The 144,179-nt window shown below is 41.4% G+C and overlaps 3 protein-coding genes across 4 annotated transcripts; 2 read left to right on the forward strand and 1 right to left on the reverse strand.

Moving 5' to 3' along the window:
- The first annotated feature begins 7,685 nt into the window (after positions 1 to 7,685).
- LOC127631669 (pleckstrin homology domain-containing family G member 2-like) lies at positions 7,686 to 65,334 on the forward strand. Its single transcript, XM_052109939.1, has 15 exons — positions 7,686 to 8,267; positions 26,406 to 26,483; positions 38,885 to 39,285; positions 44,007 to 44,107; positions 48,936 to 49,002; positions 50,757 to 50,803; positions 54,880 to 55,030; positions 63,087 to 63,218; positions 63,437 to 63,619; positions 63,726 to 63,818; positions 63,997 to 64,083; positions 64,606 to 64,639; positions 64,769 to 64,861; positions 64,955 to 65,053; positions 65,210 to 65,334. The coding sequence occupies exons 2-15, from the start codon at positions 26,435 to 26,437 to the stop codon at positions 65,332 to 65,334; spliced, it is 1,662 nt and encodes a 553-aa protein (XP_051965899.1). The 5' UTR covers positions 7,686 to 8,267; positions 26,406 to 26,434.
- Positions 65,335 to 65,428: 94 nt separating this feature from the next.
- LOC127631536 (uncharacterized) lies at positions 65,429 to 73,830 on the forward strand. The gene is made up of 5 exons (XM_052109688.1): positions 65,429 to 65,498; positions 65,682 to 65,924; positions 66,459 to 67,941; positions 68,082 to 69,240; positions 71,006 to 73,830. The coding sequence occupies exons 2-5, from the start codon at positions 65,817 to 65,819 to the stop codon at positions 72,819 to 72,821; spliced, it is 4,566 nt and encodes a 1,521-aa protein (XP_051965648.1). The 5' UTR covers positions 65,429 to 65,498; positions 65,682 to 65,816; the 3' UTR covers positions 72,822 to 73,830.
- Positions 73,831 to 82,006: 8,176 nt separating this feature from the next.
- Positions 82,007 to 107,787, reverse strand: LOC127631537 (uncharacterized). Of its 2 annotated transcripts, XM_052109690.1 has the most exons (6): positions 107,495 to 107,787; positions 88,941 to 89,069; positions 88,331 to 88,478; positions 87,830 to 88,034; positions 87,360 to 87,497; positions 82,007 to 82,987 (listed from the first exon to the last, which is right to left on the reverse strand). In XM_052109690.1, the coding sequence occupies exons 2-6, from the start codon at positions 88,967 to 88,969 to the stop codon at positions 82,956 to 82,958; spliced, it is 552 nt and encodes a 183-aa protein (XP_051965650.1). In that variant the 5' UTR covers positions 88,970 to 89,069; positions 107,495 to 107,787; the 3' UTR covers positions 82,007 to 82,955. The 2 variants fall into 2 exon arrangements, with proteins under 2 accessions (XP_051965650.1, XP_051965649.1); XM_052109689.1 differs by lacking the exon at positions 82,007 to 82,987 and having other exon boundaries at positions 86,360 to 87,497.
- Positions 107,788 to 144,179: the final 36,392 nt, after the last annotated feature.

The raw sequence follows: 144,179 nt of genomic DNA on the forward strand, positions 1-144,179 counted from the left end.
TTGGGATTATAGGTGAACAAATTAGAGACTATCAGTGAAACAGTGGTAGAGCCCACCAAAGATGTGTTTTATCTTTCGAACTTTAGACTACACGTTACACTACCCAAGCTGATGTGAAAATGAGTAAACATCATGCTGGTTAGTTGGTGAGAAGGATGTGCTTTGCCCATTTTCTCCATAAGTGCTCAAACATTTCAGGCATTTATTTACAAGGAAGGAAAATGAAGGGACTCGAACAATGTTACTGCCACCAGCTGTGGTAACAGATCGCAAGCTACGCGGCACCTCCCTATTCCCTGTTGCCACAGCAACAGGTGTGGAGCCATAGTCTGCATTTCACAGAGTCTTGTGGTGTATAGGGATCAAAACTGGAGCCACAGACAGTACACTGCTCTCACGCCGAGGCCTTACGTCCAGTTCAGAGATGGACAGAGACAGGATGTAGACTCTCTGTTTACTTACACAAAAGGCTCCAGCCATTTCCTCTGGGTCTTTTTGTGACTGAAAGCCATAGTCTTGTGTTCAATTGTTTGCCGTTCAGCTAACCATCACATCATTTCTCTTGACCTGTCCACTCAGAGGGAATAAAATTATGTACTGTATCTCCTCTTCTCAGACACCAATAAGCCAGAAGAAAAAAATATATCTTGTTTGGAAGATGATAGTTATGTGAATTTAAATGAACGAGCAGTGATATTTTATGCTTCAAAATGGGTTTCTTTAGAATAAATCTGAACAATTGTGCATGTACAAAACAAGTTTGGGTTTGTATTTCCCCTCTTGTTGGGGCCATCAGATGACATAATTCATATTTGTTCAAGTCTTTCTGAAAACAAAAAGTCAACAGTCAAATGGACTTGATTAGTTTTACATGTCAATGTCACATTTGTTAAAATGTTACAGTTTAAAGTGCAATATGATCACACAGTAAATCGACATGTACCGAATTTACCCAGAAATTGATAAAATTTTAGCGGATTACTGAGAAGTGCCATCCCCAATCTAGCATTTTTGCATCAATTCAAGTGTTCTCACCTTTTCCTGTGGGAACTACTGTTAGTTTGCCATGTGAGCAACCTGTGAGTTGTGGGTTCTTTCTGGTACCATGGAAACCAGGATGTAATCACATTCATCATCAAATTGATTTTAAATGTACATATTTTCTCAACTGATGGTTAGGTTTAGGGTTGAGGTTTAAGTTTTGAAGTAGACTTTTAACTGAAAGCTGTAGTTCACACATGTCCATACGTTCAGTAACATTTCCACCTTTGGCCACTCGGGGCAGTGGCTCGACTTTAACAAAGCACAGACTGATTTCAGCAACAACTTTCAACCTACTGTGGGGATGGGCGATACCACTTATTTTATTTTCGATCCGATACCAGGTACTTTTAGGCCAGTACCACTGATATCGATACCAATACGATACCTCTATTAAATACAATTTTTATGAATTGTTTGGATAAAATTCTTAACTTCAATTATTACTTACATTTTGCATATATTTATGAGCCTAAGCAGAACATTATTAGGCTGCTTTGTTTACCTTTTTAAAAATTTGTAAATAAAGCAACATACAAAACCACAAAATTAACCATAGATATTATTATATGGTTATTATTAATAAAACAGCAATGCTGTAGCAAATCCATGGTTCATTGTATTAAAACCTTGGTTACTGCCAAAAAACAAACAAACAAAAAAAAGCATGGTTACTACAGTCGTGGGTATTAGTCATGGTTAATACAATATTACTACAGTAAATTCATGGGTGGTTTTAATGAGGGTATCATTTATTAACGAGGATTAAAGATCATTATCAAAGTTTTAACACCCTTATTTCTTGAGGAGTGTTGGTGGCGTAGTGGGCTAAAGCACAGAACTGGTAAGCAGAAGGTCGCTGGTTCGATCCCCACAGCCACCAACATTGTGTCCTTGAGCAAGGCACTTAACTCCAGGTTGCTCTGGGGGGATTGTCCCTGTTATAAGTGCACTGTAAGTCGCTTTGAATAAAAGCATCTTCTAAATGTATAAATGTAAATGTACGTACTTAATGTGAATAACTCCAGATGCTCTTTTCTGTTAATGCCTCAGGAAAGCAATGCTGCCTCTCTGAAAGAGCACTAAGACTGAAAGGGTGAGCGCTGTCTGCTAGTGTATTTTAGCATTTCTGTGCGTCAAGATGAGCTGAAGAAAAAATAGTTCCGATGCTATGCAACTATTCACTAATATACTTTTTTTTTCCACTTCAAAGCATATGAGATGCATATTATCTAAATAATAAGGTCACTAGTTAAAAAAAAAAAAATTCAAAATCAATATTATTATGTGAGGATCGATATTCTTGATACCATATCAGTATCAGAAGTATCGATACTTTAGTATCGACCGCCCATCCCTAACCTACAGTCACAAAATTCAAAGTATGATCTCATTTAAGACTTCATTTAGGGCTACTTAGAGTGTTTGACTCATATATGAAAGATGATTTGGCAATCCATTGTGGAAAGTTTGATGATATTCTAATTTGAAAGTCAATTCTCCTCTGCCATTTAAAAGACATGTCTCAGCATGCAAGCGACACATGAAGAAAAGAGTGAAATACAAACTTGGACATAGTGACTCTGTATTTCCCGCTCAGCAGTAGAACATTTACAAGATGTAGCATTAAGAATCCAGGCATTCATGATCATTCAGAGAAAAAAATGTTGGAGCTTCGGAGTAAGAGCTGTACACCACACCTTACGTAATGCCTTTGTGTAACATGTTCTGCTACAGCTGTGTTGTTGCTCCATCATTCTACAAATTATTCTACAAATGAAAAACATGAGAGAGGCAAATAACATACATCGTCTAATGCTTAAAACCTCGTGTTTCAACCTAAAGGGGCCTGTAATTGGCTCTCACCGGCATGCTCCTCTGCAGCTCCTTAAGCATGTGCACTTAAATCCACACTCATGAATCATAGATAATTTGTGTAAGCCTGTGACTACTTAGTGGCATCCCACTGGTTTAAAATGTTTGAAATGGACTCATACTTTAACCTGCTGAGACCCAAACGTGACTGCTGTGTGCATTTTTCATTTCTCTTTTTGATTTGTAACTGAAATCGTACCGTGCTTACAGCTTACCGAAATTTTAATCAATGCCCCCAGTGGCCGAAGCTGGAAGTATTGTTGAACAAATGGGAACGTGTGAGCTCTGGAAAGGAACGGAGCGGCGCCAATTATAAGTATCACAGTCAACAGGAATGTATAGTTTATCAAACCCCTAATTTAAACCACAACCTTAAAACTAACTGTCAGCGGAGTAAAAATGTAATTTTAGAGCAAAAATGCAACTTCAGAATCACATTCACCATATGTGAACGTGATTACTTCCTGGTTCCCACAGGACCAGAACCTGTGACATCTTTATATTGATGCAAATTAATGAATGGGGTCAGTTGATTTTTTTTAAATCAACAATTTCTTGTGTAATCATGTTGGACTTGTTGGACATATCTGACTGTTCCCCATGAATATGTGCAAGACAGCGATTAGTCAAAAATGTTATAATTAAATCCCCATGGTGAGGCACAATGTGTTGTGACCAGAGTTGAGATGTGGTGGTAACCTCCTGGAGTCAGGCGCTAACTGACTTTTGCCAGTCATTGTGGTTTATTGGAGTTCCAGTCTGATAAACAGCTCCAGGTCAGAGCCAGTGACCATGCTGCTGAAATTAGAGAAATGTGAGCGTGTAGTTTCTCCTCACACTCCCCCACTCCAGGTCCGCTTTATGCCAGTGGCTGCATGCGTATAGGAACTGAACCCGATTTCTGTTTTTTATATCTAGGTCATTAGGATGTGTGTGGCTATTGATGGCAGTGAAGCCTAATCTATGGGCTTTCTCTAATAAAATGCTTTCAGCTGTTGTGAGTTTTTTGCCCCTTAATGCCTGGATCTCACACAATAGATCATTAGATAGCAACTCCCTACACTTTCACCAACTATCCTGATGTTTTTTCCTTTGGTGGTGACTGTCTTTTGAAAATAAGTCTATGTCCTTCCAAGAATGCAAAGAAGACAAATGGAAAAGTCTTTGGTAAGCTCCCTTGCACTTAATCTCTCCATCTTGGAGCCCTGCATAATATATCAAAGAATTCAACCCCAAGTAGAGCATCACTGTTAAGACCATCATCAGAGTAGGGGAAAAACATTATAAAGCTACTGTTTGGCTTCTAGCCAGTGACTTTCTTTAGTAAGACATAGTAAGACTTTAGTAAGTTGCATTTTAAACAGTTGATTTGCCAAACTTTTCTGATGATTTCTGTCCAGAAGTTTAGTGTCCTGTTTTAGAATAGAGATCCCTGGTGGACTGAAGGTGCTTGAGGGTTGTCTTTGCTTTAGATATGAAAAGCATAATCTTGTGTCTAAAGGGACCTGTCACCACTATCCTTTCAGAAATTATATAAGATGTGTATTTAATAGACTGTGATGGGCTGATTTATTCACAGTATATTTCATCATTATTAAGCAAACCAAAAAAATGTATTAAGGTATCTGCAAATGGATAACAACTATGCTATTGTTTTGGAACTGTTATTACAATAGTTATCACAGGCAATAATTCATCTGTAATGCATCTCAACAATGACATTAAATTATAGTCTGTTTGGACTCAGGCAATCTGAGGGCAAGAATTCCTTGTAAAGCCTCATTCTTACAATGCTCAATGCATTTCTCCTTATCTCTGCAGACTAAACCCATTCCCCACATGGAAGGTCATGCACCTCGATGCTCTCCAGATCCAACAGCTTGTTTGTTTGTCTAGAAGTCAAATGTGATCTTGGAATGTTTTGGATCTCCACCCACTTAATATTTTGCATGCAGTTTACCTTCTTTATGTGTATAGGACACGTGTATTTGGTATCTTATCAATTTAAATGAATGAAATTGAATTCATAATGCGAGTCGATGAATGGACATTTTCATAGTCTAATCTTTTGTTTTATAACGACTGACAACATTGAGGTGCAGTAAATGGAAGTGCAGCGTAGTTCTAGCGGGAAGACTAGCAGCTGTACATCATCACTTCATTAGCGGGGTAATTCCTAGTCAATCGCATGTAAGCCATTGCTTTATAAGTCTGCTCACAATCTATCACATTGCTTTTTCAGTGCGCTAAAACACAGGCAACCTCCGCCACCCCACCACCACCAGTTGAGCCCCGTCCTACACGGGGGTAGGCTCCTCGCCCCTGCCTCCTATCTCCGGCAGGATATGACGGTTCCGGGCACAACTCCCTCGGACCGCCGGACGGGGCCTACACCAAAGAGAAAGACATTACTTTCTGTTTTACATTTATCAAATAAATGGCATCTTAAACTTCACTCAAGCCTGCGTGTCTTTCCGATAGAACTGCATGTTTCTTGAGTGAAATTTCTGTGCTATCAAGCTAACTGTAGTTTGCGTCATGTTTACAAAAGATCTGTTACAAATTGCACACTATGATTATTTTGGATTTAAATTTTAAACAGATTGTGGAAGCCAAATATTGTTCTTCATCATATTTCTTTGTTCATAATCTACGTTCTTCCTTAACATTTGTTTGATTGAAAGGTGTTGATCTCAGAGCTGATGATTTAAGACATGACTCGCTCAAACATGTCTTCTCTTGACTACAGCTTACCTCACTCTAAACGTAACGTAGTGTCTACAATTCAAGCAGAACAAATGACGCATGATGGAGTCATTTCACATACATTTACAGGTAGCTAATGGACCTTATTCAGAGTAACAGCATTTTTTTATTTTGAAGGGAATGAAATCAAGCCTGTGAAGGATAGAATTATTAGTATACATAGAATAGTCTCTTCATTGGGTTGTAGGGTACAATGGGGCTTAACTCACACCTTAAGAAAAATATGCTCTATTTTTCTTCAAGAAGTGTATCAAGATTGAAAAAATAAATGTTTTTTTTTTATTGAATATTGACAGAGTAGTAACATGTGTGGGAGAATAAATAATAACAGAAATATTACTCACTTGTGGGGCAAAAGGCCTCCAGGGATATAGTGATATAGTTTAGGGGCAAAAATGTTCTACTTTAAGACAGCAAGATGTCATTTTTGAGTAATGAAATAAGATAATTAGACTTAAAAATAACCACTTTAGAAAAAGGAGCACAATTTTCTGCTAATTTCAATCACATTTGTTATTTCATATCTTAAGTATTCTATAAACAATTTCATCTCCATTGCTGTTGGATCAGTCAATTTAACCCATTTTTGTTTTTTTAAATTTTTCATAATTCTATTCTCTTCACTTTAGAAAAAATATGTGTTTTATGGGGCCCTTTAGCCCCTGCAACAGCTTTTTACCCCAAATGCTATTAAATGTAGCAAATGCTATGTTCATAAAAAATTTAATCACCATGAAAAAAAAAAAAATAAAAAATACAGAATATGACAAGTATCTTGTCTTAAAACAAATGTGATAATTTATGGGATTCTTCTTAGCGACAAAAATGTGCAACATTAAACATTGTTTTTTAAATATTTAATTAAATTACCTCAAAATCAAACTTAAGACATTATATGCAATGATTTCATGGATCAGGAATATTTTGCAGTGCATGAGAGACAGGTGTTAATTGTAAGTCCATCATTCACAACATCGTTTTCGAAGTCGTCAAAAATGAAAAGGATATTTCACCCACAAAAGTAAATTCTTTCATGATTTGCTCACCATACAGGCATCCCAGTGTATTATTTTCTTTCTTCTGCTGTACGTAAATGAGGATTTTTAGAAGAGTATTTCAGCTCTGTTGGTCTCACAATGCAAGTGCATGGTGACCAGAACAATTAAGGTCTAAAAATTGCATAAAGGAGGCATAAAAGTAAACCGCTCCAGTGGTTAAATCCCTCTCTTCAGAAGCGATATGATGTGGGTGAGAAACAGATCCACGTCTCCACCTTTGACCAGCCCTAACCAGTAGGTGGCTGAATATGACTTCCACGCCAGAATGTGGAAGTGAAAGTGAAAATATATATTTACTGTTAAATAAATGTACTGTTTCTCACCCACACCTATCATATTTCTTCAGAAGACATGGATTTAACCACTGGAGTCTTATGGATTACTTTTATACTGCCTTATGGACCAAAGTTCTGGTCACCATTCACTTACATTGTGAGGACCAACAGAGCTGAAATATTATTGCAAATATCTTAGTTTGTGTTTTGCAGAAGAAAGTCTTTCGCATATGGGATGACATGAGGGTGAGTAGGCTAAATGATGAGAGCATTATACTTTTTGATGAACTATCCCTTTAAATATGGTAACCTCTTATACCAGCCCATGTTGTGACATTTTTAAGTATTTGACAGGATCAATCCACCGTGGCATAAAACATTTATTGACCTCTTTGGCTAATTTAACGCGTTTTTAATAGCTCTACAAAACTTGAAATACGACCGCTGCACACATGGACACTTCCATAATATTAGAGCATTGGTGTTCTCTGCACTTGTCCCTCGTAATTATAAACGTTTGGGGGTGCCTGCTTATAGTCCCTACAGCAAGTGATGAATGAGGACAGCAGCAGTAAAGGAGTTAACGTTGACAGGAAGTTCAAGGAGTCCGTGTCTACTGGGGGCACGCCAGTTTCTCTCATTCTCCGCTCTCCGTTACCTTCAAGGCACTTGAAGTCTCACAGAAACTCTCCGCATCGCTCCAGTCTAAACTAGCTTCACATAAGTGTGATTTATAATGAATTATGTAATTCCTTATGCAGCCTAGTTAGTCTAAATGTACTCTAACTGTGCCTAAAGGAGACGAGAATGAAGATATCCCGTGCTTTATTTTAAGGACGTTGTGTCGTGTTGTTTTCACGAGCTCTAGACAACGCTTGTATTTCTTCCAGCTGTTGCACGCGCACAACGTATATAGTGAGTGACGCGTGACTGTTACTCATATATGGGACGCCGTCCACGTCAGTGGTAAATCCAGACGATGACACCTCATACTCAGCGGCGCGTCTCTCACGAAAGTTGGAAATTGAGCACGGGATTATCTTCCGTTGCTTAGGACAATACAATAAGTGAAGCCAAACCTCGGAGACGCGTTATTCAGTCAGTAATAGAGCGCAGGAATACTCACTAATGCGCACGAGCAGGGAAACTTCTCAACTCAAACTTTGCATCACAGTGGGGTATTGAGGTTGGAAACGGAGTGCGCACATTGGCTGCGTTTCTTTTGATGTCTTCGATCAGCACACCTGTAAAGGTAAGTTTGATGACTTGAGAAGTATTTCAGACATTTCAGTGTGGGTTTCTCTCGATAAAAGGCAAGCAAAACATGGTTTATATAGGCTATTTTATAAACACGATGGAAACAAACACCGAAAAGGCATTGCATTGAGTTCTAATTACTCTTTAAGTTTTTTTTTGTTAATAAAGTTATTGACTATTGATTGAGTTGTATATGTAAGAATCATATGGGTCTCTCTGACGAATCATGGGGATGATGTTCTGAAATTTTCCTCAACAAATCCTGCTTCTGTTTGAAACAGAAGGGATACAGGGATAGTTCTCCCAAAAATTATAATTCTCTCATTATTTACTCACCCTCATGCCATCCCATATGTGTATGACTTTCTTTCATCTGCTGAACATAAATTATGATTTTTAGAATATTTTTTTAGCTTTGTCGGTCCATTCAATGCAAGTAAATTGGTACCAAAACTTTGAAGCTCCAAAAAGCATAAAAAGGCAGCATAAAAGTATCCATTAAACTCCAGTGGTTTAATCCATGTCTTCTGAAATGATAATCTGTGATTTGAGTGAGAACAGACCAAAATATATATCCTTTTTCACTGTACATCTTGCTATGAATTTAAGATCGATTACACTTCCTAGTGTTGACAAATGCACAAAGCACTAAATGGCTCCAGAAAGTGTTATCGAGCTTGAAATCATGATTGCCAAGGAGTCAGCTGATGTGATGATGATCTGTGGTGAAAAATTAGATACATTTTGGTTGGTCTGTTCTCTCCCAAAACCGATTAGTTTCAGAAGACATGGATTAAACCAGTGGAGTTGTATGGATTACTTTTATGCTGCCTTTATATACTTTTTGGAGCTTTAAAGTTTTGGTCAACATTCACTTGCATTGAATGGATTTACAGAGCTGAAGAATTCTCTTTATCTTCATTTGCGTTCTGCAGAAAATAGAAAGTCATAGGTATCTGGGATGTCATGAAGGTGAGTAAATGATGAGAGAACTTTGAGTTCCTTATTATAATTTTTCATTAAAAATACAACATGCTTACAATCCACAATATGGGCTTAACCCACTGCTCATTGCTTCAGATGTGACTTCAGCAGTATTACCTCAGTCTTTAACTCACAGCACTGGAAAACCCTTCAACATGGGATTGCTTTCAGCATCAGATCTTTTGTCAGACATTGAACGTTCACGCTTTCCAAGAGTTCTTAACAGTCCCCCTCTTGTTCAACAAACACTATTTTCTTTAGCAACTGGAATGCTGACTATTTGGGGTGGACAAATAAAACTTCACAATGAATCCCGTCTGTTCTCAATTTACTCACTCATTATTTACCAGGGAATACAAACTCACTGAGAGGATGTCAGACTCATTACACGACTGAAAATCTGTATTTGTAAATATTGCCTGCCTTTTAGTCCAAACAAACTATTAAGATTGATCAGATCATTGAAATTAATCTATTGATCAATTAAATCAGTTGATTGACAAAAGCTTACTTTATGCCCCCAGGTTCTTCTTTTTTTTCTTCTTTTTTTAAACGCTGAGCCTTTGCTTTTTTGGTTTGATCTACGCACAGTTGATTGATATTTGCCTGTAGAGCTGTGGGTTCATATTTATTTTCCCTTTAAACATGCAGGGCACAAATGTTTAAACATGCAAACACAAAAGTTATAAAAGCCATCACACTGACCAGCTGCAAGGTCTAAAATTCCTAAAAATGTCAACACACATAGATTTGAACTCTGAGGACTCATTCTCTGCAAATGACAGTTCTGTAATTTTCCAACTCATTATGTTGTTTTGATAATTGCAGCATTTCTCTGGGCAAAACAATCTTAAATATCGCCCATTTGGGTCTTTGGGGGAAAAGGGTATTGTTTGGCTGTTTTCATCATATCAAAGAGAAGAATGGGTTCGGGATTGGTCATGGAATCTGAACTGAGAGGCAGGAAGTCTGCCAAACCCTCCCTCTGGATTTTTGGACCTTTGAATGTGAAGGTTAACATGCAAAGCTCTGTTTGCTTTGAAAGCCAACATCCCCTTTTCACCATCCACTTATTCACTTGGAAGACTGTCCTTGCTAATACCGGTCTGCTGCTTAGTTTACCATGAATTTAGCAGACAAATCCCCTCTCCTAAGTGCTCAGAGGGAATAAGCCAAAAACCTGTTTTCTCCTGATGCACCCCAGCTAAAAGAATTTAGGCTGATGAGCTTCCCAGCTCCATTTTCTGCGTCCTTAACCAGCCCATGTCAAGGATGCAGTGATATGCACTAGTGATATGGTTTGGTTCAGCCACCAAATCAGACAGAAATAAACTACAACGGACAGTCAAGACTAATGAGAGGATTATTGGTGGCCCCCTGCACACCCTCCAAGACCTGCACGTCTCCAGATTGAGGAAACATGGAGGTAGAATCACTCCACACGCCCTACCCTCCCCACCCTCCGCCCTGTCACATTCCTCCCTCGTTCTCTCAGCTCCCCCACTCTTTCCCTGGGGCAGGTCATCCCCATCTACCTGGATTAGGGAGGGAAACAAAAAAAAAGTGTGGCACCTACACGCCGGTTCTCCGATACGCCGTATCTTGGTCCTCGGCCACTCCTCCAACGGACGACAACCGCGCCTCCCCGGATGGATCGGAGGCAGTCTTCCGGCCCCTGGAGGACTGAACGCCCCGCCACATTCTCAGGAAACAGAACGGGTCTCCCCCACCCCTGGCAGCAGTTCTCCCGCTCCAGGCGGTCGGCCAGGAGCCCCTCCCTGCTCGCGGTCGACAGTCTCATATCCAGCCGCATTTCAGCGGCTGGTAGGGGTCTCCTCCACTCCGGCAGCGGCCCTGACCACTCCAGGCGGTCGGTTAGGAGCCCCTTCTCCTTTCGCGTTCAGCGGCCATTTGTCTGCTCTCAGGCGGCCGTGCTCCTCCGTCCTCTGGCGGATGGCTGCAGCTGTTCTGTTGGGGTGGATGGTAGTGGCGAGGACTCTACTACGGCGCATCCCTACTCCTTCCCGGGTTTCGGCACCAGTTTAAAGGGATTAATGGGAAGGAGATATACCGGCTTGAAAGTATAAATAGTTTAATATAAAACTTAAATAATAAAACAAACACACAAAGGTGTCGGACAGCTGTCTCTCTCTCTCTCTCTCTCTCTCTCTCTCTCTCTCTCTCTCTCTCTCTCTCTCTCTCTCTCTTTCTCTCTCTCACACACTGCAGCTTCCAGTCGGTCCTTATCCCTCTCTGAGGCTTGATTAGCCTGATTAGGGACCGGGTGTGCGGAATCACAACCCAGCCCCGCCCTGTCACAGTATTATAGCGACTGCTTTGAATATGACACTTTTATACAGTAGTAATATTTTGGTTTCGTGATGACTTAAATTTCAAGCATTTAGTTGAATAGAGCTCATGTTTCAGTGGGACTTTTATTTTGAAAGATCTTTGAAGTTTTTCCTGTATGTGAAGTGTGTGTGTGTGTGTGTGTGTGTGTGTGTGTGTGTGTGTTTGTGTGCATGCCTGTGTGTGTGTGTGTGAAGGAGATGAAAGGGCAGAGAGGTGCCTCTTATTCATTCTGTACCATGCAGCGCATGTGAATTTATATTATTTAATGAAATGACATCCTTCTGCTATTTAATGATCACACTTGGCCATATAGAGGCTTTTTTCTTATTATTTTCAAATGGTCTTCGTTTTAATGTGAAAAATCTTACATTACATTTTGCTAATGGCAGCATACTTTAATATGTACCAAAATTAACAACAAGATGATATCAAACCTTTTTAATTTTTTTGGTATCGCAATATTTCGTTAGAACTGGTATACTTGTCACGAGTACAAGCGGCCGAAATGGGCTTCCTCAGAAGGGTGGCGGGCTTCTCCCTTAGAGATAGGGTGAGGAGCTCAGTCATCCGTGAGGAGCTCGGAGTAGAGCCGCTGCTCCTTTGCGTCGAAAGGAGTCAGTTGAGGTGGTTTGGGCATCTTTAAAGGATGCCCCCTGGCTGCCTCCCTAGGGAGGTGTTTCAGGCACGTCCAGCTGGGAGGAGGCCTCGGGGAAGACCCAGGATTAGGTGGAGAGATTACATCTCCACACTGGCCTGGGAACGCCTCGGGGTCCCCCAGTCAGAGCTGGTTAATGTGGCTTGGGATAGGGAAGTTTGGGGCCCCCTGCTGGAGCAGCTGCCCCCGCGACCCGACTTCAGATAAGCGGTTGAAGATGGATGGATGGATGGATGGATGGATGGATGGTATACCGCGCAACCCTAACTTACAATTGTTCGTTTGTGTGCTTATCCTGGATGTCTCAACCGAGTGGAGAACGTGAGATTATGTCGGTATCATGGCAACGCGAATACGTCACACAAGAGATCTCGTGGACTCCACCCTCTCACGCAGCTTACACTCACATTGGATTACAGTTAACAAGTACTTCAATATTGATCTTTTTTCACACCAGAAGTGATCGTATCGCTTTAGAAGACATTAATTTAACTGATGGTATCATATGGATGATTTTTGGAACTTCAAAAGAGAAATCTCCATTCACTTTCATTTTAAAGACCTACTGAGATACATATTTTTTTCTTCAAATGTGTTCTGGTGAAGAAAGTCATACACTCCTGGGATATCATGAGGATGAGTAAATAATGAGAGAATTTTAATTTCTGGGTGAACTATCCCTTTAAATTAGGTAGGAGCTGTATTTTATGCTGCTTGTTTATATAGAAAATAGCTGCCCTTGAGCATTCCAAAGATGGCCGTTGTGTGGACTGACTTGCCTTGAAAGTGACTTTGGTGCAAGTGCTCAAATTCTGTGTATCTTAAAGGGATAATCCACCCAAAAAATGGTGGGTGACCGGTGACCGGTGACCGGTGACAGAGGCAAACATTCTTCCCCCAACTTCTGTTTGAGTTATGGCGAAATAAATATAAAGTCATATTGGTGTGGAACAACATGAAGGGGGAGTAAATGTTTGCAGAATTTTAATTTTTTTGGGAGGAAACATTTCCTTAAGTGTCATTGCAACACTGACCTTTATTCAGTGTATTTAGGTTTTAAAGAAGTTCTCTTCATAGAGTTCTAGTACGAAATCATTACCATTGAAGACCTATCTTTTGAAAAGTTAGATAAAATCTACCATGTCACCATTTCAGATAAGAGCATCTGCCAGGCAGATGTCCTTGCAAAGGTTTTGATGGAGCAAGTTTACTGAAAACACAGGCAGATTCTTCCCCTCACTGACCTCTGAAGCCCCCAACTTGAATGCAAGAGCAGTTCCTTAGCAGCCAAGAGGCTAACTTTACACACTTCTCCCTCACACAGCGACATTTCCGACACTACACTGGAGGTGAAAGGAGCTGGAAGCTGTTCAAAGAGTTCATTGGTTTGGGAGTGAGTGAATTTGGGGGTGGCAGAGAAAAGAGAGTGAACAGTCATTTGCTATTCAATGGTGACATAGTGGGTGTGTTGGTGAGCATTTCCAAATGCAGGTGTGTGTAAATGCACAGCTGTGAATGCTGTCCTCTGTCTGGTGTCTCAAACCCGAACCGTCTTTCTGCCTGACTTGGCAGTGTCCTCAATGAGTAATATGTCCACACCCTTTTTCTTGTGTGTCTCTGTTAAATGCACACTAACAAACACCCCTGCCCATGATCACCCCAGGTTTCTTTCTGCACCCCTGCTGTATTTTTTCACCAAGGTCAAAGTTCCAGACAATTCTCCATCATTCCTTTAATCTGCACTTTGCCATGTCTGGATCGTTATCCATTAATCTCTGCTAGTCACTTTATCCATCTCCTTTCATTTCTTATCGTTGATCTCTGGTGGCATTCCTCTTCATAATATATGGCTTTTTAACTTCCCAGACTCAGTACATAATGTATGACACAGCTCTTCCTTTTCCTGAAAATGAGAAGTCCATTAACCCCCCACCCCCCTTTCCATCAGTGATAAATTGATGAAGCTGCATGCTAGTTTGTCACCTTGCACTTTATGGATAGACACTTATTATTTATTGACACCATTTGTGGCACAGCTTTCCTTCTATAATTAGTTACATTCACTAAAACAAAGGGAATTTTCCTGGTGGAGCAGGCTAGAGCTCAAGGCTAAAGGCCTCCTAGTAGTGTTTTTCTTTTTTTTTATAGCCCCACTCTTCACTTCAACTGATGACAATTTTATTGAGCCTTAGATCTTGGATGTTACGGCCCTGTTGGCCAAAACTCTTTCTCCTCACTTTACGCTCTCTGGGGAATTATTGCCTTTCTGTCCAATTATGACACATCTCGGAAGAACCATGAAAATGTTTCTTTTTAACTTTGATGTAAGCAGCTTTCCATTTGTCAATATGAGGCCCCTGGCCCTCTTTCATAATAAGCATGTCAAGGAATGCCCTAGTCTTGCTGGCCAGTTGATGACCAAATATTGTTTTTTTGAGTGGATGCTCTTGTTTCAGATCTCACATGGATTGTACTACTGATTTACATGGTTTTCTCACAACTAGTGGATCATCTCAGACTGTCTAATGATAGACCAAAGTCTCAAAGCTAAAAAATATGTGCTGATCATTAAACATCTATTTAGAAACATTCAGTTTAATCCAGGGTCATAGGAACTATCTGAAAAGGGGGACACTAGAGAGTGCAACAGTCTGATTCTGGACATAAAATTCCCTGCAACAATGTTTGTATCTTCGGGACAAATTGAGGGGTCATGAGGCAACGGAACAGTCAATGTAGTATTTGTGTTACTTCTCCAGCGTCAAACAAAATCATAAACAAAAGGGCTCCTAGTGGCCAAATATATACACAAACCATTTCGATGAGAGTACACATTAACAGTATTGGAAACACGCAGCCAACTATCTCCACTGTCTCTCTCTGCTAACTGATGTGTCCTGTCGGCCTTTTCAGGTCTCCCTCAACCATCACTATAACAAGATACAGGTGTTGAGATAATATCAGCCCAGGTGACGCGCCTTACCGCTCTCCCTCTCCCGCAGACAGATACACGACCATGACCCATCCCCTCAAATCCCATAGATTTTTTACATAGGTTAACTGACTTTTAAGAATAATGTATAAACTTTTAAAGGCTAACCTACTGTGAACTTAGGTTGATTGATGGTATGCTTTTGCTGAAGCCATCAGTCTGTTATTTTAACATCATTTAAAAAAGAAATCGTGCTGAATAGTGGAACTACTGGGAAGAACTACACTAACAATTAATCCTGATGAGAAATATTTACCAATCCAAGTCGCAACATACAAATCGCGGCAAAATAACTCAGCAGCGACCACCTACTACCATGACCCGGTGTTAATGATGCCTTGTGAATGAGTACCTACACTCTCAAACTGCTTATATATTTGTGGATATGTGAATACTTCGCAATAAACTAGGGCTGGCAAATTTAACACATTAATTTCTGCGATGAATCTTTTTTGTTTAACGCATTAAATATTTGAGTTGTTACTGGCAGGCTACTCAGCCTAACAGGTTCCAATTAGGGTGGGGTGGGGTTAGGGCAGGAGCAAACCCTGTCACTTTTGTACAATCGGCAAAACTTCACCAATGTTTTTCTCAACATTCTGTGTCATATATACATTTTCAGGATTTACTCGCTTGACTCAACTGCACATCCTCTCACAGAAACTGATTGTGTGAAACAGTGCATGCTTCTTCAGTGCGTGCGACGCATGCCCCGGGCATAAAAACAGGGTAGCGCGTTTACTGTACGGACAATGAAAACTTCATCCCCAAGCGGGAGCGACTGATGGACAAGCTGCTGTATCTCTTCGCATTGTGCAAAATCGCTCACTGACTTTCACCTGGTCCCGTTTCAAAAGCTAAAATGCCCAAGAGTAACCCAGCATGTGCGTGATAGATACTGAGAAGGACCTGTCCGTTCAGCAAGCTACTACCAGGTATACTTGTAGAGAGACTGAATGGTAGACAGAGAAAACAATAGTTTTGATATTTTAAACTTCAGCAGTCAGTATGTTTTATATCTGTATGTATAGTGTATAATAATGCATTGGCAATGTGTACTTAAGTTTCTCTTGCCAATTAAGTTTGATATGAATTGAATCTGCCCATTTGATCCTATTATAAAAAATAAAAAAAAGCCCACTGGAAAACGGCTGAAGATTTTGCCCAAATTGTTATTACATGTCCCCTGATTTTATGGCATGCATACATACAAGTCCTGTAACAATGTGTGTAATTAACTGTAATATAAATAAATAATTTGGAAATCATCAGAAAATTACAACAAAGGCTCCTCCAACTCTTCTTACTACACGTGATTGAGGACCACATACAGTGTGGCCTGCATTACTGTCCCCCCTCCTCACTGCCCCTTAGCTTTTATGTCTACCACAGCAGCCATTTATTTTCTCGTATGTATAAGTGCATGTGGCCACCCCAACCAAGCCTTTTCCATTGTGTTGGCACGTCCTTTGTTGTCTAACTGGACAAGGAAGGGACTAAAGAGACTGGTGCTGGCGGTGGGCAGAGATGTCATCAAGAGGAGGGTTGGAGAAGTGTATGGCAGCACTGAGGCCCGGCTTCACAGGGAAATGCGAAGGTCAGCTGAAAAAAAACAAAACAATAACCTTCAAAATTCTGTGTGGATAGACAATAGAGCAGCAGGGACAGTACTCTTCCCCCTCCTCATGTGTTACAATAGTCATGCTTCTGTTTTCTATGTTTATTTATGTGTTTGGGTGTATCAGCCTGACCTCGCTTTGTGAACAGATCAGCTGTTGAACATCAAAAAACATCTTCAACCTTTTACACATACACATAGAACCTCTGGTTCTATGTGTCAGGGAATTGTAGTGAGATGGACGTAATGTTTTGGGTGTGAGAATGTGTTTACAGTTGTAACCTACTGTAGTAGGCTCTGTTAGTAATATTTAATCATATGCTGATTATTCTTTACAGATTGACATCACGATGATTTAAACCAGAAAAAGTTTAACTCTGTCCATCTTTCTCCTTGCAGAATAAATAAGAAAAAAGTTAATGACTATATGACACGTTCAAAAAATCTGCTCTGTTAATCATACCTGGGCTGTTCTGTATGTTATCTGTAACTGTCAGTGCACTGAAATTACAACACAAGAAGAAAACTCCTTCACACTAACATATTATTGCCGTCCAATTCTTCAACCATTTAGACATGCAAAAGAAAAGTCCCCACTCCACACACATGTGCAGGCATGAAATTGCACACAACTGTCCAGCTGTGCTCTCATGTAATAGGACTCTGTCAGCGGTTAGTTTTGTTTCTTTGTCTGTCAAAGTGTGGAGAATATGGATGCACCTGGAATGATGCCACGAGAGATGCAACTGTAATGAAAATTACAGGGTGGAAAGAAGGCCTCCTTTTCTAGATTTTTCATTACGACGAAGTTGCAATTTTGCTTGAGGAAAATGTCAGGGTGTTTAGAAGACGTCCTTCGACTCAGCAACCGGCTGCTCTGCATTAGGGAGAATGGAGTCTTGCTAACCTCATTCTAACCTCTCTGCTGGCTAACCAGATGTTGGCTCAATTCCACTTGGCCTCAAATATACTTGGTGTCCCCATCCCCTTACCCCTCCACCCCTGATGGAACCATTTATTCACTATTAGAAACCATAGTTTGAAAGGGGGGCAAACAAGTAAATTTTTACCACAGTTCCATTTCAGGAATTCTGGAATTTCACAGCAAACAATCACTGGAGCCAAAAACGTATACATGGGGTTTAACCACAAAGAGTTGTTGGGTACAACAACTTTCATGCTCACAGTTACAGGAAGTGAGATGCCTTTAATGAGGCAAAGCTGGAAATGGGCCCTTAAGGACCCAGGGGACTGCGGTGAGAAACACTCTGAAGGACAGTGCATGGAACAGTTCCAGGGTCATTTTTAATTTAGTCTAGTTTCAAGACGTACAAAACAGATCATTATGCTTGACTCAGAGCTGCAAGAGAAGTATGGAGGCAAACAGAGCTGCCTAAATAACAGGAGCTATATCATTCTCAGACCACTCTCTTTTGGGTGGGCCATGATGGTGGACTAATTTGCAACTGAGTCAATTAGTGAGGTGAATTACATTGCTTACAGCTTGCTGTGCTTTAACTTTTAGACAGTTTGCATGGTAAAAGTTTCATATTTAATTTGAGTTGAAATGTTGTAATCCGAATGTTCTGGTGCCCTGACATCGACCCCATTCTGATAAGTTACTGAATTGGGTATCACCCTTCAAACATTTTGCATCAATACAAATGTGTTTACCTTTTCCTGTGCTGCTATTGATCTTTATAGGCACAGATTCTGTAATCGCATACACATCAACAACGATTAGTTTGATTTAGAGGTTCGAATATCCCTCTTAGATTATAGTTTTACTCCATTAATGGTTAAGTTTAGGGTTTTGGTTAGGACATATGGTTAATAAAGTATGCATTCCTCTATGTATTACATCATATATATATATAGAAAAACAACTTTCTTTACAACTCGCTTTTATTACCACATTTCAAATGGAAAATGGAGCTCTCGCGTGCTTAAATATTCATCAACACTTCCAGCTTTGGCCACTGAGAGCAGTCATTTAAATTTCAGTAAGCACAGACCAAAGAACTTTTCAGCGGAATAACTTTTGACCTACTACTAGTTAAAAATAGTCCAACTTTAAAACATTTTGATTCAGGACCACTGCATTCTGTTCCATCTGTTGCAAACACAAAACACAAATGTGTCAGATTGGGGTCACATAAATGCAGAACCACTCTAATTATGCAGGTGTAACCATTCTGGCTTGACTTGTTTTGAGTGGCATGGGAGGCGGGCGTGCTAACAAGGAGGCTAAAGGCTACAGCTTCTAGCATCAGTCGTTAGTGCGCCTCTTGAGGCCAGGGGAGTGAGGTTAGCCACATACCACACAGCTATCACGTACCAGCTGGCACCCATTACACTGATGTTCCTTAGAACATCTTACATGGATCTGCTCCAGCATACCTAAAATCATTTCTGCAGAACTACACTCCCACTAAGGAACGTCGCCTTGTCGTACCAACACAAAGAGGCACCAAAACACTTTCTCAGACTTTGTTTCATCATACCATGGAGGTGGTTTGACCTTCCCAACTCCATCCGTGAAGCTGACTCACTCTCTGTCTTCAAAAAAATGACTTAAAACACATATTTTCCATGAGCACTTAACCTGTCACAAAAAAAAAAAAAAATCTTGTTGCACTTTAATCTGTTTTGTGTACTATTCTGATGCTAGTGAAACTTTGTAGTATGGCACTTTTCGTACCAATGTCTCCTTAAGATGATTCGCTTGTTTTCCTATTTTGTAAGTCGCTTTGGATAAAAGCATCTGCCAAATGAATAAATGTAAATGTAAACTGATTAATTAAATTCAAGAACTTTATTGTCCATCCCCATGGAGGGGTAGAAAATTGTCTTTAGACAGAGGCTCAAACAAACAACAAACAAGACAGACAAAATTAATAATAATAAAACACAACTGTTGTAGTAGATCTATTACAATTATCTTAAGATCCTATTTAAAATTTTAATTGCAGTAGGGATAAAAGTCTTAGTTTAGTTAATCAGGTTAATCTTAGTAACCCACTAAGATTAACTAAGTAGTCAATCAGGCAACCCACCACCAACTAGTCGTTTTTAAATATATGTTGCTTTGTACATTCCTGGGTTACGTATATGATCCAGGACGGACTATTTCTGACTAGATAATAGAGACCTCTTTATTCTTTAGAGATTCATAAATCAAAGCATAGAAAAGGACTAGTGTCAATTATATTGTAAAACATCAGAGCACAGGGAGAATGTAGATCTTCTACCCTATGCTGTGAACTATTTATATCCATTTCTGAGTTATGGAAAAGGGCTGAAATGTTTTAAGCATTTCTCTCAGATATTCTCTCAGAACTCTCCTGCTGGAGCTTTCCTCTGAGGGATGGGCAAAGGGAGCCTGCTGAATGAAGGCCGGGGCAGGTGACATAGGGATGTGTCTTATCAGGATATCATAAACATGAATACTTCATAGAGGAGCCCTGTCTATCCCGATTGTTTCCTTTTCCCAAATCTCCAGCACCAATTGCACTGACAGGACACATGCTCAACATTTGGGAAAGAGTTGCAGATTTTTGTGTCTGCACCAAACATTACATAGATTTCAACGAAACCCTCTGATGACAAGGGATGTGTCTTATCAGGATATCATAAACATTAATACTTCATAGAGGAGCCCTGCCTGTCCCGATTGTTTCCTTTTCCAAAAGCTCCAGCACCAATTGCACTGACAGGACACATGCTCAACATTTGGGAAAGAGTTGCAGATTTTTGTGTCTGCACCAACCATTACATAGATTTCAACGAAATCCTCTGAATTTCCAAGCTCTTATTTTGCTTGGAGCAACTTGTGTTCTCTATCTATCACTCACTCGACATTGTGTCAATGTAGTGACACTAGGGGTCACTCTTGGGAGCCAGAGACACCTCTGATCTTTGATAAAAGGCCAATGGGAATTGGTGAGTGGTATTTGCATGCCACTCCCCCAGACATATGGGTATAAAGGAGCTGGCATGCATACTCATTCAGACTTTCTCTTCGGAGCCAAGAGGTCGATGATTCAGCAAGCAGAATTTCCCGTGGCTTCCATTTCACCTCTGCTAGATCCTTTGCCCAGCTGTTCTCGGCGGTGAAGCAGCAGACGGAGGCCATCCAACACATTCTGTCCCAGCCTGGCTCAAGATCCCGCACCTTGTCTGCACGTTGCAAAGGGAGTCCCCCTGCGGCGGCTGCACCGGCTCTGCCTCGGCCCGCCCCTGCTGCCCCGTCCGAGCTTCGAGCCCCCCGCAGGAAACAAACGCAACCCGGCTCACAGCCGCCTGCTTGATGAAGAAGACTTCTAAGCACCTCTGAGACGGTTGACCCAGGGATGAGAAGACCTGCTGTCCTGGAGCTGGTACACAGACCACTCCATCCCCTGGTGGATGGCCGGGAGGAGAATCTTTTGTTTCCTTTTTATTTTGTTTTACCGCACATTCAAGTAGCTAAAAAAGAGCGGTTCTTCCATTCCCTGGGTCACATAACCAGTGTGTACGGCCATCACCATGACCACCGTCCACCAGCGCACCAAGCTGTTGCACAAACACGGACGGTTTCGACTGACCATGGGGAGGGCCCAAACCACATCAATGTGGCCTCTCTGACGCAAAGGCGCATTCTAGCGAGTGTCTGGCATCAAGATTGGGTCGCGGCAGAAGACTTGAAGGATGTGTACTTCCATGTCTCGATTCTACCTCGACACCGACCCTTCCTGCGGTTTGCATTCGAGGGTCGGGCGTACCAGTACAAAGTCCTCCCTTTCGGCCTGTTCTTGTCTCCTCACATCTTCACGAAGATCGCAGAGGCTGCCCTTGCAATGCTAAGGGAAGTGGGTATACGCATTCTCGACTACCTCGACGACTGGCTAATCATAGCTCAATCTCGAGACGTGTTGTGTGCACACAGGGACATGGTGTTCTCGCACCTCCGGGTCAACTATGAAAAGAACAAGCTTCTCCCGGTTCAGAGTATCTCTTTTCTCGGTTTGGAGTTGGACTCAGTCTCAATAACGGCACACCTCTCCAAAGAGTGCGCCCAGTCGGTACAGGCCTGTTTGAAGGCATTCAAGGAGAAGACAGCGGTTCAACTGAAACTATTTCAGAGGCTCCTGTGGCATATGGCATCCTCAGCGGTAGCCACACTGATCGGGCACTGGCCACTTCAGCACTGGCTCCGGACTCGAGTCCTGAGATGGGCATGGCGCTACGGGACACATTGCATGGCCATCACTTTGATCTGTCACCGCCTTTTCAGCACTTGGAATGACCTCTCATTTCTATGGACAGGTGTTTCCCCTTGAAGAGGTATCCAGGCGCATCGTGGTTATGACTGATGCCTCCAAGATGGGCTGGGGCACTATATTTAATGGGCACGCTGCTGCCGGCTCCTGGACGGGTCCACGGCTACGTTGGCACATCAGCTGCCTCGAGTTGCCTGCTTGCCCTGTGGAGGTTCTGGCCGTTGATCCAGGGCAAGCATGTGCTGGCTCGAACAGACAACACGGCAACGGAAGCACATATCAACCGCAAAGGGGGTTTATGCTCCCCTTGCATGTCACAACTCACCCGCTGTCTCCTCCTCTAGAGTCAGCAGCACCTCAATTCGCTGTGAGCCACTCACATCCCAGGCGACCTCAACACCACAGTAGACACGCTGTCACGGTAGGTCACCGACAAGGGAGAGTGGAGACTCTGTGCAAGGTCAGGGAGGACGAGGAGCAGGTCGTCCTAGTAGCACCCTACTGGACCACCCAGACTTGGTTCTCAGACCGCATGCTCCTCACACCAGCCCCTCCTTTTCAAATTCCCCTGAGGAAGGACCTTCTTTCTCAGGGACAGGGCACCATCTGCCACCCATGACCAAACCTCTGGAACCTCCATGACTGGCCCCTGGATGGGACGTGGAAGTCCTCAGTGGCCTCCCACCTGCTGTGGTAAACACGATCACTCAGGCTAGGGCCCTCTCTATGAGGCGCCTGTATGCCTTTATGCCCTTATGTTGCTGTGTCCGGTGTGTGCTTTACACATCTATTTGGACCGCACGCAGAGCTTCATAGCCTCTGAGCAGCTCATTGTCTGCTTTGGCGGACAGCGGAAAGGAAGCGCTGTCTCCATGCCGAGGGTCACCTCCCTTGAGCTGAAGACGTGCGTTGTTGATTCCCAGTAGCATTCACAAATGTGTTCCCTTGTTGACTTCCTCCTAGCCCCGTGGCAGGTGAGTTTGCAGAGAAATTCACTGCCTGCTCAATACATGTCAAGTCAAGTCAAGTCAATTTTATTTGTATAGCGCCTTTCACAACACACATCGTTTCAAAGCAGCTTTACAGAATATTAGCATTAACAGACGATAAGAACTGTAATGTCTATAAAGTCGATTAATCATCATTGTGTAATTTAGATAAAATACGAATTTTAATAGTGTTTATAAATAATTAAATGATAATTGTATTAATAACCCCAGTTAGCAAGCTGTAGGCGACTGTGGCAAGGAACACAAAACTCCATAAGATGTAGATTAATGGAGAAAAATAACCTTGGGAGAAACCAGACTCGCTGTGGGGGCCAGTTCCCCTCTGGCTAACATTATGAATGTAATGTAAATATTAATTATGTATAGGTAAAATCATGGTTTAAAATTATTAAACTAAGTGATAAGGGTCATTGATTAAACATAGATTGTGTTTGAACTGTAAGATTAATGACCAAGATCTTTGAAGTCAATCTTGATTAATTGCAGAAGTTCACATAGATGCAATTGTCCTTGTTAATTGGCTGATGAAGGCTTTTGTTGGCAATTGTTAGTCTAAGCATTTCATTTCAGGATCGTAGTCCATAAATAGACCGAGGTGATGCAGGTTGGAGTTGGCATAATTTCATCCTCTGAAGTCCGTCATAATAGATTGAAGTAATGTTTGGCTGGCACTGGCTGCATTTAGTCATCATCATTCTGCGACATGTAGCAGTGGAGTCCAACATGAAGCAGGAATGGTGCTGGATCCAGCCGGTTCTGGTGACCTCAGGATAGGAGTCCCGAGGTTGAGACAGGGAAACAAATAAAAAGATGTAAGCGTAGATGCCATTGAATTTATTGCAGAGTTAGAGATCATGCTCAATGTTTCTGGTTTCTGGTTCCGGCAGACCCAACTAAAGCAGCCTAATTGTGGGATAAATTAGGTGTACGCCTGGCTAAATAGATGACATGTGCTATCTAAGCCCTGTGCTGGGAGTACAGAGGCCCTCTGCCCCAGTCACCATGTTCGTAGAGCCTCCTCCTCCATTGGGTAGGACCTAGCATTGGACTTCTCCACATGACATACTTCCGACTAGACTCGGCAAGACCATGTGATCTCCACTCAAAATACCCCCCCCCCCCCCTCTCTGGGTGGGGTGTGGTCTCCGTGGTGTCTTCCCCTTGGGAGTTACTCATAGTAGCGTCAGTGGAGGTTACGCGCTGGCACGGTGCGCTGGCTACGCGGCACACAGTAGTCTGCCCATCTCGCAGCGCCAATCCACGTAACACAGTTCAGCTAGTTGTGCTGTTTTTGTAGTGGAACCCTAGTGTCACTACATTGACACAACTTGTGAGTGACAGATAGAGAACGTCCTGGTTACTTCCGTAACCTCCGTTCCCTGATGGAGGGAACGAGACGTTGCGTTCCTCCTGCCACAAGGCTGAACTACCCGCTGAAATTGCCGGGACCTTATTCTCGGCTCCTCAGCACAAATCCTGAATGAGCGATATGCACGTGTAACCCGCGATTCTAGGTAAGTGCAACTGATAACTAATTTGATTAGCTATGAATTAAAACTGGGCTAATATCAGAAACTCTAGGTATACGAATACGGAGCCTGAAATAGTAAACGGTCAGCAGAGAACAGACAACACAAAACAGGTAAGTTTGACAAATATATTATACAGAATTATAAAACGGTATCTCCAAACAAAAAGTATCTCTTTGTGAGATTTTTCCAAACAGAGTTAAAGAAATTAAAGTTGCTTCCTTTTGAGTCCATGAAAGTTCTTGGTGTGTGTGTTTCTTAAAGTATGTATGTTCTTCTCACTACCCGGGTAGGTTTATGTGTGAAATTATCTGTATCTCAAATGAAGGAACAGGATAATGATGGCTCCAAAGATGCCACAGTTGGCCACACCAGGCTCTTGGTCCGTTCACTGTCGACTTCTGCATTTGGCTCACCACTGACTGCCAGGGTCTCTCTCTTTCTAAAAAAACAATCTATGCATACTGTACAGGATGCATTAGTTATTATTGTCTCATTTCTGTTTAAATCCGATCAACTTATCTCCATTCAAATGTCAAATCAAATATAACCAATTGTAAAGTATATAAATACTCTAATCATTATGTAAATGAATATGTACACATCACACCACATAAGATAGGTCAGTTCGAAGGAACAGACAATCAATCAATCATGTACTTCAATCTCACAGCATAGAAATAAAATCATGAGATTTCTGAAACCAGATATTTATGTTTTTAACCTTTTAAATCTATTTATGCATCTTAATAACATTTTAAACATCACATTTTAACAGTTAAGATGAACTTCTGTTTCTCATATCCGTATCAAACATGTATATTGGCAATTAAATGAACTAAATCACCCTTATCTTACATATGATAAACAAGAGGATAAATACCCCCTCAATCAAATGACTTCTAATAAAAAAAAACAGAGTATAAAGGCACATTTAGCGATGTGAATACTATAAAAAATCTGCTACAGTGGTGACTAGCTTAACTGAGCTAGTAGCAGAGCTAAAATCAAAACCGATTCACATTTAAATGCTAGTGATTAGCACATGGCTAGCGTGATTCACAATCTTTTATAAGCATCTTCAACAACATAAAACAATCTGAATCTGTGTCTATATGGTATCCAAAAGCAAGAATTAGGGGCACAACTCCGTTTTGTTTTTAAAAGAACATCCTTACTGGAGGTATCTTGAGGAGCTCACAGAGTCTTGTGGCTCAACTCACTCTCTCACAGCTTTCAACCAGTCCTTGATGCTTTCTCGCAACGTCTCCACTGGAAGAAAGGAAAAGTGAGTGTTGCTAGAAACACTCCCTCTGGCGGAGTAGAGGATTGCTCTCCAGTAACCTTGTGCGCGTTACACACGCTAGCTCCTTTATACCTGTATGTCCAGGGGAGTGGCATGCAAATACCACTTGCCAATGCCCATGGGCCTTTTATTAGATTAGAGGTGTCTCGGGCTCCCTAGTGTGACCCCTAGTGTCACTACATCGAAACAACATCTCGTTCCCTCCATCTGGGAATGGCGGTTATGGAAGTAACCAGGACGTTTGCAACCGAAAGTGCATGTGTTGATCGATAGCTTGAATTATGGAATAGTTTATTCCAAACCAGAAATCTTTTAATTTTCAATTAATGGCATTATTTTGCACTGCCCAGATTGTTACACAACATTATTAAACTTCTTGGTCAAGTGACATTTTTCTCACTTTAACTCTTTTCATGTGTTTTGCAGGTTTCTACTTCCTCTGATATAATCACACCATGCCTGAGGGGGCGGGCCGCAACAGCCTGAAAAAAGCCAGCAACCAAGGTCAGATGTCAATCAACTAACATCAGTTAGGACATCAGAGGGAAATGACACTCTCCCAATCAAACATTACTGACAGGAAACATGCTCTGATTTTGAAGTTAGAATATAATAAAATCACAGCCTGTGTTGTGGGTTAGTTCAAACCCACAAAAGAGTGTCTGGATAAAGGATTTGGCACAATTTTCAATGGGGATAAGCCACCAAGCATTCCCAAGATAAGAGTGTGTATTAGGAATGCAATGCTTACAATTATCAGGTTATGAATTATCATAGGTGGTCTCTCTCTGAGAACTGTTGATATTTTTGGACCACAGCTTCTCCTACTTTACAAAGAATGGTTGCATACATTATCAATTCAAACAAACTGACAAAGACTGTTGGAAATGTACTGACAATCACTATTGTTTAGGGCTGGTCACCTCTATTTGGAATGAGCTCTCTAAACAATTCATGATAGCAACAGTTCTGATCATGCAATAGCAATAAAGAGGCCAAGGGGCACATTTAAATTTGGAAATACATTTTCCATGTCAATCAGAAAATGGAACATGTCAAGTTGCTGTCAGTATACTGTACATTAATTCCTAAATGAGCAATTTATCCCTAATTAAAAATGACAGCATGACCCTAAAATATATTTGGCCAGATTTTAAACCATATCCAGTCAACCCCAAAAGTCTGAAGGAATTTACTGGACAAAATTAAATTAATGTTTTGCTTTTAATACAAGTTAAGCTCAATCAACAGCATTAGTAGCTTAATGTTGATTACAACAAAAAGCAATATTGACTCGTCCTTTGTTTATTTTATTTTTATTTTATTTAATAAAATAATTTATTTAGCAAATTTCACGATTACAGTATGACACTTACACTGGAATTGAGTGGGGCTAGTCCATAAACTTTAAAATACACACTGATTCAAAAGTATTGTCACAAGACGTACACATTATGGGCCCTATTTTAAGAGTTAAGTGCAGGGCTATGCCATAAGTCATAAGCGCGAAGTCAATGGGCATGGCCATGAAGTTTTGGTATTTTGGTCCAAGCATGTGCTGTCTATGAGCAAGTGGCATTGTGCAAAGTATGCACAATGTGCAAATGAGCTTGATCAATTACAATTTAATTCTGAGGTTCTTCTCTGGGTTTTCCACTGTCTATTATATAGTCCATTCCTCAAGCACCAGCAATATAAACAAAGACAGCACAATTACAAGTTGGTAGTCTAAATGAACTGTATACAAGAATTTAAAATGATGTTCTTTCGTGCATTAACTGCGTCCTTGAAAATCGTCAGGCATATCTTATTAAAGTGACATGCTCCTTTTATACATATGGAAATGTTTCTCATCAGGATTTGGATGTAGTTGTAATTTGGATGTAATTTCCAGACTATTGAGCGCACCTGAATATAAGCCGCACCCACTGAATTAAAAAAAAAATATTATTTTGAACATAGAAAATAAGCCGCACCTGTCTATAAGCCGCAGGTGCCTACCGGTACATTGAAACAAATGAACTTTACACAGGCTTTAACGAAACACGGCTTGTAACAAAAATAAATAGGCTTTAACGAAACACGGTGTGGCAGCGGGGCGTGGTCAAGCGCCCGTCCGGAGAGAAAAGCGGTAAGGGCGCTTACATCAAGTGCTGAAAACTGTCACACTGGTGCCAGTGTGACAGTTTTCCCAAGAAGGACACGTGAAGCAGGGCACTTGACGTTCCAGGTAAGGCTTTTAGTGGCCACAGCAATGTTTACAATCAATTTTATAAAGTTTCTCAATTCTTGGTCTTCTATGCGCCAACACTAGACTGACGTGTGTCTGTCTGTCACTCACTCTCTGCTGCCTTTTTATGCCGCTCTCCCCACGCTTACTGAAATTAGACACAGGTGTTAGACATTAGCTCAGGTGTAAGTGCCCTTACCGCTTTTCTCTCCCAGACGGGCGCTTGACCACGCCCCCGCTGCCACACACGGCTTGTAACAAAAAAATAAAAATTAGCAGTAAACAGTAGCCTAGCAAGAAAGTCATTGGTCACTATCTTCCTCCTCTTGAGCACATGAAACCACTGAAGTCATCTCCTTCGGTGTCGGAGTTGAATAGCCTCAGCTTTAGTTGTCTTTTTGCACTGATTCAATTCCTCACGCTGCTGTTTCCACCGTCTCCCGTGCAGCAGCTCTATTTCCTTTTCCAACAGCCAGATCAATCGCCTTCAACTTGAGAGCTGCATCATATGCATTTCTCCGTGTCTTGAGGGTGACAAAATGACTACCATAATCTGAATGATGGGAAGTTTGAGCGCGCTCGATTTAATCTAAACAGTAAACAAAAAAGTTGTTTGACCTTAACCCATTCGGCAATTTCATTGGTTTAATGAAAGCTTCATGCCGCCAAAAAACTGAGCACGTCACAGAATGTTTTTTTTTTTTTTTTTAATTAACATTTGAAAGCAGGAAACATCCATATATTAGCCGCGTCGTTGTTTAAGCCGCGAGGTTCAAAGCGTAGGAAAAAACTTGCGGCTTATAGTCCGGAAATTACAGTAGTATTAACACTTATTGTATCGGCACACACTTCACTGCTATTGGTCGATTTTGAAAAATGTGAACTAAATGAAAACATAATCGGGGGCCTGGGTAGTTCAGTGGTAAATACACAGGCTACCACCCCTGGAGTTAGCTAATTCGAAACCCAGGGCATGCTGAGTGACTCCTAACAGGTCTCCTAAGCAACCAAATTGGCCCGGTTGCTAGGGAGGGTAGATTCACATGGGGTAACCTCCTCGTGATCGCCATAATGTGGTTCGCTCTCGGTAGGGTGCATGGTGAGTTGTGCATGGATGCTGCGGTGGATAGCTTGAAGCCTCCACACACGCTATGTCTCTGCGGTAATGCACTCAACAAGGCACGTGATAAGATGTGTGAGTTGACAGTCTCAGACGCGGAGGCAGCTGAGATTCATCCTCCGCCACCCGGATTGAGGCGAGTCGCTACACCACCATGAGGACTTAGAGCACATTGGGAATTGTGCATTACAAATTGGGAGAAAATCCCCCTGCCAGTTCTTGCTGTGAGATGTTACCCCACTCTTCCACCAAGGCACTTGCAAGTTCCCGGGCATTTCTGGGGGAATGGCCCTAGCCCTCACCCTCCGATCCAACAGGTCCCAGACGTGCTCAATGGGATTGAGATCCGGGCTCTTCGCTGGCCATGGCAGAACACAGACATTCCTGTCTTGCAGGAAATCACGCACAGAACAAGCTGTATGGCTGGTGGCATTGTCATGTTGGAGGGTCCTTTCAGGAGGTGTTGACATTGCCTGCAATGACAACAAGCTCAGTCCGATGATGCTGTGACACTTGTGATGTCTGCTAAGCACCTGCCTTACAACAGGCCTACAAGCCCTCAGTCCAGACTCTGTCCCGCAGGTGTGATATTTGGATATACCGATCCTGTGCAGGTATTGTCACATGTGGTCTGTCAATGCGAGGATGATCAGCTGTCCTTCCTTTCTCCCTGTAGTGCTGTCTTAGGCATCTCACAATATGGACATTGCAATTTATTGCCCTGGCCACATCTGCAGTCCTCATGCCTCCATGCAGCATGCCTAAGGCACATTCACGCAGATGAGCAGGGACACTGGGCATCTTTCTTTTGGTGTTTTTCAGAGTCAGATGAAAGGTCTCTTTAGTGTCCTAAGTTTTTATAACTGTGACCTTAATTGCCTACCGTCTGTAAGCTGTTCGTTTCTTAATGACTGTTCCACAGGTGCATGTTCATTAATTGTTTATGGTTCATTGAACAAGCATGGAAAACATTGTTTAAACTCTTTACAATAAAGATCTGTAAAGTTATTGGGATTTTTACAAAATTGTCTTTAAATACAGTGTCCTGAAAAAGGGTCATTTATATCTCAGGAAAATAACAAATTGCGCTTTTGCACCACTTCATTAACATACAATACACACACAGTTTGCGCACATACACCCACAATAGCGCAAACACTCCCACCCACAAGCACTTTTTGTTTTTATTTTTTTTATTAGAATTAGCTCTTCCACGAAAATTGGATAAGATGCTGTGCACGGTCATTGCACGTAGTGCTGTGCTTTGCACACTCACGAAAATAGAGCCCCAAATGTTTTATGATTTGATGTGATTTTAGTGTGGTAAAATGAGGGACCGGTAATATTGCACTTACCAGGTTACAGGGCTTACCACTGTTACATTGTCATGTCAACAAAGGTCTAAAATTGGATGTAACTTTACACAGATAAGGATAGTAAGCAATTTAGTAACACATACTTTTTTTGTCTTGTGGCTATACTTTTTCATAAAGTGTGGATTTTAAAGTTTATGGACTGGCCCCATTCACTTCCAGTGTAAGTGCTTCTGTTACGACCAATGGCAGTTATGGACCCAAAAGCAGAACACAGACACAGAGAAGGAAGTTGGGTCAACGGGTTTATTACAAGTTGTTTGTAGACACAGGTAGCATAAAACGGGCTGACGAAGGCAGTAGCAGAAGACTAGCCAGGCTGGTGATGAGGGGCTGAGTGGAGCTGCTGGCAGGCCCGGTGAGTCAGGTCCTGGAATATAGGAGACACTTGGGTTTTACACACAAAAGGCAAAACTCCAGGTAGATAGAGCAGAGCAAAAATCACTTAAAGGCCTAAACATTAGTACCACACTGGCTGATGGAATGATCTGGCGACTGGTGACCGGAGAACCGGGGTTTAAGTACTTGCAGGCTGAAGAGGAACAGGTGAGTTGGCATACAATCAGGAGGAGGAGGAGGAGCCGAGAGGAGCGCCACACCCAGAACAAACCACAATCACAAACAAATGGGGGGATAACAAAAGACATACATTGATAACATCAAGGAGAGGGAAATCAAGGAAACACAAAGTAATGGGGAAAAAATAGGAGCCTTAGCCCAAACCACGACAGCCTTAATGACACGTGACATTTTCTTTTCTTTTTTTAAATAAACAACCGATGAGTCAAAATAATTTTTTCAATTATTTATGTTAAACACGTAACGTTTCCTTAAATAAATAAAAGTGTTAAGAAATAATTGAGTATATAATTAAATGTTGCAATAAATGAATAAATAATACGTTTATAGTTTTGTCTGTTGTATCTCTATACAAAACAGAATTTAAGAACATCAAATTAATAAAGAGGTCATGAATACATCTTTAAACATTTGTCGTAAATCATGTCAGCTTGTCCTCAGCTGGTAAATGTTGACTGGGTGGATATGAGTGCTGAGCACCTTTGGTGAGAACTGCCTGTTTCTGGTTTCACCACTTCCTGCGATGGAGTTGTCAGGTGCAGACTGGTACGGCACACAGGAAGTATCTCAACAGACGGATGAGTACCTAGATACTCTGATACAGATAAACAGTCACTGTTTGCAGCTCAGCTCCAACTTGTACTGTTATTTTGTGGGGCCATCAATCCAACAGTAAAAGAGATACAGTAGGTAAGCCTAAATCTTCTCCATTAAATGTTTTTGTTTAGTTTGCTGATGTCAGACATTCCTACTTTAAAGTAGTTCTGAAAAATCCCTCTCTTAAGTTATAGGTGTTCAAACATATGTAATGGATGAATCTCACGAAATCTGTCAAGAACATATCTGTGTCATGTTTCACCCTAAAATCAAAAGAAAGTAAGTGAAGAAAATGAGGCCCATTTTTGATTTTTGTTTTGCATTGTGGCATCATTTAACAATTAACAATTACAATTAAGCTCAATTCCCTCTCCAATTCTTATTACTGTATTGTACAAATATCTCATTACGATAGTGTGAAGAAATACTGTACATTTGTAATGCATTTGTACATCATGGTAGTATTTGTTAAACTACCGTTAATTTGTACAAATATGTACATTTCAAAATATGTACAGTAACTTCAAAAGGTTTAATTAAAATAAATAAATGTACTCTAATGCAATTATTTTACAATAAAAAAAGAGAATCTAGTGAGAATCACCACTGAGGATAATGAGAACAGGGTGACCTGTTTTCGTGAAATTAACCCAATAGAAACTTTTAAGGAACCAGTGTGGTGTTGTCTTGAATCTTTACAATTTTTCTTCATGTTTTGTAAATGACTGTGAGTTTGAAAACTCTCAAAATAAAGTGGTTTTGTGGCCTCCACATTACTACACATTTAGACAGGAAGCCTCTCTATGAGAGAGAAGTGCATGTGAACAAGACTCAAACACAATTTTTGCAGACGTAAGAGACTGTATCACTGGGTGCGTGAATCCAGTCTGCTTTACTACTGAGGTGAGGTCAATACAGTCACTTTTGGAATTAGATTCAGTTGTGGTTATTCGGGCAGTTTATAGAGGGTGTTCCCATTTAGTTGAGTGTAGCAAAATGTGGCAGCCAGTGTGAATCAGTTGAGGACAAACTAAACTCCAGTTTGAACTGCTAACCATTTCGGTGGTCAGTTCAGCTAATGTCGTGTGACTGTCAGTGAGTGATTGAGTGCCTTCAGGTCAGGTATGTGATTTCTTTCTCTTGGCTTTTACTTATGTGCGCATTGGCCAAATATATCTCCACAGACCTCCATAATCTACAAAACAGACCTGATTCTCTGTTAGTATTTAAAGAGGTGAGCCTTGTTAGGGTCTTTATGGGACTATGATATAACCTGTACTTGAACATAACAGCTTATAAAATGAGCATGATATTTATGATGAAAATACTACAATTGCAACCCGATGATTGGAGCACTTACAACAAGAACGTATCGCTGTTTAATAATCTATCACAATTACTGTCACAAAGATCAAATTAAAGGGCTTTTTACATTTACCAATAGATCGATGTCATTTGGAAAATATTGCAAGGAAATGAGCTCTTAATGTATTATTTTAGATTTCTAAAACAGCTGTACAGTTGATCGATTCATTCCAGTTTTCATGTAGAATCATATAATTATGAGGAACAGAATATGTGCGTTGGCCCACTAGTGTGTTCATCAATTATATCTGCAACCCTTACTCCCACATACTTATAGGAGTGATCAGGTTTTTTGGACACCTCAGCCTATTTATCCACTTTAATCCATGCTGTGTGTTAAAGAGTCTCTTTATGTTTTATGGGGACAATGGTTAGGGTAAAATACCTCTCTGTTTATGAGGTGTACATGTACGATCACAGATGGTTCTTCCACGTCACATGAAAGTGCCCGACTGCATGTAGTGATGGAGAACACTGTTTTCTTTTGTTCCAGAGGATGCATTGGGTTTACACTGTCACACTTTATGCAACTGTCTGACTCTAATTTATGTCATGCTTTGAAGCGGCCACGTACGTGCACCTGAATACTTTTGCACTCACAATGGGTGATATCCTTTTTTGCAAAGACCAGCATTACTGGTTTCCAGCATACTGGTATATGTGTTTTGATTGTAAGTCCACAGCAAGGGACGCTGGTGTGCTGGTTTCCTGGTGTCCGTATCTCTCGGATATAACTCGATAATAGATGATAGATTTAAAACAATCTTATAACATCTTTCATAAAGTAACTACACATAACAAAATCTGACACTTTGAACTTTCACAACAAATTGCATATTAACTTTCACAGTTTGCTAAAGTCACACAAAGAGCTTGCAGCTGGATGTCACAGTTGTTAACACTTTTGTAACAATATTTTTTATATTATTTTGATAATTCCCAATGCGTTCCTGATTACATCCATTGATAATATACAAACTTTTTCTGTATATAATCACACACTGGAGCCTATTTTGTCACAGATCAAAGATAGAAAATTGCAAATTATGTTCAGCTATTTAATGTGCTGTTCTGTCATTAAAAATTTTTATATATAAATAATCTTTGTTTTAATGGTATATTAAATATACTACATTACCTAAGGGTATTTTATTTTGATCATACCTGCAAATATTTCATTAGTCTTCATATGTTTTAAGTAGTCAAATTTCCTAACTTTTCATTAAGTTATTCTTTCTGCTTGTGATAACTTATTTTTCATTCATACTTTTGTGCTTTGGTCTCTGAGAGTTAAACTTTCAAACTCAACTAGCGTAAAGCTAAAGTGTGTAATTTATGCCAGACTATTATCACCAATCGAGCGAAAATGACACATTTTCAATAAACACATTTTCAATACCCACCCCATCTGCCATTGGTCGCACAAACAGATAGTCCTGCCCCAAACTTAGAGCATTGGTTAAACCAGTGTTTCCCAGCCACTCTGCCACAGCAAACTAGTGTGCCGTGAACGATTGTCAGGTGTGCCGTGGAAAATGTTCAGATTCCACAAAATAAATAAGGGCTCTGGACTGAAACAAATTTTCTGACAGTTCGATTCAACTTTGCAAGAGGTCGCATTGGTGCTACTACAAATTCTCTGATTGTTTTGTTCCGTATGAGAAATATCAAACAGAAAATGTTCCAAACGCGAAAGGAAACAGCTTTACCCGGATCAGTCAGCGCTGCTCAATGGACTGATCAGCGCAGAGAAGTGCATTTAAACGTTAATTTCAGAAAGTGTTTTTCTTACGAAAATTCTGCTAATCATGGTTTTACTTATATTTGTGATTACTTTGATCTTATTACAAATGCCACAGTTAAAAATATGGAAGTACAATGGAACTTTCCTTCTGTGTAAAATATTTTCTAATTCCCTCAGATTGTAGAAAAAGGCTTTGTCTTCAGATGACTGTATTTTAAACATCAAGGTGCGGACTAGCCATTGGGAGAACCGGGACTTTTCCTGGTGGGTCGGCCACAAAATGGGGCCGCATGCCCCCTCCCCCCCAGGTTAAAATGCATTTTAACATTGAAAAAAAAATTCACTTTTAGCCAGCATAAACCAAATTGTACCAGCATGGAAATTCTTCCTGGTCTAAGCTGGTCTTTTCAGAAGGAATACCTCATCTTGAGATAGACATCATACAAAACTGACCTCAGGACAGCAAAAGATAGTCGTATCAGTGATCTATGTCTGGCTGTAGCGGGTTTTTACAATCCGTCCCTCCGTGTTTTTTTTTGTTTGTTTTTTTTTCATGTGCGACTGCCGCCACAGTGGTGCTGTTCTTGGAATGGGGCCAGCTAAAGATAAACACATGCCTTCATTTAGTTTATGAGTGTGTTTAAATCAAATTCCGGCTGTCAATATTACCAAAGTGCTTTCGAACCTTGTGTGAATGCAAGAGAAAAGGCTGCAAGCGGTTCCAGCTAATGGTCAGACGGAAGAATTGATGGATGGTAGGTAGACTTGGCGAGCAGGCGAGCGTGGAGAATAACAGTTGACTGCATCGCCCTGCTAGGTCAGAGGAAATGGAGGATTGTTCGTCTCCGTCGGCCTCTGTTCTGTAACTGTGCCACCATTGTAACTGCCACAGCCCGGCTTTCAACCTTTAAACAATGCCCATCTTTACAGCTGTCTGTACAAGCCTGTGTTCACTTGCCTTGACGACCAGACTGTTGTGCTCATTTTTTATACAGCTCTTCAGGGAGGACATCTTTGTTTTGATTTGTTTTGTTTTAGATGTTCTGGTCGACTAAGGGCACTGCTTGTTGAATGACTTCTGTGTTTGCAGGTTTAATCATCCAACAAATTACTGTCAGGAAGTTGTGATTTTTGTTTCTTGACTGTTCAGTGTGTGCTCTGTGTGTTATGCTTAATGCTCTTAGTTTGACAGTCTCTGTGGGTTTGCTGCAAACTAGTGTGATGTAGTTTTGCACAGTCACACCTTTTGTGTCTCTTCTGTTTCCTGTGAGGCAAGCTATAGAAACATTTGCAAGAAACACATTGTGACAGGGCGGAGGTCGGGGCCGGGTCGTGATTTTACCTTATCAGGCTAATTAAGCCTCACAGAGGGATAAAGGCTGACTGCCGATGATGGTGCGATAGAGGGAGATTGTTTACGGGCAGCTGACCGTCGTGTGTGTGTTTGTGTCTTTTGTTTAAGTTAATCATTAAAATATTATTTATATCGTCAAGCCGGTTCTCACCTCCTCCTTTCCATTAAACTCCTTTACACACATATTAAGCATTTATAGCTTGTCCTTGTAAAGATCAATGGCTGTAGCTTTTTTCCTCTACAAGTTTTATTGCTTAGAGGTTGCTATTTCATAGCTTAAGAGGTTTAATAGAGTTAACAATTATGTATTAACTGATTCTCAGATGCTCTCCTATAATTCCTTTTAGGAGTTATTGACAAACAGTAAGTATGTAGAGCTATAATATTAATGTGGATATCATAGCTCAGATGTTTTGGTCTTGGAGATATTTGAAGAGAAATGTCTATGACCCCACTAGATATATGCCTTGTCTCCACAGAATTATTCATTTCTTTTCTAAGTTCTCAGGATTCAGAACTAATTGATCTAAATCTGAAGCTTTGGCTCTGACAGCATACTGCCCGGTTACGGCTTTCAGATGTTTGAGCGCTTTCCAGTGGCCCAAACAGGGCATTAAGTATTTGGGTATTTTATTCCCAGCAAATTTGTGATTTAGTTAGATTTAATTCTGACCCTTTAATTAAAAGGTTTTCGATTGATGTGGGCTGGTGGGCTTCATTAAATTGATCTACGATTGCGAAGGTTAATGTTATTAAAATGAATTGTATTTCAAAATGTAACTACCTGTTACAATCTCACCCTATAGAGTTCCCCCTCTCTTATTTCAAGCAATTTGATAGCATAGCGAAGTCCTTCATTTGGAATGGTGTCCCAGATTACACTCCTGTATATTATATAGGCAATTGACAAAGGTGGGCTAGGCCTATCCAAGATTTTGTTTTATTATTATGCATTCGGTCTCAGTCATTTGGCTCATTGGTCGCTTCCACCTGAGAGAGCCCCTCCCTGGTTTTGTATCAAAGAGGAAGTTCTTTCCCCTATTTCGCGATTACAAAGCCTTTCTATCAAACAATCCGGAGAAGTTAAAGTACACCCCGTTGTCTCGCGTTTACACTCAGTATGGACAAAAGTGTCCAGAGTGTTTAAATCGGACATTTATTTAAATGTTGCGTCGAGCATGTGGCTGAACCCAACATTATTTATTAATAAGTCCCCTTTCTGCTGGACAGAATGGATTGTGAGGGAGGTTAATATGCTCGGTGACCTATATGAGAGTGAAGTGTTGAGGTCCTTTGAAAATATGGCTCAACATTTTAGGATTCCCAGGTCTCAATTCTTTAGGTATTTACAGCTGCGCCACCTGTTCTGTACTATTTTTGGGAGTAGCATACACCCCCTAAAGCGGCAGATACTTTTGGAGTGGTGATTCCTGCTTTTGGAAAAGGTCCAAAATCAGTGATGCATCAGTGTATTACTCCCTGTTAATTCAGAGTCTGGGGGACGGAGCTTGAACTTCTCTGAAGAGATTTTGGGAGAAAGATGTAAACTTGGTATTGGAGGAGGGAGTGTGGGCTTTTAGGATTCTAAAAAACATCAAGTCTACATATAGAGATGCAAGGGTGCGCCTTATGCAATTTAAGATTTTACATTGATTTTATTGGACCCCCACTTGATTGTATAGGCATGGTCTTAAAGACACCCACCTTCTGGCGATGCAATCAGAAGATGGGGACACAACCCAGGTTTTTTGGCGGTGTGTTAAGGTCCATTTCATTTTGCCCAAGACTCTGTATTTTAGGCGATGGGGCGGTCATTAATATAGGAGATAAATACATAAAAACAATCAGCTCCTAGCCAGTCTTATGATTGGCAGACAGATCATACTTAGGGGATGGAAGTCGTCTGGATTGCCCTCATTTCAATAGTGGCACACAGAGATGGGCAGCATAACGGCATTCGAAGCAATGCCATGTAGAAGGCTAGGTAACATAGATTTATATAATAAAAAATGGGGCAGCTGTTTAGCTCGGGGAGGGGCAGTGTAGGGAGATTTGTAGTTTTAAATGTATGATTTTATTATATATATATATATATATATATATATATATATATATATATATATATATATATATATATATATATATATACTATTCTTAAGTGTTTCCTCTGTTTTTATTATTTTTTATTATTATAATTGTTTATTTGTATGTGTGTATACTTTCATTTTTGTGTTGGATGTTTGTAGTATGAGGGGGATGTTCAGGGGGAGGGACATACAATTTTATATAATTTGATTCTGTGTGTGTAAGTTCTGTTTTATCAATCCTGTTTTTTTTAATCAATACAATTTTAATATCAAAAGGAACAGATTAAGTGGAAGTGTATATCGGTTAAAAATATAGGTCAAATCGATTGCCTGTCCATTTCGAGTTCTCAACATTTTGAAGTTGTTCTGTTAAAGCATTTAACAATCTAAACATGCTGTATTATGCAATGATTATTAGGATCTGAAAATGTTTGTGTTTGAATTTCCCCACTGCAGTTGCCAAGCGCCCTTCCTCTGTGTCTTCACTGAGTGGGATTGTGAGCCGCATGGCCTCCTCAGGGGGCGCGTCCCGTGGGAGCTGCACATCTGTAAACACAGTGTGCTCCGACAGTGACCGTGGTGCCAGTCTGAGCTCCTCCGCCTCCTCTGCTTCGCTGCAGGATGGACACTCTTCCTCCTCCTCCTCATCGCTTCCCTATGGGGCTGTGCCAGCATACCCGGGGCCACAGCGTAATGGCTCTGACATTAGCCTGGACCTCACCCCACTCTCATTGCTTGTGGCAGCTGGGCCCGCCTCCACAACACCACTGCCCAAACTCTCTCGCCTGGAAAGAGTGGCTCTGGAGATACTGGAGACTGAGCAGGCCTATGTGAGGGACCTGAAGAGCATTGTGGAGGTAAAGACCATAAAGTTTCTACTGGTGGGCCTCTACACTCATATATTGCCCCGTTTTGTATAAACATTAATGCATAAAACATAGCAACTGGTTAAAGTCAGCTTACATCAACATGAAATTTAAATTGAAATACAGTCCTATGAAATAAGTTTTTTCCCCCAAAATTCTGTTTTACATTTTAGTTCAAGATTTGACAGTTTAATTAAATTGTGTCTAATCGAATAAATACATTAAAACATCATTAAAACAACAATCACATGAAGATAGAATGATTAATTTTCAACACAACAATTCTTTTTTTAAATGAAGTGCTTTTATACAGATCCTCACAGCACAATCTAGAACTCAACATTCCTGAACTGCTGTAATTATTGGGCACTAAGCATTTCAAAAGCATTTAACCAGCATCAGTTGTGCTAAGGACATAAATGATACCTCAGATAGTGCAGCTTGTTAAGGAGAGGTTTACTATTACTTTTCTAACATGACTTTTTCACCTGACTTGCACCTGATAGACAATAAAACGGCTAAAAATCCCACAAACTTACATTAAAGGAGGGACTTAAGCCATATAGCCACACTTAGCAAACCACATAGCAACACATTATAAACCACTCTGTACACCTTAACAACTGCCTAGCAACGCACTGGCAACCACCCACAATACTCTTGCATTAATGTCTATAATGTTTTGAATGATGAAATGTGAATGTAAACTCAAACAATATGACTTTGAAAATTATGTGAATAATATTATTTTATACTATTATTATACTATTAACCTAACAGGTAGTGCTTTCTACTTAGCTATAAAATGCTCAGCCTTGTAAAATCCTCCTTTTCAGTTTTGGAAGTATATCTCCCCACTTGCCCTCCCACCCTGTATGCAATCCAGGATTCAAAAGCTGAGCATTTTCTCTGTGCCAGAGGAGATTTAAAATGTGATCATTGTGAGATGCTATTGTGCCATTCATCACGCATTCATGTGGAGTAAAGGAGGTTGTGGCTCTGGATGAAAGCAGCAGTAAATTCAAACTGTCACTTCAAACACATCTTTGCACTGCTTTTCACGTACACAGCACTGATCTGGTACATTAAGTAGGATTTTTCTTAGCATTTCAAACACACACACACACACACACACAAATCAGAATGTGCTGTAAATATAAGAGACTCATTGTGAATGGCTCTCAACACATTCATCATATTTCCATGCATATTTGCAGCAAGACACGTTTGACATTTAACTAGGTGATTGTGATTTTGCCAAGTACAATGGGACAACATTCTTGTGTAAGAAAAATAATTTGATGAGATCAGACAGAGGTGTGAGCTTTCGCAGCCTTTGAACTAATTTGAAAGTTGCCAGTGCTATTCGTTAACAGGTGTAATTCAGGTGTGTGTATATACAGCATGTGTTTAGCCTTTGTATCCCTGACCGATTGAAAGCAAAGGACCATGGATAAACATAGGTCAGAAGGTTGGAGAATGCCTGAAATGTTACTCCTTTTCCCATTTGCTGATGGTGTTGTGGCAGTTTGATATTGAAGTGGGATGCCAGACTGACAATTTCTGTCAGTCCATTCATCAGTAATTCCATTAACTGCACAAAGTATACATATATCAAGTCAAATACTCATTTACTTTCCTATGGTCCTTTAGATATCCTGCTGTTTCGTCACAGTTTAAGGTCACGTCAGGTGCAAAAACAGCGTTAACTCCATTCGGGAAACCACACCATCATCGTGAGAATCAATCCAAAAAAGAACAGCAATTAGTCACTCTATTCCATGAACAACGCTCTGTTTAAATAAGCAGAGGCTTGTGGCACAGATTATAGGTCTGAGCTGTGTATATAGGTCTGAGCTGTGTATAGCGCTGGAATGTTATCTGGAGCTGTAGGTTATATTTTTTCCACTATGGAAATGATGTTGCGCATTCCAGGGATAATAAAAAGCAATAATTTAAAGGGGAAGATCCCTTTTGGGGAGATCGTCACAGTGAATTTGAAGTCAAACTTTTCATAAGCAATAAAAAGAGAAGGCACGCAAGCCTATATTGCGTTATGAAAAGATGCCTTCAGAACAAATAGCCATAAATCGGCTGTTGAAAGTTGGGGATCATGCAAAGGAATGCTGCTGTTTTATCAATCTGTGGTCTCAAAATGGAGGTTGAGTGGTGAATGGCAGTTTCGAGACAAGAGTGCTGACTCTGGGATAAATGCATATGATGTCTGATTGGAGTCATACTGAGCCGGGCTGTGCTTCTATTAGTAAAAACGGTCTGGTTTTGATGGAAAGCGTAACAACAGAATGATGTCAAGTTTGCAGGAAATAAGATCCCATCATAAGAGCAGTGTGAGCTCAGTGTGAAAAGCTTTGGTATGTGTTAATTTGTCTTGTGTTTGTGTGAGTTATTATTAGTTTGTGAACTAACAAAGTAATATGGTGATGCTCAGATGCAGTGGTTTCAGCTCATCTGTATGTTTGTGTTTTGGTGTGGGGAACTTTTAGGGGGGAAGAAAGATTCCCCATTTTCGTTTCAGCAATATCTCAGCTAAGTAGGACAGGAAATTGGGGGATGAGGGGGATTGGCTGTAACCCCCATTCTGGGGCACAAGCAAAGATGGAAGGGGACTGCTTACAAGAGAGGGACCGACTCGTTTTCCAAACTCCAAACTGACCTAGTTTCTCAGACAAAGACTCTGAATGTGTGTATAACTTCTTTTGCTTTCTCTCTCTCTCTCTCTCTCTCTCTCTCTCTCTCTCTCTCTCTCCTCCCTCTTGCCCTATTCTCCCTCCTCTATTGTCTGTCACATTTCCAAACTTCCTCTCTGAGAGATAGCATCTTTCTTTCTTTCTTTCTTCATTGTTGTACTTTCTCTTTCTTGTCCATATCTCATATATGAACATTTACGTTTTGCTTCTTGCCAGACTGGTTGTCATAACACACTTTATGTACACACCAGTAAGTCATTTTGTTAAGAAAGTATCTGCCAAGGAAATGTGCATATAACTTATTGTTCCTTTGGTCCCTCTTGTCTCGCACACTCTCGTTTCATAACTCACAAAGTAATCCTCAGATTTCCCCTTACAGCATGGATTTTCGCTCTTCCCTGAGTAGCTGTGTCATCACTCATCTCTTCATCCACTTCTCCAGTTTTGCCATGTGTCACCCTCATGAGAGGTGTTCATTCAGGGGAATTCTCTGCAGCCTGTAGCAGAGTGTAAATCACTGTAATTACAGAGTCTGTGTTGCCATTGCCTTTTAAAGGTGCTGAATGCACCAGTCCCTTCTTTTCTGGCTCTTTTTTGCACCCAACTCAGCATGTTTGACTTCCCAGATGCCTTGTGGCTCTGGAAACAAACAGAAAAAGAAAAAGCCCCCATTTTTTATGGCACAGGGAAAGAAGAGGGAGGGAGACAAAGAGAACCCCTTATAAAGCCAGTCTTCCACTGTCTCACAGGTCTCATAACGTTTGTTTATTTGTAGCTATTTTTTGACACAGTCAGGTTCAAATCTTTATTTAGTTTGTTTTGCCTGGTGGCTTACTTTTGTTGGCTTCAGTGTTCATGTTTTCTCTCGGGAGATTGTAACTACCATTCTTGGCATTTTCAGTACTTCTATTTCATTACGGTCTGTTGGAACTGATTTGTCTATCGATTAAAAGGATGTTGGTTTTGGTCTCTAGACTGGCTAATTAGGGGTTAATGAGGCCAAGCATTGATAAAGTGACTGATGTGTAGATTAATAGCATCGCTCTGCTAGCCCAACAGCCCAGAACCAGGCTTTTGTTACAATTAGCCTGAAATCTACAGTTTTGGCCCTTGTTGCACAAATATATGTTGTAAAATATAATTAGCTTTTAGATTTAATGCAAAAAAAGCTTTCCTCATTAAGTCAAGAATGTATCTTCATAACAGCAGCATTATGCATAGCTGGTCTCCAGCATATGTTGTTTTTTGGATGCTGGTCCCTGTATGGAGTGCTGGAGTGCTGGTGTTTTTCAGGTGGCTTCTTAACCAGGTTAACTGGCAAGACTTCATTGGTCAGCCAGCATCACCAGGAGAAAGACCATAGTGCTAGACCAGCACTAACCAGCAAAACCAGGCTAGACCATGATGGTCAAAGCTGCTATTTTATCAGGGATTAATATGCAGCCACTTCAATAAAAGGAGTGGAGAGACCTGGCAAGTTTGATCACCCCCCTGATTCTTTTCCATGTCTGTTCACCAGCGAGCGGCTTAAACCAGCAGGCTTTCTCATGAGACCAGCTCTTGACTTTTTTCCAGGTCAGAGGTGAAAGAGCAGAGAGACAAAAAGATACATATTTTTACAGGGGAGCTTTTAAAATCCCATATTATTTGCATGCCTTGCTTTCCTGTGTCGCTTTGTATGTTTACACTGAAGATCATTGAGGGGCTCAAGTGTAGCGTCGAGGGTAATTACATTACAGCCATTGTTGGTGTTGAGAGATCATTCAGAGATGAGTCATGTCCTGTGATGGACCCAATTATAGTTAAGACAGTCTCTTTTTAGTCCATGAATTATGAACGAGCTACATGTGCTAAGTGTTTACAATGGAAAATGTTATAAAAAAGAGGTAAATACAATTTCACAGGTCTTACGAGTTTTCAGAATTGCTAACAAATTGTGAAAATGCCTACTCTGATTTCTGTGAGGTCATTTATACTCTATCATTCTGTGTTTCTCTCTCTCAGGACTATCTTGGCTGCATTATTGACTTTGGCGACTTGCCACTCAAACCTGAGGAAGTCAGCACCCTCTTCTGCAACATCGAGGACATTTACGAATTTAACAGGTGGGTGTCTTCTTTTTACATTCTCTCTCGATTCCGCCTTTCTCTTTCTCTCACACTTGTCTTTTCAAGCACAAGTGGTCATGTCTGACTCAGAGACTTCTGCTTAGGCAACAGTGGTGTCCGTTGAATTTGTCTCAGACACAATGGCTAGCCTGCTAGCCCTTGTCTATCCCACCATAAGTGACAATGTGAATATGTCAGCCAAGATTGAGGGCACACTATTTTTGCAACACTTCCGCATACTCTCTCTGGTCTGCTTTACATGATCTGGAATGATCTCTGGAGCCCTTTTCTCTGCATTCATCATAACTTACAGGTATGTTTAAAGCAGACGTGAAGCATATGGTTTATTACATTGTGAGTTCATGCATGGTGTACAGAACAGTTTTTTTTTGCCTTGTTGTGTCAGCGTCACACTGTTTATTGCAAATTACACGTTTGTGACAGGGCGGAGGGCGGGGCCGAGTCGTGATTATACACACCGGTCCCTTATCAGGCTAATTAAGCCTAATTAAGAAAGAGATAAAGGCCTATTGCGGACGGTGGTGCGACTAGAGAGAGATAGTTTACGGACATGTCCGTCATGTGTGTGTGTTTTTCTTTTGTTTAAGTTAATCATTAAAATATTATTTATGTCATCAAGCCGGTTCTCGCCTCCTCCTTTCCATGTAGGACACATACAGATGTCATTTTCCTCTAAGCCAAAGTAGCCAGGCTCCGAGGTAGAGCTCCAGCCCCTGCGGTGAATGAGCCACACATGACCTGTCAGAAAGTGAGGGTGCAGCCAAGCAAGCAATGCATCCTTGGATAGCAGACAGCACTTATTTTGTTCCCACAGACATCTGTCCAGTTACAGTGAAGCATTGTAAATTGTGCCTATGCACTGGAATGCTTCATTTGTCTTGAGCAGCGACTGCAACAGAACAAGCTGTTTTTGCTGGCTTTGGAATCGCCACTCCATTTTGCTCTGATGAAAACATTCCACTGCTGACTCATTCCTGTGTTTTGCAATAGTTCTTTCAAAATCTTCTCATCCTTGCTGATTTGTACATATTGCTCTTGGTTTATTTTAGCACATTTAGTCAGACCACTCTGTCACTCATCACTTATTCTGATGCCATTAAATGAGCGTTGCATGTTCAAGGGCACCTACATTGCACCCATTATTCCACAGTGAGTGATTCTAAGGTCATTACTTAGTATTTTAAAGCCCAACCTCCACCCAGTGCTCAACTTTAACCCTAAGCATGGTTATGTTGAAATGTTTTCGATACAATTCACAAGTACACAGAATGTCAGCAGCTTCTTTTGCCGACCAGATCTAGAGAGGAGGGTGGCATTTAAATGACATAATGGAAGTACATCACTTAGATAACTTATATATAACACTATAACATGGCCCTTCAGTATGGGTTTTTTAACATATCGATAAGTGGAAGACCCAGGTTTGAGTCCAGCCCATGTCATGTTCCACTCCCATTCCCCTCTGACTTCCTTTGGTTTCTTGTCCTTGCTCAAATTGGATTACTATTATGTTTCCTTTATGTGATTTTTGGAGCTACAAAGTTCTGATCACCGTTCACTTGCATTTTATGGACCTATTGAGCTTAGATATTTTTCTTAAAATCTTTGTTTGTGTTTTACTAAAGAAAGATGGTCATACACATCTGGAATAGCATGAGGGTGAGTAAATAATGAGATAATTAAAAATTTTAGCTGAACTATCCCTTTAATAAAGACATCTGGGCTTATCCAAAAGACTCATCTCTCTGCCTTCCCGACTCCTCATGGTCTCCTTAGATCTTCTTCAAGAGAGGTAATGGGTGTAGATTTGTCCTGAGGATTCTTATATTGAACAAAGAAGTAGAATGACTGTGTGAATTTCCCCCCTCCAATGGATGCTATGTCTCCAGCAAAAATAAAGCCTTGACTGCTGTGGGAAATACAAGCTAGATTAAAGGAACTGTAATGCAGTGAACTTCTGTTTGGGTTATACATATCACTTTGAAAAAAGAAAGGAGGGGAGAGGAGGAGAGAATTAATCAAGAGAAGAGGACAACTTATGACTTGAGTCCAGATCAAGGGAAGGGTGAGGTGCAGATTTAATGGAACAATGGGAGCTATGTTTTTTACATTCAGGTTGCAGGTGACTCCCTCTCTGTGGTCATAACTCTCTACTCTCCAATGAACTTGTTAGGGAGAGTAAAAAGAGGGATGTTTTGTTCCTCATCCTTTTTTTGACTCCAAGGCTCATGTAGGTTATAAATATTTCTCGCAGAGTATTCGAGAATGTGGGAATAACATTAGTTATTAAAAGAATATTTTCCCTTGGTGTAAGCCCTGTCTTACGGTTCAGCATCAGGATTCTACTTATCCCTTACAGCAGGTCGGGACCTAAGTGGCGGTGTTTGGGTGGCGGAGGGTTAAAGCAATGCAGCATAAAGAGCGAAAAGACAGCTGTGCAGAGCTTATAAGGCATAGGCTGGATCATGTTTGGATGAGATGCCTGAATTGAACGAATGAATGATGTAATACTTACTATGAGTCCTCTTTCTGAAACATTGCATATTCTTCCACATCTTCCAGAACTTCTGCTGTTATGATGAAAACACGGCTTGTTGTTAAACATTCAAAAAAACAAGGAGCATCAAGAGATAAAGACAATTCATCTCAATTAATTTCATGATTTAATAAGTTTCAAGAACTGTATATTCATCAATATATACAACAGTTGCTGAAGGGATAAATTAAAGTGAGCGATGTGTTATCAGTTTACATGTAGTACATCTTTGGTTAGAAATTTTTTCAAGATTAGTTTAATATATTTTATATAAGATTATTTTAATTTATCTGAAATTATAATCTTGGAGTCCATTGTTGAGAAGTGATGCTTGATAGTTGAACAATTCTGACACGGTCAAAGAACCAAGCAGAACTTGGCCTGCTGTCTTAATGTATTCATTTCTTATTTTACCTCAAATATTTCCCCAAACTCACAAATGTCTTTGTATGTATCTGGCAAAGATGAACCTGGGAAAGTGTTTAGTATGAATATAGAAAACATATTTAAAGTCTTAAACTTGGGTTTGCCAAAACCTTCCTGGGATCTGGATGAAAGGGCCAAGACCTCACAAAATGTGCCAAGTAATAATTGAATCCAACTTGTCCACTAGACTGCAGACATGAAAGCAGATATTGGTAGCTTTGGGTTTACAGCAACATATTCTTTGTTAAGCAATTACGGATCCCAATTTATGATTTGTTATTTAGCCACCTCTTTTAATCTAAGTCAGTGGTACTCACACTTCTATGGAATGAGATCTAATGTTATTATAGCAAGATCTACCATACACAATGTAGGCCTGTACATTGTAAGCAGTGTGGTCACGATACCAAAATTTCAGTAGTCTGTATTTTACGATTCTCTATACCAGTTTCGATACCACAACAAATAATAATGATTAAGATTTTAATTAATTATTCAAGACAAATAAACAGTCAGGAATAAAATAAGAAAACAGCGCATGGCTACAGAAGTCAATCTTTATGGTTATCATCATAAAAAATTGTTTTGATCAATACTGCCAAGTAGTTGTCTTGCGATCAATGTAATGAACAACCTTGATTTAAATCTGAAACCCTAGAGGCACCTAGCAAGCTCTTTGGTCAATCTTAAAAAAGCATGCATTAATTCACTTCTGTTTCTCTCATAACCACAATGAAGTCCCCCCACCACAAAGGGCAGCCACAAAATGAGCTTCGTCTTTTGAGGAAAAACAGAGGATGATGAAGGCTGGAATACTGTGGTTTCCTTCCAAAATGTTCCCCTCAGCCACATGAAGGCAAGTCCATAGTGTTTAGAGAGCACCATGTTGTTTTCCTTCACAAGATATGGTAGGAGGGCTTCTCTAGAGACTGACTAGTCTGGTGGTTTGTGTGCCTCTTGGCAATGAATGTTGTAGTTGTGCTAATGAACTGAATGAAATACAGTGTGGTTTGGTTAAGTTGTCACAGAACTTTCGTTCAACCCTCAGGAGGTACACTAGGTGTGGTGAGAACCCATGGTTTCAGAACATGGTAGGATAATGTCAAACCAGTCATCCCTGGTCAAAAAAGTCCCACCAGCCACAAGAGATCATATTAACTCCATAACATTGAGGGAAAATCCGTACTTTTCCATCTAGTGTTTGACTGACAATAGAGATTGTTTCACTAAACCAAGCCCAAGCTTCCTTCATTGCCTCAAATCCAGACGCTGTTGCCAGCCAATATAATCAAAGAATGCCGTTCTTGACTCATCCACTGCCTGAAAGGAGAGCTAAACAGCTTTCCCCATTACCAACCAGTTAAAGATAAATAGAAAACAGAGATATTCAGCAGTTACATCCATGGGGTTTTCAATGGCAAAGGAAGGAGGTCATTCAAGGTTGACTGTGTGGATATTGGGACACGTTTAGAGGGGAAATATGTTTCAGGATGGGGAAGGGCAAGAATGAAATTGAGCCAAAATGAGATGTAACCCATCTGTGTGCATTTAGGCAATAGTTTGGTTTAAATGATAAAAAAGAAACAAATGAACGCCATTTGGAAATGTAGGCAGGAACTGGAGCCCATTCCAGTCAAGAGTGTCTTCTTGAAACACCAGTTCCAGATGTTTCCATAGAGAGGTAATAACAAAGTTTAAACAAAGAGATAAAGTCCCATCTCAGAAAATTGTGGACTTTATATGTCACTCAACGTTTATATTGCTTTGCACTTTGTCTAAAGTTAAAAGCATTTGTGAGAATATGTGAGTATAAATATATGTGTTGTGTACCATCTTTGACAGTGAGCTTTTGGAAGATCTGGAACGAAGTCCACATGCGGCTGCCATAGCTGAGTGCTTTGTGGAGAGGGTAAGCATATGATAAATTAAATAGAAATTTTTTCTCATTTAAAACCTCATTAAATCGTACACAAAACACATATCTCAAAAGAAGGAATTCCAATTTGTGGTTTAATGCACGTCATTCTAGCTCTACTCTCAAAATACAAGGAGCTGTTGGATCTGCCAAATTGCCTAAGGGAAATCAAGTTTCGTTAATCTGTTTTACAAAACCTTAATGGCGGGCCTCTTGCTTGGCAGTGTGGCAAAAGCACTCAGATCTGTGTCTGGGCCAGAAACAGATAGACTCTGTAAAACGAAACATAAACATATCCACAAACAGCGTTGAACTTTGAACACGTGCACACATCGGCTGAGTGTATTTGCAGACACTTTTGCTGTTTTTCTTCACACCTCAATGACACAACAATGAGCAGACCAAGCTGGGATGCGAAGGAGACAAGAACATCTTTGTTTGGAGTGGTAGAGAGGCTGAATGTTCTCATGCCATGGTTTAAACCTTAAAGGCATTCTTTACTTTCCAAATCTGAGGAAGCTTAAGGGGGCCTTCACAGCGAACACATTTTGTGTTCATTGTTTTTCTACATAAACATTCGTTAGACAAGCTTACTTTATTGTTGTGCTACGTCTTAGTGTTTTTTTTTTTTTATTTAAAACAACATACATTTTTAAAAACGCATCCTGAGACACCAGTATTCTGGAAACGTTGTCTTTGTTAACTTTGTGTCGAACATCATATAAAAAAGTGTACTTGAAAGTTGGCAATTTGGAACGTTAATATAGTAACCTAGCTACTGTAGCTAAAATCTCTTTAGCTGTCATATGCAATTATGTAAAAAAAAAACCACACCCCCGATTATTTTAAACCAGTCATTAATACTCTTTGACCAGCCAAGTTCTCCTAGATGAAGAATTTCAGGGAAATGTGCAAATTGTGTAACAAAAAATCTGTGTATTTATTCATAATGTTTAGGTTTCAAAAAGCCTGATTGCCCAGTAAGTATAAATTAGCATTTAGGCAGATGTCCCTTGACCCACTGTTTACCCAATTCCTGCTGAAACGGCCACTGTTAGGATCAGTTAGCACTGGCCAAGGAAGCACAAAGTACATTCGATTAAGCCAGTACCGGTGGGCTATTTTGAGTTTTTAACTGACAAAGAGCTTAAGTTTGACCTTCTCTAATGGCACAGAGGCTTCAGCAGGCCTGTCTTCTTTAGGTTTTTCCCAGAATCTTAGCAATAGCAGTCTTCCAGCAATATCTAAAAAAACAACCAACTTCTAAAACAAAGCAGTGCCTGTGGACTAGATATCTGACTCCAAATAGAGCACATATCAGATCTGTTTACATTCTTGTACGAATGTACTTCAGTGACTGAAAGTCTGCATCTGTTGTTCAGCCCATATCTGGCCAGTCATACTGCCCAAAGCAAGAGCAGATGGTGGGGTTCACTTGATTTTGTTGGTCTGGTACGGCTTCTGTTTTTGGACATTTATTGGAAAAATCTCTTAACTGGTCCCACATACTTGTGTCCCACTGCTAAGTGAGTGGCACTTTAGATTTAGCCATTTTTATTCTTCTCTGTAATATTTTTGTCTGGTTACATAACCCTGAGCTCTCTGATTTTTTTGCACAGTGAGCGATGATGGCAAAATTATGACAACATAAACATTTGTTGGTTGTATGATGATGTTTTCATACAGTCTGTCTTTGATATCTCACACTACAATGAATCATTAATGAATGTTGTTCTCTCTTTGTTTAGAGTGAAGCTTTTGACATTTATACCATATACTGCATGAATTACCCCAGGTAAGTGACGGATATTTTTATTACTCTTACAATGTATAAACAAACAGATGTTTTAGTTTTTTTAATTAAACAACTGCCTAAATAGAGAAAGACAGCACCCTTCTTATCCCAAGTGTATCAATGAAAAATCTGATACATAATAATTGAAGTATGTGCCATTTATGTGGAAAACATAATAATTTGGTACTGGACTGTACATGTTTTGCTGTCACAATGTCAAATGTATTGTGGTTTTAATTAGACAATGTCAGCTTTATGGCTAGTGGAAAAATTAGACATATCAGAGTCAGATATTCTTGGGTGATGACTACTTGGAAATAATTTTCATCCCTTCTAATTTCATGGGCCTCCAGTTCCCCTTCTGTCGCTCTCTCCACGTTGTGTCGGAGAAGCAACACTAGGGGTCTCTCTTGAGTGCCGATATATATATACCTATGTTCTATGAAAAAAGGCCAATGAGAAGTTGGCAGACGGTATTTGCATATCCTGCCCCCGGACATACGGGCATTTAAGCGGGGCGAATACGGGAGTTCATTCAGAAAATATTTTCGGAGCCGATGGTCCTGCATGCAGTCTGCTGCGAGTCACACACCAGTTCCTGTTTAATCCTCTGACGCTCTGCATGCTGTTGGATCTGACGGCGCATAACAGCGGCTTTCTCCTTCCTTGCACGGCTGTGCATTTGTTGCCCCTGGGCGCTTCGACAGCGCAGACAACTCGAAAGAGTTATTCTAAAAGAGTAATTTCGCTCTAAAAAGAGCAAAACACAGCGCTGTTGAACGTCCTTCTCAGGACGTGTCTTTTTAAAGACGATTTTTCAAATTCTGTCTGGCGTCCGGCATCTAGATTGGTTCGCAGCGGTAGACCTGAAGGACGCGTACTTTCACGTCTCGATCCTGCCACGACACCGACCCTTTCTATGGTTCACGTTCTATGGTCAGGCATATCAGTAGTCCTCCCCTTCGGCCTGTCTCTGTCCCCTCGCGTCTTCACGAAAGTCGCAGAGGCATCCCTTGCCCCGCTCCGAGAAGCTGGCATACACATACTCAATTACCTCGACGATTGGCTCATCCTGGCCCCCTCGCGAGAGTTACTATGCACGCACAGAGACCAGGTGCTCAGGCACCTCAGCCGTTTGGGGCTTCAGGTCAACTGGGAAAAGAGCAAGCTCGCCCCGGTTCAGAGCATCTCTTTTCTCAGCATGGAGTTAGACTCAGTCTCAATGTCAGCACGTCTCTCCAACGAGCGTGCACAGTCGGTGCTGAAATGCCTCGCTTCCTTCAAGCCAGGCACCATGGTCCCTTTAACATTTCCAGAGGCTCCTGGGGCATATGGCATCCTCCGTGGCAGCAACGCCACTGGGGTTGATGCATATGAGACCACCTCAGCACTGGCCTCAGACTCGAGTCCTGAGATGAGAGGCATGCACCGTGTGAGAATCACCACCACCTGCCGCCAAATCTTCAAACCCTGGGCAGACCGCTGCTTTCTACGGGCAGGAGTACCCTTGCAGCAGGTGTCCCGACGCGTCCTGGTCAAGACCAACGCGTCCAAATCAGGTTGGGGCGCCGTGTGCAACGGCTCAAGTCGCTGCATGCCACACACATCCCCGACAACCTCAATGTGATAGCGGACGCGCTGTCACAACAACACTTGCCCAGTGGGGAGTGGAGGCTCCACCCCCAGTCGGTCCAGCTGATCTGGGAACGGTTCAGCAAGGCCCAGGTAGACCTGTTTGCCTCCCAAGAAACCTCCCACTGCCCACTATTGTATACCCGGACAGAGGCTCCCCTCGGGGCAGACGATTTGGTACACAGCTGGCCCGCGGGTCAGATTCTACAGGAGAGGCTGGAGAGGAGGCTGTCCCCCTCCACCCTCAAGGTGTATGTCGCCACCATCACGGCTCACCACGACACGATAGACGGCAAGTCTATAGGTAAGCTCGACTTAATTATCAGGTTCCTAAAAGGTGCCCGGAGGCTAACTCCCTCCCGGCCAAGCCTGTTCCCCTCCTGGGCTCTCTCGGTGGTCCTCACGGGCCACTAGAGACCCCCCTTCGAGCCGCTAGATTCAGCTGGACTCAGGGCCCTTTCTCTCAAAACGGCCCTGCTGATCGCGCTCGCCTCCATCAAGAGGGTCGGGGACCTGCAAGCGTTCTCTGTCAGCGACACTTGCCTGGAGTTCGGTCCGGCAGACACATACATGATCCTAAGCCCGCGACCGGGCTACATGCCCAAGGTTCCTACCACACCCTTCAGAGATCAGGTAGTGAACCTGCAAGAGCTGCCCCGGGAGGAGGCAGACCCAGCCCTTTCATTGCCGTGTCCGGTACGTGCTTTGCGTATCTATCTGGACCGCACACAGGGCTCTAGACATTCTGAGCAGCTCTTTGTCTGCTTCGGGGGACAGCAGAAAGGGAACGCTGTCTCCAAACAGAGGCTTGCCCACTGGGTTGATGACGTCATTTCACTGGCTTATCACACCCAGGCCGTGCAGTTCAGCGGAGGAACACTCCGACCCAAGCCACTACGGGTACTCAATCTACCCTGTACTGGAATAGGTGCTCCACAGGTTAAGGCCTCCTGTTCGGACTCCCCCTGTGTGTAATTCCTCGGTACTGTCCCCTCACAAGCGTACTCCCGTGTCTCCCTTAGGCAGTTCCAGCTGCCTCGGTCGCCGTGCTGTAGCTTCCCCCCTCCACGAGGCTGGATCTACGACCGCGCCAACTTTCCCACATAGGACTTAAGCGGCCATGTGATGTATTCGCCACTCTTTGCCTCCCCTGCAGGGTAGGTGTGGTCTCCACAGGGTCTTCTCCCCCTGAAAGAATAGGAAACGGGGTAAGACCCCCTTCCCTTAATGCATGTAAGGGCTCCGGCCTATGCGAGAAACATAGAGAGAAAAGAGGCCCAGCCAGGCTTGGCCCATTCCCAGGTTGGCAAGCATCACCTTGTTCCCCTCACTAGGGTAACCAGAAGGATTCTGATGACTTTAATGGGGCATTGGGGAAGGGTACGTGCAGCCTGATACAGCTGGTCGCCTTTGCACATAAGAATACCTGCCTGCTCCTGTATCAGCAGTTCACGTACACGGCTCAGCGCATGGCATGATTGAAGTGGGACCCCTAGTGTCGCTTCTCTGACACAACGTGGAGAGAGTGACAGAAGGGGAACGTCTAGGTTATGTATGTAACCTCCGTTCCCCGATGGAGGGAATTAGACGTTGTGTCTTCCCCGCCACGTCGCTGAGACGAGCCACTGTTGTGGCCGGACCATTTCCAGCCCCTCAGAAAAATCCTGAATGAACTCCCATATTCGCCCCGCTTAAATGCCTGTATGTCCGGGGGCGGAATATGCAAATACCGTCTGCCAACTTCTCATTGGCCTTTTTTCATAGAACAGAGGTATATATCGGCGCTCAAGAGAGACCCCTAGTGTCGCTTCTCCGACACAACGTCTCGTTCCCTCCATCGGGGAACGGAGGTTACATACGTATCCTAGATGTTCAGCAGTAGCAGATGTTATGTTCTTCTGATTTCTGATCCATCTTCAGGAAACTATTTATTGCATATTGACTGATATACACAAAACATGATGGCACTGATACATCTTAAAGAGATAGTTTGCTCGAAAATTAAAATTCTCTCATCATGTTCCAAACCTCTAAATGCAATGAAAGTGAATGGTAACCAGGGACAGAGCAGCTTGGACATAATGCTAAATAACAATTTTTCTGGTCCACAGAAGAAAGAAAGCCAAATTGGTTTGAAACAACATGAGAGTGATTAAATGATGAATAAGGGTGAACTGTCCATTTAAGTGTTCTTTGTACAACACTGCATGGCCAGAATAACCATGCTAGTCCTCTAAAATTTAAATTTTCTTCCTGATGGTGTTAGCATTGCCACAGTGAGTTTTTCTTAGTAGCTTTGAAGGTTTACAGGGCCATCAGCTGAATGCATTACTTCAGATCTAACATGACGATGCAGTGCTGTCAGGCAAAACTGCAAAACTGATGAGTCCCCCAGTCAACAACCCTCCGTGCTAATATCTGGTTACCTCCTCGTTTCCGTCCAGCTCTGTCACCGTCCTTCGGGAATGCATGAAGAATGAAAGCCTGGTGCGCTTCTTCCAGGAAAGGCAGGCCACCCTGTGCCACTCATTACCCCTGGAGACCTACCTTCTTAAACCTGTGCAAAGGATTCTTAAATACCACCTCCTACTTCAGGTCAGTAGAGCAAATGTGCCACTATACAATAGTGCAGCTTTACAGCTTTACAAATGTTGTTTTATTGCAGTTGTGCACCTGATGTAGGATTTCGGTAACACTTTACAATTAAGTTCCATTCTTTAACATTAGTTAATGCATTAGGTATTGTGAACAAACAATTAACAATATATTTTTTACAGCATTTATTTATCTTAGTTAATGTCATTTAATAAAAATACAGTTATTCAGTGTTAGATCATGCTAGTTCACAGTGCATTGACTTATGTTAACTAATACAGCTTTTTATTTTAAATATGTGTTAGTATATGTTTTAATTAACATAAAGGTGTGGGGGCCTTGGTAGCTCAGCAAGTAAAGACGCTGACTACCACACCTGGAGTCGTAAGTTTGAATCTAGGACGTGCTGAGTGACTCCAGTCAGGCATTCTAAGCAACCAATTAGCTAGGGTGGGTAGAGTTACGTTGGGTTAACCTCCTCATGGTCTCCAAAATGTGGTCCTTGCTCTCGGTTGGCCATGTGGTAAGTTGTGCATGGATGCCGCGGGGAATAGCGTGAAGCCTCCACATACGCTAGGTCTCTGCGGTAGGGCAAGGCAACTTAGATTCGTCCTCCGCCACCCAGAATGAGGCGAGTCACTACGCGAGTCACTACTGGGCAGTGGTGGCTCAGTGGTTGAGGCTCAGGGTTACTGACCAGAAGGTCAGGGGTTCAAGCCCCAGCACCACCAAGATGCCACTGTTGGGCCCTTAAGTGGGCAAGGCACTTAAGTCCAGGTTGCTCCGGGGGATTGTCCCTGTAATAAGTGCACTGTAAGTCGCTTTGGATAAAAGCGTCTGCCAAATGCATAAATGTAAATGTAAATGTACGCCACCATGAGGATTTAGAGCACATTGGGAATTAGACATTCCAAATTGGTGAGAAAAGGGGAGAAAATTAAAACAAATCTGAATTTGTCATACGGGTGCACTCAGTGTCATCTTGGACTTACAGTGACACTTAGTGGTGTGGATGCAGCATCATTTAAAATCAGTAGTTTTCATTTTCAGATTAATTCACAATCAGCCATGATTAATTTAATCCAATAATTTAAAATGACCCCATGTATACTAAATCAGCATTTATAAGGTTACTGATATGACTATAGTCCTCATCTCACGTGAGTGGTCATGGTTTTATACATATATTTCAAAATTACAATTCAATTAATTAGGAGTAAATCTTTTTTTAATGAGGAAAATTAGTGTGTGCGCACTGTACGATTAATAATAGTCCTTTACGATTGTTGCTTGTCCGACTGTATGATATGAACGCATTGATATTGCCATGACACACTGTGCAACGTTATGTCAGACTGCATGATATATATCGTAGCCGACTGTAGTCCCAATCATCCCGATCAGTGAACGTGACTCACGTTACGGGAGTGTTGATAGAAGCGAAATGGAATGATGTCATGTCTCTGTGACGGAATGAAACTAGGAAGCAAGTTGCAAGTGACAGTTAGTTTATTAACAGCAAAATGTGAAGATTGGGAAAAGTCCGGGGTAATGGTCTAGTGGCGGAGAGTCTCCAATGGTCAGGTGATCGTGGTGAGAAGAGTGATGAGAAGTGTAGAACGGACACGACGAATCCGGGAAACAGCAACAGAACATGAAACAGGAACAACGAGAGAACTGGACTGGAACTTCAGAGTGGAGAACAACACTGGACATCACAAACAACGATCTGACAAGGAGATGAGAGAGTGGTGAGAATTTAAAGGGAATGGGAATGAGTAACAGCTGGTAAGAGGAGTGATTGCGGCAGAGCACTAATCACGGTAACAAGCAACACGCCCACACATTCACGCACACATACACACAATATGAACAAGGCACGAGACAAGGAAGAGACATAGGATTTAAATACCGTGACAGTACCCCTCCCCCTAGGAACGCCTCCTGGCATTCCCAGGCTCCCTTACCTGCCGATTGTAGTCATCGATAAGGGAGTGATCCAGAATGTCTCTGGCCGCCACCCAACTTCTCTCCTTCGGACCGTAACCTTCCCAGTCCACCAGGTACTGAAATCCGCGTCCCCTCCGTCTTGAGTCCAGAATACGGTTGACCGAATAAGTAGGTTCCCCATCTACGAGTCGCGGCGGGGGGGGGAACCGGAACCGGCGGGTTAATGCGGGAATAAAAGACGGGTTTTATTTTGGATACATGAAATACGGGGTGAATTCTCCTGTACGCTGGAGGAAGGATGAGGCGGACTGCCACCGGACTAACAATTTTGGTGACAGCGAACGGGCCAATGAATTTAGGTGCAAGTTTATTAGATACGGAACGTAGAGGAATGTTCTTAGTAGAAAGCCACACTTTTTGACCAACGACATATACGGGAGGCCTAGACCGGTGGCGATCAGCTTTGGCCTTGGTGCGTGACCCCACTTGGAGTAGAGTCTCACGGGCCCTAGTCCAAGTGCGGTGACACCTCTGGACGAAGGCGTGAGCGGAGGGGACCGTGACTTCGGATTCCAGACTAGGAAAAATAGGTGGCTGGTAACCTACACTACACTCAAACGGAGATAGGCCCGTGGATGATACTGGTAACGTGTTGTGGGCGTACTCAACAAAAGACAGTTGTTGACTCCATGAGGAAGGATTCTTGGATACCAAACATCGTAACGTTCTCTCCAGATCCTGGTTGGCTCGCTCAGATTGACCATTGCTCTGGGGATGAAACCCTGAGGACAGACTAACAGTTGCTCCCAGTAATTTACAAAATTCTCGCCAAAATTTGGACACAAATTGGGGTCCTCTGTCAGAGACCACATCTGTCGGGAGGCCATGTAGCCGAAAGACGTGGTCAATGACAATCACCGCTGTCTCCTTGGCAGAGGGTAATTTGGGCAAGGGAATGAAGTGGGCCGTCTTCGAGAACCGGTCCACCACGGTTAAAACTACCGTGTGTCCCTGTGAGGGTGGGAGGGCGGTGATAAAATCTAGAGCGATATGGGACCAGGGTCTCGATGGCACCGGCAGCGGTTGAAGTAACCCATCTGGGGGTCGATTGGAACTCTTACCAGTGGCTTAGACTGAGCAAGCCAAAACAAAACTGTGAACGTCACGAGCCATCAAAGGCCACCAGAATCGTTGCTTGACTAAAAATCTAGTTCGATTAACTCCTGGATGACAAGCCACATTAGAACAATGTCCCCACTGAATAACGCTGGACCGTAACCCCTCCGGCACAAACAAACGGTTCGGTGGGCACCGAGCCGAGGCGTTACCCTTCTAAGGCCGTCTTGACCTTCGATTCGATCTCCCATGTGAGTGTAGAGATGAATAGCGTCTCTGGTAAAATGCACTCGGGAGTAGACGGGCATTCGGAGTGATCAAAAATACGAGATAAAGAATCGGGTTTGATGTTCTTGGAACCCGGGCGATACGAGTGAGTAAAATCAAAACGACCGAAAAAAGAGCCCACCGAGCCTGCCTGGAGTTTAATCTTTTAGCTGTGCGAATATATTCCAAGTTCTTGTGATCGGTCCAGACGATAAAAGGTACCCCCGAACCCTCCAACCAGTGGCGCCATTCCTCCAAAGCTAACTTGACTGCCAACAACTCTCTGTTACCAATGTCATAATTACGTTCGGCTGAGGACAAGCGATGAGAAAGAAACGCGCAAGGGTGTATCTTGTCGTCTGAAGGAGAACGCTGGGATAACACTGCGCCTACCCCCACCTCTGACGCATCGACCTCCACCACGAACTGACGTGATGGATCAGGGGTTATCAGGATGGGGGCTGAAACAAAGCAACCTTTCAGTTTGGCAAACGCAGCCTCAGCTGTGTCTGACCACCTGAACGTTGTTCTGGGGGAGGTCAAGGCGGTCAGAGGTGCGGCTAGTTGACTGAAATTGGGAATGAAACGCCGGTAGAAATTGGCGAACCCCAGGAACCTCAGTAGGGCCTTACGAGACTCTGGACTCGGCCAATCTACCACAGCCTTGATCTTCTCAGGATCCATGCGCATTCCCTCAACTGACACGATGTACCCTAAGAAAGGAACAGACTGTGCATGAAAAACGCATTTCTCCGCCTTGACAAAAAGCCCATTCTCTAGCAATCTCTGAAGCACTAGCCGGACGTGCTGCACATGTTCCTGGAGAGACGAAGAAAAAATCAATATGTCATCCAGGTAAACATATATGAACTGATCAACCATGTCTCGCAGCACGTCATTGACGAGTGCCTGGAAGACCGCTGGGGAGTTGGACAGGCCGAACGGCATGACCAAGTATTCAAAGTGCCCCCTGGGGGTGTTAAAAGCGGTTTTCCATTCATCCCCCTCCCTGATGCGGACCAAATGATAAGCATTACGTAAATCCAATTTCGTGAAAATAGATGCTCCCTGCAACCTCTCAAAAGCTGAAGACATCAACGGCAGAGGATAAATATTCTTTACCGTGATGTTGTTCAGCTCCCGGTAATCAATACAAGGTCGCAGAGATCCATCCTTCTTCCCCACAAAAAAGAATCCCGCCCCCGCTGGAGAAGAGGAAGGGCGGATGAATCCATTAGCTAGAGAATCAGAAATATATTTCTCCATAGCCTCCCTCTCTGGAACCGAGAGTGAATATAACTTGCCTTTAGGCGGAGATGTACCTGGCAATAACTCTATGGCACAGTCATAGGGACGATGTGGAGGAGGGAAGCCGCCCGAGACTTACTGAACACCTCCTTCAGGTCCAGGTACTCCGCGGGCACGTTAGCTAAATCCACCGCCTCTTCCTGAAAAACAGGGACAAAAACAGACGGACAGGCAGAAACAAGACAAGACTTATGACATTGATTGCTCCAGGCTGACACAGACTTAGACTGCCAGTCCACTCTTGGATTGTGATGGGTGAGCCAGGGATGACCAAGGACGATGGGGGCAAGAGGAGTGTCCAGTATGTAGAAGGAGATGGTCTCGGTGTGATTGCCAGACATGACGAGAGTGATGTCTTCAGTGGCTAGGGAAATGGTGGGAAGTTTCTGGCCATTGAGGGCGTGTAGAGCGATCCGGTGAGTGAGAGACTTGAGGGGAACTTGATGGTTAAGTGCAAAGGTGTAGTCCATGAAATTTCCTTCGGCCCCAGAATCCAGCAGTGCTCGGCAGTCGTGATGGTGATTAGACCATTGAAGACTTACCGGAAGGAGGGTAGATGTGGATGAGGTCTTCTCGGCGGAGATCCCACCCGATAGTAGCCTCATACTTACTATCGGGCGGATCCTTTTAAAGGACAGTTGTAGGCAAAATGTTCAGCTCCTCCACAGTACAAGCAAAGTCCCTGGGATCTCCGCCTTTCCCTCTCCTCCCGGGAAAGCCGGGCTCGACCCACCTGCATGGGCTCGGGATCACAGACGGGGCTGAACGCGTCCCTGCCTCCAGAGCATTGGCCGCCAACTCGTCCCGATGGGTGGTTGGTTCATACTCGCCGTTCCACTCTAGACAACCTTGCGTCCACTCTAAGCGCCAGGGCGATCAAGTCGTTGAGCTTGGTGGGAAGATCCATGGCGTATATCTCCTTCTGGACGCGGTCAGCCAGCCCATGCAGGAACATGTCCCACTGTGCCTCCTCGTTCCATTGGCTCTCCGCCGCTAGCGTCCGGAACTCAATAGAAAAGTCTTATACAGATCTCTCTCCCTGACGCAAGTCGGCCAGCACTCTGGCTGCCTCTCTACCAGAGACAGCACGGTCAAAAACTGGCTTCATCTCCGCGGAGAGTGTTTGAAAAGAGGCGCAGCATTCGTCTTGATTCTCCCACACCGCCGTTCCCCATAGAGCCGCTCTCCCAGAAAGTAGCGTCAGAACAAAGGCGACCTTGGTTCTTTCATCACAGAATGTCCTGGGCTGTAGAGAAAAATGCATTGAGCATCGTGTTAGAAAAGCTCGGCAAAAATTAGGTTCACCTGAATATAACTCTGGAACCGGTAGGCGGGGCTCCGACTGGGAGGGGGCCGCTGGTGGTGGGTGAGGAATCAGCGGTGCGGGTGGCGCAGTGGGACCTCGCAGAAGTTGAATTTGCTGGGTGAGTCCGGACACCTGCGCCACTAGAGCCTGGACAGTGCGAGCCGTGTCATTGAGATTCTTCTCTTGGTTCTCCATACGAAATCTGCTGTTCATCACGAATTCTTCTAGGCTGTCTGAACTGTTACTCGCTGCTTCCATCTTGTGGTCAGATCGTTCTGTGACGGAATGAAACTAGGAAGCAAGTTGCAAGTGACAGTTAGTTTATTAACAGCAAAATGTGAAGATTGGGAAAAGTCCGGGGTAATGGTCTAGTGGCGCAGAGTCTCCAATGGTCAGGTGATCGTGGTGAGAAGAGTGATGAGAAGTGTAGAACGGACACGACGAATCCGGGAAACAGCAACAGAACATGAAACAGGAACAACGAGAGAACTGGACTGGAACTTCAGAGTGGAGAACAACACTGGACATCACAAACAACGATCTGACAAGAGATGAGAGAGTGGTGAGAATTTAAAGGGAATGGGAATGAGTAACAGCTGGTAAGAGGAGTGATTGCGGCAGAGCGCTAATCACGGTAACAAGCAACACGCCCACACATTCACACACACACACACACACACACACACACACACACACACACACACACACACAATATGAACAAGGCACGAGACAAGGAAGAGACATAGGATTTAAATACCGTGACAGTCTCTGAAAGTCAGGACATTAGCATTTCCATTGCTCCAACACCACTCCATCACGAGCATAGGCTAACATTTACAAGAAAGATGGATTTTGTCAAATAGGCCTATAATAAGACTGATCACAAATACAGAAAATTACAGATTTTGAGTATGAACGTGAGTGCGGGAGTTTTCCTACAGTAATAATGAGCTACCACAAGCAAATATTCACTGTGGAAATAAAAAGACTTGTGGCCCGAAAGATTACAAACTTCTCCATTCACATAAAAGGTGGGTTATAGTACATCTTTCTCCTCTTTTAGATTAGTACACTATCGGCCACGCAAAATGTTGAAAATTCATAAAGGCTGATAATACATCACGCATGCAAATTCCCTTTGGATGATGCACAAACATCACGTAGATTTCTATAATTGTATTCAACTGTATTTGCTGATTTGGATTAAAACGTCCCATAAATACTTACCAGTATAAATTGTTCAATCTTTCTATTTTATTTATTTATTTATTTATAAATAAAATTGGATTGGTGTGAATTTTTAAAGAAGTTTACCAATGTTTAAAGTCAATTTATTAAAAGTAAAATAGTAATTAAAATAACGTAAAGAAAATGCATGATAAATGTAAAGCAAAAAACAAGAAAATGCAATAATTTATTTTTGTTTTGTAAGATCTGTATTTATTTAATTCAGATAATGATGCTTTCATATTACTGGCAAGTTACACTTTTCTCCAAGTATTTTCTGATTATTTATTTATTAAAACTTTTATATATATATATAATGAAAAGAAGAAAAAACATTGAAAGTGCTTGAGTAGAGTGATAACTGGGCACAAATGTTGCTACGGTGGTGCAAACATGGAGCAGGTTTCTTTCCGAGTGCATTAGGGTGCGAGAGAGGAGCGAAATATCTCATCTGGCCATTGTAATAGCAGTCACACTATACGGCTACGATGCAAAATTTCTGACACTGCCCAAATTTCATCGGAGGCTGAAGATCATCGCAAAGGCTATTAATCGGCCGTCTGTGAACATGTTACACTGAACGTTGTAAGATTGCCGATTTTGCCCTGCGACGACAGAAATCCTTTAGGATTCCCGAAATTGGTCTCAGACTGCAGAATCGTGGCTAAAATCGTACAGTGTGCACCCGTTTTAAGATTAATAATTGCTGTAAAAGTTTAAAGTCTTACCAAGATTTCTTCTGATTTTTTTAAAAAGAAACTGATTTAGTGACTAAATCAGTACGTTTTTTTAGTAAAATTACCAGCATTGGCAGCACTGAAAAAGGTATGTTTAACACTTTTCAGACTGTATAGCTTATATAGTGTATACCTCTTGTGGTAGGAGCTGTCCAAACACTTTGATAAAAGTGATCCAGGGTATGAGGTGGTGGAGGATGCCATCATCACTATGACAGCAGTTGCCTGGTACATCAATGATATGAAGAGGAAACAGGAGCATGCAGTCAGACTTCAGGTAACTCATGCTAATGAAATCATTTAAATTAGTATATGTATTTATTTATTTAGTAAGTAGCATAAACACCACTAGTACCTGCTTTGTTTTTGGGTCCTCATCACCCTGTCAGGGTTTATTTTGTAATAATGACTGGCTGGCTGCACATTATCCCTCACATGTTGAATTCAGTTTTACTATGGAAGAGGAAAAAAAATGCATATGTCACATTTCTATAGGAGATTGAGAGCCTGTTGCTGAACTGGTCTGGTCCTGATCTCAGTGGTTTTGGAGAGCTGGTTCTTGAAGGTTCCTTCCGGGTTCAGCGTGTAAAAAAAGAAAGAGCATTTTTTCTTTTTGAAAAAATGCTTTTGATTTCCAAAAAGAGGCTAGCTCATTTCATATACAGCACTCACATATTTGTAAGTCATCTACATTGTACTTAAAGTGCCATATTTATATTTATTTACATGATTTAGGACATGCCGGCCTCATGTATTTCTCTTTTTCCCTCTCTTATTCTTCAAGTGCTGTAATCTTCTCCTAGTGGAACACGTGAAGGATCCACTCTGTTTTAAGGTGTCAGACCAGACAATCCCAAAACAACAACACATTGTTCAGGTTAGGCCAAATGATTTCTAAAGTAAAATCTAAAACTGACAACATCATTATAGACAAGTTTTGTGTCTGAAATATAAGTGTTTGTAGCCAAAGACAAAATGTTATGTGATAGAAGTAGTTTTTATAAATATTTATATTATACTTGAAATACTAAAATCCTTACTTTACATATCTGCAGGCTAAAAACCAGGAGGAGAAGAGGTTGTGGCTACATTACCTCAAGAGGATGATAGTGGAGAACCATCCGGCATCCTTACCCCAAAAAGTATAGTATATGTATATATGACAAACTATAAGTCACCTGTTTTTGTTTTTTATCTTTCATCACATTTCACAGTAATAATAAATAAAATACTAACAAATTGTCAAAATAATAAAAATTCTAAAAATGTAGCTATGGGCCTTAGTCAGAGTAGCGCTATATTTAATTATTGGTGGGGATTAAAACAAATCTGTGAAGGATAGATTTACAGTCTGTTCAATTGGTTGTTAGGTTGTTTAAAGTGGTGTTGATTGTTCAGCTTACAAAGCATTGAAAATACATCTTTCCATAGGTTGTGAAAATTAGAGGCAATCTAGTACATTTTTACAGCTTTATACAGTACCTTCCATTGTTCAGACTTTAAGCCTATCCCTCACAGCCTCGTTTTCATCTGTGTGAATTTCAACATGTCGTTTACCTTGACTAAGGTGTATAGTTCATTGAAGTTCATGGGAGAATATGAGAAACTTCCTTAAAAAAGGGCTTTGTATCTGGTTGAGCAATACATCTCTACATGTTTTGCAGGCAAGGCAGGTTCTTGGTGACAGCTTCTGTCAGTGTAAGTATTTCTTGCATTCTTGTGGTCTTGGAATTGGAATTTGGAATTGGAAATTCATGTATCATTAGTAGTTAGTATATTAGTAGTACACTTGCTGTAAATTACTTATTTGTTTTGTATGATGCTTAGCCCCACAGTATGATCAAGAGCCAATAAGGAAGATGATGCCTTCTCCACGACTGGATGATGTTCATAACTATCACAGAGGAAGAAGACAATCAGGTCTGCCATGTAGTGTTAATTCAAATTCTTTAAAATACCAACCCACATTGATTTATGTACTCATAATGGAAAGACTTCATGTTTCCCTTACAGAACCACCAGAGTTCATTTACACTCCTGAGAAAGCCAAAAAAAGCCTTCCACTACTTCTAGAGGGCAATCTCTCATACAAGCGTGGGAGGAGGCAGTCTGGTGAATATATAGTCTCTGTATTAAATTTCATTTTGAAATTGCAATTAAATGTTATTCACTTCAGAATTAGGTGTACTTTTGTTATCACAGTAGTTTGAGTTATAGAGCTGGATTATAATGTAAAAATCTCAATGATTTATCTTTGTGTGCCCCAAGCCCCTGCCAAAGATATAGAATCTGCATTTCAGCGGAGTGGTGAGTGTAAACTTCTGTTAGTTCTTCTTTTTATCAGTTTGTTGGAAAATTTAGTTTTTCTTTGGTCAGTGATGATATTGCTTTGAGGATGACTAAAACTAAAATAATTATGAATTAATATATTGTATTACTTTGCTGCTGGCAAAGCTTTAGAAAATGGCGCTGAAAAGAGTAAACATAATTTTTGTATCTTTTTTCTATTTCTGATCTGCCATGGCTACATCACTCATGGAATCCAGTTTCATTAAAGGTGTGAGATAAATATATATTTTTCCATTTAGTATTATTTACACAATTTAACATTTTTAATGCAAACTTTTAGCAATGGATTTAGTTTACAGCTTCGGTATCACAGCCATTGTATTAAGTTATTCAAAGTCTGAAGGTCTGTATTTCTATATATCGATGTTTCTGTGTACTCATGGGTTATCAGGCTGGCAGTGAAGGAGAGCTATGCCCACAGGCTGACAGCATTGGCTCCTCAGCCAGTACCAGTACTCTGGCATCCTCTGTCATTGAAGTTGAATCTGGTTGTAATGATCTGGCTTTATGTCATGATGAGGATGACATGATCCCATTGCCTCCACCACCATCACTATCCATTACTGAGGAAATCATGCAGTTCATTAACCAGAGCCGTGTTCGAGAAGGCATGGCAGAGTTAACGTCTGAAGTGGTACATATAGCACATACACATACCCCTGCATAATGCATCAGTGATTTTTTAGCAACAATGCTATTGATAAATAAAAGCAGAATCAACTTTTTCGATGTTATAGTTGCTCTTATCACACCTTAAAATATGCACAAAAGTAAGACATATGTAAGTCGAATTCCTCGATAACTGTAAAAACGATTTTATATATATATATATATATAAAAATGGCTCTGTTTGAGTGGCCCATCCAGTCCAACACAGCAACACTGACTCAACCAATGGTGTGAATATGGGGTGAGATTATCTTTTCCTTATCTTAACGGCAGACGGGGAGATTATTCGGGAAAACTGTTTGAAAATAATGTTTATTTTTGCAATTCCGATTTGTGGCACTAGTGGCACAGAAATTACACACTTCTTTAATTTAAACTTCTAAAATATACCTATTTTATGTGATATGAATATTTATCTATATGCACTTCATGATTTAATCAAGAATTCGATTTTTGATTTTTAAAATGGCATCCAACTAAATAATAATTTCTTCCATAGTACCTGACAACTCCAGAGTCCCTGGAAGTCCAGTCATTGGAGGAACAGCAGCTGGATGAGTCCAGGCCACTAGTATCTGAGGTGGATGAAAATGAGAAGCAGACAATATATCCCAAACAAATAGAGGCAGAAAAAAGGCTGGTATATCATGGGTTAGACAGCCATCCATACTGTGAGGCAAATTATTCTCCACCAGAGGACCTAGAGAGACCATCATCCCCACTGAACACCTCCAATGACATGAATCAATCAGGAGAATTGACGTACTCAGAGCTCAGTCATAGTGATTCATCCAAACCAGAGTTGGTCAATGCCATAAGTGAAAAAGATAGCAAAGATACAGTGGACACTGTTACTGAAAGGCAAGAGTCCCATCTGTCAGCTAATTTGGACAAAACCTCTGATGACACATCATGTGTGGGCAAGTCAGCTCATGCTCAAATCCCTACTACATCTGAAGCAACTGACAGCTCTCTTTCCCCCAAAGTAGAAGTGGAACAAAAGATGAACAAAAGTGACAGGCAGATTATTGAGAAGATACGCAGCTATTATGAGGCAGCAGAAGCAGGTGTCGAGGAAGGACAGACAGCACGAAGAAACAGTTTCTCTCATATTCCTGCTGGTGTGGTGAAGGATTCTGTGTCTAGATTCAATATTTGTGTTAAACAAGAAAGCCTGGTTGACTCAGACAGTGGTCGCTCTGACAGTATTGAAAACAACTCATCATTTTTACCACTCCCAACATTGGACCAGGCCAAAAAGATTCTCACTAGTGAAGATCCTGCAGAAACAGACTCTCCCCTTTCTCATTCTGATGTTAGCCAAGCACAACAAGAATTATTAGACAGTAAATCAGAAGTTGCAAAGGATGAACAGATTTGTGAATTCAATCCCTGTATGAAACTCTGGGAGGAGAAAGAGAGAATGATTCAAAATAATCTAAAAGTCCCTCTCTTGAGGGATTACAGCTCTGGTGAGTTTAAAGATGCTACAGAAAAAAAAGAGACATCCATAAATTGCATGACAACTCTAGTACAACATGAACAATCTGAAATGTCACAATGCGATAAAGAAATTTCACATCCAATGAATCTGCAGACAACAGAGAAAGCAGATACACCTCTTCAAAGCCTAGATAGCCTTCCCAGTCAGATTAAGGTTGGCCGATGGTCTCGTCATGGCAAGGTAGTTACCTGTAGCCGCACTCTATATGAAGGAATGGCAGAAGTACCAGATTTAGGATTTTTTGAGGGAGGACCAGTCAACCAATGTTTGGTAGAGAACTCAGAAAAGATTCTCAATAAAGTGCAAATGCTTGCACGCATGTACACTGCCAAGGCAAGCAGCATGAAGGTACCACTACATCAGAAGAGAACACGAGTGAGTAGGGGAGAATGGGCAGTGGAGGCAAAAGTAAGTGCTCCACCTAAGTCTCAGCTACAACTGCACCAGGGGGAAATTAATACACTTTATCAACCCACAGGTGAGTACCTAGTCCACAGACAAATTATGATCTCTTGTGGTGGAAGATTGTTTTAAATACTGTATATATTGAACAAATGTTGTTTAAGGATGCCAAGTACTATTTTAAGAATGTATTGTCTTGTTTCCATGATCTTATAGAATCATCAGTTCCCACACCTTCTGAGCCTTTTGGTCACATTATTGTAAGGGAGCAGCTGTCCACAACCTATCACCAGGAAAATTATAGTAATCTCATTGGGCCCCCAGAAAATATCTCTAACTGGTCTTTTTCTTCTACTGAATCCTCTGCTACATCAGTTCAAACAGTATTAGAAAGAAAAACAGTTATGGAATCACAGGTCTTTGTGATATCAAATAATAAAGACAGCTCCTTAGAAAAATGTGAGTCTCTCCCACATGATGCAGTTTCTCAAGAAGATCGACCCGTGTTACTCACAAAATGTTCTGTAATTCAAGACCAAGCCGAGCCAGAAATGTCTTCCAATATCTGCAGATTCACTTCGGACCAGCATTCTGACAATGTAATACATTCTGTTCAAGAGAACCATTGTAATGCAGTGGACAAATCCATTTCAATAAATAGGATTGAAGAAGAACATCAAAGACAGTTATTGCATGAAGAGGACCGTCCTTTTGTGAGCAGTTCTGGTTCACCTAATGAACTTCTTACTGACTCAGTAGTCAGTATACATTCAGAAGAAGAGGCTCACAATATGGAGGAGAAAGATAACTTAATTGTCAAGCCCTGTAACAGTATAACACTGATGTTCGAATCATCCACAAATGATAAACCAGATGAAACACAACACGCAGGACATTTGACATCCAAGCAGGGATGGATTGATGATGAAACCACGGGCAGTGAGGAATTAACATCTATAGTGTCTTCTGCTATTGATGTTGCAGCATGCTCTCCACTACATTCAGCACCCACCTTCGATAACTGTGTTCAAATCCCAGTGAGCAGTGGAATAACCGCAATGGCCATCTCTGAGGGATCAGAGCAGTCATGTCATTTGTTGCAGGATCTGTTGCAGGAGGATACAACTAGACCTACACAACTGGCACCTTTGCTTGGTTCATGTAGCAAGTGTGGTCACCTAGATGTCAAAGCCAAGGAAGATGTGAAAAATGATTTAACAATTTCAAGCCCACCCTCTACATCCCCTCTAGGTGGACCTCATTTGGATGAGCTACCAAGGTTTACTAGCCAAATACCTTCCAATCTTCAATCCACCACAAGAAAGAGGAGTCTCTTTAATTGGAATTCATCCACTCTGACCTCATCCTCCCAAAGGTATTCTGCTGACCATATCACTAATCAACCTGTAGTTCTAGTTTGCATGTTCATAGTTTGTATAGCAATTAGGGCTGTCGATTTAAAACATTAATTCAGTGCGATTAATTATATAAAAAAATAACGTGTTAAAAAAATCCCGGACCGTGAAATGAAATATTCCTTCCATCTCAGTAGAGGTCTTCACGGGTCCTAACATTCGTGCCCAAACCCAAAGAGACCCGGAAATGTATTACCCAGACTGAACCGGAACCATCTATTATTTGAAACATTGGACCCGTACCTATGCAGAACCGAGGAATCCTGAACCGAACCCATCTATTATTTGAAAACTGGGACCCGGACCCGGCCGAGAGACACAGACCTGATCGACACCGATTTCACAGCTGATTGTTATTAACAAGTTAATTTACAAGTTGCGAAAACAAAACTTTGTATCTTACATAATGTAACATTAGTAGCCTTCTCCCATGTACCTGGCCGTGATTCATATAATCCATCCTTCTTGACAAGAAAGTTGGCAAAATAGATCCAAGTTTTCTGTGATTCCTCTCTTGCTGTTTGAAACAGCATAGCTAATCCACTCATTATTCAGCTTCAAAAGTCCACTTGCTGTCACGGTGATGGATGACAAACGCGACTTGTTTAGAATTAGCTTTGCGGATCTCGCATAAGATAACTTGTTTTCTCCACCTGTATTCTCCAGGGGGCAGGAAGTGAAACTTTAGCTGTTTGAGCAACTCGCTTATACAGAGAACAAACAACACTCACCGACAGTAGACAAAACAAGATGAGAACACGTTCTTGTGTTCAAACACAGCTTGAAGGAGCACAAATACGAATGCATGGATCACAAAACTTGTTTTTCTAAGCGTCAAACTATGCTTAACTTGACACATCGACCTAAAAATGGTATGTTTATGACACAACGCAAACGAGATGCTCCAAAAGCATCTGACGCAGGTGTGCATTGATGTGTCCTTAGAAAAGCCCTCATAATAAATTGATCTCGGACTGATAAACGAATTCTATTGCAAAATAGATGGTGTGAACTGTAAGTCAATGGTAGGCAGATGACATAAGTTCAATAACATGGAAATAAACATTATATTACATACTCTCATTAATATTAGTTAATGCATTAGGTATCATGAACAAACTGTTAACAATATATTGTTTACAGCATTTGTTAATTTTTGTTAATATTAGTGAATAAAAATGCAATTGTTGATTGTAAGATCATGTTAATTCATAATGCATTTACTTCTGTTAACAAACAACTTTAGATTTAAGAAATGTATTAGTATATGTTGAAATTAATATTTACTAAGATTAATAGAAGCTGTAAAAGTATTGTGCATTGTTAGTTCATGTTAACTAAAGTTATTAACTAATGTTAACAAATGGAACCTTATCGTAAAGTCCTTATCGTAAATGGTAAAGTACCATCTTTACTCATGTGCCACAATTATGTAATGCATTTTAATTATCTATATTATTATTTTTCATAATATATAATTTATTTGTAATGATTTAAATATAACTAAGTATTTAATTAATTTAATTATTGTTATTTTAGGGGCTAACCAAATATTTATATATGCGATCAATTGTGATAAATTCGATTAATAATCGTTTGACAGCCTTAATAGCAATATGAGTATTCATTGAATGTGATCTATCTTTTTCAGTGTTTTTCCTCGACTATAGATCAAAGGTAGTCATATTAAAGATTTTCACATCTTATCTTTATCTTGCCTTTTAGAATGCCACATACTGCACTGCGGACTGAGGAACAAATTCTAGAGACTTCAGTTTCTGATCTTTTTCCTCACAAACAATATTTCTCCCAGTCTTTTAATGATAAGCCTCCCATTGGTTGTGGACGTCCACTTGATGCAAAACCACCCTCTGCCTTTAGCCCCAATCTGCGAATGCGTTCACCCTCTCCAATTATAGGTGCTCAGAACCCCAGACCTTCCTCAACTGCTTCAGCTCTTACAAAGTCTCTTGCTGCCTCTTGTATCAGTCAAACAATTTCTCAAAGCATGGCCAAGGAGAACGTACACCTCCAGACTGCTTTACCACCAGTAAGCTCCCCTCCTCCCCCCATATCCTCTATAAGACTAAGGTCACCTTCTCCTAAATCCATCACCCTGGACTCAAGTGTTGAGCCAAGTTTCAGGAGTATATCTAGAACAGGATTAGAGAGTCAACCCACAAAATTCTCTCCTTCCCCCTTCTCACCAAGCAGCCTTCGATCCAGTCCAGCAACAATCCAGTCCCCTCCTCCTTATCGTAGTCAACGATCAATATCCCCTGCATCTCCAGTTAGCCTTCATTCAGCAAGCCCAAGTTCAGCTCATGAGCAGCCACCTTACACCAATTTAAATGACAATAACAACAATAACAACTGTTTGAGCAATAATGGGTGGGCCACTAACTACCAAAATAGAACACACTCAAATGTGGGTGGATCCTGTCATTTCCAAGATACAAGAACAACCATGCATAACAGAGTGGCGCGGCCCTTTCCATCCTCTGAGCCCAGCTCTCGTGTGCAGTCGCCCTCCCCCTCTTTTTGTCCATCTCCAGGCACTTGGATCTACTCACCTCCACCTCCCCAGAACCATAACAGTCACTTGGTAATGAAGCCACCTTATCCCCGGTCACCCAGACAAGGTGGAGCAGGTGTTTTTACCCCTCTATCTGTGGAACTCTCAAGATCAATGTCTGCCTGTTCATTATCATCCTGTGGAAGCCCCAGAATCACCTCTCCTCCCCCTATTGGCATTCAATCAAGTGAATGTGGCTTTGCTAACCCACAGCCAAGGAATCCCACAGGCAGCAGAATCATCTCTCCTATTCCAAAAGGAATGTCATGTTCAACAAGCAACTCTCAGAGTCAGAGGAGGCAACTGGGAAGCAGCTTGCCCTTTGTTACTCTAAGAGATAGACCACCTAGCCCAGCTAGACATGAGCGTAGGTCTTGGGCAGAAAATGGACAATGGTCATTAGGTTCAGAATCAGGGTTAACAAGTCCTCGTGGGGGTTCATGTGATAGTCCATCTTCCATCAGTCCTGGCCCTCTATCACCACTCACACTAACATCTGGAAGGACCAGGCATAGTGGAAAACATTTCACAAGCATTTCCTGGCCAGATGTACATGATCTGTTGACTAAATATAACACAGACCCCAATACCGAAACAGATACTTTGTCCTGCGCAATGACAGAGCAAGATGACATGCAGTTAGCAGAAACTACATGCCGGAGTACTCTGATTTGTCCCTTTGTAGCTCAAGCTGACTCTAGCTATGAGACAGAGACTCCCATCCAGTGCCCAAATGAGGACAAAAGAGAAGACAGTATTCCTAATCAAGGGGCCAAAACAACGTTAAAAACCAGCTACGCCACTACTGTCAACTTGCAGATTGCCGGTAGTGGCAGAATAACATCCTTTAGTAATGCACAAGTCAGCCTTACCCAAACACTGGCCCCTGTGACAGATAACCAGAACAGAAGAAGGGTCAGCATCAATAGTTGCAACTTCTCAATGCAGAACTGCAAAAGGCTTTGAGTGGTGTACTGCTGAGGTGTAGAAGGGTGCCTCATGCTTTAATGACACTTTATCTGGCACTTTAGCGTGTAGCAGAGAGGTCAGTTAAGAGATCTAGGTTCTCTTCACTCAAAAAGATTCATGGATGATAAATTACGGGTGTCAGACAATTGATGCTATGGTCAGTGATTTTTTTTAAACCCTTTTGTTACAAAAGGTGCTGTACACATATTGGACAAATTATTAAGGTTCAACCCTAGTTCCTAGCCAGGATACAAGTTAAACAGCATTGAAACTCCTTTGCTTATTTTGATATATTTGCCAGTGTTGTTTTATTGCTCTTTTTAAGACTCTTTAATATGCAAATGTATTATGTGTAATTGAACCAAAGCCTCTGTCATTAAAGGGTTTTAGTTGGCTGTGATATATACAGAACTCTTATTTATGAAGTCATTGTTTTCTGGCACTTCAGTAATGTTTCTTTATTTTGCACGTTTCTCTTATGTGGTACAGACGTGTCTGGAAAATAATGTTTCAGACAAAACATTTTCATGCATGTTAAAATAAATGTCCATTTCCTTGTTTTACATTTAAAATTTTTATTGCAATATCTACACAAAATTTGGTCAATATGACATTATATTTATATTTTAAAACAAAGGAACATGAATCGCTGCTTTGATTGACGTTAACCACAACATCAATCCATCTGATATTGTTGAAATATTTGCTGTACACACTGAAAAAGCATTCCATCATGCCCTAGAATTTAATTTAATTTTGTTTATTTTTAGTATAATAATTTGGTAATTTTAAAGGAGTTTGTTAAATGTCCATTTGCTAAAGATTCTAAGGGAAACTAAGAGAAACCAATGAAACTTGTGTCTTATATTTGCTTAAGTAAAGCCTTTATGCACCACATTATATTTCAAGAAATGGTGCAATGAAATCAAATTTGTTCAAAATCTGTTATCTGTACTTTTTCACACTGTAGGAAAAATGTGCCTTCTGTTATTTGTACTTAAATAAAACCTGTTTAATTATGATTGTGCCAGTCTGATTCCTCTAAAGGTGACCATGTCATGATGTGCTGTAGTCGAAAACATTACATGGTAACCATAGTGTCTGACAAAATTGGCTATTATTGTTATAATAATTAGGTTAATTCCAAAGGGCACTGCTGGAAAGGGACATTCCAAATGACTGAGCAAGAAAATCCTTTTTTGAAGGGACCTACAAGGCCATTGTTGAAGGGTACATTCATACAGTAATGTCAGTCTACCTTTAGAATACATACTTAAAGGTCCCTGCCCTTCAGAGTGAGTCTGGATCCTTTCCAGTCCTTAGGACTTTGACCATATTACTTTGAAGACACCATGGACTGACTTGTTCCAGTTAATTTGTACCAGTGTTTACATATTTTCTATTGAAACAGGAAATTGGGGTGGGACATATTTATGAGCTTGTCTCTTTCCTATTGTCTTAAACAGACAATAGTCTTTACAGCCAGCCATATACTTTATTCACAGTGACATTAAGTTTAACAAGCAATTTTTGATGGGAATGACAACAAGGCTTTGTGGAACAGTCTCTTCAATGGGCCATACAGTTGATTAAAGAATTTTTGGATTGTTCCACTGACAAAACATTGAAAAATATCTTTGCAAGTAATTTAAGTGGACAAAACTTCACACAACATGATTTGTGGAAAATTAGATGTGATCTAGGAGCTTTTTGATAGTTTTATACAGTGTGTGTCATTGAAGAGAAGTTAAGTCTTTCACTTAAGGATTCGTTTTTATTCCCGTCAAATATCAAAGATGGCGCTCACTGTTAAAAATTGCTGTTGATATACTTCAAAATATCAAGAGTATAATCCTGTTATATTTAAATGCAGTACATAACTGTGAATTTTGGTTGGTTGAATGACTTAGTAAAAGGTATTTTACAGTATTGATTGCTCGATGGAAAGATAACAGTAATTTACAGTTTGCATTGCATTTTGGGAACACAAAAGTACAGTGAGCCCACACGTGTTTAAGTGGTGATTTTTATCACCCATCTTCATCTGGTGAATTAATAGGTGAGTGCCCTTTTGCTTTGCTTTTTATCATAGCCATAATACATCACATTTGCTTCTCTTATTTTGCTGTGATAATGATTTGGTAGCCTTACCTGCCATCACATCCCAGTATCAACTAAATAAGCTATTTGTTAAGTTATCTGTCTTTAAGCCCAAGATCTTTATTTATTTTACTAAAATTGTTTTCTTTAAGTGATTTGTAGTCGGATTGAGGACACTGGTCTTGGGTTAATTTTCTAGTCAGATTTCAGATTGGAGTCTGAGATGACATTCAAAACACCTTGTGTTTGTCATTAATGTGGGTTTCTTTATGTGTTAGCAGGCTACTCAAATTGCTGCAGACAGACTCACAGCCACACTATGCTTCATGTTTATTGGGGGTGTATCTTTATTCTCGGTGGTCAACCGTTTGCCAATCACGTCTAGCAATCGGCAAAGCAAAATGTGGCAAACGCCATTTACCAACAAGCGATGGGTAACTCGCAAAGCACGATGTTCCTTCCCGTTTTCCCAGCACGATACCATAGAACGGCATAAAGTAAGAGGGGTGAGAAGAGGGCACCAGTTAAAACATTTCAAAGTTAAAGTTCACGCAAACAGGTATTAATAGACAAGTTTTAGTCAATAAATATTGATTGTTTATAGCTGAATTACTAGAACGCAATTATAATTGGAACATTAGAGGATATTAATCCAATAAATAAAGAATACAACGATGGCATGAAAACCCCATTATTATGTAATATCTTAATAAAATAGGCCTATCGGATTTCTAATATCTTAAAGTTCATGCTGATACAGTTTGAGAACCACCTGAAATGTCTACCACATGATGAAATATTGATGATGGTGTGGTGTGGACATTCACACTGCAAAGAAAATCATCTACACCCGCGTCCCCATTAACTGCTCAACTGCGGTTGTCTGTTTACCACCAGTAGCCTACAACAACAATCGCAAGTTCTTTATTACTTTATTATACATGTATGCATTTATAAGCAAAAAAATAAATAAAAATGCAAGACGCTTATTTGACTGTCAATATAGTTTTAATAATTTGTTCAATCCACATTGTGTCCGTGCTTTTCTGGTCCATGTAGACTATAGCCTACTGAAAGTTATCAGACATAAAGTTATACAAAAATCACATATTTTTAATAAAGTTTTTGTCTTTTCCTCACTCAGAGTTGTTCTTAAATCCATAGAAGATTCATACGTAGAAGCTTTAAAAATACGAAACATTTGCAGTAGGCCTACACATTGCATATGGTAGGCATGCAGTGCGTATGATTCCTGGTGCAGAATGTAGTAAACTATTGTCCATGTAAAATGACATATAAAAATACATTTTAAAAGTTATTTAAATCTGATAAACAAGCTAATATACATTTACAAACATATGCAAATGTAACTATAGTAAATGTCTAGGTCAAAATACATTTATATAATTATTTAAGAATGCTGTATGGTCATAATAAAAGGTACAGGTGAAACTCGAAAAATTAGAATATCGTGCAAATGTTCATGTATTTCAGTAATTCAAATTAAAAGGTGAAACTAATATATTTAGTATATATAACTGTATACATATGCATGATTATTCTATTCAGAGGGACGACATTTCAGTATTTAAAATCCTTTTTTTAATTAATTTCATGTAATATTAAAATTTTCTGAGATTTTGAATTTGGGGTTTTCATAAGCTGTAAGCCATAATCATCAAAATTATAACTTTTGCACGATATTCAAATTTTTCGAGTTCCACCTGTATATTATTTCAGTCAAATGCTTTACCAAAGTATTGACGTAAAACGATCTCTAAGTGGCGTACTGGCGCTATCGCAAGTCAAATGGATATTGTGACGCAAGCGGTTATTATTGCTTAAATTGGCGCGGTTTCTTGTCGCGGTCCTGCTGCAAGTTAATGATGTCTTTGGCATTGGGGACACCAACCTATACATTCAGAAGGGGCAGTTTGTCTGCAGTACTTCGGGAGGATGACATTGCAGTGGACAATTTGGCGAGAATTTTTAAGGTTTGTTCTCGTTAAACCGTTTTAATATTTGATATTAAAAGCCCCCTGCCCCACCCCGGGCCCCCAAATTTAGTTTGTCCAGTCCTAATAGAAAGTAATAATGTTCGCATATTTTAAGTTTAAAATAGTGAAATATAAATTACTATTTTTATGTGTTAAAATGTGTTTAAAATGTTTCATTGGCTAAATGCTGAGAATAATATGAGTTAAAAAAATCTAAATCCAGTAATCATGTAATTTAGGACTGGAAAATTAACTACGTTAACTCTTTTGTTGGTTAAAAGTATGAATTAAATTCATTATGCTTATTGTGTTGTATTCTGATATTGTTCTGTTCCCTTGATTTATCTGTAGGTGACTCAGTCAAGTGTTTACTTAATCAATGATCAATGAGTTTCAATTTTCCCAGCTTCATCTGGATTCTTTAGTTGTTTGGATCTCATGAATGTTGGGGTTACCTTCCAGGTGATGGGTGATGAAATGTGCGGGGCATTACCAAGCCCAGTCACAACCCCATTTCACCCAAACCCTGGACAGAGTAGACCTCGTTTTAGTTTTTCAAGATCAGCCACTGCTACAGCTGCTCGCACACCCCATCCTGCAACTAGTCCAAAAATGTACCAAAGGTAATGTTACGTTCTCGTGTTGTCTGCCCTGTGTTCTCTGTTTCACTAATCCCGATTATGTCACGGTCTCGTGTCGTCCGCACCGTGTTTCGTGTCGTCCGCACCGTGTTTTCTGTTTCACCCAGCACTGATCCCGTTCCATGTCACGTTTTCCCTGTTGTCCGCCCTGAGTCTCACTGTCCGTGTGTAAACTTCACTTCCCGTCTCTCCCGGCGCTGTCACAGCTTTATTGTCCGCACCTGTTCGTCATTTTGTTATCACCGTGTCTGTCCATTTAAACCCCGCTGTTTTCTCCTTCCCCTGTCGATCGTTGACGTTTCTTGTTCGTCTTCACAGTTCACGTTTATTCCTATGACCTCTTGCTGTTCTCTCTGTTCCCCTAGTTCATTCAAGGATTCCCCAGCCCTTCGTGGATGTTCGCTGTTCGCTGTTTGTCCCACCTACTGTGTGTTATTTTGTGTTTGAGTTTATTCCCATCGTGGACTTTTCATTTGTTCCTGTGTTTTGTTTATTAGTTGATGTTTTTTCAATAAAAGACCGCATTTGGATCCGCATCACCCGTCTGCCTTCTCCTGACTTCACACAAATCGTTACAGAACGATCGACCACCAATGGATCCAGCGGTCCAGCAGGCTAACTACCGGCTACTCAGCCTGAGGCAAGAAGGCCGACCTATAGAGGACCACGTCCGCGACTTCATTGAACTGGCGAGTGTCGCGGACTTCCCTGAATCCTCCCTTGTGGCCTTCTTCAGGTGTAATCTGGACGGTTCGCTTAAGGAGCGGTTACCACCGGCGACGCGCGGTTGGACTCTCCAGGAATTCGTGGAGGAGACCTTGCTGGTCTGCGGCTCGCCATTCACTGTGGGTGTGACTGAGGAGGACCCAACCTCTCCTCCCACTGTGGTGACTCCCCAGTCGTCCGTGGCGCCTCCTGTCATGCCTGCCCCACCTGCCAGCGAGCCAACCCCCATGCCTGTCATTCCCCATGAGCCTGCACGGTCCACTTCGTCTGCCCGGAGGAGGAAGAGAAGACGGGCTTCCGCCTCCCGGCCCACGCCTGCCCCGGTCTACGAGCCTGAGCCCACGCCTGCCCCGGTCTACGAGCCTGAGCCCACGCTTGCCCCTGTCTGCGAGCCTGAGCCCACGCCTGCCCCGGTCTGCGAGCCTGTGCCCACGCCTGCCCCAGTCAGCGAGCCTGAGCCCTCGTCAGCCACGGTCAACGAGCCTGAGCCCTCGTCAGCCACGGTCAACGAGCCTGAGCCCTCGTCAGCCATGGTCAACCAGCCAGAGCCATTAGCCCCCGATGTCAGTGAGCCAGCGCCTGTAGCCTCGACCGTCCCTGAGCCAGCGCCTGTAGCCTCGACCGTCCCTGAGCCAGCGCCTGTAGCCTCGACCGTCCCTGAGCCAGCGCCTGAAGCCTCGACTGTCCCTGAGCCAGCGCCTGTAGCCTCGACCGTCCCTGAGCCTGCGACAGTAGCATGACCATCCTTGAGCCAGCGCCAGTAGCCATGACCGTCCAAGAGCCAGCGCCCCTCGAGCCTTCCAGGGCTCCTTCCCCCGAGCCTCCCAGGGCTCCGCCTCTCAAGTCTCTCGAGTCTTCCAGGGCTCCTCCTCCCGAGCCTTCCAGGGCTCCACCTCTCGAGCCTCCTAGGGCTCCGCCTCTCAAGTCTCGAGTCTTCCAGGGCTCCTCCTCCCGAGCCTCCTAGGGCTCCGCCTCTCAAGTCTCTCTAGTCTTCCAGGGCTCCTCCTCCCGAGCCTCCTAGGGCTCCACCTCTTCAGTCTCTCGAGCCTTCCAGGGCTCCTTCCCCCAAGCCTCCCAGGGCTCCGCCTCCCAAGTCTCTCGAGTCTCCCAGGGCTCCTCCTCCCGAGCCTTCCAGGGCTCCGCCTCCCAAGTCTCCCGAGCCTTCCAGGGCTCCGCCTCTCGAGCCTCCTAGGGCTCCGCCTCTAGAGTCTTCCAGGGCTCCTACTCCCGAGCCTCCTAGGGCTCCACCTCTCCAGTCTCTCGAGCCTTCCAGGGCTCCTTCCCCCGAGCCTCCCAGGGCTCCGCCTCCCAAGTCTCTCGAGTCTTCCAGGGCTCCTCCTCCCGAGCCTTCCAGGGCTCCGCCTCCCAAGTCTCCCGAGCCTCCTAGGGCTCCGCCTCTAGAGTCTTCCAGGGCTCCTACTCCCGAGCCTGCTAGGGCTCCACCTCTCCAGTCTCTCGAGTCTTCCAGGGCTCCTCCTCCCGAGCCTTCCAGGGCCCTGCCTCTCGAGCCTTCCAGGGCCCCGCCTCCAGAGCCTTCCACGGCTCTGCCTCTCGAGCCTCCCGAGCCACCCAGGGCTCCGCCACTCAAGTCTCTCGAGCCACCCAGGGCTCCGCCCCCCGAGCCCCCTACGGCTCTGCCCCCAGAGCCTTCTACGGCTCCGTCTCCTGAGCTGCCTACGGCTCTTCTCCCAAAGACTCTCAAACCTCCTACGGTGCCGCCTTCCTCGGCCCCGCCTCCTGAGCCTTCCCCAGCTCAGCCTCCTGAGCCTTCTATGGCTCCTCCTCCTGAGCCTCCAACAGTTCTTCTCCCAGAGACTCCCGAGCCTCTCCCGGCTCCGCCTCCGAAGCCTCCATCGGCTCCGTCTTCAGAGCCTCCTTCGCCCTCACAACCTTCGGCTCCACCTCCCGAACCTCCCTCAGCTCCGCCTCTGGAGCCTCCTTCAGCTCCACCTCCTGAGCCTCCCTCGGTTCCGCCTCCGAAGCCTCCCTCAGCCTCGCCTCCAAGGTCCTTCCCGGCTCCGCCTCTCCCGGCTCGGCATCCGAAGCCTCCCTCGGCTCCGGCGCCTTCCCCAGCGCCGCCTCCTGAGCCACCCTTGGCCCCGCCTACCACAGCTCCGCCTCCTGAGCCTCCCTCGGCTTCGCTTCCTGGGCCTTCTACGTAATTGCTTCCCTCGGCTCCGCCTCTTGAGCCTCCCTTGGCTCCGCCTCTTGAGCCTCCCTCGGCTCCGCTTCCTGAGCCCCCCACGGCCCAGCCTACGCCTCCTTCGACGCCGCCTCCCAAGTCTTCTACGGCTCCGCCTCCGAAGTCCTCCTTGGCCCCGCCTCACACGGCTCCGCCAGCCTCTGTCCTGCGGCCAGCTCCCAGGTCTCCTGTACCGGCCCCTGCCCAGAGGTCAGCTCCCAGGCCACCCAAACCAGCTCCTGCCCCATGGCCCGCTCCCAGACCTCCTAATCTGGTGCTCGCCTCGTGGCCAGCTCCCGAGCCCCCCAGGCCTATCCCCACATTGTGGCCGCCTTCCAGGCCTCCTGAACCTGCCCCTGCCCAGTTGACGCCCCCCAGGCCACCGGACCTGGTCCCCTTCGCACACCCCCATAGACTGCTCGCCTGCCCTCTCAGCCTCCCTGGTCTGCCTGTCTACCCTCTCGGCCTCCCTGGTCTGCCTGCCTCCCGTGGACTGCCTAATTGCCCCCTTGACCTGTCTCAGCACCCCTTGCACCCCCGTGAACTGTCTTTATGCCCCTTGTTCTCCCCCTGGTCTGTCTGTTTTCCCCCCAGTCTACCCCCTCTCTCCTGGGTTCTTCATTCCTTTTTATTGTTTCTTTTTTTTCTCTTAAGACCGTCTGGAATCCGGTCCTTTTGAGGGGGGATTATGTTACGTTCTCGTGTTGTCTGCCCTGTGTTCTCTGTTTCACTAATCACGATTATGTCACGGTCTCGTGTCGTCCGCACCGTGTTTCGTGTCGTCCGCACCGTGTTTTCTGTTTCACCCAGCACTGATCCCGTTCCATGTCACGTTTTCCCTGTTGTCCGCCCTTAGTCTCACGGTCCGTGTGTAAACTTCACTTCCCGTCTTTCCCGGCGCTGTCACAGCTTTATTGTCCGCACCTGTTCGTCATTTTGTTATCACCGTGTCTGTCCATTTAAACCCCGCTGTTTTCTCCTTCCCCTGTCGATCGTTGACGTTTCTTGTTCGTCTTCACGGTTCACGTTTATTCCTATGACCTCTTGCTGTTCTCTCTGTTCCCCTAGTTCATTCAAGGATTCCCAAGCCCTTCGTGGATGTTCGCTGTTCACTGTTTGTCCCACCTACTGTGTGTTATTTTGTGTTTGAGTTTATTCCCATTGTGGACTTTTCATTTGTTCCTGTGTTTTGTTTATTAGTTGATGTTTTTTCAATAAAAGACCGCATTTGGATCCGCATCACCTGTCTGCCTTCTCCTGACTTCACACAAATCGTTACAGGTAAGTTGGTATCTATTTGGTAGATGACGGTTGCTCAGCATTGTTAAATATAAGAAAAACAGACTGGATTTAAAAAAAATAAATAAATTTATGTTTTCATTCAACGTTTTCACAAAAATCTAATCTCTATTTAAAATAAAATAAAAATAACGAAACCACAATGTGACAGTTACTGACATTCTTCATTTAATACTTTGTGTGACTATGTTTGACTATGTCAAACTATGTTTGACAAGATAACAGCTCTGAGTCGTCTATAACCTGTAATAGTACACTAGATATGTATTAGTAAAAACAACAGGACACAGGAGAAGCTACAAAACCAGAAACTAAAATAATTAACCTAAGATGGTGAAAACCAACAAAATCTGACAAAGGATGCAAAGAACATAAGATCTTAATTAAAATTATCAAGATAAAATACACATTAATGAAGTGTATCAAGAAGGTGTTGAGAAAAAGGAAACCAACTTTAAAATAAGTCCAACAAAAGTGATAGATATGACACAAAAATACATAATTTTAAATTTATGTATAATAAACAAAGTTTATGGATGTGATACCAAGGGAACACACATACTGATAAAACGTGAAGCCGGAAAGCACTGGCTTTGGCTCAAAGCGTCTGCCAATTATAAAAATGTAATGAAAAATATTCCAATAGTGCATTGTATGTGTATGTAGAGAAAACACATTACAAGAATGTATGAGTCTGGTTTCTAGGTTGCAGAAATGAACAGTTAGCTGAAATCATTAATTTCTGTTGCAATTCCAAAGCAATGTAAATGTCTGTGTTTAGAGTATGTATAAAAAAAAAAAGGCGTTAGACACAAAGTGCTTTTGTGTGTGTTTCCACAGAACTATTTTCCTTGGTCAGCTTGAGGGTGACAAAATAGTACAGGACAAGGCATTGGTTATCCCTTTTGAAGAGTCCGAGGCCTGTTTGTCTACTATGGCAACAAAAGTAAAAGAAGCCCTTGCTATGGGTGCTGATGAAAACATCATTTTTACCGATAGTCAAGGAAACCTACCCTTGATACCCCTGGCACTAAAGGTTTGTGGTTTTAGGTTAGAATGAACATTGAACAAGTTTATTATGATATTCATTACAGCTCATCAACATGCACGTAACTACTTTCTGTATTACCATGATTACCATTCTGAATTTCATTATTCTATTTACCCCCTCTGTCACAGGTTCTGCTTATTGGAAGCAGAGCTCCAGATGCCTTTTTGCTGTCAAAGAGGATGTAGTTGCAGAGATGGGAAGAAGGAAAAAAAGAAAAGTAAGGTAAGTTCATGAATGCTCTCACCAGAAGAATCTAGTCATCTTTGAACTTTTCATATATTCATGCAAATTAAAAATCATTGTGCTGTTGTGATTAGTCTAGTCCATAGACTGTCTTTTCTTATCACTCGACATCTGTGATTTTATGTACAAGTTCGGATTGGACTAGATGTACAAAACACACCATTAATATAAACATTTTTACTGAAGAGAATTCTTTGCAGTTCACTCAGCAAGAGTCAGCTTCAACACTCCTTGGCTGCTCTGACCCCACAATCAAAACAGCAATAATTCTATTTTAACAGAGATCAGTATGTTAAGTCATTACTCCAAGTTTCATTATTAGGTTGGCTTGAGAAAGCCAACTTACTGAAATTCTATTTAAACTTATTATTATTATTATTATTATTAGTGGTGCTTGCCAAAGGCAAGGCATCACTATTGTTCTCTTGCATACTTATTATTCTTCTTATTATTATTATTCCACACAAAGTTTGGCGCGCTACTCCTCCCGCAGCTTTTGTCACAGACCCGAGTGAGGTGTCAAATCGTGCGGCTCATTACATTAAATACCTTTTGATCTCATAAAAATAAATAAGTCATTTAAATCAGGATAAATAGTAGATAGGATAAATATTGATTAGTAAATAATTAATAAGTAGTTACAATCACTCAAAAGGATATAATGAATAGAAATTGAGCTCAGGAATCCACCCCTTTGCATTTATTTTTTGATGTAATTATTATAATACAAATCTTACTAAAAGAAATGTGATTTTGTAGAACTGGCTGCTTAAAAACCCCACTGAAATAAAAACATGATTATGTACATGCATAATTCTAACATTACTTAATTGTGTGGACAAATTAAAGTGAGGATCACTGTTTTACAGTCATAGGATTATGCTTTTGACTTTTGATATTTTTTATTTTGTTGTCGGATGGCAATATAAAGGATGCAGGAAGCAGAAGATGTGCAAGTTAGTAAGCTCAATAGTTGTTCACATTGACCAAAACTTTTGAGAAAAGGCGTTTATTATCTGCAATCACAGACATTATCTTTTAGATGGGATTGGATTTCTTAGAGGACCACAGAGTGTGCTGAAAAACAATTCCTATGGATGGGACTAATTTTCCTGGACGTGGTAAGAGAAATTTGTTTTATAAACATAGTTTCTCATTTTAATCCCATCCGATTGTGGCAGGTCTGTTATTTCTTGCACAATCTATAAAAATTACATAGCAATTTACATACTTTTTGGCAAACTCACTGATGTCAGGTTATAAGAATTGTAACTCAAATGTTGTTTAGAAAACAATGTCTAAATGTGGTTTGAGATTCTTCTGTACATCTGTTGATTGTCTTTCAAATGTTAAAGGCAAGCTTCTAGCCACGAGGGATCAGAGCTCTTTGAAATAAGAGACAAAATTGAGGAGGTCCATCTTGCATCAGAAGGTTTACCAGCTGTGTCAGCCAAGCTCAGGGAGCTGTGTAAGCATAGCGAGGGCCTCACAGAACAGCAAAGTGAGATTCTGAGGACCTCATTTAGGTGCAGTGTATGCAGAGGCAAGTAATCACCCAGACATCACACATACATGTATGTAGATTAAAATAGTCTATTTGTGTAAGCACTTTCATATAATATAGCCTATAATCTATATGGGAAGTATGTAAGGGACAGTGTTGTCATCTGGTCATTATTGCAAAATAAACCCGAAATGGCTGATCAAGACCCCAACAAGTGGTTTATAGTAGCACTGATATCACTTACCTGGATCATTAGTCTGACACTTAACGGTGGTTTTCCAGAAAGGGCTTAGATTAAGCCAGGACTTTGCATTAGTATTATTAGGACATTTAAAGAGTTTTTACAAACTTACCTTTCAAAAAACATTACAGATTGTGTATATTGAGACAAAACAATGGCACTGAAGATATGTCAGTGCGAGCTGTTTTCAGTTTAGACAGCTCTGACATACATTTTAGTCTGGGACTACTTAAACCCTGTCCGGGAAACCGCCCCCAAGTGTTATATATTAAAATATATCAGACTGTTCAATGTCACAAATGACCATCAGCATCAAATGTCACAAAGAGCTGTGTAATTACGTAAGTAAAGTAAGTTTTCTTTTAAAGGGGTCATATAATGGTACATGCACTTTTTCAAGTTGATTGTACTGAAATGTGTGTTGGCTGTGCCTGTACACAACCATCCTATTATGATACAAATCCATCCAGTGTTTTTGTTTTAATCTCCTTATATATTTTCCCCTGCCTCAAATCGAGCCATTCGACCGTGTGACGTCACACGGTCGGACGCCCCTCCCAGGATTGTTGATTGACAGCAGTGTTTCAACACAGACCCACCCTCACTCGTGAGCGAGCTGTCAATCATAGTCCGTCATCATTGTTGATACACTGGAGCAGAATGGCGCATAAGCGATTGTGGTGTTCTGTTCTTCGGTGTAATAACGAACACAGCAGTCATTTTGATGTTCCTAAATCTGAACCGCTGAAGACGCAGTGGCTGAGTTTTGTTTACGATGGGAATATTCCCCACGAGCAACGTCAATGCGTTCATGTTTGCGCGAATCATTTTTCACTAGACTGCTTTATAAACGAGGGTCAGTATAAAGCTGGTTTTGCTAAGAAGCTGCTGCTGAAAAAAGATTCGGTACAAACTATTTATATTCCCTCTGCACCTCCAGAAGAAGTAAGTGTAACGTTTTATTAACCTTTATATTAATATTTGCAAATCGCTTGCACACTTCACAATGAATGTGGCTCATGTTTACACTCAGGGTACATTACGGCATGTTTTCCATAACGTTACGACGTTCTCAATATAATTCATAATCCCGCGTTTATAATGAACAACGCGTTATGGTTATTGTGTTATTAAAAACTGTGTACGCAGGTGTTACAGTTAACATGGTAACACTAAGTTACACCTGGTTTACTTGTAAGTTACTGATTAAGAAGTAATGTCAAAAAAACATTTATACGGAGAATAACTCCAGAACGGAGGGGCGGGGTGACCAAAGCTCATTATCATAAGCCATATGCTCTGAAACGGCGTTATGAAAACAGAGCTGTTTTTGAGCAGGTAAAATTAGTGTTTTCTTAAAATACTAATGAGAATTTTTAATAAAAGTATATTACAAAGTTTTCATTTAGACCCTAAAGATTCATATTAACTTGTACAGAAATGGCATTATATGACCCCTTTAATGAATTAAAGCAAATGGTATTTTTAAACTGATTCTTAATTATGTATGTATAATGTTTGCTACAGGAGTGATGAACAGTCCTGTGCTGGCACGTTGCTGTCGAAGTTTGATTGGTTGTCGACAATGTGTCGACGTTATACTTCAGGAGGGTCAAGGATGCGTAAAATGTCGGTCTGCAATTACAGGGCAATCCCTGGTGGCTGTAGCTGGCCTCTCTGAAGTGTTCAATGTAATTAGGGCCATAGAAGAGCAGTTCAGTTGTGTTTAAGATTGCTGCTGTGGTAGAGTGCATGTTCGAATGCTACCAGAAGTTAAAAAGTTTTTTTTTATTTATTTTTATTCAGTTGTTATTATAACTCTTAACTCTTTCCCCGCCAGCGTTTTTAAAAAAAGTTGCCAGCCACCGCCAGGGTTTTTGACGATTTTCGCTAAACTTTAATGGCCCGCAGAATATTTTCTTCCATGAAGATGCTATATATCAAAATAAAGATCTGAGCCTCTGCTTTTAGGCAAAAAAAATGATTTTATTTTATCTTCATTTGTTCTTTTTTTATTGCCACTTGAACAGAGGTAGGTTTTGTCAAAAACAACATTTCGGACAAAAAGCTGAGAAAAAGGCATTTTTATCAAACAAGTGCTTTAGTATTAGTATGGTGTTCCACTTCACGTTTGAGACGATCGCAGTCTGTTTCTTTGATCAAAGAGTTGCGTACTCTTTCAAAACATGCGCGCGGGTCTTCCTTACCGTATACCACCTAAAACACGGATACCCGGAAAATTCTGTGTTTGGCGGGGAAAGAGTTAATATAATTGTATTGTTCTCTTAATAGTGTTTACATTTCATGCTACAAGAAGCCAAAAAAGTTAATACACGACAAGAAATGTTTTGCTAGTCATGTTAGAGGTACAATATAAAGCAGTTCTATGCACATCTTCTTGCAATGTTAATTAGGTCAGTTACACAGTCTTGGTATGACCTGTAATGCTCATTTACAGTGTAGTTAAATACATTTCCAAGGTCAAAATAAAGTGAATTAAACTCTGTCTCTGCCCTAATTTTGTTCTCTTCAGACTGAAATGGGTCAATACCAAATGCTGATGGAGTGGTCAAACTGTTTCCCATCTCCTCTCTGTATAGCTCGGCAGCTTCTGAGGCCCTCGGCAGCAGTGGCTCTGAAATCCTTGCCGCGCAGCCATCTCTGGCCAGCAGATTGGGAATGCCTTTGCCTATAAATAGAAACATTTGAATTGTAAGAAAAAAAACAAATACTGATAATATTGTATTAAATAATACTGTAAGAACATCCTACCAGTTTGCAGAGTTCAGATCCTGCCTTGCTCTAACACCTACTGTAACTAATTGTCAAGTAATTCTGAAGACCTTCATTAGCTGGTTCTGGTTTAGGTTTTGAGGTTAGATTAGGGTTGGAGCTAAACTCTGCAGGAACTGGCCCTCCAGAACATTGTGTGTGTATATTGGCAGTTAGATTACTGAATAATGATGGTATGATAAAGTAAAACACAATTTAGAAGTGATGTCAAAGCAATATCTCACATACCTAGAATATTATGGCTATTCCATGCCTGAACAAATCTCTGTACCCCAATCTGGCTGATCTCACATGTGAGATTGGATACACAGTATCTGGTCAACCCATCCTCCATATCCAAAGTCTCCTGGTCAATCATTTGAATGAGTGCAGTCTTGATTGGAAAATTGACCCGCTTATTGACTTCAGGCCATATTCTCTCTACGGTGTGGTTCTGTCGAGTAAAAGAGTATTCCCACAATGTAAAGCGCAAATGACAGTATAAGTACAAAATATACTTTCATGTCAGTTCATTACAACTTTTGATTTGTAAAATGTATTAGTAAATGCTGAAATTAACAAACAGATATAAATAAATGTTGTAGAAGTGTTCATTTTTAACTCATGTTAGCTAATGCATCCACTAATGTTAACAAATACAACCTTTACTGTTACCAATACCTTATTCAGAACAGTATACATGTCATAAAAATTAGACATTGTGATAACAATTAAAACATTTAATCTCACCTTAGTTGATGTTGTCTGGAGGTAAGGCAGTCGTTGCTGGTTATGCCTGTATTCTGCCAAGATGTCATGCATGAAGAGGGTTAGATAAAACTCTCTACCATGGTCCACTCTGACCTGATCCCACATCCCATGGGAAAGTACAGCGTTTCTAGGAAAATAAAATATAATTAAACTTTGATGTTATCGAGTGTAGCAAAAATATGGTAAGATTAGAGAAGAAAATCTTAGTCTTACTTGTACACCTCTACTAAAATGCATGTTTGAGCTGTCTTAACTTAAAACAGCTTGCACTGACATATCATAAAATATATAATTTCCATTGTTTTGTCTCAAGATGCACACCAGTAATGTTTTTTTTTTGTAAGGTATGTAAAAACCTACATAAAAAAGGTCCTAATATAACTAAGGTCTAGTCCGGGCTTAATGTAAACCTTGCCCAGGAAACCGACCCTATGCCTATCCTGCACCCATGTCGTTTTCAACTGTAGGTTCTGCTTTTGAAAGTTAAAGACTAAATAGACATTGATGTATGATTATGTAATGTTTAATAATTTAGATGCTAAAACATGATAATTATTATTATTTTTTTTACTATGGAACCCAAGGCTACCTGGCATCGAGCTTGATGATAAGGTTCATGCATCTGTGCCAATGTCCGGCCCACTCGAACCTCTGATGCACAAACTCCTTGTGCAGCAAGATAACCCGTCATCATTTTACATCCGTAATATAGTCCAGTCTGTACACACAAATAAAATATATTTTCAGATGTTTAGGCATAGTTTTAATAAATCTTTTATATTTATATATATCTTAATTGTGGTAATTGACAATTAATCAATTATTTCATTAAGGTCTTTCCCATTTTATTTTAATGGATTTTTGTGGTTAATCAAATAATCATTTAGGCTTTAAGTTTTAAACAGGATAACAGCACATAATGAATATGTAAACCTTTCATCAATACTGCCGATGTATTTGGAAAAAAACTGAACCATGTAACAGAGACCTTCATATGACGGAGGTTGCCAAACTAAAGTGGTTCGCTACAATCTAAAGAAGTGAACTATCAATTTTATTAGACTGTTTAAGCCAGTATTTTAACAGTAGTGTACAGTTGATGATATTTATTTCTTAAATAGGCCGATTGCATGTCATTTTGTTTCAGTTCTTACAGTATCAAGCACAGTATTGAGAGTGTACTCACAGAAATGTATAAAATGTATAAAACTTGGTAGATGGTGGAACTATGTTGATGGTTGTCATTTGTTGAAATAAATATAAAAATACAATGTTTCCTTGTCTGTCCGCTGAATGACCCACAATCTCTGATTTTACTCCGTGGCCATGGAAGGGTGAATATTTACAATGACAACAATTAGGCTATACATCGTCATTTAAACGTTTCAAACAAAGAAATGTATAGACTTCTTAATTTCTGCTTGTTGAACACATACTTTTATTTGAAGATATATATATATATATATATGATGGCTGAAGCAGCAGCAAGCGTCCAGCTTGCGAATGTTTTCATAGTAATCAAATGAACATTTTAAATGAAATTCTATAAAGCTTACATGAAAAAAAATCTAATTATCATGCGATATGTGATTAAAATAGCTTCTGTTCCGTGCAAACCATCCCATGAAGAATGTGAATATTTAACTTTAAGCAAAAGCAAAACAAAAAGTATGTATTCGCATTAATTTCAGATAATTTTGTAGATAAACTAAATTGGCACGAAAAAGCCGGACCAGAAAGTTTGAAGAACCTTAAAGTAGTTTAAAGTTTAAATTAGTGTGAGAGAGAGAGTGAGTGAGTGCGTTCGTTTGAGCGTGTAAGTAATAATAATAATTCCTTACATTTATATAGCACTTTTCTAGGCACTCATAGCACTTTACATAGTATAGGGGGAATCTCCTCAACCACCACCAGTGTGCAGCATCCACCTGGATGACAGACGGCAGCCATAGTGCACCAGAACGCCCACCACACACTAGCTATTGGTGGAGAGGAGATGGTAGAGTGATGTAGCCAATTCAGGGATGGAGATTATTAGGAGGCCATGATATATAGGGGCTAATGGGGGGAATTTGGCTAGGACACCAGGGTTACACCCCTACTCTTTACGTGACCTGGGATTTTTAATGACCACAGAGAGTCAGGAACTCGGTTTAACGTCTCAACCGAAAGACAGTGCTTTTTTTTTTTTTTTTACAGTATAGTGTTCCCATCACTATTCGCTATGTGCACAGGTGACGCGACGAACGTTCGAAATCTGCGTGGTGGGCGGGGGGACTTCCGGTTTAGGATACTACCGGTATTTCCGGTGTAGATGTTGTGGAAGAGTGAGTGGCAAGCTATCAGTGAGTACCGTATGTAAAATGTTAACAGTAAATAAGAAACGTCTTACATATCAGTATCAAATTGGCAACTCTAAATTACATTGTAGTTCCTCGATGTGCCATTTCATCGAGGTATAATTCTGAAGTTTCATCGTTTTCCGCATCAGCCTGAGGTTCGAGCTCAGTGGCTAGTCAAGATAAGACGCGAGAACTTCACTCCTACCGATAACACCCGGGTATGCAGTCGACATTTTAAGCTAGAAGATTTCATCATAACCACAGGACGCTCGAAAACTTGTTCAAGGAGCTGTGCCATGTCTTTTGAGTGGAACAATTTTTGTTTACCAGCGCCAAGGACTGTATTTTTCTCTATGAGCTTCCATATACTGCTTATATATTTTGTAATTTACTATGCTGTTTGTTTTTTTGTATCTTGTGATATACCTTTCAGAAAATTGTCTGAAATATTGACAATGTTTACATGTCATTTATTGTCTTTTACACTGCCAGGAGGAACACAAATATGTAAAATGGCAGGCAAAACTGCTAAAAATACATAGATTTGCCCCTTGAAGGTCTCTGCGTTGTTCTGTCTTTTCTGAGCACTGAAGTAAAGCAATTATTGTTAATAATTTGCACTTTACAAATTCATCCCGTTATTAATTTTATCTGACTCCAATTTTATATTAATCTGACTCCAATTTTAAGTTGACCTCTGATTTAGATTAAAGCTCTAAATTCTTTCTGATTATTCTTTTATTTTAATCATTTAAGTTATTGATTACTCTGAATCCTCTTCTATTCATTTACCTTTTGATCAGTTTCTAATGAGATTCAAACTGATAGTCTTTAAGTGGCTTCCTCCTACATTAAAGCTTCAGTTATGATAGAAATGATTCTTAAAATGGGATTCTCCTGCTCGGTTCCTCCAGAGCGGTTTCTCCTATTTTAAAGACCCAGTATTGATATAAATGATTTCAGAGGAATACAGAATAAATCAAAAAGTAACAATTTATTTGCCAGGTAGGATTTAAAACACAAGTTAAAGAAGCAAGTCAAAGAACATACCTGGCAGTTGAGAAAAGTACATGTAATTGCAAAGCATGGGAAATCTGAATGCAGATTCCTATTATTACAGTTACACACATTGAGGTGTGGGATCATCTGACTACAGAGAACCTTGAGCTCTGGGCCAGCCTTCCTTAAATATCCAGACAGAATACACATTGTGTACCAAATGGTATTATCCTTTGTTCAATGAGAATTTGGGGGTGAAAGGGTTCTTGGCTTTCTGGTGTTAAACATTCAAGGAGGGGATAGGCCTCCAGAATTATTCAGTATTTGGCATAGACCTTATAACTTTGTTGTCATTAAGTTTTATAAAGCTGGGGACAAAACACTATACCAGACGCACTCGAGACATTTTAAATGATACCAAACATGTTACAAAAGTTACATTATTTGTATACATCAGATATGGTACATACAGATCTTAGGTGAGTTTGGGGTGATTCTGGGCTTAAAGGGAATGGATGAGGAGGAGGAGAGGGGAGAGAATGGGACAGATGTGGAAGGGCGACAATGAGGTGTGATTTTTCAGTCTTCGCTCAGTGGGGTGTGGTGCCTCAGGAAGCATTTGCTATTTGCCTTTGAATGCAAACACATTGGCACCCCGCCTTACAGTCCGCTCTCTGGCCAAGTGGGAAACTCAATAGTTTCTGCGTGGTCACTATTAGGCGTTCAAGGTGCCAAGTCCATTTTGTCGCTTTGTATGCATCTGCAGAATACCTAGTCCCACCAGATACATGTAGCAGGTGGATAATTGGGTTTGTCCCTGTGTGTCTGTTTGAGGTTAGCACATGTGTTCAGTTCATCGAATCCATCAAGGCTTTTTTGGCTTGTTCAGTGGACATGTCATTCCATCATGGAGCTTCTGGTGGTACCTTCCCTTTGATGATGATCTGACTCTTAGAAGAACTCTGCCACCTCCAGTGGTGGTCTTCTGGGCCAACCTCAATTAGGTGAAGGAGTTCTCACTGGTAATGCATAAGCACCTGAACAGCATCTTAAATGACCATATAAAGACTGTACATTTATGAGTTTAGTGTCGATTAGGAGAAAAGGTTATAAGGTGTTACATGTACAAACAACATAATGGTGAGTTTCATGACAGCAAGTGCGACTGGTATATTGTTTCTCAGTACCCTTCAAGGTCATATACCCAATAATGTGATCCCATTTGATGATCTGATCATTCACTATTCCACCAATAGCGTGTACAGTAGTGGAATTTGGAAATACTTGGTCTGGATGGATTAAAGGAAAGGTGACAAAAACCCATGGCAACCAGTACATTCATCACCAATATTCATTATTGCCATGGATATTTGGTCTGAATAAATTACAGGAAACATACCACAGAGTCAGTATAACTAGTATCTTCTCCAGTGGTATGCGTCATTTTGCATATAGTAATAATAATTATTCTATGAGTGTAGAATCACAGGTATAGATATATATAATAATCACAGTGCTAATTCAAAATTATCCAATGTGATTGATTTGCTGGCTAAGTCAAAATCGATGATACATGTCTATATTCAAAGTGGGTTGTGGATTGATTGAAGTGTCTGCACAATTTTTTATTTAATTTGATGCAGGCAGAAATGTAGAAATTTGGGTGGCAAGTTTGTTTGCAATTTGTAATTAAATCATCGATGTGTGACTGTAGCCATGCAAATGTCCATGCATATTACAGTATTTCAAATAAGTTGTTAGGAAGTTGTAAATAGTGCCTGTTTTATGGAAACAGGTTTGTAATGTCCTATATGTGAGAGCTATGTGTATGTGAGAGGCAGGCCAGATCTTCAGTGGATTAGTACTTTCAGAATCTAGGCCATTATTTTGTTCCATGATGTGTAGTGATAAAAGTGTGTGTTCTATGTTTAGGAGATGGGTGGAATCTGTTCTAGAACAATTTGGTGTTGCAAAATTGCGGTTCCGGGGCTAAACCGGGAGGCCATATAGCTATTTTTGTTTGTGTAGTGCTGTGAGGTGTGAAAGGCCTCTTTGAGTATTTCCACACCCATCTCCATCATGGCCAAATTGTTGTCCTGTCTTGAAGCAGGGGATCAGAAACCTTTTTGCATCTGTCCCTCACGAGATTGTAATCTGAAATAGACAGAGAAAACAGTTAATGTTGAACCTTTAATTAATTTGCATTTAGACATGTGGTACTTTCTTTATTTTCCTCTGATGGTCAAAGCCAAACTGTTACGGACAGCTTTTAGTCTCATACTGCATGGTCTGTGTCATCAGGGGAAATAAGCATTTTGCTTTACAAAAACATATACCATTGTAATGTCTAATGCAAATTTAATTTCAGAGATCAAATTAGACTGAGCATCTTTGGTGATATTTTAGTGTAGTTTTGAAGTGTGTAGCACCTTAAGCTGCAGTTCATCTTTTTTGGTGATGTGTTTTCTGCTTAGCATTTTTTTAAGGATGCTATTCACATGTTTGATCATCTATGATCTATGATCTCTGTGGTCTGTCAGGTTTGTAAGGGTTAGAATTTTGCACACACATTTTTCATTACTTGCCCAGTGAAATGGGTTCCTTGATCAGACTTCGATTTAGATGGGCGCAACCCCAAGTGGAATGATTTGGTTGGCCATCACCCATGCCACAGTGTTTGCAGTGTTATTGCGGGTGATAATTGCTTCCAAACACTTAGAGAATATATCAATGATCACCAGGCAATAACGATATCCCCTTTGGCACTGGGGAGTGTACCAATGAAATCCAACTGTAAGGATTCCCAGGGTCCCTTGGATGGGTCTGACCTGCGTGAGATTAGGGCTTCCGGGTTTACCCTGATTCACTGTTTCACAAACTATGCATGTACTACACCACCTGTCGACATCAGAAGTCATTCCTGACCACCAAAATGGTGTTTGTATCAATTGCTGTGTTTTAACAGCAGGTATATGGGCATATTTATGGTACAGTTTGATTATGGGTTTTTAAGAACTTTTGGAACCACATATTTCCCATCTCTGAGTATTATGTCTTCTGCGACAGTGACTAACTGATCCTGCTGTAAGTGCGGTGCAATCTCCCCCAAGCTGACCACAAATCTTTCTGATATTGTTTCAGGTCGATGGGGGTGATTTGGGCCGCACTCACAGCAGGGGCAGGTAGTATGTCTGGTTGCCACTCATCTCCTTTCGTGGCTGTGATTTTGGCTAATTTATCAGCAATGTTGTTGTTTTGCTCGCGTTCGTTGGGGTTCCTGTTTATGTGTGTGGCAATGATGTTGTCAACCACATAGTCAGCTACTCTGTCTGCACCCAGTAGGGGGCGAGTGTATCTTCCACAGTTGTGTGGAAGATTGCAGGGCTGTTGTGAGGGCCTTTTGGCATCCTTTCCCAAGTATACCAAGTTTGATTTACAGTAAAGGCTAATTTCCACTGGTCGTCACGCTTAACCTTGATAGACCAGAAGCCATTCTTGATGTCTAAGATTGTAAACCAAGAGGCTTTTGTTGAAATTTGTGATAATAGGGTAGAAGGATTTGCCACTATTGCAGTCGCTTTAGGCAGGACTTGATTCAGACGCTGATAGTCTATACAAAGTTGCCATTTTCCGTTTGATTTTGGTACTGGAAGACCCGGAGAGTTGGCAGATGAACTGCACTGTCGAACTACACCTCTTTTTTCAAGCTGTTGGACTCTCTCACGAACAGCAGCCTCCGCCTCTGGCTTAATGTGGTATTGCTCTTGTGGGAGAGGTGGCTCCCCTCAATGCATACTTCAAAATCAATGAGGCCACGGGCGTGTTCGTGATTGGCCCAAACATTGCTATATTTATCCATTAGCAGTTGCATGGGGTCCGTTCTGGAAATGGACATAATGCTTTCCTTGTCTCGTGAAAAAATGTTTTCATGGCTTTATTTGTTCAGCAGTTCGATTTGTTTTTCAAAGCAGCGAACAAAAAAGCCATGTTTTTTCATGATGTCCATTCCCAACACGGTTCCCTCACTGCTGTCTGGTAAATACCAAAAGGCTCTTCTACCATTATCATGCCTAAGTCGAGTTGAACTGGTTGTTTTTGGTCGCGATCATTAGTGTGTCGCCTATGCCTCTAATTTGTATGTTTTCATTTGTTAGAGGTAAAGGAATGTTTGTGTAGGAGCATGCAGTGCCGGTATCGATAAGTATGTTGGCTAACCGGCCTCCAATGTTAGCCCTTAATTTGATACTGGTTGCCGCTGTTGATAATACTCCCTATTTCATTGGAGGCCACGCATCCCTATTGTATGTTATATTTCGACAGTAATAATTCGAGTTCAGCTTGGAATTCGGTGTTTTGTTGTTTTTGTCCCTGTTGTTGTTCCTCCATTTGTCGGGGAGCACTTGTGTTGTTTTACGTACTCAAGGTATCTAAACGTTTGAGAATTTCAGTGTCGGTTTTGGAGGGTGCTCCCTTTCTTTCGCACTCAGCTTTTAACTGATAACAGTCCCGTATGTTATGACCTTTTCTTCTGCAATAATCGCATCGATGTTGGGTGTAATTAAATGTTTTCGTTTTTTCAGCACCCTTGCCCTCTGTCACCCACTGGGTTGCTGCAACATTACGCGATTTAGACTGATTGTGTCTATTTTCGATTTTAGATGCCCAGTCTACCACTGCTCTGTACGTGTTTTCAGCTGGGTCGGCACCACTCAAAAGAGCTTGTTGAACAGCGGGCCCTGCATTATTTTTTAGGAACTGAAGTAAAACTTCATGATCCCTATCTGCGGTTTCTAGGCCGGAGTATTCTTTGTACGATTCCCACAAACGCTCTGCATAACTTCCGAATGGTTCTTTATTTGATTGTTTAATGTTAACAATTTTGCTCCATTCTGCATGGCTGGGTCCTCTCAGATCTAGCAGTGTTTGTTTTAGTCTTTCGTACACTTCTGTGTTGGTTTCACGATCGCGTCTATTTATAATGCGTCCCGATTTCATTTCCTCATTCATTTTTGGTCTGAGTTCGTTCGGAATAGTTAAGAGAGCAATTTGCCATACGTCTCTGATCTCTAGATTGTAAACATTGGCCTGTAACATTAAGGTGTCCCAGTAAGGCTGGAATGGACCTCTTCTTGGCATCATGCCAATTATTTCTTTGTGTGAGCTGCATTCCTCACACGTTAAAGGACGACTGATAGTTGTGATGTCATCTTCCGCATTTGTTATTGTCTTAAGGACTGCGACTTGAACAGATTTTTTCGAACATCGCTAGCTTTTTTCCGCGTCATAACCGGGCTGCGTTCTTTTGTCCACAGAGAGGGACTATCCCCATGGGCTCGGTTACGAGCCTCTCTTGTGTGTTTTGCGTAAGCTAATGTTACCGCATCATCGTCGTCACTATCCTGTTTTCTTTCCGCATTAAAAGGTGAATTTATGGCTGCTTCTTTTATAGCTGATATTGGGAAGCCTGCGTTATCACAACACTCTTCTAAGGCGGATGCATAATTTCGACCTGATCGAAGTTTTTGTTGGAGATCATTGATCTGTGCTTCCAACGCATCTACCCGTCTTGCCCAGCTTTGCTTTTTATACACAAATGTGTCGACTTGAGCCCTCAACTTTTTAATTCTTCCGAACGCGATTTCTCTATATCTTTAATGTTTACTATAATTTGCTCCTTTTTCGCCATGGTGTCGATGTCGTTACGGCGAAGCAAGTAAACAATAGCGACGGGGTTTTTCGGTATTTAGATTTAGATTCTAGTCTCCGACCCTCCGTAGAGTACCATGATAAGATTTCATCATTACTCCATTTTAAATTTAGTCCTTTCTCGCGTAAACGAAAAAGGAGTTCTTTGAATTTTATGGCCAGAGCTTCCATTACCTCCTCATCTGCTCTGCTTCTATCATGTTCCTGATCCATGTTTTTGACTAATATCTTTAGCCCCACCGGATTTTTTCGGTCTCCGGTCTAACAGTGGGTATTCCGACCCGTTCTATAAATGTGTCTATATGGGATGTGTCTGTGCTTTCCCTCAAAACTTCTAATAGGCAAAAAGAATAGACTTACCAGAGCTGATGTAGACAGAGAAGTAGAAGAAGCTCAAAACTCATCCTCTGTACCAAACAGGTTGTTGCGCTGAAAAGACGTCACTCGCTCGTTGGAGATCACGGAGGCAGGTCACCACTTGTAAAATGGCAGGCAAAACTGCTAAAAATACATAGATTTGCCCCTTGAAGGTCTCTGCGTTGTTCTGTCTTTTCTGAGCACTGAAGTAAAGCAATTATTGTTAATAATTTGCACTTTACAAATTCATCCCGTTATTAATTTTATCTGACTCAATTTTATATTAATCTGACTCCAATTTTATATTAATCTGACTCCAATTTTAAGTTGACCTCTGATTTAGATTAAAGCTCTAAATTCTTTCTGATTATTCTTTTATTTTAATCATTTAAGTTATTGATTACTCTGAATCCTCTTCTATTCATTTACCTTTTGATCAGTTTCTAATGAGATTCAAACTGATAGTCTTTAAGTGGCTTCCTCCTACATTAAAGCTTCAGTTATGATAGAAATGATTCTTAAAATGGGATTCTCCTGCTCGGTTCCTCCAGAGCGGTTTCTCCTATTTTAAAGACCCAGTATTGATATAAATGATTTCAGAGGAATACAGAATAAATCAAAAAGTAACAATTTATTTGCCAGGTAGGATTTAAAACACAAGTTAAAGAAGCAAGTCAAAGAACATACCTGGCAGTTGAGAAAAGTACATGTAATTGCAAAGCATGGGAAATCTGAATGCAGATTCCTATTATTACAGTTACACACATTGAGGTGTGGGATCATCTGACTACAGAGAACCTTGAGCTCTGGGCCAGCCTTCCTTAAATATCCAGACAGAATACACATTGTGTACCAAATGGTATTATCCTTTGTTCAATGAGAATTTGGGGGTGAAAGGGTTCTTGGCTTTCTGGTGTTAAACATTCAAGGAGGGGATAGGCCTCCAGAATTATTCAGTATTTGGCATAGACCTTATAACTTTGTTGTCATTAAGTTTTATAAAGCTGGGGACAAAACACTATACCAGACGCACCGAGACATTTTAAATGATACCAAACATGTTACAAAAGTTACATTATTTGTATACATCAGATATGGTACATACAGATCTTAGGTGAGTTTGGGGTGATTCTGGGCTTAAAGGGAATGGATGAGGAGGAGGAGAGGGGAGAGAATGGGACAGATGTGGAAGGGCGACAATGAGGTGTGATTTTTCAGTCTTCGCTCAGTGGGGTGTGGTGCCTCAGGAAGCATTTGCTATTTGCCTTTGAATGCAAACACATTGGCACCCCGCCTTACAAATACATGAGTTAATTCAGACATTTATTATACAAAGACACAAGCTGTCATACTACACTCAACAATAACATGGCTCCTATAATTAGTGGTGCTTGCAAAGCATCACTATTGTAATCTCACATACTTATTATTTTTATTAGTGGTGCTTGCAAAGCATCACTATTGTAATCTCACATACTTATTATTTTTATTTTTATTTTTATTAGTGGTGCTTGCAAAGCATCACTATTGTAATCTCACATACTTATTATTATACTTTTTATTAGTGGTGCTTGCAAAGCATCACTATTGTAATCTCACATACTTATTATTATACTTTTTATTAGTGGTGCTTGCAAAGCATCACTATTGTAATCTCACATACTTATTTTTATTTTTCTTCTTTTTATTATTATTCTATCTCCGTAACAAAACTTCGGCACCTAACTTCGTCCCGCACCGTTTGGCGTAGACCCACAAATGAGGTGTCAAATCGAGCGGCCTATTGAGGACACGTGTGCTATGACTTTTATAAGCGATCGAGTGCGGTATTTGCCCCAGGGGCAAAAAGCGGCGAAAAATCCCATAGACTTAACATTGTGACAAACTTTGAGGCGTCACAGCTCCGAGCGAGGATTTCATAGAAGCGTGTGATTTGCCACATTTGAAGAGGCTGGCAGGCTCTGTAAGAGCATACCTCAATATGGGGTAAAAGTTGCACCCCTGGGGGCAGGAGCTGCCCAAAAATGCCCCAATTGACTTATAATGGTGTAGGGCGGCCCATGAAATGAAAAGGCATAGGGATTTGTATTGAACATAGCTCTGGATCACAGTGTCATAGAGGCGAGGGGGTGGGCTCATTTTACTCAGACGACCAATCAGTCTCTCAGGATCATTGTGAAGCTATCAAGCCACGCCCTAGCAACCATTAAGAGCACCTTAGCAACAAGTCCCATAGACTTCTATTGAAACAGATCAAAGGGATATCTCCGGATAGAAGTGTCATAGAAACACAAGGGTGGTCTCGTTTGACTCGGGACAGCAAACAGCCAATCATGCATCAAATCAACACTTCCTAGCCCCTCCCTAGCAACCATTGTCGAGCACCTTAACAACCAAAATCCATAGAGGGATATCTTCCATTCTGAATGTCACAGAGGCATGGGAGTTGGTTTATATCATTCATACTGACAAGCAGCCTTTGGAGATTCATGATTGGCAGCTGCCAAGCCACTCCTAGCAACTAAACAGAGTACCCTAGCAACCGTTTAGCAGTAACTATATCTCTGCACCAGAAAATCAGAGAGACTTCTGGGTTGATTTATTTCAATCAGGATGGCAAGGACACTTGATTAGTATCACTATGGTAACTGCCTAGCAACCAGATGGGGTTACCCTAGCAACCGAGTAACAAATCACATATCTCTGCATCAGAAAAGCGTAGAGACTTCGGGTTGACTTATTTCAATCAGGATGGAAAGGAGACTTCATTAGTATCACTATGGTAACTGCCTAGCAACCAGATGGGCTTACCCTAGCAACCGAGTAACAAATCACATATCTCTGCATCACAAAAACATACAGACTTCGGTTTGACTTATTTCAATCAGGATGGCAAGGACACTTGATTAGTATCACTATGGTAACTGCCTAGCAACCACATGGGGTTACCCTAGCAACCTACTAACAAATCACATATTTCTGCACCAGAACATTATACAGACTTCTGGGTTGATTTATTTATGACCACAATTTCTGTTCTTTTCAAGCAGGCTATTTGGCCGAGTTTTGCCACGGCAAGCACCACTCACATTTTCTTCAGGAAATGTACCTATCTAGTTTTTATTTTTATTATATCTCTTAACAAAACTTCGGCACCTAACTTCGTCCCGCACCGTTTGACGTAGACCCACGAATGAGGTATCAAATCGAGCGGCCTATTGAGGACACGTGTGCTATGACTTTTATAAGCGATCGAGTACGGTATTTGCCCCAGGGGCAAAAAAGCGGCCGAAAAATCCCATAGACTTAACATTGAGACAAACTTTGACGCGTCACAGCTCCAAGCGAGGATTTCAGTAGAAGCGTGTGATTTGCCACATTTGAAGAGGCTGGCAGGCTCTGTAAGAGCATACCTCAATATGGGGTAAAAGTTGCACCCCTGGGGGCAGGAGCTGCCCAAAAATGCCCCAATTGACTTATAATGGTGTAGGGCGGCCCATGAAATGAAAAGGCATAGGGATTTGTATTGAACATAGCTCTGGATCACAGTGTCATAGAGGCGAGGGGTGGGCTCATTTTACTCAGACAACCAATCAGTCTCTCTGGATCATTGTGAAGCTATCAAGCCACGCCCTAGCAACCATTAAGAGCACCTTAGCAACAAGTCCCATAGACTTCTATTGAAAAAGATCAAAGGGATATCTCCGGATAGAAGTGTCATAGAAACACAAGGGTGGTCTCGTTTGACTCGGGACAGCAAACAGCCAATCATGCATCACTTCAACACTTCCTAGCCCCTCCCTAGCAACCATTGTCGAGCACCTTAACAACCAAAATCCATAGAGGGATATCTTCCATTCTGAATGTCACAGAGGCATGGGAGTTGGTTTATATCATTCATACTGACAAGCAGCCTTTGGAGATTCATGATTGGCAGCTGCCAAGCCACTCCTAGCAACTACACAGAGTACCCTAGCAACCGTTTAGCAGTAACTATATCTCTGCACCAGAAAATCAGAGAGACTTCTGGGTTGATTTATTTCAATCAGGATGGCAAGGAGACTTGATAAGTATCACTATGTTAACTGCCTAGCAACCAGATGGGGTTACCCTAGCAACCGAGTAACAAATCACATATCTCTGCATCAGAAAAGCGTAGAGACTTCGGGTTGACTTATTTCAATCAGGATGGCAAGGACACTTCATTAGTATCACTATGGTAACTGCCTAGCAACCAGATGGGCTTACCCTAGCAACCGAGTAACAAATCACATATCTCTGCATCACAAAAACATAGAGACTTCGGGTTGACTTACTTCAATCAGGATGGCAAGGAGACTTCATTAGTATCACTATGGTAACTGCCTAGCAACCAGATGGGCTTACCCTAGCAACCGAGTAACAAATCACATATCTCTGCATCAGAAAAGCGTAGAGACTTCGGGTTGACTTATTTCAATAAGGATGGCAAGGACACTTGATTAGTATCACTATGGTATCTGCCTAGCAACCAGATGGGGTTACCCTAGCAACCGAGTAAAAAATCACATATCTCTGCATCACAAAAACATAGAGACTTCGGGTTGACTTATTTCAATCAGGATGGCAAGGAGACTTCATTAGTATCACTATGGTAACTGCCTAGCAACCAGATGGGCTTACCCTAGCAACCGAGTAACAAATCACATATCTCTGCATCAGAAAAGCGTAGAGACTTCGGGTTGACTTATTTCAATAAGGATGGCAAGGACACTTGATTAGTATCACTATGGTATCTGCCTAGCAACCAGATGGGGTTACCCTAGCAACCGAGTAAAAAATCACATATCTCTGCATCACAAAAACATAGAGACTTCGGGTTGATTTATTTTAATCAGGATGGCCAGGAGACTTGATTAGTATCACTATGGTAACTGCCTAGCAACCAGATGGAGTTACCCTAGCAACCGAGCAACATATCACATATCTCTGCACCAGAACACACTACAGACTTCGGGTTGACTTATTTCACTCAGGATGGAAAGGAGCCATGTATTGTATTACCTTGGTAACTGCATAGCAACCACACGGGCTTACCCTAGCAACCGAGTAACAAATCACATATTTCTGCACCAGAAAATCGTACAGACTTCTGGGTTGATTTATTTATGACCATAATTTTTGTTCTTTTCCAGTTACAACATGCTGTTTGGCCGAGTTTTGCCACGGCAAGCACCACTCACATTTTCTTCAGGAAATGTACCTATCTAGTTTTTATTTTTATTTTTATTTTTATATCTCTTAACAAAACTTCGGCACCTAACTCGTCCCGCACCGTTTGGCGTAGACCCACGAATGAGGTGTCAAATCGAGCGACCTATTGAGGACACGTGTGCTATGACTTTTATAAGCGATCGGAGTGCGGTATTTGCCCCAGGGGCAAAAAGCGGCCGAAAAATCACATAGACTTAACATTGAGACAAACTTTGGCGTCACAGCTCCAAGCGAGGATTTAGTAGAAGCGTGTGATTTGCCACATTTGAAGAGGCTGGCAGGCTCTGTAAGAGCATACCTCAATATGGGGTAAAAGTTGCACCCCTGGGGGCAGGAGCTGCCCAAAAATGCCCCAATTGACTTATAATGGTGTAGGGCGGCCCATGAAATGAAAAGGCATAGGGATTTGTATTGAACATAGCTCTGGATCACAGTGTCATAGAGGCGAGGGGTGGGCTCATTTTACTCAGACGACCAATCAGTCTCTCAGGATCATTGTGAAGCTATCAAGCCACGCCCTAGCAACCATTAAGAGCACCTTAGCAACAAGTCCCATAGACTTCTATTGAAACATATCAAAGGGATATCTCGGATAGAAGTGTCATAGAAACACAAGGGTGGTCTCGTTTGACTCGGGACAGCAAACAGCCAATCATGCATCAAATCAACACTTCCTAGCCCCTCCCTAGCAACCATTGTCGAGCACCTTAACAACCAAAATCCATAGAGGGATATCTTCCATTCTGAATGTCACAGAGGCATGGGAGTTGGTTTATATCATTCATACTGACAAGCAGCCTTTGGAGATTCATGATTGGCAGCTGCCAAGCCACTCCCTAGCAACTAAACAGAGTACCCTAGCAACCGTTTAGCAGTAACTATATCTCTGCACCAGAAAATCAGAGAGACTTCTGGGTTGATTTATTTCAATCAGGATGGCAAGGAGACTTGATTAGTATCACTATGGTAACTGCCTAGCAACCAGATGGGGTTACCCTAGCAACCGAGTAACAAATCACATATCTCTGCATCAGAAAAGCGTAGAGACTTCGGGTTGACTTATTTCAATCAGGATGGAAAGGACACTTCATTAGTATCACTATGGTAACTGCCTAGCAACCAGATGGGCTTACCCTAGCAACCGAGTAACAAATCACATATCTCTGCATCACAAAAACATAGAGACTTCGGGTTGACTTATTTCAATCAGGCTGGCAAGGACACTTGATTAGTATCACTATGGTAACTGCCTAGCAACCAGATGGGGTTACCCTAGCAACCGAGTAACAAATCACATATCTCTGCACCACAAAATAGTACAGACCTCTGGGTTGATTTATTTCATTCAGGATGGCAAGGACACTTTATTACTATCACTATGGTAACTGCCTAGCAACCAGATGGGGTTACCCTAGCAACCAAGTAACAAATCACATATCTCTGCACCAGAAAATATCACAGACCTCTGGGTTGATTTATTTCACTCAGGATGGCAAGGACACTTGATTACTATCACTATGGTAACTGCCTAGCAACCAGATGGGGTTACCCTAGCAACCAAGTAACAAATCACATATCTCTGCACCAGAAAATATCACAGACCTCTGGGTTGATTTATTTCACTCAGGATGGCAAGGACACTTGATTACTATCACTATGGTAACTGCCTAGCAACCAGATGGGGTTACCCTAGCAACCGAGTAACAAATCACATATCTCTGCACTAGAAAACAGTAGAGACTTCCGGGTTGACTTATTTTACTCAGGATGGCAAGGAGACTTCATTAGTATCACTATGGTAACTGCCTAGCAACCATATGGGGTTACCCTAGCAACCAAGTAACAAATCACATATCTCTGCATCAGAAAAACGTAGAGACTTCCGGGTTGACTTATTTCAATCAGGATGGAAAGGAGACTTCATTAGTATCACTATGGTAACTGCCTAGCAACCAGATGGCCTTACCCTACCAACCGAGTAACAAATCACATATCTCTGCATCACAAAAACATACAGACTTCCCGTTTGACTTATTTCAATCAGGATGGCAAGGACACTTGATTAGTATCACTATGGTAACTGCCTAGCAACCACATGGGGTTACCCTAGCAACCTACTAACAAATCACATATTTCTGCACCAGAACATTATACAGACTTCTGGGTTGATTTATTTATGACCACAATTTCTGCTCTTTTCAAGCAGGCTATTTGACGACTTTTGCCACGGCAAGCACCACTCACATTTTCTTCAGGAAATGTACCTATCTAGTTGTAACATTGTGAAGCAACGTTTGACATTTTGTATGAGTTATGAGTTTGTAGATAACTAGTCCACATAACTGCACATAATACAGTACTCAACAGTACTTTAATGCTTCTTTGCACTTCTGGTTGGATGTCAACTGCATTTCATTGGCTCTGTACCTGTACTCTGCTAAACGACAATAAAATTTAATGTAATCTAATAACTACTAACACTGAATTCATAATAACAAAAGGTACCTTGTATAAGTTTGTTGTTTATGTACATACATGTGCATTTCTTAAAGAGAACTATTTACATTGATTTTCACACAAACACATGTTTTGTACAGTCTGATACAGTAATGCAACATTATGATTAAGGCTCTGCCAGCCACACAGGAGCACTCGACCTCATAGAGCTGAACAGGAGTGGAGTCTTCTAGGACAATCTTTTAAAAAATAAAAAAGTGTGTTATAATCAGCAGAGATCACAAACTGATCAGATATCTCAAAGTCAAAAGTGCATTTTGCATTATTTTTCAAGTTAGCTACTATGAGTTAGAGAATGTGGTTACTTTAGGGTTAGTAAGAAAGTAAGTAAGTTAAACACAACACAATATAAACAGCAAAGCAACTGTCTCAACAACCAACTTCCGGGGTTTCATATAGGAATGGTAGGTCTACTAGAACACTAATAGGGCAGGCACGTGTCATCACAGTGTTACCTACTTCAAACGTTTGGCTAGCTAGATAGTTGTCTAAGATGTTCAACTTGTTTAGGTAATTATACATTTGTTTGCCAGTTTAACCCATCATTGCCAAATTGAAGCCCCAGAACAGAACTGGTTGGATCAGACGAACAACTGAACTGTCTTTCATCCTACTCTGATGGTGTGAGGTTTCTCATGTTTCCTCAAAGATCTATGACAGGTAGCACGGATGCTGACTCTCCCTGTCTGTCTTTACTTGATACTGGGGATAACCAAATACTGTCAATACATGTAACTGAACAACACAAGTCATTAGTATATGGGTGATTCTTAGACTATGGGCACTTTTATGTACTTTGTAACCAAAAATGTCATTTTTTAAAAATATGACCAAAGTACAATTGATATGGATTGCAAGAGTAGATTTGTGTAATACTTTTTATATTATAATACATTACAATACTTTTTAAATTTAGATTATAACATAATTTTTATTTCTAAATTATACTTTTATATTAATTGATTTCATTTAGATGAATGAAAATTCAATTTTGTTGCATCATTTATTGCTTATATTTTTGCCTTGCCATAAGTTGTGTCAGTTATTTACACGCACTGTAACCGTTCATCTGTGAGACAAATCAGTTGTATACATCAAACTCAGCACTACACTAAAAACAGTTGTGGTTATGTTTAATGGCTTTGTGAATTGAGTTTACTGAGTGTGATGAGTTTAATTGTTTTTTAATAAACATCTCCACTGTTTCTCTACATTCACGTTAATTCATTGTAATTTCCATCACCACCCACATTTTTTAAAAATATTTAAAAAGTTCTCATTACACATTAAAAATGTATCCACAATTTACGAGATCATGCTCTACTTAATATAAAAATGCAAGTCATTTATTTTCTAATAAGCTCTTGCCCAAACCAGTATTACATGTCAGAGTGTGACAGGTGTACTGTTCACCGTTTGGTCCTTAGGGCAGTTAATTTATCTCATTGACAAATGTATAATTATTGTACATTGTGGAAAAACTGATAAAACCAGTTACAAAAATGATCCTAGACAATTCTTGACTGACATAAGTTATTCTGTTTTAAATAACAGCATTGAGATGTGGTGGAAATGACATTTCACTGCTGTTATCTAAAAACAGAATAACTCATAACTTCTTAGTTATGAGACTAACACAGTCTCATAACTTCTCTTGTAATCTAAGTTTGTCCTCTTACAGACCTTAAAACTAGACAAATAATTTAAACTTATGAGACGGTGTTACGTGACTTTTGAACAAGTTTTTTTATTCAACTTCACAAGCCTAAAAGTGCCCCTTGTTGAAGAAACGCCCATACATTTATTAAATGTCAGATAGTAAAATGAACATATAATAAACCACATGTGACCAACAACTAAAATTAATCGTTTAATAAGTATTTTGTAAAGGTTACTTTCTAGCCTAACGTCACCTAGCATCATCGCTAACGTTAGGGCTACAGCTAGCTAAAGACATAGCATAACTTACCTTCATAATTGTCAATGAATGAAGAGACGTATATCTTGAAACCCTTTTCCCTCTTGCTCTTGGGAGCCGATGATGACGCCTGAATTATTCGGTGTACGTCATTTATCGTTATCCTTGGCAGATGTTGAAGGGATCTGGTGTAGAAAGCCATGTTTATCTGGTCCTAGTCTTAACCTGACAGTTACCGGCGTCGTCGATGAACCTAACGTAGCGTTAGACCGGAAATACCATCGCCCACCAGTGACGTCTGACAATCATGGAACGTTCGTAAAATCAACTAGCCAATACTGTGTCTGTCTGTGTGTGTGTGTGTGTGTGTGCGCGCGTGCGCGTGTAAATGAGGGAGAGAATTTTTGACAGTTAGGAGTGTCACTACTCGATCCAGTGACAAGGAGTTTGAAAATCGGAACATTCCGTCAGTCATTGAAAGTCAATTGGAGTTTTTCCGAGTTTTGATCAGCATTTTTAGGAAAACCATCAGTTAGAAAAGATAAAGTAGCCTAACTCAAGTCAGAACAGTCAAGGTCTGACCCGAGTTAGGTTGTAGCTATAAATCTCCAGGTATACAGTATAACTTTTGTCTCAGAATAATACTAATAATACGTTTATGTAAGGGTTAATGCCCTCCGAGGTGTCCATTGTCAGGTTTTAATGGACGACGGCGAGGTGTGAACTGGCCGACGCGCAGCGGAGGACGGTTGCCTCCGCCGTCGTCCATTAAAACCTTACAATGGACACCTCGGAGGGCATTAACCCGCTTATACCATGGTCACTTGCCAAATAAAACATTTTTAAAACATTAGTTTATATTTTAATTAGGCTAAATCTAGTTTTTACAAATAATAACTTGCCTGACGGTTTATTTAGCAACCGGAGATATTTATAGTCCGCTCAGCTTGTAGAACCCTTCAGGCATGAATCTGGTGTCAGTTATAATATTGAATTCCCTTATATGGCGGTTGATACCGGCTCTCAGGCTCCTTAGGCTTGAAACGCTGTACTCTCCTCCTGCCTTGGTTGTCTGGACAGCTGCGTAAAACTCCCGCAGGGTCTCATTCAGAGCAGCAGCGGTGTAATTTTCAAAGTTGGATTCCATTTCTTTTTGAACAATAAAGTCTCTGAGTGTATTTACTGCCCATTTCGTATTTTTTTCGTGTTGATCTCATCTTTTTCGTCTTCTATTTGATTCAATTCTCCCGGTGTTATCTCTTTGTGTCGTTTCTCCGTTTTATTTAAATTTTTTCTTTCTTCAGCAGCATCCCAGTCGTCAAAGTTGTCATATTCTCCATAAATGTTAAAAGAAATAACGAAGTCGCTCATTATTGTATTAGTAGGCTATGTAATATCTAACTAACGTTAGATGTTTGTTTTGATAGAGGAAATTGTTAACGGATACTTTGACTGCCTGTTGCTATACAGCTGTTGTAGGCAGCGCATTTATTTATTAATTTCGAATGGTAAACAGGCAGTTTCACCAGAACTACTTTACTAGGTGTCCTCTATCACTTTTTAACGGACACCCTGCAGCCAACAGAATCGAGTATTCACCCAGACCATGGTATAAACAATATCAGTATGTTGCTTTTTCAAGCCAATTTACGGACACCCTGCAGCCAATCAGAATCGAGTATTCACCCAGACCATGGTATAAACAATATCAGTATGTTGCTTTTTCAAGCCAACTTAATAACAGAGGGCGTTCCTCCATGCAACGTGACGTGACGTAGGTTCACATTCTCTATTAATGTACAATAACACATTTTAAATTAACAATTACCTGTAGCAAGAGTTTTAAATATTTGTTCAAATAGTAGCGATTAAAAAAAAATAAATCTCACCTCTACAACAGCTTGCGAAACCGCCAACTCCAGCTTGTCTTCGGAGATGCATTTTCTTTTAAGGCCTTTTTCAGAGCGGAATTTCCGGATATTTTGCTCTGAATTCCCCCTCTGCATACCAAGCTCTGATAAACTATATGATATTTCCATATCTGTGTGTCCATCTTCATACATGCTCTTTATAATGTTTTCATATGCTGATAAACACACGGTACCGACTAAGTCGAGTTAGAAGTGCACCCACTGCTTTAAATTACGCGGTTTACTTACTCTATGAACTGCACTAACTTTACATATTTCCGGTAAAATCTCATTCGGATTTATTTAAACACACACATTAACATACTTCATAAAGGGTCTTGGGATCCCAGACAAATCAAAGTTTGGTCTGCTCATGTGATCCCAGTGATACCAGCCTTTGCAACTGACACATTCAATGAAATATTCAACTTAAAAATATATAGCCTAATAAAATGACATTTACAACAAACCTGTATTATTAAAACTATATCAACTGTAATGTTCAAAACAAAGTGAAAAATAAAAGTGTCTCCTTTATCTGGTGTACAGGGATATTTAGGCGCAAGTCATCTTGTTTGGAAAATAAACAAGGTTATACATTAGGCTATTTGTTTATCACTCATGGCCCATTAAGATAATACAAATATTTAAAGTAGCCTACATTATGTTTTCATGCTTGTGTGCAATTTAAGAAATATAGGCTAACACAATAAATTCAATACCCAGATTAGGAGTGCTTCAGCAAAATTCTAAAAACTCATCATCTTCTCTCAGTTATTTTGACAGCTCCAGGTAATCGCAGCGCCGGGTGTAGCTACTTAAGCCCCCTGAACGAATATGTGGAAGTGACCGTACACTTTGGATTTATAATGTTCCAAATATAGCCAGCAGATTGTTTGTGTTCTACTTTAACACTGGATTTAGCTATAAACAATCAAAATTTATTGACTAAAACTTGTCTATTAATACCTGTTTGCGTGAACTTTAACTTTGAAATGTTTTAACTGGTGCCCTGCCTCTTACTTCTCACCCCTCTTACTTTATGCCGTTCTATGGTATCGTGCTGGGAAAACGGGAAGGAACATCGTGCTTTGCGAGTTACCCATCGCTTGTTGGTAAATGGCGTTTGCCACATTTTGCTTTGCCGATTGCTAGACGTGATTGGCAAACGGTTTGCCAGAATATACCCTGACCATCTGGGATGTCATGTGACTGAAGAGGTTCTCTTTGATTTTGAGGTTGGAAATTTTGACAAAGGCCACATTTGCTTACCATGCTCTCAATATCTTTTAACATGCCAGGCCAAAACACAACTTGCCTTGCTTGTGCTTTAGTTTGTTGTATACATTGATGTCCAATATGTAATCTCTGTAACACAGTAGAATTTAATTTCTCTGGAATGATGATTCTATCTAACATCATTTGCACATCATTCTGCATACTGATGTTGTTTCGCACTGACCAGAATCTGTGCAATTTGTACGTAAGCCTGCTGCACTGTTTACTCCTGTCACTTTTATGAGCTTCTTTTATGGCTTGCAGGATGTCGTCTCTTTGACTAATTTCTTTTAGTTGTTTCAACATTTCTGGCCTTAGAGAATCAGTAGCTTCTAAAAAATACACTACTTTCTCCTGAAACAGGTCTTTGTTGTCCTCATTAGCATCTTGTTTTCTCACATGACAATGTGTCTGCAATCCACATACAAATTACTTGGTGTGTATTGAATCCTCAGATCATAGCCTTGTAAATGAAGCATTCGTTGCAGTCTTGCTTGTGCTTTATTCAATGGTTTTCAAATAATATTCTCAAGTGGCTTATGATCAGTCAGCATGGTCACTACATTACCATACACATACTGAAGTATTTGCCAGTAACTCATTTTCAATTTGTTCAAAATTGTTCTCAGTATCTGAAAGTGCCCATGAGCTATTGTACAAGGGATGCCTTTCTTGCATGAGCCAAGCTCCTAAGCCGTCTTTTGATGCATCAGCTTCAGCCTACTTAAGGACTGGTGCTTGCATTAAGGCTAACTTGAGACTTTCTAAAGCCTTACCATGCTCAGGGCTCCACTGCCAGTCAACGTCTTCTCTCAACAAATACCTTAACAGAATATTTAGTGTTGCTTCATTTTAGATATATGGAGATAAATACATGGTCATTCCCAGAAATCTCTGAAGCGACTTCTTGTTCTCTGGTGGTGGCATTTTAACAATTGCTTGAACTTTGTCTCCATCAGGTTTTACCCCTTCCGAGGTGATGATATGTCCCATATACTTGACAGTGTGAATTTTGTATTGCAACTTGTCCTTATTGAACTTAACATTAGACTTTTTTGCTCTCTCCATTACTTGACGTAAAATTTCATCATGCTCTTGCTCTGATGATGCAGCAATGATCATGTCATCAGCAATGATATGCACTCCCTCAATGTCTCCAAAAACGTCACTATTCTTTTGATGGAAAACTTCACTGGCTGATTTAATACCAAATGGAAGCCTCAAGAAGCGATACCTTCCCCATGGTGTATTGAACGTGCACAGCATGGATGACGGTTCGTCCAATTTTAATTTCCAGTACCCATCCTTTTCATCTAGGATAGTAAAGATCAATTTACCAGCCAATTTGCATCTCACATCATCAAGTCAAGTGGTTTTTATTGTTGTTCAACCATATACATTTAGTACAGTACACAGAGAAATGAGACAATGTTCCTCCAGGACCATGGTGCTACATAAAACAACATAGGACAAACACAGAACCACATGAGACTACACAGACTAAATAACATTTCTACATAAAATGCACATGCAAACGTGTGCAAAAAGTACAATACATTACTAAAAGGAGCAGGACAATAGGCACAGCAAGAGACAGTGCAGTACTGACCAGTACACATTTTAATCTGAGTATCGCAAAAAGATGACACTTTCTAAAAATGCCAAATGTGAACATAACATACTATGAAAGTGTTCTATGGACATAGCATTTATTGAGGTAGCAGCCAGGTATAAATGACAATGAATTAAAGTGCAACTCTGGACATGTGCGAAAGTTGGATGGTGTACAGGTGTATGTGTCAGTCCAGTCTCTGTGTATTGAGGAGTCTGATGGCTTGAGGGAACTGCTGTTACACAGTCTGGCCGGCAGGGCCCGAATGCTTCGGTACCTCTTGCCAGATGGCAGGAGGGTGAAGAGTTTGTGTGAGGGGTGTGTGGGGTCATTCACAATGCTGGTTGCATTGTGGATGCAGCGTTTTGTGTAAATGTCTTTGATGGAGGGAAGAGAGACCCCGATGATCTTCTCAGCTGTCTTCACCATCCTCTGCTGGGCTTTGCGAAATGGTGCAAGTCCCAGTTGCAGAGGGAGGTGTCCAGGCCCAGTAGGTTCAGCTTTTCAATCAAGTGCTGTGGAATGATTGTGTTGAATGCTCAGCTGAAGTCTATGAACAGCATTCAAAAGTAATAGTCCTTTTTATCTAGGTGGGTGAGGGCCAGATTGAATGTGGTGGCGATGGCGTCGTCTGTTGAACGGTTGAGATGATACGCGAACTGCAGTGGGTCTAGTGAGGGGGCAGCTGGGTCTTAATGTGCCTCATGATGAGCCAATTTAACAATTATAACATTTTTATTTAACTTTTATAAATCAGGCATAGGAATGGAGAAATATTGTCTTTTTATAGCCTTGTTTTGTTCTCTTGGTTCCAAACACACTCGTAATGCTCCATTCTTTTTTTTCTGTGATCACCAGGCTGTTTAGCCAATCAGTTGGATCTTGCACTGGAGTTACGACTTTAGCTCTCACTAGTTCATGTTCATTATGGCTAGAGGAATTTTCCTACATCCCTGTACTATAGTTATATTTGAATCAACATGTATGTGATGAATACCAGGAAACTCACCAAGCCCTGTAAAGACAGATGAATATTCTTGAATCATTCCATCTCTCGTCACTGGTCCTTTCACTCCAATTGCCTCCATTCTCTTCACCAACTGTAAGGCTTCACAGGCTTCTCGGCCTAAAATCGGAGTACTGGATTGAGAGGAAATAATGAATTGCAAGCTGTAGGCATTTCACACATTTCACAACAGATATGGTACCTTCTGGTTTTATTCTATTTCCTCCAAAAGCCACAAGTACAGTATTTGGACAGATTTCATGTGATATACAGTAGGAACCTTTTCACACATCTCCACTGGCAATACATTTGCTTCGGCACCAGTGTCCAGTTTAATCTTGACATCCATTCCATTCAAATGACCTTTAACGTACCATGACTTTTCATTCTGTATTACTGTTTTATCTGAATTTATACACAGAACTGTGCCAGTATGGAGCATGTTAATGTAGCGAATCAGCTCTATGAAATATTAATAATCAATCATAACTTGTTATAATCGATTATGAATACTTGGATCAGTTAATCGGGTTAACTTGATGTAGCTACATTAACATTACAACCAAATACTCGGTTCATCCCGTGAACACTCAATATTGGTTATTAATTAATTAATTAATAGAAATGTACATTTCGGGGCAAGGGAAATGTCTTTCTTACTACGTATTAAGAGCAAGTAGTCAAAATCTATGATTAGTGACTTTAGATATGAGCTTGAGACACAGACAACTTTACATGTGACATGAACAAGACTTTATTAACTAGACTAAACATTTAAACTACTCTAACATACATATACATACATTCATACAGTTTACCAAGGGAAAGAGGGCTGAAGCAGAATACAGGAAGGCAAGAAGTTATAGCATTGTTTGAAGTTCAGCAGCTCAACAGCCTGAGCAAACCATCATATTAGTTCTGACACGCCCTTTTTAGAAAGGGGTTAAGGATACTTAATGTATCAAATAATGAGACTAAGTTTCTGTATTGATGCAATTTGTTGATGGCTTGAGTTGATCTTTGATGATGTTGTCTTGATGAGAGAGAGAACCAGTGGGAGTCAGAGACAAGGCCATAGCCTGGCGCACGCTTGGGAGTCCTTGGGGCCTTCTAGTTCAGCATCATTCAGCAAGAGAGTGAGAGTGCACAAGGCTCAGAGGACCAGAAAACAGGAGAGGCAGGAAGCAAGAGCGAGAGAGCTAAGAGAGGGCTAAGAGATAAGAGCTAAGAGCATTTATAACCTTAGAAAACATGTCCCACCTCTCATTGGCTCGACCAATGAGAAGGGTTTGGGTTCCAGGCGGGAATTTGGGTTATTGCTCTTTGTTCTCACATTTCTCATTGCATGAGCAAGAAAGAAACTAGGAAATATACTTGTAATACTAATATGTTGTTGTTATCGACATATCATGTACACAGTCATTTCGATCTTCAAAATACCAAGTTATAGAGACCAAATATGCCACACATATGATTTCGTTTAACCATAGTATGCAAAGTCTGAAACATTAACCCATTAGAGTTTGAAAGAAAACACAGATCAAACAACATTTAGGAAAATTATGAGATGGAACATTAGATACATGTCAGTGAATTTATCACATGGATATATAGAATATATATATAGGATTAACAGGGTTCATTTCTCTTTCTCAGTAAGAGAATGAAGTGAGGGTCAGCACTTCTCTGAACATTCCTTTGGAGGTCGTAAAAGTCTCCCTTACTCTGGGCATGAGAGAGTTCCTTTGTCAAGGCTCATTTGCATGTTTATGACAGTAAGAGATTTTGGGCTGAATGACTCAAAAGATAGTAAAACATCGCGTAATATCATTCTACAGAGATCTTATATTCGAATTCAGCTCGGACAAATCATAAGGTTTAATTTGATACCAAGAAACGTGTGTTTAGTACACTTAAGAATATACACTCTGAGGCTATTAAATATGAGGCCTCAGAGTTTAAAACACACAACGAAACAGTTCTAACGAGTTTGATATACCTCAGAAATACACAACATACAGGGATTACACGTATTTCATTAGCAATATGCAGTTCTGTGTTTAACTGAAAAACACACACACACACACATTGTTGCGTTCAAAGTTTCCCCCTTCCTGTCCACACGATAAGCACGTGGTGAGCATGCGGATGTCACATGCGGTTCTCTGTCAATAGTTCATTGTCTCTTTGTCAATACATTTATTGTGCTTGTGGAGACTGGTTGGCGCTATTTCAGTAATTAGGGGAGTTTTTAACAGTAAGTTCTTGTTTGATCGTGAATCTGTTAAAGCCACTGATCCTCCGCCATACCTTACATTAATGTCAATATCATTCTCAATGTTGTCAACACTTCTTGATGCATATTTATCAGGCCTATTGTCATACACATTTTGCAAAATGATTGTTTTTTCCACATTTATAATATTCTACCCCATTCGCTGGACATTGTCTTAGTTCATGCAGCCGTCCACATATCCTTCATTTGTTTACAGGTTGACTCTTATATTTCTCTTCTTTTATAATTCATCATCATCCCTTTTTTTTCAGAACAAATGTTTGACTTTTTAATCACTTGAATTGCTGCTTCTGAATCCACTTGTCTTGTCTGCAATACCATGATCTACAACAACAAGGCGACCATGCCTGCTCACACACACACACACACACACACACACACAAACACACGTGCACACACACAAACACTTTCTCACACATACAAACACGCACACATAACACAAAAACTAACACTTTCTCACACACACACTCAACACACACAAACTAATAACATGCGCACACACACACACACACACACACAAACTCAAACAAACACTATCACACACACACACAAAAACACTCTCTCTCACATACACACAAAAACACTTTCTCACACAAACACTTTCTCGCACACAGCGGTTCTTGTTAGGTTTGGCGGCCTGAGCGGAACCCGTTTCAACACGCTCTGGGGGGAGGATGTCTCATTTAGAAAGTCATCTTTATTGCCAAAAAAAGGATACAAATCACAAGTGACTTATCAAAATATACATAACAATATACAAACATAATATGTAGACAACATACAATAGAGTTTTGCCAGGGGAAGCTTATAGGTCATTATAACGAGAAGGAGGACCATATGTTGACAGTTTTAACCACCTTTTTGTTGTTGGAGTCAGAAATCTAATTAATATAATGCACAACTTCATGGAGAAAATGTACAAAATTAGTTTTTTTTAGTGCTGAATTTACATTTATGAATGTGAAATTTTGCCAACAGAATTAATAAATTTATAATGAAGTAGCCTACATCTGTTCTTTACTTTGCCTTCTATAAAAGCAAAATACAGCATTCTCCCACAATAAGGCAAAGTTTTTATAAATATGGTCAATGATGAATCTGCTGAAGTTTTGCCAAAATGTCCTTGTGTGTGAGCAATACCAAAAGAGGTGCAAAACAGTTTCTGGGTGGACTTCACCAAAAGTTTGTATTGATGTCTCTTTTACTGTATTATCAAGTATCTGTGAGGAATCATCCAAACTTTTTACCAATCAATGTAATTTACAAATCGGTTCCAATAAAACGTAACACTTGGAATAGAGACAATTTCTTTCTGAAACAAAGCATGAATGTTCTTATTCTTTCGAGGAAGTTGAGAAAAATAGTTTTTTCCAACTGGTGATTCAGCCACATCGGGGATGGAGACAGAAGTAGGCGGAGGTCTGCCACTATAAGCATGATTGTGCCTGATGGAATGCGTCAAGTACAATTGCAAATTCTCTTGGCTTAACTGGAATATTATATGTTAATAAAAACTCTCTATAAGAGAAAAGTCGCCCCTCTCCATCAAATAGCTGGCCCACCAGCAGAATCTGATTAAGTACCCAATTCTCAAAAAAGACAATTCAGTTCTCAAAAAACATATATACATACAACAACAAGGCGTATATATTTACGCATATATTTACGAGGTATATATTTACACATGGTCAATTCAACGTGGCGACGATGGTTTACTTTCAGTTTTGGAGGCTCCAGTGGCATGACTCATAAAGTCCAGCCCATTTACGGGGCTTTACTCAAAGACACTGCACTTCACTCCCCAAATCTGTCGACAGAACACTGTCGTGAACATGAACGACATGATTCAGATTCAGTCATTTATGTAACGCCATTTCAACTGAACATTGGGTTCTCAGCATTTATTATTGTTTTGGTTTTGCATAAGATCTTTTCATTGACAGCAATGTAGTGGCTGATAAAAATAACGTTCACATCTATAGCCATTCACTATTCAGCATAATGATCAGACGTGAATCTGGAGCTCAGTCGGTGGATATGTTGTCGTTCCCTCCAGACTGGTTTGTCGAGGTAAGTTGGTGCTGCAATTTGACCAGGTGCGAAATGTGTATAACTGCTAATGTATTGGTATGTGGCCATATATAAACATAAAATTATATGTTCATATATAAACATATTTGTTATATAAATGAAATGAAAATTTTGTAGTATTTAGAAATATGTGTTGCATACATGTATGTGACTTTTTATTTCAGTGAAAACTATACATGAAGATGCATTCTATAGATGTGTTTTACATATATTGCCATATATCAGATTTCTGAATGGGACATTGCATACAGCAGTACCTGTTCCAAAATATATCCTAAAAGCTCACCATTGTGCATGTCAACACAAACTTCTAAATGTGTGTTCTATGTTTTTCCAGCCATGACATTGCTCCCTCTATTTGCAGCTATATGTATTTTTTCCTCTCTTATTTTTCTTTAGATTAGTCAAACTGTGGTTGACTTCAGCCATGTGCTCCACTGTTCCCCAACTAAGAAATGTCAAACTTCTAGGAGGGGGGAAATGTAGCCACTCAAAGTCCCCCGTCTCTTCCTAACTGACCTGTTGACAGATCTTGTGGTTGGAACATGTTTGATACGATGGCAGATTTACTCAACTATTCCATGCATTTCACTTCATTGTTTTTGTGTATGGTGATCATGTTAACAAGACAGATCAAAGGATGCAGCATAGAGAGTGAGCATATTGTAAAAAATATTGCAATGGAGCTGCGCAAAATGGTACTATGTGATTTCGTTTTTTTTTACCTTATTAATTGTTGATGCAAATTTGCAGTTATTTCCAAGTTAATTGTTAAAAGTTTATCCGTTTGACAGATTCACATGTCCAAATCATGCTGCCTGTGCTGTGCTTTTCTTATGACAGGAAACAAATGATTGCATGTTGTACACTCCAACTTTAGCAGATTATGAGGTATGTGATTTTACATGTTATGGATCATTATTAATATTTGATTGTGCTGCCAAACATATTTTCTGGGTGAGAGGTTGTTGTACATTTGCCTGAATGAGCTATTTAATCTTTGACCTGTGACAGTATGGCTGATTCTTTAAATAATTACTGAATTCCTGGTTTAATTGTTTTATAACTGGAGCCAAGAGATAGTAAATGTTAAAGATGCACTCTGTAATCATTTATTATATGCTATACAATGAAGATCTTAGACTTGATAGTGACACCAATCTATGGAGCCAGGATGATCTCAAAAATAATATATATACAAAATAAAATTCATAAATCACATTCTGAAAATCCTATAATTCAAAATACAGTTCATAAATACACAAGTTAGAGCACAGATATTTCCCTGAGTGCCCACACAAATACATCTCACTTTAATAAAATCAAAATGTTTTCACAAATATGTATCTATCAGTGTAACAGAGTAAATAGTAAAGGAGGCGGAGGCGGCAAGAACCAGACGAAGCATCAAAGTAATATTTAATTAAAAAAACACACACAAACATAACACACACAGGGCAGCTTCCTGTATCTCTCTCTCTCCCGAATTGCCGCCTCCGTGTCACGAACCCCGCTCCTCTGCCCCATCCCCGCTTCGTCGCACACACACTCACTCCTCAAGCTCGCACGCTCGTTCCGCCCCCCTCGACCTCACTCCCTCGCTCCGCCCCCTCGAGCTTTACACGCTCTTTTTGCTCGCTCGAGCTCTCACGCCCACTTTGCTCCTACTCGCTCACATGCTCGTAGGCAATCTCCCTTCCTCGAGTTTCTCACGCGTTTCCAATCCCCCAGAACATTATGACCACCTGCACTCGCGTCTCAATCACCCCTTTCTTCGTTTCACCTGCACTCGTCTCATCACCTTTCATTGTTTACACCTGCACCTTCCCCTATAAATACCACAGCACATCCGTTTCACGGGTGTTGGTTATTGTGTTTAGTTTCCCGCATCTTTGCCCCCCGCTAGTCTCGTCTAGTTTTGCACTCCTCTTGATTACCCCCTTAGCTTGCCAGCTCCTCGTTCCCCTAGTACCCCTGTCTACGCCCTTTGTTAGTTTACCCGCCTCTTGATCCTGTTTACCCCGGCTTTGACCCTCTCTCCCCTCGACTACTCTCCCGGATTTGCCCCCTTTACGCTCTTTGATTCCCCGGCTTTTGACCCTATGCTTCCCTCGACAACTCTTCACTGGATTTGCCTGTTTGTACTTTTGCCTGCCTGCAATAAAACGCAGTTTGACTTACATTGTGACTGTCTCTTCTTGTGCGGGTTACACTCCGGCAGCCTGTATCCCTCTTGTCGGCTTGATTAGCCTGATTAGTGACTGACAGTCTGATTTTTGCCAAGTCGGTGAAACGAACCTTGATAATGCGATTATATCTCGACTTCGTCCAGCATGTATACACCTTAATCTCTAGCTCGATTATAACTGTTCATGTAAACGTGCTGAATCTTTTTATCTAATCACATTTAGTTCTGAGTCCAAACTCACAACTTTGATAAAATATTATTTATTTTGCTGTACCGCTAGCAGTGCAGGAAACACAGTGACACATTATTACAGTATCTGCTTTGGTTTCATTACCAGGGTATTGTTAAATGCCTCCTCCACAATGATGCCAAAGTGACTCCAAAGCCAAAGTTTCATTAGACCACCTGTGCAAAAAATTATCCCATTCACGTTGGCATGTAAGAATAGAAGGCTTCTTGCAGATTAATTTTGAAGTCAAGTTTGTTGTCAAGGACACTTTGTTGCTATGGTGTCAGAATGAGAGATGACGTTTGCTCACAGAGGTTTGTGGGGAACTGACTATGAATGCTTAATGATACTTCAAGTGCTAAAATTGAAGGGTGGATGTAGGCTACGTGTCAGGTGCAAAGAGCACCTTGGGAGTAAATATTTCACCTCTGACCACCTGACAGGATTCGTTAACAATTCAATCACACACTCTACTAGAAAGGTGGTAGTTATGATGTGTAAAGTAATTTGATGGAAATTAGGAGGCGAGAACCGGCTTGTCAATATAAATAATAGTTTAATGAGAAACACACACATGACGGACATGTCCGTAAACTATCTCTCTCTCGTCGCACCACCGTCTACCATCGGCCTTTATCCCTCTCGGAGGATTAATTAGCCTGATAAGGGACCGGGTGTAACGCTTGGTGTCACTGGATACAAGAGGAGACGCAGGAGTAGGAACTTTATATCCTTTAATCACTAAAGCTGGAGTGGTACAAACACTGGAGTAGAGCAAACACTAACACCCGTTTCACACATACTCCGTTTGCAGTGCGTATGGGGTGCGTATTTTTTCCATACCCATGTTAACAGGTTAGAGCTTTTACACTGCACGAGGATGCAGTCCGTCGATCCGTTCCAGTTGCGCACTGAATTAAAGTGGCAGTACATTGTTCACATTAAAATAGACATAGATTGACAAGAAACCATAGGCGGAAATTGCGGGGGGACAACCCATCTGAGGGTTGTCCCCCCCTAAAATATAATTAAAATATGTGTATTGTAAATAATATAGTGATATATTCTTAAAATAATTGTTTAAGAAATAAAATAATACAAATGCAAACAGGGCAACAACAAAAAAACCCTTGGTGTCCCCTTCAAAAATTGCTCTTGAGAATTGTTATGTTTATTGTCCCCCCCCAACATTTTGATGAAACTTTCGCCCCTGCAAGAAACTGTAATAATTTCATCATATACGCATAATTTCAGTTAATGTGTTCTACAGTTACTAAATCTAAGTATGATTATAGTCACAAAAGTTGCAAAATGCCATCATATATGATTTTTTTGACCCTAAAAAAAGACAGAGTGAACGCAAATGCGTCTCATTCTTCTCCTTCTTAGCAACAGATATAGCGCGATAGCTTTTCTTCTGTCAACAACTCGAACTACATGTAAAACATGTAGTGAGGGAGAGAACTTCAATATAAGAGTCCTTGAATAAGGTGCAGACAGACTGTGACACCGGGTGTGTATAATCACGACCCAGCCCCGCCCTCCGCCCTGCCACATTCCTCCATCGTTCTCTCAGGCTGGGGAGCCCCTGGCCTGACATACACCCCCCCCACGCCCCTCTTTCCCTGGGGGAGGGCGTGCTTTAAGCCTGGTCTGCCGGCAGGTCATCTCCATCTACCTTGATGAGGGAAAAGACAAGTGGAGGGAAACAGAAATAATTAAAATGGGGGGGTACTTCCTGTAACAGTGCAGTACCCCCCCAAAAAAACACTGTAAAATTTAAATGAGAGGGAAAAGGCCAACGCAGAGCGGCAGTGTGCAAATGTTTTTGGTTACTCATGCCATTGTAGGAACATCCATTGCAGAAACATCCTATTCACTGGTATATTTGTGGGTTCATGATTCATTTATTCCTCAAACAAAAGTTTCCGATAACGGGGTTACCAAGATAAAGTGAATGGTATTCATGGTCATTTGATCTCAACATGGGGGCACCCATTAGTGTGCACCCAGCTCTATGTAGAGTAAAACTGCTTTTCTAGAGGTACAATATGACTGTGAGTCTTCATCTCATGTCAGTGTACACCATTTTAAACACATTTCTTTTTTTAATAATACTATTCATTTATTTGTGTAAACCTTTTTTAATTAGCAAATAAATTACTGAGGACCCTTTAATATTACATTTATATTAATGCATTTATGGTGATGGTGACAGTGATGGTGAAGTGCCTGGCTTTTAGATTTTTGTGAGGAACAGCTTACAACAGCTGGGACATTTTTTGTTCTTTGATAATTCTTTCACTTAACTAACATGTATGCAGGGTTTCATAATGGACTACTTTTCAGGATTCATTCTTCAAGTAAATTCTGAGTCAGGACCAAACTAAGATTTGTGTAATTTGTTCATATTACAGTATATACAAACTGGCTATTCAACTTTGTGTCATATCCTTTAGCAGAACTGCTCCAGCTCCACACTTACATGCTTTGCATTGGAAGTGAATGTTCTAGTCCTTGAAATCAAGAGTGTGACCTGGCATGCCAAGCAATTATTTAATATGCTCAACAGACTGAGCAAAAAGGTGAGTTCATAATCTGCATTGTGCATTGTGGATGATGTAATCCAGTTTTAATAATCTATTACTAGACAAGTGCTTGTATATTTCTGAGCCATTATCATCATAGCCAAGATATTTGTTAATAAAACAAATTTTACTTCATAAGATTGTGTAAGAATGTATTTTCTTAATATGGATTACTAGATTGCTCCATTGGTGCAGGTGGGAAAATAAACCCTGCTGCAGCCAATCCTTGGACTAAACCTACGAGGCTCAGGATGAGTTCTGCAAAATGATCTAGGATTGGATAATGAGACAGACAATAGTTTGTTCACTTTGACTTTGTAGGCTTTAGAGGTATTAGTATATTTGGGAACTGGCAGTTTAGTTAAGTAGGAGGAAGGGGAACCACATGGATAAAGGAACTATAAATGGCGATGGACAGCATTTGAAGCATGCTGTCAGTTGCCACAGAAAACGTGACCCTTGATGGAGGGAAAGAAGCGACACTAACGCTCTCAAGAGAGACTCTTCTCGGCCATGAGGAGCCGAGAATGAGGTTCGGCCATAACAGTGGCTCGGTTCAGCATCATGGCCGGGAGGACACAACGTCTCGTTCCCTCCATCGGGGAACGGAGGTTACAGTAGTAACCTAGACATTCCCTGTCTGTCGCTCACTCCGGTGTTGTGTCGGAAAAGCGACACTGGGGTTCCATATTTAATCACGCCATGCGCTGAACCGTGAACGTGCGCTGCTGACACAGGTGTGGGCATCACTTTCTGATTTAGTAGTCACTTTCCCGTACTTTTTTGCATACTTTTGCACGTGCACTTTAGGTAGAAATGTTATTTAGTCTGTGTAGTCTCATGTGGTTCTGTGTTTGTCCTATGTTGTTTTTATATGAAGGCTCACTGGGGGAAATGCGTACTTGCGCTGCCCACGGGCTAGCTGTGTGCTAGCATGTTGGTCCTGAGGGAAGCTTTTGTTAGAGAGTACCAGAGCGGGCAGTGGGAGGTCTCTTGGGAAGTGAACAGGACTACCTGTGCCATGCTGAACCATTCCCAAATCAGCTAGAACGAGTGGGGGTGAAGCCTCCACTCTCCGCTGAGCGTACCTTGTCACGACAGTGCGTCCACTGCCGTGTTGAGGCTGCCTGGGATGTGAGTGGTGAGTCGCTGCTTGCTCCAAAGGAGGAGAAGGCGGGCGAGTTGTGACATGTGATGGGAGTGCACACCGCCTTGGCGATATATGTACGCTACCGTCGCGGTGCTGTCTGAATGGATTGAGACGTGCTTGCCCTGAATTAGTGGGAGGAACCTCCATAGGGCAAGAAATACAGCCAGCAACTCTAGGCAGTTGATGTGCCAATGCAGTTGGGGACCTTTCCAGGAGCGAAAAGGCTGTGAGCAGCACCCTGACCCGGGCAATCGTCTAGCCGTGAGGGTGGGATGGAGGGTTCCAGCCCCGCCCCACGCTCACGGAAGTCCGGGCAAGCATAGCGGACATCTGCGCGTCAGGCTAAGACTGGACGAGCCGACACGGAGGTGGCAGCCCTGTCGAGTCATCAGCATCAGATGCCGCTGTGACGCTCTCCGATGAATCGGCGAAATCATCATCCAGCTCATGGGGTCTGAGTATCGTAATATTGTAATAGTAATTTTTCCCATTATTAATGTCCTGACTATACATTGTGATCAGGTGAATGCCACTTTGGTGAATTAAAGTACCAATTTCTTTCCAAATCTGTACATTATTCCAGACTTTTGTCTTAATCATAATTATGTAAATACACAAAATAGCACCTAAAATACTGCATTTTAATAGATGAAGACAAATGGTGGACTCTCCTTCCTTTTCATTATACATCATACATCTTAGATAATTGTTTTATTGAATATTACATGTATTGCTATCAAAAATATGAGTTTTGTATTTCTGTTTTAAAACCCTCTTGCATGCTAGGCTGCCATTGTAAGTTTATTACTATGCACACTTTCTGTTCTTTTGTCCAAACTTAGGGAGAATCCCTATTCTTTTTTTTCTGTTGTTATCAACAGTGTCCCTCAAAGACATTATGTTGTAAATAACCCATAATATTCCTTTATGATATTGTGGAGCTGGACTGAAATTCAGTTGACTGAACGAGTAATGTGAAACCATTTTCAAGAAACAAATGCTGAGCCAAATTGTTGTGGTTCCTGTGGTCATGGAGCCTTCAATCACTCTGCAATCTTTGACCTGATTTAGTAGTCCATTACAGTGAATCAGATTAAATCAACAAAGGTCAATGACCTAAAATGACATTGTAATGCACTTATAATGACACTTTATCTACTGTGAACTAATCTGATTACATAACACTGTTAAGTTACAGGACAAAAGGAAACCATGTCCAGACTGTGAGCTGTACAGAGAAGAAAGAGCAGAGACTTTTTTGGAAAACCTGAAAAAGATTTTACAAAGGATGAATGCGGAAAGAATCTGTGTTTAAATGATTGTTAAGAGACATTTAGAGATCATTATAAGAGAACATTAAGAAATGAATCTTCACCTCTCTGGAGCTCCGAGCATTGGTGGAGGAGCACCAGACATTAAGCTAGATACTAAGATAACCAGTCTGTATTTGGGTTTGCAAATATATATTTACTTAAATATAAAATACTTTCATAGCATGCTTGCTACAGTATTTTGCTTTGACAACAAATGCGTCCCCTAGCACTTGAAATTATTTGATCATTTGCTCTTATTTGTATCTTAAAGGTGCAGTAAACAAGATTCAGAAACCCTTGTTATTACTGAAACCTGTGGCCATTAAGTGAACTGCAGCCAGATACCTGTTGCTCGTGCACACACTCAACACACTTAGTCAAAATGTATCTATGCAGAGGTGTGAATGCTGTTACAGCTCTAATTCAGATTTTTTTTTTTTTTTTTTTTTTCAGAATTGCACTTGTCATGTCAACATTTTCATTTGCACATATATAGCAATGTATTTTTCTATATGCCAGAAAAATATTAAAGGGCACCTATTGTGGAATTTTGAAAATTACCTTTCATGTAGTGTGTAACATAGATTTAAGTGAACAAAAACATCCTGCAAAGTTTTATTTATGAAAGTTCACCGTAAAAAAAAGTTATTGTCTCTCAAAGGTAGGAGTCGACTCTGAGTCAATGTAATGAATCGTTTTTCCAACAAGTCATTTTCCTTTTCGTTGTGACGTCAAGACGAAAAATTATTTCGTTGTGGACGTCAAGACGCCCACTCATTGCGCGCGCAGACACCAGGGAAAACTTGAAAACATCATGTCGACAACAAGACGCTGTGTTCTGAAGTGCGTATCAAAAGCGACCTTTTTTTCACTGCCCAGGGACGAGCATGTGAAGAATCAGTGGCTAGAGTTTATATTTACAACTATACCACACAAGTATAGCCCAAACCTTGTGCTGTGTTCGCGTCATTTTAATGACGATTGCTTTACGAACATGAATGCTTTCAAGTGTGGATTCGCGAGCCGGTTGATACTGAAGGAAGGTTCAGTACCAAATTTATTTGGATCAGCTTCCTCCTCCGAATCACAACCTGTAAGTATTATTAATAATTGTTGCTTTTATGTGTTTTTTAGCATGCTTAATAAGTATTTGTGTGTGTTGTGTAAGTTACGCTCAGCGCAGCTTCTAAGTCTCCAATGTCAATTTTTTTAAATATGTGAAATATTTGTCGATGTTATTGGAGTTGTCATAAAGAATAGAGCAATAACTTGTAGTAATGCAGTGCTTTACCAATATGTTTATGCATTGGGCTAATGCAAACAATAACTGATTGGGTGTTTACCACCGAACTTTGGGCTATGATCGCTAACATAAATCAACTCAAATTCCTTCTCTGATTTTGATTTTTTTTTACTACAAAGCGGTGATGGGCGTTCCGTTTCCGACAATCTCTGCACAGAGTATACCAATCACAACTGACTGGGTCATCTGACCAATCACCGCAGATTAGCGTCACGCAAAGGAGGGGTTTGGAAAAATGAGTCGTTGAACAAATCATTTGGGAGTCGGTGAGCAAATCAGGTAAACATAAGACAACAAAAGTGTTTTTTGTCATTGCATGTATGTAAAACTGTTGTTGGGGACTCCCAAAACAATATTAGGAACATTTTAAATGCCATAATAGGTGCCCTTTAATATTTTCCTTAAATGTTAAATTTTCTTTAAAAAAATATTACTTTCAGGAAGAAAATTAAATGATAACTGGAAATTACTATATTCATAAACACCTTTACTAGAAAACCATGACAAACGATGCAAAACATTACTTATTTGTACTCTAAATATGTTAACTAAAAAAATTATTGAACGTGTCTGAAACAGCCAGAATTCGTTCATTCAACAAAACATTAGAGTGAGATCAGGTAGAAATAGCAAATTTACAATTTCAGTTTTTTGTCACATTCTTGCAATTTACACAACCTTATTCATTTTATCCAGCTAGATGACGATACCTTAATGAAAAGTTTAACTATGCAGAACAAAAATGTCCAATACATTAGTGAAAACCAGATACATTTAAGATTGCAAGGCATAAAAACACGTTTAAGATCAGCACATGTAAGATATTTATTATTATTATTATTATTATAACCTTTATTTAACCAGAAAAATCTCTCTGAGATTAAAAATGTCTTTTACAGGAATGTCCTGGCCAAGATGGACAGCAAATAAGTCAAAAAAGAAATACCCAGCCTAATTTAAATAAACAGAAATTTTAAGTTGATGAATGATAAACTTAAAACGTTCCATAGACACCAAGTTCCCTCTCGAGAGGTCTCTCCTATTGCGTAAGTAGCTTACGCTATGGGAAAACTCTGTTTCTCGAGAAATATTGAAGTCTTTATGTAAAACGCATTGCAGCTGCACAGCAGACAGCAATGAGCGAGGCAGCTCGGTCATTGGCTGTGCTGCGGCAACTTGCTCGAACCAATGACGGGGCGACTCTGAACGCGCGACCAATGAGCGCGCTCAGGGCCAGCCAAGATTAGCATGGCTAAGGCTATATATTAGGCGCCCCGTCATGAGAGTTCTTTAGATTTAATCTCCTTCAGCAAAGACCTTCTCTTCGCTGGATCCTCCAGATTGTTGGAGTCTTTCGCCCGCCGTCGAAAAGCCTACAGCAGGACTGCTAAGACTCAAACTGATAGAGAAGGGCGCTATAGAAACTGTTCCTCCCTCTATGAGCGAGGCGGGTTTTTACAGCCGTTATTTTCTCGTCCCGAAAAAGGACGGTGGCCTCCGCCCCATCCTAGATCTCAGACATCTGAACAAAGCTTTAATGATTCGCTCGTTCAGAATGTTAACAACCAAACATATCCTCGCGCAAGTTCGCCCTGGGGATTGGTTTCTATCAGTGGATTTGAAAGATGCTTACTTTCACATTCCGATAGCGCCTCATTACAGGCCTTTCCTGAGATTTGCTTTCGAGGGACAGTCATACCAGTACACAGTACTACCATTCAGCCTATCATTGGCCCCCCGTACATTCACGAAATGTATGGATGCGGCACTTTCCCCCCTGAGACAGCGGGGAGTGCGGATACTGAATTACCTCGACGATTGGCTAATCATAGCACAATCAGAGGGTCAGTTAACAACACACTGATCTTGGATTATCAGCCATCTAGAATGCCTGGGTCTGAGAATCAATTTTGCAAAGAGCGTGCTATCCCCCAGCCAGAATATCTCTTTTCTGGGAATAGTGCTAGACTCAGTGCAGATGACAGCGTGCCTCTCATCAGAGCTGCGCTCTATTCGACGCCTTGCAACATCATTCAGAACGTACGCCGCCGTCAAACGATTTCAAAGAATGCTCGGTCTCATGGCCTCGGCATCAGCTGTACTCCAGCTAGGATTGTTGCACATGCGTCCTCTCCAGCGCTGGCTCAAGAGCCGTGTCCCCACTCATGCGTGGCGCTCGGGCCACTTTTTGATCGGAACGAATCACGGCTGTATAAAAGCCCTGACGCCCTGGAAAGCCGTCAACTGGTATCAAACCGGCGTGAGTCTGGGCGTGAATACACGGAGAAAAATGATCACGACAGATGCCTCCAAAATAGGATGGGGGGCCCTTTACGAGGGCAGGCCTGTCTCTGGCTTTTGGTCAAACCCGGAAAAACGCCTACATATAAACTGTCTGGAAATGAAAGCGGTCGCCTTGGCTCTCAGAGCCCTGCTTCCGTACCTGAAAAACGAACACGTCCTGGTCCGAACGGACAACATGACGGTAGTTTCGTATATAAATCGCCAGGGTGGACTCAGGTCGAGCTCCCTGCACTCTATGGCCAGGGAGCTAATCTTATGGTCACAGCACCACCTGCGCTCGCTGAGAGCAGCGCATGTGCCAGGCGCCCTGAACCAGGGAGCGGACATGCTGTCCAGAGACAAGGTTCTCCCAGGAGAATGGTCTCTCCATCCCCTGACGGTTCAGTGGTTATGGCAAACCTTTGGCGAGGCAGAGGTTGACCTCTTAGCCTCCAGGGAAACTGCGCACTGCCCCCTTTTCTTCTCAAAGAGCACGGACGCGCTCGCCCAAATCTGGCCGAGCCGCCCCTTGTATGATTTTCCCCCGATCGTGATGCTACCTCAGGTCATCAGTCGGATCAGGGAAGTGAAATGTGCAGTGCTCCTGGTAGCCCCACTCTGGAAAAACCAGACGTTGTTTCCAGAACTGATGCAGCTGATGCAATCTGCCCCATGGCCGATTCCGTTGAGGCTAGACCTCCTCAGGCAGGCCAGCGGGATGATTCTTCATCCCCGCCCCGATCTGTGGGCCCTCCATGCATGGCCCCTCAACGGGTTCCCGAGAACCTCCCCAGTGGAGTTTTGAGAACCATCACTGAGGCGCGAGCGCCCTCTACGAGGCGCTTATATGCCCAAAAGTGGAAAGTGTTCAGTGACTGGTGTGATACCAAGAGCTTGAACCCCAAATCGTGTGAGATACCAAGTGTACTCGCCTTCTCGCAAGAGCTGCTGGAGGCTGGCCGCACACCCTCCACGCTCAAAGTCTATGTGGCTGCCATAGCGGCGTCACACAATCCTGACAATGGACGCTCATTAGGGAAAAACGACCTAATCATTCGTTTCCTAAGAGGCGCTAGGAGGATGAACCCTCCTCGCCCCACCTCGGTGCCGATCTGGGACCTGGCCACGGTCCTGGACGCACTCAAGAGTGCCCCGTTCGAACCTCTCCGAACCGTGCACCTTAAACAGCTCTCGCTCAAAACTGCGCTCTTGCTGGCGCTCGCCTCAGCCAAGAGAGTGGGCGACCTGCACGCGCTGTCATCAAGCGCTGCTTGCCTGGAATTTGGACCTAACGACTGCAGAGTTGTCCTTAGGCCAAAGCACAGGTATATTCCTAAAGTGCTCTCCACACCCTTCAGAGTACAGGTGATATCTCTGGCAGCGCTATCGTCCCCAGCAGACGAAAGCGATGCTAATTTACTCTGCCCGGTCAGGGCGCTCAGAGTATATTTGGAACGTTCTGCCCTGTTCAGATGGAACAATTATTCGTATGCTTTGGCGGCCACACTAAAGGTCTCGCAGTTTCAAAGCAAAGAATATCGCGTTGGATAGTGGATGCTATAGCGCTGGCTTATGAAGCCAAGGGCCTTCAATGCCCCTTAGGCGTCAGAGCTCACTCTACGAGGAGCATGGCCTCCTCGTGGGCGTGGTCGAGTGGGATACCCATTGAAGATATTTGTGCGGCGGCAGGCTGGGCCTCACCTTCGACATTTATCAGGTTTTATAACCTACAGGTCCCCTCATTGCATTCCAACATTCTATCAGCCTGACTATAGAATGGACTGGAGTATGTATATGCTGAGCATTATCTCCTCCCTTATAGGTCCGTCTCTGACTGACTTAAAGGATTTTTTATGCATATCAGTACATAGAAAACTCAGTACATAAGATATGTGCTTGTGTTTTTACAATGAGCGCCCCAGCATGGACCTCCTTGGGGCAAAGGCGCTCTGTATTTTCCCATTATATAGCTCGCCGTTGGCCGGCTTGTTGGATAATCACTTTGCTTTAAGGCTCAGGCATCCGCCTCTGGCTTTATAGAGCGAAGTCAGAAAGCACGGCGTTTTGCATGGTGTTCCCATAGCGTAAGCTACTTACGCAATAGGAGAGACCTCTCGAGAGTGAATGACTCGGTTACTAACGTAACCTCGGTTCCCTGAGAGGAGGGAACGAGTATTGTGTAAGCTGCCGTGCTTGTGCTTGTGCTTGGTCAGTTCGCTTCAGTCGATTGAACCTAAAGAACTCTCATGACGGGGCGCCTAAGATATAGCCTTAGCCATGCTAATCTTGGCTGGCCCTGAGCGCGCGGGCGCGAAGCGCGCGCTCATTGGTCGCGCGTTCAGAGTCACCCCGTCATTGGTTCGAGCAAGTTGCCGCAGCACAGCCAATGACCGAGCTGCCTCGCTCATTGCTGTCTGCTGTGCAGCTGCAATGCATGTTACATAAAGACTTCAATATTTCTCGAGAAACTGAGTTTTCCCATAGCGTAAGCTACTTACGCAATACTCGTTCCCTCCTCTCAGGGAACCGAGGTTACGTCAGTAACCGAGTCGTTTTGTAACTTCAGTTTTACTTGAAGATAATTCCAGTCAAACGGAGCTGTGTACCTTTTTTTCCTAATTCAGTTAGAACATGGGGAACAGAAAGAATATAACAATTCTGAGAATGAAGGGAATATTTCTCAACACTGTTCCGTTGGATCAAACTTCAAAGATACAAGGGCAAAAACCCCAAGATAGCCTTGTAAATAGTTGTATACCTATGCATTTCTCTTCTGTTGTGCTGGGAGCCGGTCGTTTGCTGGATTCCATCTCTAAGATAACAATTGTTGTTGCTGTTGATTAGTGGAAGAGAAGCTATTACTGAAGTAATGCTCTCAGGAGCGCGCATAAACGTCAAATCCTTTAGATTTTCCAGGCAAAAACGACCCACTCCCTTCGCATAAAAACCAGTCTACAGGCTTTAATTGGCAACATAGAAAGTCCGGGAAGGGCTCATTTTTTAAGTTGTGTTACAAGCTGTTCACACATTAGCAAATAAAGGCCAAATTTTACATGAAAATTAATACATATTGCACCTTTAAAGGAATATTTCAAAAATATTTATTCTGTTATCATTCACTCACCCCATGCTGTTTCAGTGTTTGACTTTCTTTACATTACATAAATTATTTTAAATAATCTTCACACAGGTCTTTTCCATACAACGGCATTTCATAGAGATCACATCTGTCAAGCTCCAAAAAAAAAGAAAAGATACAAAAAGCACAATAAAAGAAGTCCATATGAAATGTGTGCCATATTCTGGGTATTTTGAATGCCTACGGTACCTTTGTGCGAGGACTATGTGGAAATTTACAACCTGGTCTCATAGAATGAAAGTTGCTCTATATACATTTTTGCAAACTGACTTGTTCGCTGGTGAAATGAACAATAGAGGCGCTACAACAGCTGTGTGATTTAATCATTGTCATACAAATCATGAGTGCAAGTCTATAAAATTATATACATTTTATATAAACTTTTTTCACTCTATTACTCACCCCCGCTATGTCATGATATCAAAACACTTTTACTTTAATGCACTATTATAGAAATGAAACATAACAAACATAACACTTGTATTACAGACCCACCTACATATACTTACATATACTTATTCCTGTGTCATTAGCTTGCTTGGTAGCTCAACTAAATTTGGGCTCGATGGCCACGGTTTGAGTCCAGCCAAAGAAGCACTAAAGTAAAGTGGCATAAAAATGACACAAAATGACGTGATTGCTTCAGTTAATGTGCATTTTCTTTTTATTTCGAATTTGCACTTTAAAACACTCGGTTAGGGTTGGGTGTTGGTTAAGTGTAAGGATGTCTGTTTTTATTAAAATCTCATTTATCTTTTTGGACACTATTGGTCAGGTTTAGGTTAAAGTTTTAGGGTACATTTTACTAATTAAAACCTCTATCTAAAATTCACCTTAAAAACCTGATTACAACCTCATTTCACTTGGTTTTGGCGCCCCCTGCTAGACATTTCCCTTGAAAACTGCAGTCAAACATCTAATGAAGCACATGGTTTCAGTTTTGCAAAAACGTTGCAATGCTCACGTAAATTTTATGAGACCAGGCTGGAAATTTAAGTCATTATTCACTAATAATCTTCTGTTCCAATTAGCTTTCAATTTGAGAACAGCTGCAACTAGATCATTAAGACTGCATGAAGGTTATTTAAAAATTCTTCCTGTTGTTGAATGTTTGTCTGTCATTGCATCGTTTTTCCATACAATGCAATTTAATGGTTATCAGTGCTGGGTAGTAATGAATTACATGTAATCTGTGTTAAATAAACAGATTACACACAGACCTGATAGCTGACCTGATACTAGCCACCGGCCATAATTACACTCAAGGCGGAGCAGAAATCCACACATACTGTAAGTGCCAAACTGATTGAAATAGTGCTTAAAGTTAGTTGTAGTTTTGCAAAATGATTTGTAATTGGCTTCAAAATTGTTCGTGAATGTGCTTTTGTGACAATAAAAAATGGTCTGATCAGTCACCACACATGTATTTAAAACACACACACACAAAATCATATCAGTTCTCATAGTTTTATCGGTTAAGTTAGTTCTCTTTAATCATTTTTTTATTTGATTTGATTTCACTTTATTATCAGAATTTCTTCGTCTTGCATCCCAGACGTACACTGTTTCACATCAATAACATTTACACAACATTTAACCAAACAACAGAAACAAATACTACAACATATATTACGTTAGACTTTAAAAAATAACTGGCTGCGGTGCTTCAATTGAATCACTTCCTTCAGTGCTTAATCCACATAGGAACAGTGAGGCCTACTTAGAACCAAACTCTGATTTAGCGGTTTGACCGACTGGTGAACAAAAGAGTTCTGCATCTGTTCAATTGAGCCGCGTTTATTTAAGAAGAATTATGTAAAAATGGTACAAGCGTATCCAAATGCATGTTACATCAAATAAACAAGAATTAGATCAGAAGTAATTTAAAAGAAGTTCAAAAGCAATCAGACTAGATTGCCTTAAAAATGTAATACAATAAGTGTTGTTCCTGTCTCCAATTTTAGTCATGCAATTTGTAGTCAGTACCAGATTACAATTCAAAAGTAATATACCCAGCACTGATGGTGACTGAGGATAACATTCTCCCTTACATTTTCTGAGTTCCACAGAATTAAGAAAGTCATGTGGGTTTGAAACACATGAGGATGAGTTCATGATGACAGAATTTTCTTTTTTTTGGGCAAACTATCCTTTTCATTATTTTGAAGATTTAAATGGTCAAAAGAACAAATGTCTGGGCCATAAAATGTGAAAGTGGGACATGTTTGAAAGGTTGATCTTGCGCAGGTATATCAAATGAAAGTAAAGGTGCTATTCCACAATAGTCATTGTTAAAGCTGCTGTATAAATACAGTGAAATTTAATTGAAAACGGTTTGTCGCAGTGTCCTAATTCATGGCGCTGTTATATAACAAATAATTTAGAATGCTGTTATTGACAGTTACATTGTGGAAAAAAAATGTCATGCCAATGTGCAATGCCCTGTAAAGTTTATAAAGATGTGAAGCAATCCCCAGTTTGTGCCTGTATGTGGGACTGTTCCTATATATATATATATATATATATATATATATATATATATATATATATATATATATATATATATATATTATACATAATTATATATACATATAAAGAAAAAAATACTGTCACTTTGGATAAGAACATTTTTGCAATGAATAATAATGTCTCAATTGTTGTAATTGCTTACCAAATCAACAGATTTTTTTTAAAAGATTTTGTCTTTTTGTTGTTGTTGTTGTTGTTGTTGTTGAATGACTGTTTACTGGTATTTGTAGTGTTTTCATAGTTATTCATAGTTGCCCAGTGACATTCCAAAACAAAAGCAATATTAACATTCTTCTTTGTATGTTCAACTTTATAGATTATGTCTTGAAATCATATCTTGAAATGCCATGGCACCTTTTATAAGTACTTTAAGACAACAGCATTTCAAACAAGAAAAACTGTGAGATACATTTGAAAAAGTGTATTTATATGACATGAATTGAATACATATAAATGCAAAATGCTGCACAAACAGACATGCTGTGATGTATGTCTTCTAGATAGGGAAAAAAGGCCATGTTTCTAAAGTGGTAATCTGGAAAATGTCATGACTATGATAATATATTATTGCAAATTTGATACTTTAAGACAGAGTATTTATAATCAAACAACTTGACTTCAAATGTATCTACAGTATCTATAGAAAAAGCTAATGGGGATTGTGGTGGATATCAATTTCCTGTGTTTTACCATTGAATAGCAATACAAATTCTAGACCTGATTGATATCCTGTTGAGCTGATGTGTGGCCTGGTGAATCTGGTGCTGAAACCTATGAACTAATAAAGGGTGTATTGCTGATAGTTGTCCAATCTGTTGACCTACACAGTAGAGATTATAATCTTACTGTCACGATGTGGGGAGTCAGGAGAAGGCAGACGGTAGATGCGGATCCAAACGCGGTTTTTATTAATGAATGTACACAGATAAGAAAACACGGGAACAAATCAAAAGTCCACGATGGGAAAAGTGCATTCAAACACACAGTGATACACGGGTGAACACAAGTTCACAAATATCCACGAAGGGGAGAGGGAACCTCGGACAAACACGAATCAACATCAGGGGGCAAGAACAGCAAACATGAAATGATCCATACATCCGTTCACAAACAACGACCGACAGAGACTGAACAAACAGACAGGGTTAAATACATGAACAAGGGAAAAAGGGGCCAATGTACAAACAGAACTCAAACAAGGTAACAAGGTGATGAACAGAAACCAATGGCAAATTAACGAGGGAAGGTGAAAACAATGAACGGAGAACACGAACGCTAACAAGAAAACTATGGAAGTACAAGGGTGACAAAAGTGAAAAATTAAGGAGTTAGAAAAGTGACAAAAATGACAAACAAAGGGCAACGGTGAGACAAGACACGGTAATCATTACAGAACCCCCCCCCCCCCTTAAAGGAGCGGATTCCAGACGCTCAAAAGTGACATAACAAAAAACAGGAAGAACAAATGTCCATTGACTGGGGGGGGAGCTTGTGGTGGGCAGACAGACCAAGAGGAGCAACCAAGGGCAGACGGGCAGTCCAGGGGGCAACGAGGGGCAGACAGACAGTCCAGGGGGCAACGAGGGGCAGACAGACGGTCCAGGGGACAAACAAAGGGCAGACAGGCAGACCAGGGAGGCCGAGAGGGCAGGTAAGCAGTCTCTGGGGGTGTGTGCAGGGAACCAGGTCGGGTGGCCTGGGGGGCGTCCACCGGGTAGGGACAGGTTTAGGTGGTCTGGGAGATGGCCGCAGAGCAGGGGCCGGTTCAGAGGGCCTGGGAGGTGGTCACAGGACAGAGGCCAGTTTAGATGGCCCGAGAGCTGGCCACTTGGCAAGGGCCGGTTCAGGGGACCTGGGAGGTGGCCACAAGACAGGGACAGGTCTAGGAGGCCTGGGAGGTGTCCAGCGGACAGGGACAGGTCCAGGAGGCCTAGGAGGCAGCCTCAGGACAGGGACAGGTCCCGGAGGCGGAGCTGAGAGGGGCTCTGGAGACGAAGCTGTAGGAGGCTCTGGAGGCTCAGGAGGCGGAGCCAAGGGAGGCGGAGCCATGGAAAGCTCTGGAGGATCAGGGGGCGGAGCCGTGGGAGGCTCAAGAGGCCGAGCAGAGGGAGGCTCAGGAGGCAGAGCCGTGGGAGGCTCAGGAGGCAGAGCCGTGGGAGGCTCAGGAGGCAGAGCCGTGGGAGGCCCAGGAGACAGAGCCGTGGGAGGCCCAGGAGACAGGGCAGAGGGAGGTGGCGCCGCAGGAGGCTCTAGAGGCGAAGACGAGGGAGGCTCGGGAGGCTCTGGAGGCGGAGCCGTAGGAGGCTCTTGTGGCGGAGCTGAGGAAGGCTCAGGAGGCAGAGCCGTAGGACGCTCTAGAGGCGGAGCCCTAGAAGGCTCTGGAGTCTCTGGGTGCAGAGCCGTAGGAGGCTCGGGAAGCGGAGCCGTAGGAGGCTCGGGAGGCTCTGGGAGCAGAGCTGTAGGAGGCTCTGGAGGCGGAGCCATAGGAGGCTCGGGAGGCGGAGCCCTAGAAAGCTCCGGGGTCTCTGGGAGCAGAGCTGTAGGAGGCTCAGGAGGCGGAGCCATAGGAGGCTCTGGAGGTGGAGCCGTAGGAGGCTCGGGGAGAAGGGCCGTGGAAGACTCGAGAGGCTCTGGAGGCGGAGCCCTGGAAGGCTCGAGAGGCTTGAGAGGCGGAGCCCTGGAAGGCTCGAGAGGCGGAGCCCTGGAAGGCTCGAGAGGCGGAGCCCTGGAAGGCTCGAGAGACGGAGCCCTGGAAGGCTCGAGAAGCTTGAGAGGCAGAGCCCTGGGAGGCTCGAGGGGCTTGAGAGGCGGAGCCCTGGGAGACTCGGTAGGTGAAGCTCTGGAAAGCTCGGAAGGTGGAGCTCTGGAAGGCTCAGAAGGCGGAGCTCTGGAAGGCTCGGACGGCGGAGCTCTGGGAAGCTCGGACGGCGGAGTACTGGGAAGCTCGGGAGGCTCAGGAGACGCTGACTCTTGGACGGGCACGACCACTGGCGCTGGCTTTTGGACGGTCATGGCTACTGGCACTGGCTCTTGGACGGTCATGGCTACTGGCATTGGCTCTTGGATGGCCATGGCCACCGGCACTGGCTCTTGGATGGTCATGGCTACTGGCACTGGCTCTTGGACGGTCATGGCTACAGGCGCTGGCTCAGGGACGGTCATGGCTACTGGCGCCGGCTCAGGGACTGTCAAGGCTACAGGCGCTGGCTCAGGGACGGTCGAGGCTACAGGCGCTGGCTCAGGGACGGTCGAGGCGTCAGGTGCTGGCTCACTGACCTCTGAGGCGACAGGTACTGGCTGGGTGACCGTGGTATGCGCTGGCTTGGGCTCGCTCACAGTGACATGCGTGGGCTCTGGCTCGCAGACCGGGGCAGGCGCGGACCGGGAGGCGGCAGCCCGTCTTCTCTCCCTCCTCCGGGCAGACGAAGTAGGCCGCGCTGGCTCATGGAAGGCGACTGGCGTGAGGGTGACCTCGTTGACAGGTGGGACTGGCATGACAGGAAGAGCCAAGGGTGATCTGAAGGTCGCCACCGCGGGAGGTGAGGCAGGATTCTCCTCTGCCACGTACACCGTGAGTGACGAACCGCTGACCAGCAGAGCCTCTTCCACCATCTCCTCCAAAGTCCAGCCGAGCGTCGCCGGCGGCAACCGCTCCCTTAGTGAGGCATTCAGATTTCCCTGGAAGAAAGATGCCAGGATTCGATCCGGGAAGTCGGAGACAAACACCAGCTCGAGGAAGTCCTGGACGTGGTCCTCAATCGGTCGGTCCCCCTGCTTCAAGCAGAGCAGCTGGTAGTTGGCCTGTTGGGCCGCTGGATCCATTGTGGGTCGGTCGTTCTGTCACGATGTGGGGAGTCAGGAGAAGGCAGACGGTAGATGCAGATCCAAATGCGGTTTTTATTAATGAATGTACACAGATAAGAGAACACGGGAACAAATCAAAAGTCCACGATGGGAAAAGTGCATTCGAACACACAGTGACACACGGGTGAACACAAGTTGACAAATATCCACGAAGGGGAGAGGGAACCTCGGACGAACACGAATCAACATCAGGGGGCAAGAACAGCAAACATGAAACGATCCATACATCCGTTCACAAACAACGACCGACAGAGACTGAACAAACAGACAGGGTTAAATACATGAACAAGGGAAAAAGGGGCCAATGAACAAACAGAACTCAAACAAGGTAACAAGGTGATGAACAGAAACCAATGGCAAATTAACGAGGGAAGGTGAAAACAATGAACGGAGAACACGAACGCTAACAAGAAAACTATGGAAGTACAAGGGTGACAAAAGTGAAAAACTAAGGAGTTAGAAAAGTGACAAAAATGACAAACAAAGGGCAACAGTGAGACAAGACACGGTAATCATTACCCTTACGTTTTAGTAATTGCAGACCTAAATCAGACACCCCATAACGTTCATTTGGTGATAAAGGATGGGCAAGGAGGAGGCAAGAACCGGCTGAGCAATCAGCGTAAACTGTAATGACAGGACAGAACTGAACGTGTCTCTCTCTTTTGAACTGGCGTCCCCGGCACCTCTTATCCCACTCTGGCTGATTGGGCTGATTCAGCATAAGTACTTAAGCACATAGCTGACATGCTTTGGCAGTACTCCCAAGGATTAGTGTTTTTGTTTGCTTTACCAATTTATTCTGCTACCTATTGAAGTATCTGCCTGGAGCATCAATGGATATGTATATATATAAGCAGGGGTGGACTGGCCATAGGGAGAACCAGGACCTTTCCCGGTTGGTCGGCTGCGAAAAGGGTCCGAACGGGTGGCGATAAGCTGAAACGGACCACTGTGATATGCTGAACGGGCCGCGACTGGCTGAAGAGGGCTGCAAAGGGGCCAAAAAGAAGGTGTTTTTGAGTTAGTTTCGCTGGTTCTTCATGTCATGGAGCATGGAAAAGTTTTCTTCCCTCTCAGTAAGAAAACACTCAAAGTCAGGAGTTCCAAAGGTTAGAATTTATTGAGCAAACAAACAAACCCGAGATGTAAGTTGAGATCTGACTCTCTTGGTAAAAACCCACATTTTTTATACAGTTTGTTATCTAGCATAATCTCATGTCTACACCCTCTTAATATTTTTTGTAGCCAATGGATTCTGTCCGCCACCATTATTTCACAGAGCATCTGACTTCATTTCAATGGTGGAAACGTGGCTTTCAGTCCATTTTTAAAAAATAACCTTTAAAATCGTTTATTATGAAAATATCACAATCTGAGCAGTGTTAATCTTTAACTTTTCTGTGCTTCCCAGTGTTTTATCATATCATAGTACAATTGTCTCTGCTATAGCTGAGTGCACAGAGTGTTTCTTGTAACATCAGCACTTCTAGTAACCTCATATGTCCTCTCCTGGGTCACAAAAGTCCAGGCTATTCTATGTTAGTTCTTTTCTATGTATTGATATATAAAAATATTTTATAATAACAGCTCGCTGGGGCAAACTTTTAGTAAAACATCTGACCAGCTGCTAAACACCTTCTTACTGTCATTGGTCCACATCATTGGTAGGTGTGACCAAGAGCTCCAAACACTTGATGCTGACAGCTAACTTTGTTTACGTTTTTCAGTCAGTCAAAATCAGTCAACATGAACACAAGTTATTGCCGCCTTATTGGCGAACTGGTGCAAATTTACCTACATACAGTGCATCCGGAAAGTATTCACAGCACATTTTCCACATTTTGTTATGTTACAAAATATTTCAAACAAACTTCTTTCACGTTGTCATTATCGGGTATTGTTTGTAGAATTTTTAGGAAAATAATGAATTTAATCCATTTTGGAATAAGGCTGTAACATAACAAAAAAGTGGAAAAAGTGAAGCGTTGTGAATACTTTCCGGATGCACTGTAGGCCCTATGTGTGATCATTCACGTAGAGACATTTTACAAGAACATGTCATGCGATTATTTTTGCCCAAAGTAAGATATACCTCTCTTGTCATCATTCTTTTGTTTGTTTTTCCCCCATTAACATTCTTCTATACACCCATTTTGCAGTATTATCGTCATAAATTACAATAACAGAGTGTAATCGGCGCAAATTAATCGCCGCTGTAGTGTGTTGTAAGCTCAATAGCTCCATGAATTCAGAATCTAAACATGACAAATAAAAGATTTCCACTGCATTTATATTTTACTTAAAATCATCATCGAGTGGTTAAAACAGTTTCTTTTACTGACCTCATGTGAATTCTACTCACAGAATGAGGCATAAAGTCATTGATAACACATTTTAATGTCACATTAGTTAAGGTTTTACTGAGCGTCCTCATATTTAAATGTAGCCTACCTCTAAACGCCATCCCACAGCAATGTTCACAAACAGTGTACCATTGCTCGGCTGTTTTGATCTTCTTGTTACCCTTTAACGAAGAACTTCTATGGAAGTATATCGAGGCCTTTAGTCAGACACTGATATAGGCCTACTACTCCTTCAACTGTAAGTCTTTACCTAAAATTGGCACTGTGCCTATACAGAAAATCTTATGTTTATTTAGTCTCAATTTAGTATGGATTTCTCTTCTTGCTTTAAAGATTTAGCCTTTGTGTTGGTTTATTTTTTGAATGTTTGGTTAGCCTATGCAAAAGATCATGAATGAACATACAGTGGGTACGGAAAGTATTCAGACCCCCTTAAATTTTTCACTCTTTGCTATATTGCAGCCATTTGCTAAAATCATTTAAGTTCATTTTTTTTCCTCATTATTGTACACACAGCACCCCATATTGACAGAAAAACACAGAATTGTTGATATTTTTGCACATTTATTAAAAAAGAAAAACTGAAATATCACATGGTCCTAAGTATTCAGACCCTTTGTTCAGTATTTAGCAGAAGCACCCTTTTGATCTAATACAGCCATGAGTCTTTTTGGGAAAGATGCAACAAGTTTTTCACATCTGGATTTGGGTATCCTCTGCCATTCCTCCTTGCAGATCCTCTCCAGTTCTGTCAGGTTGGATGGTAAACGTTGGTGGACAGCCATTTTCAGGTCTCTCCAGAGATGCTCAATTGGGTTTAAGTCAGGGCTCTGGCTGGGCCATTCAAGAACAGTCACAGAGTTGTTGTGAAGCCACTCCTTTGTTATTTTAGCGGTGTGCTTAGGGTCATTGTCTTGTTGGAAGGTGAACCTTCGCCCAGTCTGAGGTCCAAAGCACTCTGGAGAAGGTTTTCAGTCCAGGATATCCCTGTACTTGGCCGCATTCATCTTTCCCTCGATTGCAACCAGTCGTCCTGTCCCTGCAGCTGAAAAACACCCCCACAGCATGATGCTGCCACCACCATGCTTCACTGTTGAGACTGTATTGGACAGGTGATGAGCAGTGCCTGGTTTTCTCCACACATACCGCTTAGAATTAAGGCCAAAAGTTCTATCTTGGTCTCATCAGACCAGAGAATCTTATTTATCACCATCTTGAAACTCCATGCGGGCTTTCATTTGTCTTGCACTGAGGAGAGGCTTCCGTCGGGCCACTCTGCCATAAAGCCCCGACTGGTGGATGGCTGCAGTGATGGTTGACTTACTACAACTTTCTTCCATCTCCCGACTGCATCTCTGGAGCTCAGCCACAGTGATCTTTGGGTTCTCCTTTACCTCTCTCACCAAGGCTCTTCTCCCCCGATAGCTCAGTTTGGCCAGATGGCCAGCTCTAGGAAGGGTTCTGGTCGTCCCAAACGTCTTCCACTTAAGGATTATGGAGGCCACTGTGCTCTTAGGAACCTTAAGGGCAGCAGAAAGTTTTTTGTAACCTTGGCCAGACCTGTGCCTTGCCACAATTCTGTCTCTGAGCTCTTCAGGCAGTTCCTTTGACCTCATGATTCTCATTTGCTCTGACATGCATTGTGAGCTGTAAGGTCTTATATAGACAGGTGTGTGGCTTTCCTAATCAAGTCCAGTCAGTATAATCAAACACAGCTGGACTCAATTGAAGGTGTAGAACCATCTCAAGGATGATCAGAAGAAATGGACAGCACCTGAGTTAAATATATGAGTGTCACAGCAAAGGGTCTGAATACTTAGGACCATGTGATATTTCAGTTTTTCTTTTTTAATAAATGTGCAAAAATGTCAACAATTCTGTGTTTTTCTGTCAATATGGGGTGCTGTGTGTACAATAATGAGGAAAAAAAATGAACTTAAATGATTTTAGCAAATGGCTGCAATATAGCAAAGAGTGAAAAATTTAAGGGGGTCTGAATAATTTCTGTACCCACTGTATGTCATATTGTTACGATGAGCAGGAAGGCAGACGAGGGGCAAGGATCTAATTGCAGTAGGTCTTTATTAGAGCAAAAATCATAACAGGACAAAACAGGAACAAAGGAAATATCCACATTGGGAAAAATAAAACCAACACGGAGGACATAAACAGGCAAAAAAAAAAAAAGCATCCAGAAACATCGACGATCGACAAGGGACTGGAGAACAAACAGGCTTTATATACACTGGAGACATGATGATGACAAACTACAATCAGGTGAGCACAATGACACAGGGCTGGCAGTGATGAGGGCCGGGGATCATGGGAAGTGTAGTTTTGGACAAAAACAAGTGAAACCCAGGGCAGACAACAAGGGAATCGTGACACATATATGGAATTTTAATATACAAATGTTAGTGGTGCTGAACCTTTCTTTCCTGTTTTTAAGAGTGAACTCAGTGAATACATGAAGAGTATTAAATACTGCCAAACCCTTAGAGCGATGAAAACTGTGAAAAGGATCCCATATTTATCCCTTGTTGCCTATACACTTTGACACTCACTTAAAACAGTAGGGTTAATAATAACCCAACATTAGGTAACCCAATGGTGGCAGGCACACACACTCACATAAGCTTCAAAATCCACATTTTAGGTATGACTGTGTTTAATTTATGTTGTAGAACAAAACTTCTGGATAATGTTTACTCATAAATTGGAAAACCCCCATTGTAAAAACCCATAAGAAAATCCAGAGGGAACCCAAGGCGAATTAGTCTTCCAGGTTCGCCTGCAAATTGACGTCTGCACAACTCTATTGGTTTTTTGAGTTCCTCTTAAACGAACAGTTCACCTAAAAATGAAAATTCTTTCATCATTTACTCCCCCTTATGCCATCTTAGATGTGCATGACTTTCTTCTGCTGAACGCAAATATTTTTAGAAGAATATTTCAGCTCTGTTGGTCAATTCAATGCAAGTGAATAGTGGACAGAATTTAGATGCTCCAAAAAGCACATAAAAGCAGCATAAAGTAATCGATATGACTCCACTGGTTTAATTTATGTCTTCAGAAGTGACATGATAGGTGTGGGTGCAAAACAAATCAATGTTTGATTCCTTTTTACTATAAATTATCCTCCCTGCCCAGCAGGTGGCAATATGCACGAAGACTGTGAATCGCCAAAAAAAGAACTAGGTGAGAGTGCTTAGAGGACTTGTGAAAGTGGACATTTATAGTAAAAAAGCACTACAGAGCTGGGATAATGTTCTAAAAAAATCTAAATTTGTGTTCTGCAGAAAAAGTAATATACTGCACATCTGGGATGGGTTGAGGGTGAGTCAATGATGAGAGCATTTTAATTTTTTGGGTGAACTGAAGAGTCCATCTAACCGCTGTTTTTGAAATTCACAGAGAAGAGACTCTTTCCTTGCAGTGTTTTTTTTAAAGTTCCCATTTGATAAATTCATAGATAATGAGGATAATGAGAAAAGTACTTAACCAAAGTAATAATGCAACAGACCATTTTTTCTAAACAATTCGACCGATTCAAAAGATTCAAATGGATCAAAAGCTTAACTGTCGCTATCT

This window comes from Xyrauchen texanus, chromosome 38 (genome assembly GCF_025860055.1).
Source record: "Xyrauchen texanus isolate HMW12.3.18 chromosome 38, RBS_HiC_50CHRs, whole genome shotgun sequence".
Taxonomy (NCBI): domain Eukaryota; kingdom Metazoa; phylum Chordata; class Actinopteri; order Cypriniformes; family Catostomidae; genus Xyrauchen; species Xyrauchen texanus.

Bases quoted from the DNA above. Each gene is read 5' to 3' on its own strand.
- LOC127631669 (XM_052109939.1), top strand. From the start codon at position 26,435: ATGCCTGAGGGGGCGGGCCGCAACAGCCTGAAAAAAGCCAGCAACCAA. The intron at 63,819-63,996 runs GTTAGGCCAAAT...ACATATCTGCAG, and splicing joins AACAACAACACATTGTTCAG to GCTAAAAACCAGGAGGAGAA. The intron at 64,640-64,768 runs GTAAGTATTTCT...TATGATGCTTAG, and splicing joins TGGTGACAGCTTCTGTCAGT to CCCCACAGTATGATCAAGAG.
- LOC127631536 (XM_052109688.1), top strand. From the start codon at position 65,817: ATGATCCCATTGCCTCCACCACCATCACTATCCATTACTGAGGAAATC. The intron at 65,925-66,458 runs GTACATATAGCA...TTTCTTCCATAG, and splicing joins CAGAGTTAACGTCTGAAGTG to TACCTGACAACTCCAGAGTC. The intron at 69,241-71,005 runs GTATTCTGCTGA...CTTGCCTTTTAG, and splicing joins CTGACCTCATCCTCCCAAAG to AATGCCACATACTGCACTGC.
- LOC127631537 (XM_052109689.1), bottom strand. From the start codon at position 88,969: ATGAACCTTATCATCAAGCTCGATGCCAG. The intron at 88,479-88,940 runs GTAGCCTTGGGT...TTATTTTCCTAG, and splicing joins ATCATCAAGCTCGATGCCAG to AAACGCTGTACTTTCCCATG. The intron at 88,035-88,330 runs GTGAGATTAAAT...TTTACTCGACAG, and splicing joins TCCAGACAACATCAACTAAG to AACCACACCGTAGAGAGAAT.